The sequence below is a fragment of the Nomascus leucogenys genome, chromosome 2, assembly GCF_006542625.1.
Source record: "Nomascus leucogenys isolate Asia chromosome 2, Asia_NLE_v1, whole genome shotgun sequence".
NCBI classification, from domain to species: Eukaryota; Metazoa; Chordata; class Mammalia; order Primates; family Hylobatidae; genus Nomascus; species Nomascus leucogenys.
In genome coordinates, this window is record NC_044382.1 from 76,316,056 (window position 1) to 76,452,083 (window position 136,028).

The following is a 136,028-nucleotide window of genomic DNA, read 5'->3' on the forward strand; positions in this document are numbered from 1 at the left end:
GGGACTACAGGCGCCTGCCACCATGCCCAGCTAATGTTTTGTATTTTTAGTAGAGAGGGGGTTTCACCATGTTAGCCAGGATGGTCTCCATCTCCTGACCTTGTGATCTGCCCTCCTTGGCCTCCCAAAGTGCTGGGATTACAGGCATGAGCCACCGCACCCTGCCGGAGCCTCATAACTTTGTGAGGTGGGCAGGACAAATCTTATTAATTCCCCATTTACCAATGACAAAATGAGGTTCAGAGAGATTAGCCCTCTTGGCCAAGATCGCACAGCCAGTCAGTAGCAGAGGTGGGACTTGAACCCGTCCCTTGCTGTTCTTTGAACTTCTCCACACGACAGGGCTGTCCCTCAGCCTACAGGTCACCCCTCTAGCCTTGCCTGTTGGCTCTTCCTCATCCTTTCAGGCCCAGCCCAGATACTTTGTAAACAAGAATGACAAGAGCTAACTCTTTTTTTTTTAAATGAGACAGTCTTGCGCTTTCACCCAGGGAAGACTGGGTGATGCAGTGGCTCAATCTTGGCTCACTGCAGCCTCTGCCTCCAGGGTTCAAGCTATTCTCATGCCTTAGTCTCCTGAGTAGCTGGGATTACAGGCGTGCATCACTACACCACGCTAATTTTTGTATTTTTAGTAGAGATGCGGTTTTACCATGTTGGCCAGGCTGGTCTCGAACTCCTGACCTCAGGTGACCCGCCAGCCTTGGCCTCCCAAAGTGCTGGGATTACAGGCGTGAGTCACCACGCATGGCTGAGAGCTAACGTTTATTAAGCATCCGCCACTTTCTAGATGAGGTCCTTACTGACTTCCTGGGGTTATTTTAGGTAATCATCCCCATACCTCTTACGTGGCAGGTATGACTGTTACAGAGGGAGAAACCGAGGCCGAGAAAGGCTAAGTAGCGGCCACACCTCACTCAGCAGGTGACAGGCTGCGGTCGCACTCATGACATAGTCTGACTCTAGAGCAGGCCTTTCCTGCCCGCTGTTGCTGCCTCCAGAAGCCTCTCTGAATCCAAGGGTGGGAACTACTCCTCCTTGCCCTCGAGCCTTCGCCAAAGCCAGGGCTTGGAGCGGCCGTGGGCTCCTCCTCCTTCCCCCAGGCTGGGTTCTTCAGGGGCGGAAACCTGCCCGGCTTGCCTGCCTCGCTCGACCCTGTAGCCCCTGGCACGAAGTAGGTGCCCGTGATGCCGGATTATTTCAGCAGGAGGGCAGGGGTGTTCCCGATGAAGACAAGAGATCCAGGGAGGAGAAGCGACTCCCGGGGCCACCCATGCGTAGATCTCAGAGCCAGGCAAGAGCTAGGTCCCGTGGGTCCCGGAGCGCGCTCGGGGCTCCTCCTCGCCCGCGCCCCCCGCGCCCCCCGCGCACCCCGCGCCGGCGTCTGCGGGGCCGGAAGGAAGGGGCGGCGCAGCCGGGCCGGGGCGGGCACCGAGGCCTGGCGGGCGGGCCTGGGGCGCTTTCGTGCCTGCCGGGGAAAGGCTGGCGAGGAGGCTGGGGGCGGACGCAGGGAGGAAAGAAGCAATGGGGTGTTTTTGCGTTTTGACATTTTAAAAAGAAGTGCAGATTCGCTTCCCGGAGCCGGGCTAGCAGCCTGCGCCATGGTTGGGGACCAACGTGGGGCGCCGGCAGGGGCCGGGGAGGGAGGCGGCCGCAGCGGGGGCCCGGGAGCGCAGGGCGGGCCTGGAAGAGCTCCGCCCCAAGGGGCGCGGCCACCCCGGAGGCGGGCGCACGGCTGCTTCTCATTCATTGTCTTGACAAGAGCATCCTCAGCGGGCGAGTCCCCGGCTCCTCCAGCTCCTTCCTCCTCTTCCTCCTCCTCCTCCACCTCCGGCTTTTGGGGGGTCACTGTCCTCTCTCGGCAGCAGGTGAGGCTGGGCCTGGGAGGCGCGGGTGAGCCGGGGCGAGGGCCACCTGTGGGGCGGCGCGCGCGTGGGAGCCGCGGGCTGCGGGGGCGCGCGGTTGTCACCGCGACCCAGCCAGCGCCAGGGCCAGGCAGCGGGCGCAGCAGCCTGTGGGGGGACGCTGCCTGGAGTGGGGGCCGCCGGGGCCCCAGAGCGCTCTGCGGAGGCGAGGGCTAGGGACTACCGCGGCCAAGATGGAGGTGGGTGGCCGGGGGTCAGCACAGTGTCGAGGGCCCGACTCCCCCCGGAATTGAGTCTCGGGAAGGGTGGGGACGGGCGCAGGGTGGGGTGAGCGGGGCAGCTGCCCTGGGCTTGGAGACAGGAAGGGGTTGAGAGCAAAACAAGAAAAGACCAAGTTCCCCTTTCCGTGGTTTCCGGGCCTGGTACCTGTGGCGGGGGAGAAGGCAGGGTGGGGCGATGGCTTCCTGTCCCTCACCTCTGGTCCAGGGCTCCCCTCTCTCCAGACCCAGGCTGCTACTCAAGACTGGAGCTCTTCACATACGCTCCTCACCGCTCTTTGGGCAGGCCGACCTAGCAGCTTCTTCGGGAGTCCTGGGGTGGCCGGGGATGCTGGAGCCCCCAGTGAGTAGGCGAGGCTGAGGCTAGGGGCAGAGGCTCTGGGCATGGCACCCTCTGAGCGGCAGCACAGGCCCCTTCCCTGAGCAGGAAGGTGATGCGGTGGCACAAGGTCGCCCCTGGAGTTCCTTGCTCCCCACCAAGATACTGGGGGAACCATTCTAGCTGGACCTCAGAGCAGCCGGAGTGGCCTCTCCCTTCCTGTGTGCAGTTCATATGGGGGTGGAGATGGCTCTTAAGGGCACCTGCTTTTCTGAGCGGAGGCGAGAGGCAGAGGTATGGGGAGGAGGAGATACCGGGACCTGAGCCAGAGACCTGCTGGGGAAGCCATCCTGCCGCCTCACTCCCCTCGGGCAGCCCCCACGCCACTTCCTCCTGTGTCTAGCCCCATGCCAGCAGGCGAGGGAGGCCAGCTCCTGTCCCTGCCTTTAGGAAGGGCTGTGTGGGTGTGAGGGAGGTGGACTCTGGACACGGTAACTAAGAGAGAACCCACCCTCGGAGCCATCTGGGCTGATGACGCCTGAGTCTGAACCATTAGGAAGGACGGGCTCTGCATCCATCAGCCAGTCAGTCAACAAACATGCAGTGGGGCAACACCACGCCAGGCTCTGTTGCAGAGGCTGAGGATACAGATTGAGAGGGTGGCTCAGAGTGGCCTGGGGCCAGGGAGAAGGGGGCTTGCAGGTTAGACAGAAGGAGAGGCTGGGAAGGCGAGCAGGCATCAGCCACAGAGGAAAGGATAGGCAGCCCCTGGAGATGATGCTGGGACCTCAAAAGCCAGACTGAGGGGTGTCCTGGGAGAGGTGGGGACCACTGGAAGATCAGAGTTGACTTGAAGGGAGAAATGCTCTTATGCTGTGCGCCCCCAGAATGAGCCGGCAGGTGGTCCGCTCCAGCAAGTTCCGCCACGTGTTTGGACAGCCGGCCAAGGCCGACCAGTGCTATGAAGATGTGCGCGTCTCACAGACCACCTGGGACAGTGGCTTCTGTGCTGTCAACCCTAAGTTTGTGGCCCTGATCTGTGAGGCCAGCGGGGGAGGGGCCTTCCTGGTGCTGCCCCTGGGCAAGGTGAGCCCCTGGGGCCCTGGGGGGAGCAGCTCCTCCACCCGACCCATGGCTCTGTGCAGGTCCTGATTAGGTGACTGTCACCAGGCCTTCCAGGGCCTGTGTTGCCATCTGGAAAACTGAGCTGGGCCCCATGAGCCTTGCACTTCCTCCAGCTCCTCTGTGCTGTGGCTGTGTGAAAACTGACGCTCAGAAGGAGCCAACACAAGATGGGTCACACCAGTGACCAGGACTACAGACAGTCCTGCAGACTCACAACCAGCCCTTCTGAGCCTCAGCCTGGGGCTGGAAACACAGAGAGGGCTGTGTTGGGGTCTGGGGGCCCCCGACTGCAGACAGTCCTGCAGACCCACGACCAGCCCTCCTGAGCCTCAGCCTGGGGCTTTCTCCCCATGGAAACACAGAGAGGGTTGGGATGGGGTCTGGGGACCCTGGCAGCATTCTCAGGGTTGGGAGGGACTCTGGCTCTGGGCCTGCCTGAGAACCTAGCAACTCTGTCCCCCAGCTCACAGGCAGGGATGATGCAAGAGGCGCTCTCCCCAACCCCCAGCCCTACCCTCCCCTGGAGCCTGCTGCCCCCTCCGCTGGCTGTCTGCTGCCCCGCACCCCCAGCACACTCCTGTGCTCTTTGGGGGGTAAGACAGGAAGGGGAGATGGGCCCCAAGTTGTTACCTTAAAAGGGCCGATGGAAGCAAAGAGAAGAGGAAGTGGTTGTCGGGGTGAGAGCTGGGCCCGCGCCCCGCACGGCTGTCACACAGGAAGCCCTGCTGAAGCAGCTGTCCCCGGAAGAAGCCATTTCCAAACCTCTGCTCCTGCCTGGGGCCAGTTAGGACAGGCTCCCTGGCCCCTCTCGTTTTGGGAGGACCCACCCCTGCAGCCCCACCACTCACACTCGCTCTCTGGGGAGCCGCCCCCACCCCCCCCCCAGCCCCCATACACCTGTCCTGGCTCCAGGGCCAGTTGTGCCCATGGAAGCCTCACTCAGGGAAGCTGGGGTGGGGATGCCAACCCTAAGGGCAGAGTCAGACTGAGACAGAGACTGGCGGGAACTCCGCCAGGGTCTTGCACGGCCCCCAACCTTTGCCATGCGTGGCCAGCCCTCCTGGGGTTTGCCCAGGCCATTTTGGGACTGGAACAAGAGAAGAACAACCTGCCCCCCGCCCCCACCCCAGGCCCTGGTCCAGCTCCCAGGGACACCACAGCTTTCCTCTCTGGGCCTCTCTGAAGGAGGTGTGGGGAGGTTGGATTGCGTTTGGGGGGCAAAAGCACCTCCATCCAAGGCCCTGCTGTGCCTTTAGACTGGACGTGTGGACAAGAATGCGCCCACGGTCTGTGGCCACACAGCCCCTGTGCTAGACATCGCCTGGTGCCCGCACAATGACAATGTCATTGCCAGTGGCTCCGAGGACTGCACAGTCATGGTGAGTGGTGGTGGGGACCCAGGGGCTGGGAGAGGGGCTTTAGGATGGGATCTGACATTTGGAGCCCTGAAGACTCACTGGCCCCTCCTCTGCAGGTGTGGGAGATCCCGGATGGGGGCCTGATGTTGCCCCTGCGGGAGCCCGTCGTCACCCTGGAGGGCCACACCAAGCGTGTGGGCATTGTGGCCTGGCACCCCACAGCCCAGAACGTGCTGCTCAGTGCAGGTGCTGCGGGAGGAGGGGCCTGGGGGTGGCTGGTGGCCTGCAGTGGATGAGGGCAGGAGGCTCATGGCTTCTGACACTGTGGGGAACGTGCAGGTTGTGACAACGTGATCATGGTGTGGGACGTGGGCACTGGGGAGGCCGTGCTGACGCTGGGCCCAGAGGTGCACCCAGACACGATCTACAGTGTGGACTGGAGCCGAGACGGAGGCCTCATTTGTACCTCCTGCCGTGACAAGCGCGTGCGCATCATCGAGCCCCGCAAAGGCACTGTGGTAGCTGTGAGTCGCCATCCACCCTGACCCTTGACCCTACAGCCTTTATCCTTATCCACCATCAGCCAGGCCCTTGGATGCTGCCCTCCCTCGCCTCCACCTGGGACTGGCCCCGTAGGGTGTGTATGGGTGCCTGACCTACCACCTCCCTTTCCTTGCAGGAGAAGGACCGTCCCCATGAGGGGACCCGGCCCGTGCGTGCAGTGTTCGTGTCGGAGGGGAAGATCCTGACCACCGGCTTCAGCCGCATGAGTGAGCGGCAGGTGGCGCTGTGGGACACAGTGAGTGCCGGGGCAGGAAGCGGAGGGCCCCCAGGCTGGGAACCAAGACTGGAGGTTTCGTCCCTGCTCTGCCACTCACCTGGCAGGATGGCCATGGGCCTCAGTTTACCCAGGCGTGAGATGGGTGTTCCCACTGGCTGGTCGGGAGGGCCCTCACAGGTCACTGCCCAGGGAAGACCACCATCCCAGGACCTGGGATGTTACCTCTCACCTGTGTCTACAGAAGCACCTGGAGGAGCCACTGTCCCTGCAGGAGCTGGACACCAGCAGCGGTGTCCTGCTGCCCTTCTTTGATCCTGACACCAACATCGTCTACCTCTGTGGCAAGGTGGCCTTGTCAGGCGGGGTGGGGGTGGGAGGTGGGCAGGATGGGCCTGGAGAAGGCCAGGGCAGCAGGCATCTGCTGGTATTGACCCTCCCTCCGTACCTGCCACCTACAGGGTGACAGCTCGATCCGGTACTTTGAGATCACTTCCGAGGCCCCGTTCCTGCACTATCTCTCCATGTTCAGTTCCAAGGAGTCCCAGCGGGGCATGGGCTACATGCCCAAACGTGGCCTGGAGGTGAACAAGTGTGAGATCGCCAGGTGACTGACGCCCGGCCCTGACCGCAGCACGCTCTTTGGGCAGTCCCAAGCCCGCCCAACCAGACTGTGGGCCCCGCTCACCTTCCCCTTCCCACAGGTTCTACAAGCTGCACGAACGGAGGTGTGAGCCCATTGCCATGACAGTGCCTCGAAAGGTGATGCTCCCCCGCCCCACCCTGGGCTCCAGGCTGGGCACTGACTTTTCGGTCTTGCAGGGGGGTGTCCTGGCATAAGCGCTTTCCTCACTATTCCTGGCCTTGCCCACAGTCGGACCTGTTCCAGGAGGACCTGTACCCACCCACCGCAGGGCCCGACCCTGCCCTCACGGCTGAGGAGTGGCTGGGGGGTCGGGATGCTGGGCCCCTCCTCATCTCCCTCAAGGATGGCTACGTACCCCCAAAGAGCCGGGAGCTGAGGGTCAATCGGGGCCTGGACACCGGGCGCAGGAGGGCAGCACCAGAGGCCAGTGGCACTCCCAGCTCGGTGAGAGGGCCGGGAAGCCAGGGAATAAAACTGGGAGGGTGGGGTGGGGCTGGCATTTGGGGCAGCTCAAACTCACAACATTGGGAATCTTTGCGGGGCTGGGAGTGGTAATCCTGAGGCCTCAGAACACAGGTTTCAGACTGATAGGCCTGCAGGTCTCCAGGCAGCAACCAGCTGAGTGACTAAAGGGCCCAAGGCCAGGGCTCTAGGGATGGGGCTCAGCAGATGCTGGGGTAAGGGGAGCCAGGGAGGAGCTGGGCCTAATGCAGCACCGGGTCCCCAGGATGCTGTGTCCCGGCTGGAGGAGGAGATGCGGAAGCTCCAGGCCACGGTGCAGGAGCTCCAGAAGCGCTTGGACAGGCTGGAGGAGACAGTCCAGGCCAAGTAGAACCCCGCAGGGCCTTCAGCAGGGTCAGCCATTCACACCCATTCACTTCCCATTCCCAGCCACATGGCAGAGAAAAAAATCATAATAAAATGGCTTTATTTTCTGGTACCTCCCAGACTCTGATGACTGGTCTCCTAGACACGGGGTCTGCTGAACCGACCAGCCCTAGAGCTTCCCCTCCACCGCGCTGAGGGGACTGACCCATGGCAGGGGATGTGGGATGCTCCCTGACTTACTACATCACAGGAACAGGGCCTTCATGGGTAGAAACCAGCCATGCTGATGTGGGCCAGGAGGCTGCTCTCCGTTTCCAAGCTCCTTCTCAGAGCTGACACAACTGAGCTATTTAAGGCCCTAGCTTAGGACCTCAATAATTCCCAAATTTACCAAAAATCTGCCTTTCCTAGTCAACCAAAACATCAGGTTGCACGTGACTCTGCTGGCACTGTTGCTTGTGAGGAAATGAACCAACCATCACTTACAGGGTAGGCATCTTTTAAACTGCAGGTCCAAAGATAAAAATAACGAGGGAGGCCCGGCATGGGGACTCATGTCTATAATCCCAGCACTGTGGGAGGCTGAGGCGGGAGGATCACTTGAGCCCAGGAGTTTGAGACCTGCCTGAGCAACATGGCGAGATACCGTCCTACAAAAAATAAAATAAAAAATTAGCCAGGCATGGTGGTGCACACCTATAGTTCCAGCTACTCAGGAGGCTGAGGCAAGAGGATCCCTTGAGCCCAGGAGGTCGAGGCTGCAATGAGCCATTGCACCACTGCACTGCAGCCTGGGTGACAGAGCAAGACACTGTCTCTAAAAAATATAAATAGGCCGGGTGCGGCAGCTTACGCCTGTAATCCCAGCACTTTAGGAGGCCGAGGCGGGCGGATCACCTGAGATCAGAAGTTCGAGACCAGCCTGGCCAACATGATGAAACCCCATCTCTACTAAAAATACAAAAATTAGCTGGGCATGGTGGCAGGTGCCTATAATCTCAGCTACTCAGGAGGCCGAGGCAAAAGAATTGCTTGAACCCGGGAGGCGAAGGTTGCAATGAGCCGAGATCATGCCATGGCACTCCAGCCTGGGGGACAAGAGTGAGACTTCATCTCAAAAAAAAAATAAAAAATAAAAAAAAATAAAAAATAAAAAAAAATATATATATATAAAACAAGGGAACTTCTTGTAAGGAAAACACAGAACTAAAGCAACAGGCTGACCCTAGTTTACCAGAGAAGAAACTGAGGCTGGGAGTAGGAACCCAGCTCACTGAAGGGCAGATCCCAAGTCAGAGTCTAAGTCTCCCCATTTTTTAATTTATTTAATTTTTTCTGAGACGGAGTTTCATTCTTGTCACCCAAATTGAGTACAATGGCACAATCTCGGCTCACCGCAACCTCTGCCTTCTTGGTTCAAGCCATTCTCGTGCCTCAGCCTCCCAAGTAGCTGGGATTACAGGTGTGTGCCACCACGTCCGGCTAACTTTTGTGTTTTCAGTAGAGGTGGGGTCTCACCATGTTGGCCAGACTGGTCTCAAACTCCTGGCCTCAAGTGATCTGCCTGCCTCAGCCTCCCAAAGTGCTGGGATTACAGGCGTGAGCTGCTGTGCCTGGCCCTACGTCTCCCCTTTTGAATTCAGAGCCTTCCCCTGTGTAGTGAGTGCTTCTGCCTCTCTAGCCCTTCCTGTAGGTTCTGCTTGGTCCTGGCCTCTGTGAGGGACCTGGCAGGAACAAGTCTGTCAGGCCTTGTGGGGAGTGGGTGTGGGAATAGGTTTTGATGCCTGACTTAGCAAGTGATCCTGAGATGCGAGGACCCAGGGCCGTTTGGGATGGGCGTCTTAGCCATAGTGGGGTTTGGTTCATATCAAGCAGGGACCACCCATGGCCTCATTTCCAGGCCCCACCTCTTCAGTATGCCATAGAAAACTACCTGGGCAGTAGAGGTGTGGGAAGAAAACAAAAAAGAAAGCCGGGCATAGTGGCCTGTAATCCCAGCTCTTTGGGAGGCCGAGGAGGGTGGATCACCTGAGGTCGGGAGTTCAAGACCAGCCTGACCAACATGGAGAAACCCTGTCTCTATTAAAAATACAAAATTAGCCGGGCGTGGTTGCGCATACCTGTAATCCCAGCTACTCAGGAGGCTGAGACAGGAGAATCGCTTGAACCCAGGAGGCAGAGGTTGTGGTGAGCCGAGATCGTGCCATTGCACTCCAGCCTGGGCAACAAGAGCGAAACTCTGTCTCAAAAACAAACAAACAAACAAACAATCAAAAAACCCCAAAAATGAGCTGGGCATGGTGGCGTGTACCTGTAATCCCAGCTACTAGGGAGGCTGAGGCAGGAGAATCGCTTGAACCCAGGAGGGGGAAGTTGTAGTGAGCCAAGATTGCGCCACTGCACTCCAGCCTGGGCAACAGAGGAAGACTCAAAACAAACAAACAAAAAAACGCAGAACAATGTGTAATGGCTGAAACTTGCAATTTCTCACTCTCAATGAGCCCTGGCCCCAACTGGGTTATTTGGGCTACCTCCCTAGGTCTCAGGGACCTCTGTTCAAAGTCCTAGCAATCTGGGCCAGGCACAGTGGCTCACGCCTAAAATTCCAGCACTTTAGGAGACCAAGGCGGGCAGATCACTTGAGGCCAGGAGTTTGAGACTGGCCTGGCCAACATGATGAAACCCTGTCTCTACAAAAAGTACGAAAATTAGCTGGGCATGGTGGTGCACCCCTGTAACCCCAGCTACTCAGGAGGCTGAAGCACCAGAATCTTTTGAACCTGGGAGGCAGAGGTTGCAATGAGCTGAGATGGTGCCACTGCACTCCAGCCTAGGCGACAGAGCAAGACCCTATCTCAAACAACAAAAAACAAATAAAACAAACAAGGTCCTAGCAACCCTACTAACCTGTTATGAAGACTGATACAGGGGCATCACCTGCCCCAATTTTCTGACAGGTCAGCCTTATATTCCTACTCTAATCTCACCCCTACCCCCGTCCCACACCCACTATTCCTAAAACCTCCTTGGTCCTCCGGGGGCAGCTGTAGACACATCAAGCCCAGGGCTATGGGGCCACTGGAAACTTCTCCAGTGGGTCTGAAAACATCAGCATTCCAGGTGTTGATGAGCCCCTACATGGGCACCACTCCCTCTTGGGCCTGAGAAGGCCGGGAGGAACCTGCAGGGAATATGTGGAATTCTATATGGTGCCTCTGATACTGCGGTGATGTCGGGGAGAGGGAGAGGTTTGTTCAACTGGTCAGGGCCCTGAAAGCCTGATCACTTCCTCATCTCTGTATCTTCAAGGGTGGCAGAGAGCAGGAACCCTGAGCTCTCTGGGAGGTGGGTGGGTGGTGGCAGTACAGACTCCTAGACGTCTACACAGAGTTACAGAGAGAAGGCTTTCTCAGTAGACCCTGGAAGGGCCTTTTACGGTAGAACTTTCATTTTACAAGCAAGGATAGAGGCCTAGATGGGGACAGAGACGTGTCCAAGGTAAAACAATGGACGGAGGCAGGGCAGGGAGAGGCCAGGTCCTAGACTCGGCCTCAGCACCCCTCCCACACACAAATCGACACAGAAGCTGGTCCAGACTTATAATTTAATGGCTGTGCAGATCCCAGTCCCTCATTTCTGTCGCTCACGTGCCCACTGCTCTGGGGTCAGGGTTTTCTGTTCAAAGGCATGGATGTGCGGGAGCTCTTCTGCTAGGCACGCGTTCACCAGCCTGGGGCGAGAGATGGGGTTAGGAAAAGGCAGGCGGTGATCGCACACCCCGAGGCTAGGGTGACCCGAGAGACTGTAGGTGTCCCCAAGGTTGTAGTCCCCAGGCCGTGGGAACACGTACTTGGAGAAAGGGTCTACATCGAAATACTCGAAGCAGGGGTCACGAAGGCGGGATCCTCAAGGTCCCTGAGCCACGCCGGGGGGAGTGCGGGAGTTAGGTTGCAGGGGTAGGGGGAGTGGCTGGGGTTGTGGTGCAGGAGCTGAGACCTCGCTAGGCAAGGTGCTCCCAGGGCCTCACCTGTGTCTCTGAAGCAGCGGTTTCCCCTCGAACTTGGCCGACACCACCAGGACTCGGAAGCTACAGGCGCAACGGTTGAGGGTCGTGTCTTCCACCTCCTACCGAACGGAAGAATATGAATGGTGCCGAACCCGCCCCCCGAGTTATTTTCCCCTCGTCCGGCGGCTCAACTCACCACATGCTCCGCCTCCAGGTCCCGCTGCAGCTTCTCCCGGAGGTATTCGGCGCTGAGTTCCATGGCGGTAGTCCAGCTGGGACGGCAGCCCAGCGGAGACACAATCCCGGCTCGGACGCCGGCCACGCTACTTTGCTGCCTTACAGGAGCCACTTCCGCTGGAAAACTCACTTCCGCCCTTACTAAGGCGTACGTCAACGCAGTACTTCCGCCCTCAAGCAGCCGGGCTTTCCAACGGTCCAGGCTTTTCGCGCTTGCCATCTGTCAGCCAATCAGAGCCTGAGGAAGGTGGGACTCGGGCGGAGCCGATGCTGAATGGTACGCGCTCGCCCACCCGACAGCAGTCTGGCTTCCGCGGTCGGACTTCTACAGCCGCCTCCAGACAGAAGAGGAGCAAGTACCCGCGCTACGGCGGCCTCCAGGCTTCCTCCGGATAGTCCCCGAGAGCTTGTTCCGAAGCAAGCACCCTGCAGCCCTAGCGATCCAGCCCTCCCCTGGACCCTAGGTCACGGCAATCAACTCCCTGCTGTGGTTCCCGAACCCCAAGCCCCGATGGGTCCCGCGGGGGTCGCGGCGAGGCCAGGGCGCTTCTTCGGCGTCTACCTGCTCTACTGCCTGAACCCCCGGTACCGGGGCCGAGTCTACGTGGGGTTCACTGTCAACCCTGCTCGTCGGGTTCAGCAGCACAATGGGGGCCGCAAAAAAGGCGGGGCCTGGCGGACCAGCGGGCGAGGGCCCTGGTGAGAGGGGGAGGACTTCTGTGCCCGGAGGAAGGCTTCCCGGAGGAGGCGGACCCCGCAGGGCACAGGCCCGATGAGAAAGACCGGCCAGGACTGTGACTGGGGCGGGGCGTCCGTGGCGGGGACGGGGCCTGTCGCAGGGGAGGAGCGTGACGGGGAGGCGGTGCCCGGGGCATCTCCGCGGCGGAACTCAGGGAAGTAGCTAGCTGGGGCGGGGGTGATGATCCAGGCTGGGTTCCAGCGTAGGGGTCTTGGTGGGCACGCTGGAGTCGGGTGGAGTGCAGGAGGGAGAGGAGGGGGGACAGGTGGGTACCTGGGCTGGAGGCAGGGCCTGAGGTGGGCAGGTGCAGGGGGCTGCACCTCTCGGCTGAAGCCGGGAATGAGGACCCCGCTCTCGGGTGGGATTGGAGGGGACCCGCGGCTGAGGCGCTGGGCTTCGACAGGGACATCCCCGTTTTCCTCCACAGGGAGATGGTGCTCGTCGTGCACGGCTTCCCGTCCTCCGTGGCCGCCCTTCGGGTAAGGAAGGAGACCGGGCAGCGGCGGCCGGGCGAGGGCTTGGGTTCCGCCCCTCGCTCCGAGCCGCCCTGACGCCCCTGTACACCGCCCGCAGTTTGAGTGGGCATGGCAGCATCCGCACGCCTCGCGCCGCTTGGCGCACGTGGGGCCTCGCCTGCGAGGAGAGACGGCCTTCGCGTTCCACCTGCGCGTGCTGGCGCACATGCTGCGCGCACCGCCCTGGGTGCGCCTCCCGCTCACGCTGCGCTGGCTGCGCCCAGACCTCCGCCAGGACCTCTGCCTCCCGCCGCCGCCGCACGTGCCCCTGGCCTTCGGGCCTCCACCGCCCCAGGCCCCGGCCCCAAGGCGCCGCGCAGGTCCCTTTGATGACGCGGAGCCTGAGCCAGACCAGGGGGATCCAGGGGCCTGCTGCTCCCTGTGCGCCCAGGCCATCCAGGTGAGGTCCCCCTCAGGCACAGACGGCTCTAGAGTCGAGAGGACTTCGGATCCAGCTCTTTCTTGAGTGAAATCCACTGACACGCTTTGGCCACCCTATCCCCATCTCTAAGATGCAGATGCTATAGTACTTACGGCCATTCCTGAGCAAAGCAGGACCTGCTCAGGGCCTTCACCATTTCCCCTTTGACGAAAAGGTTCTTCCCTAGGCCATCTGTACTCCGCTGCGCTCCAGTGTGGTCGACAGAGCATGACCCTGTCTATCTCTTTTTTTTTTTTTTTTTGAGACGGAGTCTAGCTCTGTCGCCCAGGCTCGAGTGCAGTGGCGCGATCTCGGCTCATTGCAAGCTCCGCCTCCTGGGTTCACGCCATTCTCCTGCCTCAGCCTTCCGAGTAGCTGGGACTACAGGCGCCTGCCACCACGCCCGGCTAATTTTTTGTATTTTTAGTAGAGACGGGGTTTCACCGTGTTAGCCAGGATGGTCTCGATCTCCTAGCCTCGTGATCCGCCTGCCTCAGCCTCCCAGAGTGCTGGGATTACAGGCGTGAGCCACTGCGCCCGGCCCTTTTTTTTTTTTTCAAGACAGAGTCTTGCTCTGTTGCCCAGGCTGGAGTGCAGTGATCTCAGCTCACTGGAACCTCCGCCTCCTAGGTTCAAGCGATTCTCCTGTCTCAACCTCCCAAGTGTGCCACCACACCTGCCCAATTTTTGTGTTTTTAGTAGAGATGGGGTTTCGCCATGTTCAGCAGGCTGGTCTCAAACTCCTGACCTCAAGTGATCTGCCTGCCTCGGCCTCCCAGAGTGCTGGGATTATAGGCGTGAGCCACCATGCCTGGACATGACCCTGTCTCTAAAACGATGTAATGAATTGCTGCTCATTCTTGTGCAATTTTCTGCCACCCCTTTCCCTTAACACTTAATATTGTCTGGCATGCTATGCGTTTTTTTGATCTCATTAGTCTCTCCCACTCCAACTGCCATACTGCACTCTCGGAGGGCAGCACTTATCACTGCTATAGAACAAAGTCCTGCACAGAGCCGATGGCCCAGAAATTTTCTTTTTATTTATTTATTTATTTTTTTGAGACGGAGTCTCACTCTGTCACTCAGGCTGGAGTGTAGTGGAGCGATCTCGGCCCACTGCAACCTCTGCCTCCGGGTTTCAAGCACTTCTCCTTCCTCAGCCACCAGAGTAGCTGGGATTACAGGCGCCTGCCACCGCGCCCGGCTAATTTTTGTATTTTAGTAGAGACAGGGTTTCAACCATGTTGGCTAGGCAGGTCTCAAACTCCTGACCTCAGGTGATCCTGCCCACCTAAGCCTCCCAAAATACTGGTATTACAGGCATGAGCCACCGTGCCCGGCCTAAATATTTAATAAAATAATGGACGATGGGTGCCTTCTACTGAGCTCCCGGTAATTGTGAGTGAGTAGAGGACTTTCCTTGTGGAGATTCAGTGACCTGCTGGGTGTTGCTGAGCTGTGAGGAAGATCAGGTCTGGCTACAGTGGTGAGGCTGTGACTCAGTCACTGCTGATATTCACAGGACGTTCACCAGCTTAGTCCCAGGGGCAAGGATTTTAACTGTCCACCTCAGTTTCTTCATTCGTAAGATGCAAATAACAGTCACCCTGGCCTCATGGATGGAGCTTGTAATGCCCGGAACAGTGCCTGCTGCACAGAGGGGCTTGCTGCCAGCTCTCTCTCCCTGCTTGTCTCTTACCTGCCTACTGCCTGGAATAGGATGAAGAGGGGCCCTTGTGTTGCCCCCACCCTGACTGCCCGCTAAGGGCCCATGTGATCTGCCTGGCAGAGGAGTTTCTTCGGGAAGAACCAGGGCAGCTTCTGCCCCTAGAGGGCCAATGCCCTTGGTGAGTGCAGTCCCCCGGCTCCAGCCTGGTCCACCTCTGGGTAGAGGGTGTCCAGTTGTGCAATCCAGGCCCAGGCAGCTGAGTACTCATCTCAGCATCCATGGCCGATACTGGAGGGCGCTTGTGGCATCTGACTCTGTATCTCCTACCTGCCCCTCTCCTTGGTAGCTGTGAGAAGTCACTGCTTTGGGGAGACCTGATTTGGCTGTGCCAAATGGACACTGAGAAAGAAGTAGAAGACTCAGAATTAGAAGAGGTGAGTGGGCTTTGGTGGCGGGCTCCCTACCCCACTCCCTGACCTGGGCTGCCTGTGACCACACTTCTTGCCTCTGCAGGCACACTGGACAGACCTGCTGGAGACCTGATCCTCAGTGTCCTTACCCCCTCCTACCTCTTTTCTGTGCCACCTGCCGTGGGTCTGGCGGGTTTTTACTTGAGTACAATAAAAAGTCTGAGTCAAGGGTGCCTTATGGTGGATGCCGAGGGCAGGGGCGGAGCTAGTAGCCCAAGGTCCTGCCAGTCACGGGGCCTCCTCAGGGGCACAGAGGAGGCAGGAGGGGCCCCTGGCCCTAGCATGTGAACAGCTTCTACTCTGCCTGGAAACCCCATGCCTCAGCTTTCCCCTACTTGCCTCTGAGCTCATGCAATTCTTGGAAGCCTGGGAGACTTACCTTGGAATTGAATGCAAATAGGACAAAGACCAAGGAGGATGGGGGGATGCCCTCCTTCCACGGGGCCCTGTGGCTTCCAAGTCTCAATCTCCTCTAGTCTCTTGTCTGCGGAGCCTCCTTCAAACCCAGGGAAAGAAAAGCACCTGCCAGGGTTGTTGTTCTTCTAGGATCTTCTATTGATGCTCTGTGAGGTCCCCTGGGAGCCATGAAGCTGGGGCTGGCTCCCAGGGCAATGGGACTCCAGTGTCCTTGTCCTTTCTTATTCTTTCTATTCTTTCTTTCCTTTTTTTTTTTTTTTTTTTTTGTGACAGAGTCTCACTCTCTTGCCCAGGCTGGAGTGCAGTGGTGTGATCTTGGCTCACTGAAACCTCCGCCTCCTGGGTTCAAGTGATTCTCTTGCCTCAGCCTCCCGAGTAGCTAGGATTACAGGTGCCCGCCATTATGCCCAGCTAATTTTTGTATTTTTAGTAGAGACGGGGTTTCACCATGTTGGCCAGCCTGGTCTCGAACTTCTGACCTCAGGTGATCCTGCTGCATCAACCTCCCAAAGTACTGGGATTGCAGGCATGAGCCACCACGCTCAGCCTCTTTCTTGTTCAATACGTCCATGCTCTGTTCCACTTCTGCCCCTTCACTCTGCCCACACACATCACTCCAGACTGGCCTTGTGGTCAGAGCCTGGAATGCCTGGGCTGCTGGGGGCCTGTGGACTGCACTGGGCCAGAACCCCTGCCGCCTTCAAGACTGGCCTGTAGCCAGCAGGTAGGTGACTTTTCCCAGGCCTGCCTATCCCACATTTCCCCTCCACTCACTCACCTCCCTTGCCTGGGTCAATTAGAGAAAGCTTGTCGGCCAGGCATGGTGGCTCATACCTGTAATCTCAGCACTTTGGGAGGCCGAGGCGGGCGGATCATCTGAGCTCAGGAGTTTGAGACCAGCCTGGCCAACATGGCAAAACCCCGTCTCTACTAAAAATACAAAATTTTTTTTTTTTTTTTTTTTTTTTTTTTTTTTTTTTTTTTTCTTTTTGAGACGGAGTCTCGCTCTGTCTCCCGGGCTGGAGCGCAGTGGCGCAATCTCGGCTCACTGCAAGCTCCGCCTCCAGGGTTCACGCCATTCTCCTGCCTCAGCCTCCCGAGCAGCTGGGACTACAGGCGCCCGCCATTACGCCCGGCTAATTTTTTGTATTTTTAGTAGAGACGGGGTTTCACCGTGGTCTCGATCTCCTGACCTCGTGATCCGCCCACCTCGGCCTCCCAAAGTGCTGGGATTACAGGCGTGAGCCACCGCGCCCGGCAAAAATACAAAAATTAACCGGATGTGATGGTGTGCACCTGTAGTCCCAGCTACTTGGGAGGCTGAGGCAGAAGAATTGCTTGAACCCAGGAGGGGGAGGTTACAGTAAGCCGCGATCGTGCTACTGCACTGCAGCCTGGGCGAGAGAGCGAGACTCCATCTCATATTAAAAAAAAAAAAAAAAAAAAAGAAAGAAAGAAAGAAAGCTTGTCTGTTGGCCTGACCTGCAGGGTGGAGTTCAGAGGGAAGGTCAGGAGCCTAGTGACAGCTCAAAAAAAAAAAAAAACCCAAATACCAATGTTGGCCCCTTTTGCCTTTCACGTGTTTTCTACACACTAAACTCACATCTTGGGTTTGTAGATCACTGCAAGCTTGGCTGGAGCTGTGGTGCTAAGGAGGGTAATGGAGAAGCTTCTCCACCCTCAACCCCACCCCTTCCTTCCTGGAATTCCCAGCCCTGACTTTAGATCCCTCCCACATTGGACCTTCAAAACCCTCAGGGCAGAGAGCAGCCCCACACTCCCTATACCACACCCATACTCAGCCCCTGCAGGCAAGGAGAGAACAGGCCAGGTTCCCGAGAGCTCAGGTGAGTGACACACTGGAATGGCCCAGGGCGCCCTCACCCTGCTCAGCTTGTGGCTCCAACATTCCAGAAGCCGAGGCCTCTGCCATCCCTGCCCTTTGCCATGGATATTCCATTTCAATTAGACAACCCAGCCTGGCCAGAATCCCCCTGCATTCCTTCTTTTCCTTTGTGTATTTTTGAGACAGGGTGTTGCTCTGTCACCCAGGCTGGAGTGCAGTGCGATCCAGGCCCACTGCAGCCTCAAATTCCTAGGCTGAGGCAATCCTGCTGCCTCAGCCTCCTGAGTAGCTGGGGTTACAAGAGCAAGCCACCACACCCGGCTAATTTTGAAAAATATTTTTTGTAGAGGAGAGGTCTTGCTTTGTTGTCCAAGTTGGTCTCAAACTCCAGGGCTCAAGGGATCCTTTCCTGTTGGCCTCCCAAGGCTCTGGGATTACAGGCAGGAGTCACCCTGCCTGGGCCCTTCCTTTTGCTGCGTCATCAGAGTTCTCATTCCCACACCAGGCTCTAGCCCCCAGTAACAGCTTAATTGCTCAATGGGCTGTGTTTGTTCTGGAGCCCAGACGGACTGTGGCCAGGCAAGTGGATCACAGGCCTGGCCGGCCTGGGAGGTTTCCACATGTGAGGGGCATGAGGGGGGAGCTCAAGGAGGGAAGCATCGGAGAGAGGAGCGCACTGGGTGGAGGCTGGGGGGTCACAGCAGGAAATGGTGAGACAAAGGGCACTGGCTGGCAGGGAGACAGCACAGGCAGGCCCCAGAGCTTCCTCAGTGCAGCTGGACTCTCCTGGAGACCTTCACACACCCTCATATCTGGGCCCCGTGCAGCAAGGGTGCTTTCACTGGTCTGCACTATGCCCCAGGCCCCAGGATTTTGAACAGCTCTGCAGGTGACTGAAAGGTGCGGCCAGGCTGGGGAATGACCACACTAGAGGCCGACCTGGTTTCAGCCCCAGCCCCACCACTGACTGGCTTTGTGAGCGAGGGCAAGTTGCTCAGCCTCCCTAGGCCTCAGTGACTTCCCTGAAAGCAAAAACTCTGCAAAGGGGCAGCCGGGTGCTGGCTCACGCCTGTAATCCCAGCACTTTGGGAGGCTGAGGTAGACAAATCACTTGAGGCCAGGAGTTTGAGACCAGCCTGGCCAACATGGTGAAACCCCATCTCTACTAAAAAAAAAAAATTAGCTGAGCATGGTTGTACATGCTTGTAAACCCAGCTACTTGGGAGGCCGAGGCGGGAGGATTGCTTGAACCCAAGAGGCGGAGTTTGCAGTGAGCTGAGATTGTGCCACACTGCACTCCAGCTTGGGTGACAGAGTGAGACTCCATCTCAAAAAAAAAAAAAAGAATTCCGCACACGGTGTTGTTGTGATGGTGTTAAGGGAATGGGCCTGGCTCTGGCCCCTGATGCAGGAACATGGAGCTGATCCAGGACATCTCCCGCCTGCCACTGGAGTACGTGAAGGGGGTCCCACTCATCAAGTACTTTGCAGAGGCACTGGGGCCCCTGCAGAGCTTCCAAGCCCAGCCTGATGACCTGCTTATCAACACCTACCCCAAGTCCGGTAGGTGAGGAGGGCCACCCACCCTCTCCCACGTGGCAGTCCCCACCTGGTCAGCGAGGTCGTCCCCTCAGCCTGCTCACCTCTCATCTCCCTCCCTCTCCAGGCACCACCTGGGTGAGCCAGATACTGGACATGATCTACCAGGGCGGCGACCTAGAGAAGTGTAACCGGGCTCCCATCTACATACGGGTGCCCTTCCTTGAGGTCAATGATCCAGGGGATCCCTCAGGTGCATGGCTGGGTCCTAGGGGTAAGGGGAGTGGAGGAAGACAGGGCTGGGGCTTCATCTCACCAGACCTTCCCTGACCCACTACTCAGGGCTGGAGACTCTGAAAGACACACCGTCCCCACGGCTCATCAAGTCACACCTGCCCCTGGCCCTGCTCCCCCAGACTCTGTTGGATCAGAAGGTCAAGGTGAGGCCGGGCTCAATGGTTCACCCCTGTCATCCTAGTTTGAGGCTGAGGTGGGAGGATCCTTTGAAGGCGAGAGATGGAGACTAGCCTGGGCAACATTGCTGTAGAGATGACATCCCATCTCTACAAAAAAAAAAAAATTAAAAACCTGGTATGGTGGCATAGACTGTTCCCAGTTACTTTGGAGGCTCAGCAGGGAGGATTGTTTATGCAAATTGGAGGCTGCAATGAGCCCTGATGATCCTGCTGCTGCACTCCAGCCTGGGCAACACAGCAAAACTATCTCCACAAAAAAAAAAAAGTTCCCACTGACTGGCAAGGAAAGCCAGGAAGGGGGGCTCAGGTGCCCTCCCAGCCACGTTCCTGTTCTTCTGGAAGGGCCTCCTCACTTCTCCCAGGCTCATCACATCTTTTTTTTTTTTTTTTTTTGAGACAGAGTCTCACTCTGTCACCCTGGCTGGAGTGCAGTGGCATGATCTCAGCTCACTGCAACCTCCACCTCCCCAGTTCAAGCGATTCTCCTGCCTCAGCCTCCTGAGTACCTGGGATTACAGGCACGCACCACCACACCCGGCTAATTTTTGTATTCTTTTTAGTAGAGACGGGGTTTCACCATGTTGGTCAAGCGGATCTCGAACTCTTGACCTTGTGATCCTCCTGCCTCGACCTCACAAAGTGCTGGAATTACAGGCATAAGCCACCGCGCCTGGCCCTTTTTTCTTTTCTTTTTTTTTTTTTTGAGAGAGAGTTTCACTCTTGTTGCCCAGGCTAGAGCCCAATGGTGTGATCTCCGCTCACTGCAACCACCACCTCCTGGGTTCAAGCAGTTCTGCTTCAGCCTCCCAAGGAGCTGGGATTACAGGCATCCGCCACCACGCGTAGCTAATTTTGTATTTTTAGTAGAGATGGAGTTTCGCCATGTTGGTCAAGCTGGTCTTGAACTCCTGGCCTCAGGTGATCTGGCCACCTTGGCCTCCCAAAGTGCCGGGATTAGAGGCGTGAGCCACCACGCCCAGCCTTCATCACATCTTGAGAGAGGACACTGTCTGCCTCTTGCTCTGATGAGGGTCCGATGCAAGGATAATGTCTCTACAGTGCACACTTAAGAAAGGCAGCGTGTGGGTGCTCACAGGTCAGCAGAGGAGGGGGTGCTGGTGGTGACCAGGCATGCCTTGCTCCAGATCAGGGTATGATGGCATTGGTGCAGATTATATTAGTATAGAATATGGTCTCAGGGACCAGGCAGGACTTTGGCTTCCAAGCAGGGTTCAGATCCCAGCTTGGCCCTACCTGTGTGGTGAGATCTCAAGCAAGTCAGCCTCTAAGCCTCAGGTTCCTCCTTTGCCAGTGCAACAGATGAGCTGGCCTGGGGTGGGCTGTGTGGTAATGGCGCTAGGGCTGGGTCCTCTGCCCCTGCAGGTGGTCTATGTTGCCCGAAACCCAAAGGACGTGGCGGTCTCCTACTACCATTTCCACCGTATGGAAAAGATGCACCCTGAGCCTGGAACCTGGGACAGCTTCCTGGAAAAGTTCATGGCTGGAGAAGGTGGGTTTGATGGGAGGAAGGAGGGTGTGGAGCCAAGGGGTGGTGGCTACAATGCACAGCAACCCTGTGTCGGCGCCCCCTGCCCGCTTCTCTAGTGTCCTACGGGTCCTGGTACCAGCACGTGCAGGAGTGGTGGGAGCTGAGCCGCACCCACCCTGTTCTCTACCTCTTCTATGAAGACATAAAAGAGGTGAGACCACCTGTGATGCTTCCCCCATGTGACACCTGGGGGCAGGCACCTCACAGGGACCCACCAAGGCCACCCAGCCCCGTCCCTGGGCAGCCCCCACAGCAAGCCCGGATTCCCCATCCTGCCTCCCTGGCCCAGGCCTCCCCACTGCAGCCCCACCTGGCAGCAGGCCCCACACAGCTCTCATCTCCTGCACCTGAGTCAGCTGCATGGGTGGCCACGGATCAGATACTTAGTCCTATTGCTTATCCTCACCAAAGGGTGTGCCACCCAGGGCCACAGTCATGGAAGAAGACCATCCCGGCCCTCACCCATAGGCACCAAGCCCAGTTCATGATGGGATCACAGGGTAGAGAGCAATTTATTTTACTCCAGAGACTGGGGCCCCGGGGGCCGAGGCTCTTTGGGGTTTCCAGGGGAAGTGGCCAGATCCCCTCTGAGGTTAGAGAGGGGGACCCGTTTTGCTTTGCTCCACTGAGGAGCCCTCTGCTGCTCAGAACCCCAAAAGGGAAATTCAAAAGATCCTGGAGTTTGTGGGGCGCTCCCTGCCAGAGGAGACCGTGGACTTCATGGTTCAGCACACGTCGTTCAAGGAGATGAAGAAGAACCCTATGACCAACTACACCACCGTCCCCCAGGAGTTGATGGACCACAGCATCTCCCCCTTCATGAGGAAAGGTGGGCGCTGGCCAGCACGGGGGTTTGGAGCAGGTGGGAGCAGCAGCTGGAGCCTCCCCATAGGCACTTGGAGCCTCCCTTTGGGCGGGACTCCAGCTTTGCTCCCTGCCTTCCTCCCCCAGGCATGGCTGGGGACTGGAAGACCACCTTCACCGTGGCGCAGAATGAGCGCTTCGATGCAGACTATGCGGAGAAGATGGCAGGCTGCAGCCTCAGCTTCCGCTCTGAGCTGTGAGAGGGGCTCCTGGGGTCACTGCAGAGGGAGTGTGTGAATCTACCCTGACCAGTGGGCTCAAGAATAAAGTATGATTTTTGAGTCAGGCACAGCGGCTCACGTCTGCAATCCCAGCGATTTGGGAGGCTGAGCTGGTAGGGTCACAATAGGCCACGAATTTGAGACCAGCCTGGTAAAATAGTGAGACCTCATCTCTACAAAGATGTAAAAAAATTAGCCACATGTGCTGGCACTTACCTGTAGTCCCAGCTACTTGGGAAGCAGAGGCTGGAGGATCATTTCAGCCCAGGAGGTTGTGGATACAGTGAGTTATGACATGCCCATTCGCTACAGCCTGGATGACAAGCAAGACCCTCCCTCCAAAGAAAATAAACCTCAATTAAAATAAAATATGATTTGTGTTCATGTAGAGCCTGTATTGGAAAGGAAGAGAAACTCTGAGCTGAAAGAGTGAATGCCCAGTGGGGCCACATATGGTCACCTCTCTCCAAGCCTCCAGCTCCCCAGGTCACCATATCCGGGGAGGGGAGAAGAGTTTGGAGAAGTAAAACCCAGGAGACATGTGGAGGGGGAATGTCTGTTTAATCCCAGCACATCCTCTGCTGTCCTGCCCCAAAATGGTGGAGGACGTCGAGTCTGCCGGGCAGCGTCACTTTTTCTTGGGCTCCTTAGAAGCTACCAGGTACCTCTGGGCCACACTGAGGTGAGGGGAGTAGCCGTCTGCATAGGAGGTGTCTTCAAACAGGATAGAGTAGTCATCCTGGGGCTGTGGGGCAGGCAGACAGGAGGGGCAGAGAGCAGCCCCGGGGCTGGTGTCACTCACTTGGTGGTGGTGTGGCTGTAACTGACCACCTCGGCCAGGATCCACTGCTCGTCCCCATCCACGGCCTTCACCCGGGCAGCCACCTTGTCTCCAGGTCTGGCCACGTAGTCTCCTGAGGCGGGGATGGCCCCACAGAGGGGTGGGGGCCTGTGAGTGGAACAAAGAGTCAGTCCCAGCCCCTGGGCACCAGCCCCTCCCTCACAGCTGCTGCCCTCACTTGTCACCAGGCTTCCCGATCCACAGGGGCAGGGTCATGGCCGACTGCTGCAGCAGGGTCATCAGCACCCCTCTGCGCATGGTCTTCCGGGGTGGCTCCAAGTCATTGTAGAGACCTGCGATCTTGGCCGCTGTGGAAAGGAAGGGAGGCCTGAGGACCCAGGGACAGATGCCGGCCTTGACCCCCCAGCACGCTGCACTGAGCTGTTGGAGGAGCACCCGGGAGCCCCCAGCTCCCGAGTGAGCCCGAGGGCCCCGCAGGACTGTGACCTGATCCGCCAGGTGTCCTACAGGGGCTGCTGCGCTCAACTACAGATGGGTGAGACGGCAGCACACCAGGCACCCAGGGGAAGGAACCAGGGAGGGACAAAGCAGGTTCTGAGGTGCTGGTGAGGTTCTCTTCTTGATGTCGGTGCTGACACAGAAGTGTGTTTCGTTAGTGAAAAGTTCCTAAAATTCAAAGGGTCCGGCGGGAATTGGGGGGAGGCCGGGTGCTTCTTCAGCGTCCAGCTGCTCTACTGCCTGAATCCCTGGTACCTGGGCCCTGTCTACGTGGGGTTCACTGTCAACCCTGTTCGTCCAGCAGCACAGTGGGGGCCGCGAAAAAGGCGGGGCTTGGCGGACCATCGGGCGAGGTCCCTGATAAGACGGGGAGGGTCTCTGTGCCCGGAGGAAGGCTTCCTGGAGGAGGCGGAACCGGGGGGCACAAGCCTGTTGAGAGGGACCCACCAGGCCTGTGACATGCGCGGGGCGTCCCGGGCGAGGACGGGGCGGCGGGGAGGGGGACCTGTCGCAGGGGAGGAGCCTAACGGGGAGGCGGTGCCCTGGGAATCTCGGCGGTGGAACTCTGGGGAGGAGCTGGCTGAGGCGAGGGTGATGATCCAGGCTGGGGTCCAGCGCAGGGGTCTTGGTGGGCACGCTGGGGTCGGGTGGAGCGCAGGAGGGAGAGGAAGGAGAACAGGTGGGTACCTGGGCTGGAGGCGGGAACTGAGGTGGGCAGGTGCAGGGGGCGTGCCTTCAGGCAGTTGCGGGGCCAGGGCTCGGCTGAAGCTGGGAGTGAAGACTCCGTTCTCCGGTGAGATAGGAGGGGACCCGCGGCGCTGGGCTGCGCTGGCGGTAGGGCGCGGCGGGGCTCACAGGAACATTCCTGTTCTCCTCCCCATGGAGACTGTGCTCGTCGTGCACGGCTTCCCATCCTCACTGGCCGCCCTTCGGGTAAGGAAGACGACCGGGCGGCGGCGTGTGGCCCGGATTTGGGGTCTGACCCCTGCCCGGAGCTGCCTTGACTCCAACCCCGCCGCGGTTGGAGTGGGCCTGGCACCCCCGCCCTGGGCGCGCCTCCCGGTCCAGTTGCGCCCCGACCTCCGTCAGCCGCAGCGCACTGGCCACTGACCTTCGGGCCTCCTCCGCCCCAGGGCGCCGCGCAGGTCCCTTTGCTGACGCTGAGCCTGAGCCTGAGCCGGTGCCGGGGTCCAAGAGGGCTGTGCACCCTGCGCGCCCGCGCGCTGCAGGGGAGGTCCGCCCCAGGCACAGCGGCTCATCCTCCAGACGACTTCGGATCCTGCTGTTGAGGAGCCAGGAAACGCCCTGACGCTGTTGCGGCCCTGTCCACATCTCTGAGATGGAGATGATAGTACTTCTGGCCATTCCTGAGCACAGCAGGACCTGCCTTTTCCCTTTGATTGGAAGGTTCTTCTCTACACCTTCTGTCTTGATAACCTGCCACCTCCACAGGGAGGTCTTCACTGGCTTTCGATTTAAAATTGCAGCTCTGAGAAGCCGGGCATGGTGGCATATGCCTGTAGTCCCAGCTACAGGGGAGGCTGAGGTGGGAGGATCGCTTGAGCCCAGGAGTTGGAGGCTGACGTGAGCTATGATCACTCCATTGCACTCCAGCCTGGGGGAAACAGCAAGACCCTGTCTCTAAAAAAATAAAATACAATAAAATTGCGGCTCTTTCTTGTGCACTTCCCTGCCTGCCCTCCTTTCCTGAACCCTTATTATTGTCTGCCATACTACAAATTTTATGCATCTCATTAAACCCCTTCCGAACCTGTGTACTAAACTGCCTGAGGGCAGCTCTTGTCGCTGCTGTTGAACAAAGTCCCGAATAGAGCCGATGGCCAAAAAACAGTTAATAAAATAACAGACGATGGTCCTGGCCTCTACTGTGAGTGAGTATAGGGCTTGCCCTGCAGAGATTCAGTGACCTGGCGGGGGGTTGCTGAGCTATGAGGAAGTTCAGATCTGGCTGCAGTGGCGAGGCTCTGACTCAACCAATCACTGCTCATGCTCACAGGACATCGGCCAGCTTAGTCCCTGGGGGCAAGGATTTTAACTCCCCCACCTCAATTTCCTCATCTCTAAGATGTGAATAATAGTCGCTCCCGCCTCACAGGATTGAGCTGTGTAACCCCCCTCCCACCTTTTTTCTATGCCACCCACTGCGGATCTGGGGCTTTTTACTGGAGTGCAATACAAAGTCTGAGTCAAGGGTGCCTTCTGTTGGTTGCTTAGAGTGGGGACAGAGCTAGTTGCCCGTGGTCCTGCCAGTCAAGGGGCTTCCAGAGGAGGGAGGAGGGGCCTGTGGCCCTAGCATGTGAGCAGCCTTCTCCTCTGCCTGGAAGCCGGATGCCTCAGCTTCTCCCACACTCCCACCTGCCCGCTTGCCTCTGAACTCACGCAATTCTTGGGAGGCTCACCTTTACTCAAATGGTTACCTGTCTCATGCCCAGCTTGACCTTTTTTTTTTTTGAGATGGAGTCTTGCAGCATCACCCAGGCTGGAGTGCAGTGGCATGATCTCAGCTCACTGCAATCTCCGCCTCCTGGGTTCAAGTAATTCTCCTGCCTCAGCCTCCCCAGTAGCTGGGATTACAGGTGCCCACCACCGTGCCTGGCTAATTTTTGTATTTTTAGTAGAGATAGGGTTTCACCATGTTGGCCAGGCTGGTCTTGAACTCCTGACCTCGTGATCCGCCTGCCTTGGCATCCCAAAATGCTGGGATTACAGGCATGAGCCACCATGCCTGGCCCAAGCTTGACCTTGAACTTTAAATAGTGAAGACAAAGAACGAGGAGGATGGAGGGATGCCCTCCTTCCACGGGGCCCTGTGGCTTCCAAGCCTCAACCTCCTCTGGTCTCTTGTCTGTGGAGCCTCCTTCAAACCTAGGGAAACAAAAGCACCTGCCACGGGCTGCTGTTTTTCTAGGATCTTCTAGCGATGCTCTGTAATTGCCCCGAGAGCCATGAAACTGGGGCTGGCTCCCAGGGTGATGGGACTCCAGTGTCTTTGTTCTTTCTTGTTCTATGCATCCATGCTCTGCTCCACCGCTGCCCCTTCAACTCTGCCCACACGTATTACTCCAGACTGGCCTTGTGGTCAGAGCCTGGAATGCCTGGGCTGCTGGGGGCTTGCATGCAGGCTGCACTGGACTAGAAGCACTGGCGCCTTCAAGACTGCCCTGGGAAACATGACCTGCCCCGTTTCTTTCTAGTGAGTACCCATTTTTCCCCACTCATCGGCTCACTTCCCTTGGCTGGGTCAATTAGAAAAAGGTCTTCTGTTGGCCTGCCCTGCAGAGTGGATGGAGTTCAGAGGGCAGCTCAAGAGCCCGGTGACAGCTCAAAAAATAAAAAAAAAAAACGGCCACGAGCAGTGGCTCATGCCTGTAATCCCAGCACTTTGGGAGGCCGAGGCGGGCGGATCACCTGAGGTCAGGAGTTCAAGACCAGCCTGACCAACATGGTGAAACACCGCCTCTACTAAAAATACAAAAATTAGCCGGGTGTGGTGGTGGATGCCTGTGATCCCAGCTACTCAGGAGGCTGAGGCAGGAGAATTGCTTGAACCCAGGAGGTGGAGGTTACAGTGAGCCGAGATCATGCCACTGTACGCCAGCCTGGGCGACAGATGAAGACTCCATCTCAAAATAAATAAATACATAAATAATACATTGGGCTCTTTTGCCTTTTATTCTTGTGTTTTTTAATCACAACTAAACACTGAACTCACATCTTGGCTTTGCAGATCACTCTAAGCTTGGCTGCAGCTGTGGTGCTAAGGAGGCTAATGGAGAAGCTCCCTCGCTCTCAACCCCACCCCTTCCTTCCGGGAGCAAACCCAAGTCTGGTCCTGACTCCGGATCCCTCCCACATTAGACCTACCACACCCTCAGGGCAGACAACAGCGCTACACTCCCAACACTCAGCCACCAGGGCAAGGGAGCAAAATTCCAGAGAGCTCAGGTGAGTACCAGAGTGGAATAGCCCAGGGCGCCCTCACTCTGCTCAGCTTTGGGAGCCAACATTCCAGCAGCCAAGGCCTCTGCCATACTGGCTGTTTCCCCACAGATATCCAGTTTCACTAGGGGAACTCCAGCCTGGCTTCCCTTCCTTCTTTTTTATTTTTGTTTTTTTGAGATAGGGCTTGGCTCTGACACCCAGGCTGGAGTGCAGTGGCCAAATTGTAGCTCACTGCAGCCTCAAAATCATGGGCTCACATGATAATCATGCCTCAGCCTCCCTGGTAGCTGGATGTACAGGAGAGAGCCACCACGCCCAGCTAATTTTTTAAACTAATTTTTAATTTATTTTTTATTTTTTTGAGACGGAGTTTTGCTCGTGTTGCCCAGGCTGGAGTGCAATGGCATGACACAGCTCACTGCAACCTCCGCCTCCCGGGTTCAAGTGACTCTCCTGCCTTAGTCTCCCAAGGAGCTGGGATTACAGGCATGCGCTATCACTCCCTGCTAATTTTGTATTATTCATAGAGAAGGGGTTTCTCCATGTTGGTCAGGCTGGTCTTGAACTCCCAACCTCAATTGATCCGCCCACCTCGGCCTCCCAAAATGCTGGGATTACAGGTGTGAGCCACCACACCTGGCTGCCCAGCTCAGTTTTAAATATACTATTTTCTAGAGATGGGGTCTTGCTGTATTGCCCAGGTTGGTCTCAAAGTCCAAGGCTCAAGTGATTCTACCCCACTGGGCTTCCAAAGCTCTGGAATTATAGGGATGAGCCACGGTGTCCCCTCCTCATTCTGAGGAATCATCAGAGTTTTGTTCATTCCCACACCAGGCTCTGGCCCCCAATACCAGCTCAGTTGCTCAAAGGGCTGTGTTTGTCCTGGAGCCCAGATGCACTGTGGCAGGGCAAGTGGATCACAGGCCTGCTCGGCCTGGGAGGTTTCCACATGTGAGGGGCCTGAGGGGCTCAAGGAGGGGAGCATCGGGGAGAGGAGCCCACTGGGTGGAGGCTGGGGGGTCACAGCAGGAAATGGTGAGACAAAGGGCACTGGCTGGCAGGGAGACAGCACAGGCAGGCCCTAGAGCTTCCTCAGTGCAGCTGGACTCTCCTGGAGACCTTCACACACCCTGATATCTGGGGCCCGCGCCACGAGGGTGCTTTCACTGGTCTGAACCATGGCCCAGGCCCTGGGATTTTGAACAGCTCTGCAGGTGAATGAAAGGTGCGGCCAGGCTGGGGAACCACCGCACTAGAGCCTGACATGGTTTTCAGCCCCAGTCCCGCCACTGACTGGCTTTGTGAGTGCGGGCAAGTCACTCAGCCTCCCTAGGACTCAGTGACTTCCCTGAAAGCAAGAATTCTGCTTTCTTGCTGTTGTGATGGTGTTAAGGGAATGGGCCTTTCTCTGGCCCCTGATGCAGGAACATGGAGCTGATCCAGGACACCTCCCGCCCGCCACTGGAGTACGTGAAGGGTGTCCCGCTCATCAAGTACTTTGCAGAGGCACTGGGGCCCCTGCAGAGCTTCCAAGCCCGGCCTGATGATGTGCTCATCAGCACCTACCCCAAGTCCGGTAGGTAAGGGGGGCCACCACCCTCTCCCAGGCAGCAGTCCCCACCTTGGTCAGCGAGGTCGTGCCCTCAGCCTGCTCACCTCCCATCTCCCTCCCTCTCCAGGCACCACCTGGGTGAGCCAGATACTGGACATGATCTACCAGGGCGGCCACCTGGAGAAGTGTCACCGAGCTCCCATCTTCATGCGGGTGCCCTTCCTTGAGTTCAAAGCCCCAGGGATTCCCTCAGGTGTGTGAGTGTGTCCTGGGGGCAAGGGGAGTGGAGGAAGACAGGGCTGGGGCTTCATCTCACCAGACCTTCCCTGACCTACTGCTCAGGGCTGGAGACTCTGAAAGAAACACCGGCCCCACGGCTCATCAAGACACACCTGCCCCTGGCCCTGCTCCCCCAGACTCTGTTGGATCAGAAGGTCAAGGTGAGGCCTGGCACAGTGGCTTACGCCTGTCAGCTCAGCACTTTGGGAGTCCAAGGTGGGAGGCTGACTTGAGGCCAGGAGTTGGAAACCAGCATGGGCCATATAGGAATGCAGTCTCTTCCCAAAAAAAACAAAGCCAGGTGTGGTAGCATGTGCCTGTAGTATCAGCTTCTTGGGAGACTGATGTGGGAAGATCACACAGCCCAGAAGTTTGAGGCTGCAGTGAGCCATGATCACACCACTGCATTCTAGCCTGTGTGACAGAGAGAGACCCCGACTCAAAGAAAGAAACAAAACAAAAAGAACAAAAAACGTCCAGATGCGGGGCATGGGAATCCAGGAAGGAGGCTCTGGCGCAGCCCAGCTTTAGTCCTGTTCTTCCGGGAAGGTCGCACCACTTCCTTCAGCCTGGTCTCATCTTCAGCAGAGACACAGTCTGCTTCTTGCTCTGGCAAGGGTCTGATGACCACAGACATGAGACTCTTCAGTGTCTGCCTCAGAAAGGCAGCGTGTGGGTGCTCACGGGCCCACTGAGGAGGGGGCCGGAGGGGACCAGGCATGCTTTGCTCCAAATTGAGGGTGTGAGAGCATTCATGCAGATTACATTAGTGTAGAATATGGATCCAGGGACCAGGCCAGACTTTGACATCTGAGCAGGGTTCAAAACCCAGCTTGGCCCTACCTGTGCTGTAAGATCTCAAGCAGGTCAGCCTCTAAGCCTCAGGTTCCTCCTCTGCTAAACCAAGAGATGAGCTGGCCTGGGGTGGGCTGTGCGGTGATGGTGCTGGGGCCGGGTCCTCTGCCCCTGCAGGTGGTCTATGTTGCCCGAAACCCAAAGGACGTGGCGGTCTCCTACTACCACTTCTACCGCATGGCCAAGGTACACCCTGACCCTGGGACCTGGGACAGCTTCTTGGAGAACTTCATGGCTGGAGAAGGTGAGTTTGACTGGAGGAAGGAGGGTGTGGAGCCAAGGGATGGTGGCTACAATGCACAGCAACCCTGTGTCGGTGCCCCCTGCCCGCTTCTCCAGTATGCTACGGGTCCTGGTACCAGCACGTGCAGGAGTGGTGGGAGCTGAGCCGCACCCACCCTGTTCTCTACCTCTTCTATGAAGACATGAAGGAGGTGAGACCACCTGCAATGCTTCCCTCCATGTGACATCTGGGGGCAGGCACCTCACAGGGACCCACCAAGGCCACCCAGCCCCCTCCCTGGGCAGCCCCCACAGCAGGCCCGGATTCCCCATCCTGCCTCCCTGGCCCAGGCCTCCCCACTGCAGCCCCACCTGGCAGCGGGCTCTGCACAGCTCTCATCTCCTGCACCTAAGTCAGCTGCATAGGTGGCCACGGATCAGATACTTAGTCCTATTGCTTATCCCCACCAAAGGGTGTGCCACCCAGGGCCACAGTCACATAAGAAGATTATCCCTATCGTCACCCATAGGAGCCAAGCCCAGCTCACGATGGGATCACAGGGCAGAGAGCAATTCATTTTACTCCAGGGACTGGGGCCCCGGGGGTTGAGGAGCTGTCTCTGCAGCGTTTCTAGAAGTGGCCGGATCGCCTCTGAGGTTAGAGAAGGGGACCCCTTTCACTTTTCCTGAATCAGCAATCCTAGCCTCCACTGAGGAGCTCTCTGCTGCTCAGAACCCCAAAAGGGAGATTCAAAAGATCCTGGAGTTTGTGGGGCGCTCCCTGCCAGAGGAGACCGTGGACCTCATGGTTCAGCACACGTCGTTCAAGGAGATGAAGAAGAACCCTATGACCAACTACAGCACCGTCCCCCGGGAGTTCATGGACCACAGCATCTCCCCCTTCATGAGGAAAGGTGGGCGCCGGCCAGCACGGGGGTTTGGGGTGGGTGGGAGCAGCAGGTGGAGCCTCCCCATAGGCACTCGAGCTTTGCTCTCTGCCTTCCTCCCCCAGGCATGGCTGGGGACTGGAAGACCACCTTCACCGTGGCGCAGAATGAGCGCTTCGATGTGGATTATGCGGAGAAGATGGCAGGCTGCAGCCTCAGCTTCCGCTCTGAGCTGTGAGAGGGGCTCCTGGGGTCACTGCAGAGGGAGTGTGTGAATCAAGCCTGACCAAGCGGCTCAAGAATAAAATATGAATTGAGGGCCAGGGACAGTAGGTCATGTCTGTAATCCCAGCAATTTGGGAGGCTGAGGTGGGAGGATCATTTGAGCTCAGGAGTTCAAGACCAACCTGGGCAACATAGTGAGATTCTGCTGAAAAAAAAAAAAAAACAAAATAAAATCAATTTTAAAAAAGAGAATAAAATATGACTTATGGGCCAGGCAGGGTGGCTCATGCCTGTAATCCCAGCAATTTGCAAAGTTGAGGCCAGAGGATCACTGGAGGACGCGATGTTGGGACCAGCCTGGTCAACATTACAAGACGTCATCCCTACAAAAATTTGAGAAAATTATCTGCAAGTGGTGGTGGCACCTGTAGTCCCAGCTACTTGGCAAATGAAGGCAAGAGGATCGCCTGAGCCAGGGAGGTTGTGGCTGCAGTTGGCTGTGACTGGGCTAATCCACTCAAGCCTGAGGGACAGAGCGAACCTTACTCGAGAAATAAATAAAATACAATTTAATTAAAATAAATTATGATTCAGGACCAGTCTGGCCAACATGGTGAAACCCCATCTCTACTAAAAAAAGAAAAAAGATACAAAAATTAGCCGGGCATAGTGGCAGGCACCTGTAACCTCAGCTACTCTGGAGGCTCAGGCAGGAGAATCACTTGAACCCAGGGATGGATGTTGCAGTGAGCCAAGATCACGCCACTTCACTCCAGCCTGGGCATAAGAGCAAAACTCTGTCTTGAAAATAAATAAATAAGCCGGGCGCGGTGGCTCACGCTTGTAATCCCAGCACTTTGGGAGGCCGAGGCGGGTGGATCACGAGGTCAGGAGATCGAGACCACGGTGAAACCCCATCTCTACTAAAAATACAAAAAATTAGCCGGGCGTGGTGGCGGGCGCCTGTAGTCCCAGCTACTTGGAGAGGCTGAGGCAGGAGAATGGCGTGAACCCGGGAGGCGGAGCTTGCAGTGAGCCGAGATCGCGCCACTGCACTCCAGCCTGGGTGAGAGAGCGAGACTCTGTCTCAAAAAAAAAAAAAAAAAAAAAAAAATAAATAAATAAATAAATAAATAAATAATTAAATTGAATTAAGTTATTATTTGACCTGGGCTTGGTGGCTTATGCCTGTAATCTCAGCACTTCAGCCTGGCAGATCACTTGAAGTCAGGAGTTCAAGACCAGCCTGGCCAGCATGGCAAAACCCCATCTCCACTAAAAATACAAAAATTAGCTGGGCATGATGACAGGCGCCTGTAATCCCAGCTACTCCGGAGGCTGAGGTGGGAGAATCGATTGAATCCGGGAGGTGAAGGTTTCATTGAGCCGGGATCACGCCACTGCACTCCAGCCTGGGCAACAGAGCAAGACTCAGTCTTAAAACAACAACAACAACAACAACACAACTATGATTTGTGTTCAATGCAGAGTCTCTATTCCAAGCCAAGAGAAACCCTGAGCTGAAAGAGTGATCACCCACTCGGGCCAAATACGGCCACTTCCCCGCTCCAGCTCCTCAACTTGCCCTGTTTGGAGAGGGGAGAGGGTCTGGAGAAGTAAAACCCAGGAGACGAGTGGAGGGAGAATGTGTTTAATCCCAGCACGTCCTCTGCTGTCCTGCCCTGTGTCGTTGGTGGATGGCGGGTCCGCCAGGCGGTGTCACTTTTTCTTGGGCTCCTTACAAGCCACCACATAACTCTGGGCCACATTGAGGGGAGGGGAATAGCCGTCTGCATAGGAGGTGTCTTCAAACAGGACCGAGTAGTCATCCTGGGGCTGTGGGGCAGACAGACAGGAGGGGCTGCTCAGAGACCCCCAGGCCAGGACAGGCACCCTCTTCCCCCAGCCTAGACCACAGGAGCCTCTGGGCCGTGGACTCTCAGCAACTCCCGCCATTGTTCACTCTGGGGTCAAGAAGTCTTGGCCCAGTCCCTGCTGCTACAGAGCTCTTTTCTCAGTGGCTGGAGGCCCAGGGCAGTGAAAAGGGTGGGGAGAGGAAGAGGTGCTGACTGCTTCCCCAGTGGGGCCATAGCTGGAGGGTCTGCTGCCTTTCAGGGACTCTGTGTTCAGAGGACCGAGGGCAGCCCAGAGGGTGGCAGGCAGGGATCCTGGCCTCAGGTGGCTTGTGTCCCATGTCACCAGGAGCATGAGGGGGCAGGAGCCATGGGCTCAGGGCAGGAGCTTCCCATCTCAGAGCTGGTTCTCCTGGGGCTGCAGAAGGGAAGGCGCTGACTTGGGGCTTGCCAAGGCTGCCAGGGCTAGCAAGGGGACAATGGCCTTTGGGGCTGGAGTGGAAGAGGGAGGGCTGCTGGCAGGTCCCATGAGCTCGGGAGATGAGGACAAGGGGGACAAGGGAGAGGACCCCTAGCCTCTCTAATCAGCCTATTCCTGGTGTCACCAATGACCTCTCCCCTGGAGGCTGCTTAGGTAAAGCAGCTGTTTTACCTAAGCAGTTTTACCCATGCTGTGGGGGCACATGGATCAGGGTGCAGTAGAAGCAGGTGGTCTGGTAATACAGGGCCAACATGAGCTGCTCCTTCTGGAACAAGGCCTGGGGGTCCATCTGGGGGTTGGCCTTCCATGGAGGCCGTGACTGCCAGCTCATGGTGTGTCTCCTGGGGGTTGTGTCAATCTGTGTCTGGGGACACTCCTTCCCAGCTTGACGGCTGTTTTGATACCTGGGTTCTCCTCTTCTTGGCTTAAAATAAATTAAGCAGGCAGTGCGCGGTGGCTCACGCCTGTAATCCTAGCACTTGGGAAGCTGAGGTGGGTGGATCACCTGAAGTCAGGAGTTCGAGACCAGCCTGGCCAACATGATGAAACCCCATCTCTACTAATAATACAAAATTAGCCAAGCGTGGTGGTGAGTCCTGTAATCCCAGCTACTCGGGAGGCTGAGGCAGGAGAATCGCTTGAACCCAGGACTCAGAGGTTGCAGTGAGTCGAGATTGCACCACTGCACTCCAGCCTAGGCCACAGAGCAAGACTCTATCTAAAAAAAAAAAATTAATAATAATAATAAATAAATAAAATAAAATAATTTAAACAAGAGACACACAGCAAAAGAAGTGCAGCATAGGGTAACTTATTGCAAAAGAAAAACTGTATTTTGAAAGTTAAGTGCAGAATAGACAATACACCTTGAGCACGTTCAGAACGGGCTGCTTGTCAGGGTGGGACAGTGTTGATACTGCAGGAAAAACTCCCTTTATGGGAGTCTTACACAACTGTTCATAATGGGTGAGAAGAGGCGTCAGGAGTAAGCATGTTCTGGGTGGTCCTCTGGGTGCACATGGGCATGTGCTATACATGCCTGTTCCTAGGATGCGTATCTCATTAGCATTTTAAATCTCCACCCAGGGGTGTGGTTTTTACTAGTAAAATGGGCAAAGGGTCAGTTTGAGGACAGGTAAAATCAAAATGCACATGTTCTCAAAAGGGAAATTCCCTACTGAAGATAGCTTTGCTTGAGCTCAGTGACCAGGTAAATGCTGAGGCTTACTGCGTTGGCCGTGCCATCACCAAGGTCGCAGCATCCTGAGAAGGTGGTTTTCTCCTTGATTACTTCTCCTGCCTTGCCCAAGTTCCATGCCCTGCCCTTGCCCAAACAAGGCCTCAGGGTCTGTCTCAGGGTTGGCCTTCCACTGGGGCAGTGGGATGATCCAGCGCCAGCTCAGGGTGTGTCTCCTGGCAGTAGAGGGACTTGTGTCAACCTGTGGCTGGGAGGGGATGCTCCTTCCCAGCTGTTAGGCTGCCCCCAGGCTCCATGCCCTGCCCTGGCCTGGACACTCACTCTTTGCCTTCTTCATCGATGTCATCTACCTCATACCTGTGGACAAAAGAAGGAAAACGCTGGATGCAGCCAGGGGCACAGTCCCTGTTGGGGAGTGTGGAGGATGGGGGCGGGGCGAGGACCCGGTGCTCCCTGCACAGCCGGCCCCGCCCACAGCACCCTCTGTGGAACTTTTCTCCTACTGTGCAGATGGGAAGCAGAGTGGCAGCCCAGGCAGGTGCAGGGACCAGACAGCAGCCCCAGGCAGCCACCTTGTCTCCAGGTCTGGTCACGTAGTCCCCTGAGGCAGGGATGGCCCCACAGAGGGGTGGGGGCCTGTGAGTGGAACAAAGGTTCAGTCCCAGCCCCTGGGCACCAGCCCCTCCCTCATTTGCCACCAGGCTTCCCGATCCACAGGGGCAGGGTCATGGCCGACTGCTGCAGCAGGGTCATCAGCACCCCTCTGCGCATGATCTTCCAGGGTGGCTCCAAGTCATTGTAGAGACCTGCGATCTTGGCCGCTGTGGGAAGGAAGGGAGGCCTGAGGCCCCAGAGACAGGTGCTAGCCCTGACCCCCGCAGCATGCTGCACTGAGCTGTTGGAGGAGCACCCGGGAGCCCCCAGTTCCCGAGTGAGCCCGAGGGCCCAGCGGAACTGTGACCCGATCGGCCAGATGTCCTACAGGGGCTGCTGTGCTCAGCTACAGATGGGTGAGACGGCAGCATAGTGGGCACCCAGGGGGAGGAAACAGGGAGGGACAAAGCGGCTTTCGAGGTGCTGGTGAGGCTCTCTTCTTGATGTCGGTGCTGAACCAGAAGTGTGTTTAGCGAGAATTTCCTAAAATTCAGAGGGTTCCACAGGAGTCGCGGCTAGGCCAGGGCGCTTCTTCAGCGTCTAGCTGCTCTATGGCCTGAACTCCCGTCACCAGGGCCACGTTTTCCTGGGGTTCACTGTCAGCCCTGCTTGTCAGGTCCAGCAGCACAATGGGGGCTGCACAAAAGGCAGGGCCCAGGCCTGGCGTGGTGGCTCAAGCTTGTAAACCCAACACATTAGGAGGCTGAAGCAGTCGGATCACTTGAGGTCAGGAGTTCGAGACCAGCCTGGCCAACATGATGAAACCCCATCAGTACTAAAAATACAAAAATTACCCGGGCATGGTGGCACGTGCCTGTAATTACAGCTACTCAAAAGGCTGAGGCAGGAGAATAGCTTGAAAGGTGGGGCGGGGGGCAGGGGGGCAGGGGGGCACGGGCAGAGGTTGCAGTGAGCCAAATCGGGCCATTGCACTCCTGGTGAGACGGGGAGGGTCTCTGTGCCAGAAGGAAGGCTTCCTGGAGGAGGCGGACCCCGCTGGGCACAGGCTTGTTGAGAGGGAGTGGGCAGGCCTGTGACATGGGTGGGGAGTCCAGAGCGGGGATCGGTACTGTCGCAGGGGAGGAGTGTGACGGGGAACCAGTGGCTTGGGAATCTCTGCAGTGGAACTCCAGGGGGGAGATGGCTGGGGCGTAGGTGACTATCCGGGATGCGGGCCAGCGTAGGGGTCTTGGTGGGCACTCTGGGGTCGGATGGGGCACAGGAGGGAGAGGAGGAGGGACAGGTGAGTACCCGGGCTGGAGGCGGGTCCTGAGGTGGGCAGGTGCAGGGGGCGTGACTTCATTCAGGGGCGGGGCCTGGGGCTAGGCTGAAGCCGGGAGTGAGGAGCCCGCTCTCCGGTGGAATTGGAGGGGACCCGCGGTTGCGCGCGGGAGGGCTCACAGGGACACACCCCGTTCTCTTCCCCACGGAGACGGTGCTCATCGTGCACGGCTTCCCGTCTGCCCTGTCTGCCCTTCGGGTAAGCAAAGAGACCGGGCGGCGGCAGGCGAGCGAGGGCTTGGGGTCCGCCGCCTGCCCGGAGCCGCCCTGAGGCCCTCGTACCCTGTCGCGGTTGGACTGGGCCTGGCACCCCCGCCCTAGGCGGGCCTCCTGCTCCCGCTGAACCTCGACCTCCGCCCGGACCTCTGCCCGACGCGCCGCACGGGCGATGGCCTTCGGGCGTCCACGGCACGAGGGCACCGCGCAGGTCCCTTTGCTGACGCCAATCCTGAGCCTGAGAGGGACCCGGGGCCCAAGAGGCCTGTGCACCCTGCGTGCCCTCGCGCTCCAGGGGAGGTCCGCCTCAGGCAGGGCAGTTCATACTCCGGACGACTTCGGATCCAGCTGTTTGTTGGGGAACCAGGAAACGCCCTGACACTTTTGTGGCCCTGTCCCCGTCTCTAAGATAGGAATGATAGTATTTCTGGCCATTCCTGAGCACAGCAGGACCTCCCTTTTCCCTTTGATTGGCAGGTTCTTCTCTACACCTGTCTTGATAACCTGTCACCTCCACAGGGAGGTCTTCCCTATCTCCCGATTTAAAATTGCAGCTCTGAGAAGCCGGCCATGGTGGCATATGCCTGTAGTCCCAGCTACGGGGGAGGCCGAGGTCGGAGGATTGCTTGAGCTCAGGATTTGGAGGCTGCAGTGAGCTATGATCGCTCCACTGCACTACAGCCTGGGCAAAAGAGCAAGAAACTGTCTCTAAAAATATAAAATAAAATTGCACCTCTTGTGTACTTCCCCGTCCGCTCCTTTTCCTGAATACTTATTATCTCACCTGCTAGGTGTTTTATTGCTCTTGTTAGTCTCTCCCACCCCAAACTTTGCACTAAACTGCCCAAGGGCAGCTCTTGTCACTGCTGTAGAACAAAGTCCTGCATACAGCCGATGGACAAGAAATAGTTAATAAAATAATGGATGACGGGCGCCTTCTAAGGAAGTTCAGGTCTGGCTGCAGTGGTGAGGCTGTGACTCAATCACTCACTGCTGATGCTCCCAGGGCCTTCACCAGCTTAGTCCTAGTGGGCAAGCATTTTAAATCCTCACCTCCATTTCCTCATCTGTAAGATGCAAATAACAGTCACCCTTGCCTCATGGGATGGAGCTGTATAATGCCCGGAACAGTGCCTGCTGCACAGAGGGGCTTGCTGCCAGCTCCCTCTCCCTACTTGTCTCTTACCTGCCTGCTGCCTGGGATGGGATGAAGAGGGGTCCTTGTGTCGCCCCAACCCTGGCTGTTGGCTAAGAGCCCAAGTGATCTGCCTGTCAGAGGAGTTCCTTCCGGAAGAACCAGGGCAGCTTCTGCCCCTAGAGGTCCAATGCCCTAGGTGAGTGCAGTACCCTGGCTCCAGCCTGGTCCACCTCTAGGAAGAGGGTGCCCAGTTGTGCAATCCAGGCCGGGGCAGCCAAGTCCTGATCTTGGTATTCAGGGCTGAGCCTGGAGGGGGCTTGTGATGCCTGACTCTGTATCTCTCTCTGGCCCCATGCCTTGGTAACTGTGAGGTGTCACTGCTTTGGGTGACCTGATCTGGCTATGCCAGATGAGCACGGGGGAAATAGTAGAAGACTCGGAATTAGAAGACGGGAGTGGGCTTTGGCCCCAGCCTCCCTACCCCACTCCCTGCCCTGGGCTGCCTGTGACCAACCTTCTTGCCTCTGCAGGCACAGTGGACAGCCCTGCTGGAGACCTGATCCTCAGTGTCCCTAATCCCCTCCAGATACTGGTGGCCTAGGGGAGGTCCTCAAAGACTGGTGGGACATCGACCTCAGCCCGTCTCCAGGCTCTTTTTTTTTTTTTTTTTTTTTTGAGACAGAGTTTCACTCTTGTTGTCCAGGCTGGAGTGCAATCGTGCGATCTCGGCCCACCGCAACCTCCACCTCCCGGGTTCAAGCGATTCTCCTGCTTCAGCCTCCCGAGTATCTGGGATTACAGGCATGTGCTACCACGCCTGGCTAATTTTCTATTTTTAGTAGAGACAAGGTTTCTCCATGTTGATCAGGCTGGTCTCGAACTCCCAACTTCAGGTGATCTGCCTGCCTTGGCCTCCCAAAGTGCTGGGATTACAGGCATGAGCCACTGCGCCAGGTCTTCTCCAGGCTCTTGACACCTTAGCCAGAAACAATTTAAGGACAAGTCAGAAAGTCATGAACATAGGGAGATTTCTTGCAGAGTAAAAAGACTCATTCAAGAAGGGGAATGTGGGGGTCCTCAAGAGAGTGTCTCATGCCCTACGAGGTTTGGGGCTGACCTTTATGGGCTTCTTTAACTAAAGAGGGGTATATTCATGAAGATTCCATGAAAAGGTAAAGATTTCTAAAAACCGTGGTGCCACAATTTACACCCAAATACAGCTGTTCCTGGAGCTGTCGTGGCACTGGTGGGTGTATGGTTTCATATGTTACTGATCGTACAATGAGATCCTAGGTGAAACCTACATCAGATACAGCGCCATGTTGTGTCTGGTTGGTCGTAGCCAGCTTGGTCTTCATCCTATTTTTCAGGGACTTATTGGCCCTTAGCACATGCAGCTATTTCAAGTTTCCTTTTTCTGCTCATGTGAAACTGCTGCCTGGGATTTATTCTCTGGCTACCACTCTATTAATCTCACATTCTTGCCTCTTTACTGTGCCACCCCCTGCTGTTCAGGCTGGTTTTCACTAGAGTGCAATACAAAGTCTGAGTCAAAGGGGGCCTCCTGAAGGTTGCTGAGGGCAGGGGCGGTGGTAGTAGCCCGAGGACCTGCCAGTCACGGGGATTCCTCAGGGGCACAGAGGAGGGAAGAAGGGCCTGTGGCCCTAGCAGGGGAGCAGCCTCTCCTCTGCCTGGAAACCCCATGTCTCTCAGCTTTCCCCGCTTGCCTCTGAACTCATGCATTTCTTGGAAGGCTTGGGAGACTCACCTTTACTCAGATGGTTGGTTACCTGTCTCGTGCCCAGCTTGACCTTGGACTTTAAAGTGAGGACAAAGAATGAGGAGGATGGGGTATGCCCTCCTTCCACGGGGCCCTGTGGCTTCCAAGCCTCAGCCTCCTCTGGTCTCTTGTCTGTGGAGCCTCCTTCAAACCCAGGGAAACAAAACCACCTGCCACGGGCTGCTGTTCTTCTAGGATCTTCTATTGATGTTCTGTGAGTTCCCCCAGAACCCATGAAGCTGGGGCTGCCTCCCAGGGCAATAGGACTGCAGTGTCCTTGTTCTTTCTTGTTCTATGCATCCATGCTCTGCTCCATCCCTGCCCCTTCACTCTGCCCACACACAGCCCTCTAGACTGGCCTTGTGGTCAGAGCCTGGAGTGCATGGGCTGCTGGAGGCCTGTGGGCTGCACTGAGCCAAAACCCCTGGTACCTTCAAGACTGGCCTGGAGCCAGCAGGTAGGTGACTTTTTCCTGGGCCTGCCTATCCCATCTTTCTCCTCCAATCCCTCCCCTCTCTTGCCTGGCTAAATTAGAGAAAGCTTGTCTGTTGGCCGGCCTGGCAGGGTGGAGTTCAGGGGCAGGTCAGGAGCCCCGTGACAGCTCAAAAACAAAACAAAGCAAACAAAAAAAACCCTACAAAAACAAACCCACCATTGGGCCCTTTCCTCTTTCATTCTTTGTTTTCTACACAGCAAACCCATTCATGGCTTTGGAGATCACTTTAAGCTTGTCTCCAGCTGGCAAACTAAGGAGGGTAATGGAGAAGCTCCTCCACCCCCAACCCCACCTCTTCCTTCCGGAAGCAATTCTAAGTCCGGCCCTGGCTCCAGATCCCTCCCACACTGGACCTAGGAAACCCTCAGCACAGACAAACCCCTGCATTCCCACACAGCACCCACACTCAGCCACTGCGGGCCAGGAGGGCACAAGGCCAAGTTCCCGACAGCTCAGGTGAGTGACACACTGGAATGGCCCAGGGCGCCCTCACCCTGCTCAGCTTCTGACTCCAACATTCCAGAAACCGAGGCCTCTGCCATCCCTGCCCTTTCCCCATGGATATCCCATTTCAGACAACCCTGGCCGGCATGAATCCCCCTCCCTTCCTTTTTTTTTTTTTTTTTTTTTGCCCAGGGAGGCCAGGTCTTGCTGTCACCCAGGCTGGAGTGCTGTGGGATCCTGGCCACTGTAGCCTTGAATTCCTGGGCTCACGTGAATCTCCTGCCTCAGCCTCTGGAGTAGCTAGGACTACAGGCCCTCACCATCCTGCCTGGTTAATGTTTAAGAATATTTTTTAAAGATTTTTAGAGATGGGGTCTTGTAGTGCTGCCCCAGGTTGGTCTCCAACTCCTGGCCTTGGCCTCCCTAGGGTCTGGGATTATAGGCGGGATCCACCCTGCCTGGGCCTGTGCTTTTGCTGAGTCATCAGAGTTTTGTTCATTCCCACACCAGCTCTGGCCCCTAATACCAGCCCAGTACCTCAATGGGCCGTGTTTGTCCTGGAGCCCAGATGCCCTGTGGCTGGGCAAATGGATCACAGGCCTGGCTGGCCTGGGAGGTTTCCACATGTGAGGGGCCTGAGGGGCTCAAGGAGGGGAGCATCGGGGAGAGGAGCCCACTGGGTGGAGGCTGGGGGGTCACAGCAGGAAATGGTGAGACAAAGGGCCCTGGCTGGCAGGGAGACAGCACAGGAAGGTCCTAGAGCTTCCTCAGTGCAGCTGGACTCTCCTGGAGACCTTCACACACCCTGATATCTGGGCCTTGCCCCACGAGGGTGCTTTCACTGGTCTGAACCATGGCCCAGGCCCTGGGATTTTGAACAGCTCTGCAGGTGAATGAAAGGTGCGGCCAGGCTGGGGAACCACCACATTAGAGGCAGACCTGGTTTTCAGCCCCAGCCCCGCCACTGACTGGCTTTGTGAGCGCGGGCAAGTCACTCAGCCTCCCTAGGCCTCAGTGACTTCCCTGAAAGCAAGAATTCTGCTTTCTTGCTGTTGTGATGGTGTTAAGGGAATGGGCCTGGCTTTGGCCCCTGATGCAGGAACATGGAGCTGATCCAAGACACCTCCCGTCCGCCACTGGAGTACGTGAAGGGGGTCCCACTCATCAAGTACTTTGCAGAGGCACTGGGACCCCTGCAGAGCTTCCGGGCCTGGCCCGATGACGTGCTCATCAGCACCTACCCCAAGTCCGGTAGGTGAGGGGGGCCACCCACCCTCTCCCAGGCGGCATTCCCCACCTTGGCCAGCGAGGTCGTGCCCTCAGCCTGCTCACCTCCCATCTACCTTCCTCTCCAGGCACCACCTGGGTGAGCCAGATTTTGGACATGATCTACCAGGGCGGCGACCTGGAGAAGTGTCACCGAGCTCCCATCTTCATGCGGGTGCCCTTCCTTGAGTTCAAAGCCCCAGGGATTCCCTCAGGTGTGTGAGTGTGTCCTGGGGGCAAGGGGAGTGGAGGAAGACAGGGCTGGGGCTTCATCTCACCAGACCTTCCCTGACCTACTGCTCAGGGATGGAGACTCTGAAAGACACACCGGCCCCACGGCTCCTGAAGACACACCTGCCCCTGGCTCTGCTCCCCCAGACTCTGTTGGATCAGAAAGTCAAGGTGAGACTGGACACAGTATTTCACGTCCGTAATTCCAGCACTTTGGGAGGGTGAGGCGGGCAGAGCACCTGAGGTTGGGAGTTTGAGAGCACCCTGAGCAACATACAAAAATCTTCTCTCTACTAAAAATACAACATTAGCTGGGTGTGGTGGCGGGTGCCTGTAATCCCAGCTACTCCGGAGCCTGAGACAGGAGAATCACTTGAACTCGGGAGGAGGAGGTTTCGATGAGCCAGAGATCGCACCATTGCACTCCGGCCTGAGCAACAAGAGCAAAACTCACAAAAATAAGTAAGTAAATAAATAAATAAATAAAGTGTGCCACCTGTGGTGGCTGACTGCTGTAATGCCAGCACTTTGGGAGGCCAAGGTGGGTGGAATGCTTGAGCTCAGGAGCTCCAGACAAGCCCGGGAAACATGGGGAGACTCCATCTCTATAAAAATGCAAATAATCAGCAGGGCATGGTGGCATGGTGGCATGGCGCTGTAGTCCCAGCTACTCGAAAGTCTGAGGTTGGAGGATTGCTTGAGCCTGGGAGGTCAAGGTGGCAGTGAGTTATTATCACTCCAGTGCACTCCAACCTGGGCGACAGGAAAAAAGAAAAACCAAGGTCTTTTTTTTTTTTTTTTTTGAGACTGTCTCAAAATAAATAAAATAAAATAAAATAAATCCCACAATTAAAAGAAAAAGCAAAGGTCCAGGTGTGGGGCATGTGAATCCAGGGAAGGAGGCCCCGGCTCAGCCCAGCTTTGGTCCTGTTCTTCTGGGAAAGTCGCCTCACTTCCTCCAGCCTTGTCTCATCTTCTTCGGGGGGACTGTCTGCCTCTTGCTCTGATGACCAAGAACATGAGACTCTTCAGTGTAGACCTAAGAAAGGTAGAGGGTGGGTCCTCACAGGCCCACAAAATTGGTGGTGGTGGGAACACACCTGGTGGAGCATGCCTTGCTCCAGATCGGGGTGTGACGCATTGATGCAGATTATATTACTACAGAATATGATGGTCTCAGGGACCAGGCAGGACTTTGGCTTCTGAACAGGGCTCAGATCCCGGCTTGGCCCTACCTGTGCCGTCAGATCTCAAACAAGTCAGCCTCTAAGCCTCAGGTTCCTCCTCTGCTAAACCAAGAGATGAGCTGGCCTGGGGCAGGCTGTGTGGTGATGGTGCTGGGGTGGAGTCTTCTGCTCCTGCAGGTGGTCTATGTTGCCCGCAACGCAGAAGATGTGGCGGTTTCCTACTACCACTTCTACCACATGGCCAAGGTGCACCCTGAGCCTGGGACCTGGGACAGCTTCCTGGAGAAGTTCATGGTCGGAGAAGGTGGGTTTGATGGGAGGAAGGAAGGTGTGGAGCCGAGGGGTGGTGGCTACAATGCACAGCAACCCTGTGTTGGGGCCCCCTGCCCGCTTCTCCAGTGTCCTACGGATCCTGGTACCAGCACGTGCAGGAGTGGTGGGAGCTGAGCCGCACCCACCCTGTTCTCTACCTCTTCTATGAAGACATGAAGGAGGTGAGACCACCTCTGATGCTTCTCTCCATGTGACTCCTGGGGGCAGGCACCTCACAGGGACCCGCCAAGGCCAACCAGCCCCCTCCCTGGGCAGCCCCCACAGCAGGCCTGGATTCCCCATCCTGCCTCCCTGGCCCAGGCCTCCCCGCTACAGGCCCCACCTGGCAGCAGGCCCCACACAGCTCTCATCTCCCGCACCTGAGTCAGCTGCATGGGTGGCCATGGATCACAAACTTAGTCCTATTGCTACACCCTGCCAAAGGGTGTGCCACCCAGGGCCACAGTCATGGAAGAAGACCATCCCAGTCCTCACCCATAGGAGCCAAGCCCAGCTCATGATGGGATCACAGGGCAGAGAGCAATTCATTTTACCCCAGGGACTGGCGGGCGGGGGGTTGAGGAGCTGTCTCTGCAGCGTTTCTAGAAGTGGCCAGATCGCCTCTGAGGTTAGAGAAGGGGACCCCTTTCACTTTTCCTGAATCAGCAATCCTAGCCTCCACTGAGGAGCTCTCTGCTGCTCAGAACCCCAAAAGGGAGATTCAAAAGATCCTGGAGTTTGTGGGGCGCTCTCTGCCAGAGGAGACTATTGACCTCATGGTTCAGCACACGTCGTTCAAGGAGATGAAGAAGAACCCTATGACCAACTACAGCACCGTCCCCCGGGAGTTCATGGACCACAGCATCTCCCCCTTCATGAGGAAAGGTGGGCGCCGGCCAGCACGGGGGTTTGGGGTGGGTGGGAGCAGCAGGTGGAGCCTCCCCATAGGCACTCGGGGCCTCCCCTGGGATGAGACTCCAGCTTTGCTCTCTGCCTTCCTCCCCCAGGCATGGCTGGGGACTGGAAGACCACCTTCACCGTGGCGCAGAATGAGCGCTTCAATGCGGACTATGCGGAGAAGATGGCAGGCTGCAGCCTCAGCTTCCGCTCTGAGCTGTGAGAGGGGCTCCTGGGGTCACTGCAGAGGGAGTGTGCGAATCAAGCCTGACCAAGCGGCTCAAGAATCAAATATGAATTGAGGGCCAGGGACAGTAGGTCATGTCTGTAATCCCAGCAGTTTGGGAGGTTGAGGTGGGAGGATCATTTGAGCTCAGGAGTTCAAGACCAACCTGGGCAATATAGTGAGATTCTGTTGAAAAAAAAAAAAATAAAATCAATTTTTAAAAAGAGAATAAAATATGACTTATGGGCCAGGCAGGGTGGCTCATGCCTGTAATCCCAGCAATTTGAGAAGTTGAGGCCAGAGGATCACTGGAGGACCGGAGGTTGGAAACAGCCTGGTCAACATTATAAGATGTCATCCCTACAAAAATTTGAGAAAATTATCTGCAAGTGGTGGTGGCACCTGTAGTCCCAGCTACTTGGCAAGTGAAGGCAGGAGGATCGCCTGAGCCAGGGAGGTTGTGGCTGCAATTGGCTGTGACTGGGCTAATCCACTCAAGCCTGAGGGACAGAGCGAACTTTGCTTGAGAAATAAATAAAATATAATATAATTAAAATAAATTATGATTCAGGACCAGTCTGGCCAACATGGTAAAACCCCGTCTCTACTAAAAAAAAAAAAAAAAAAAAAAAAAAAAAAAAAAATTAGCCAGTCATGGTGGCAGGCACCTGTAACCTCAGCTACTCTGGAGGCTGATGCAGGAGAATCACTTGAACCCAGGGACGGATGTTGCAGTGAGCCAAGATCACGCCACTTCACTCCAGCCTGGGCATAAGAGCAAAACTCTGTCTTGAAAATAAATAAATAATTAAATTAAATTGTTATTATTTGACCTGGGCTCCATGGCTTATGCCTGTAATCTCAGCACTTCAGCCTGGCAGATCACTTGAGGTCAGGAGTTCAAGACCAGCCTGGCCAGCATGGCAAAACCCCATCTCTACTAAAAATACAAAAATTTGATGGGCATGATGACAGGCGCCTGTAATCCCAGCTACTCCAGAGGCTGAGGTGGGAGAATCGATTGAATCCGGGAGGTGGAGTTTTCATTGAGCCGGGATCACGCCACTGCACTCCAGCCTGGGCAACAGAGCAAGACTCAGTCTTAAAACAACAACAACAACAATACATCTATGATTTGTGTTCAATGCAGAGTCTCTATTCCAAGCCAAGAGAAACCCTGAGCTGAAAGAGTGATCGCCCACTCGGGCCAAATACGGCCACTTCCCCGCTCCAGCTCCTCAACTTGCCCTGTTTGGAGAGGGGAGAGGGTCTGGAGAAGTAAAACCCAGGAGACAAGTGGAAGGGGAATGTGTTTAATCCCAGCACGTCCTCTGCTGTCCTGCCCTGTGTCGTTGGGGGATGGCGAGTCCGCCGGGCAGCATCACTTTTTCTTGGGCTCCTTACAAGCCACCACATACCTCTGAGCCACATTGAGGGGAGGGGGATAGCCGTCTGCATAGGAGGTGTCTTCAAACAGGACCGAGTAGTCATCCTGGGGCTGTGGGGCAGACAGACAGGAGGGGCTGCTCAGAAACCCCCAGGCCAGGACAGGCACCCCCTTCCCCCAGCCTAGACCACAGGAGCCTCTGGGCCATGGACTCTCAGCCACTCCTATCATCCTTCACTCTGGGGTCAAGAAGTCTTGGCCCGGTCCCTGCTGCTACAGAGCTCTTTTCTCAGTGGCTGGAGGCCTAGGGCAGTGAAAAGGGTGGGGAGAGGAAGAGGTGCTGACTGCTTCCCCAGTGGGGCCATAGCTGGAGGGTCTGCTGCCTTTCAGGGACTCTGTGTTCAGAGGACCGAGGGCAGCCCAGAGGGTGGCAGGCACGGATCCTGGCCTCAGGTGGCTTGTGTTCCATGTCACCAGGAGCATGAGGGGGCAGGAGCCATGGGCTCAGGGCAGGAGCTTCCCATCTTGGAGCTGGTTCTCCTGGGGCTGCAGAAGGGAAGGCGCTGACTTGGGGCTTGCCAAGGCTGCCAGGGCTGGCAAGGGGACAGTGGCCTTTGGGGCTGGAGTGGAAGAGGGAGGGCTGCTGGCAGGTCCCATTAGCTCAGGAGATGAGGACAAGGGGGACAAGGAAGAGGACCCTTAGCCTCTGTAATCAATCAGCCTATTCCTGGTGTCACCAATGACCTCTCCCCTGGAGGCTGCTTTACCCGCTGTAGGGGTGCATGGATCAGGGCACGGTAGAAGCAGGTGGTCTGGGGATACAGGGCCAACATCAGCTGCTCCTTCTGGAACAAGGCCTTGGGGTCCATCTGGGGGTTGGCCTTCCATGGAGGCCGTGACTGCCAGCTCATGGTGTGTCTCCTGGGGGTTGTGTCAATCTGTGTCTGGGGACACTCCTTCCCAGCTTGACGGCTGTTGTAATACCTGGGTTCTTGTCTTCTTGGTTTAAAATAAATTAAGCAGGCAGTGCGCGGTGGCTCACGCCTATAATCCCAGCACTTTGGGAAGCTGAGGTGCGTGGATCACCTGAAGTCAAGAGTTCAAGACCAGCCTGGCCAACATGATGAAACCCTCTCTCTACTAAAAATACAAAATTAGCCAGGCGTGGTGGTGAGCCCTGTAATCCCGGCTACTCTGGAGGCTGAGGCAGGAGAATCGCTTGAACCCAGGACTCAGAGTTTGCAGTGAGTCGAGATTGTGCCACTGCACTCTAGCCTGGACCACAGAGCGAGACTCTATCTAAAATAATAATAATAATAATAAATAAAATAATTTAAACAAGAGACACACAACAAAAGTGCAGCACAGAGTAGCTTATTGCAAAAGAAAACAGTATTTTCAAAGTTAAGTGCAGAATAGACAATACACCTTGAGCGTGTTCAGAATGGGCTGCTTGTCAGGGTGGGACAGTGTTGATACTGCAGGAAAAACTCCCTTTATGGGAATCTTACATAACTGTTCATAATGGGTGGGAAGAGGCGTCACGAGTAAGCATGTTCTGGGTGGTCCTCTGGGTGCACATGGGCATTTGCTATACATGCCTGTTCCTAGGACTCATGTCTCATTAGCATTTTAAATCTCCACCCAGGGGTGTGGTTTTTACTATTAAAATGAGCAAAGGTCAGTTTGCTGACCCTTTGCACATGTTCTCAAAAGGGAAAGTCCCAACTGGGGATAGCTTTGTTTGAATGAGCTCAGTGACCAGGCGAATGCTGAGGCTTACTGTGTTGGCCGTGCGGTCACCAAGGTCACAGCATCCTGAGAACGTGGTTTTCTCCCTGAGTAACAAGGCCTCGGGGTCTGTCTCGGGGTTGGCCTTCCAATGGGGCAGCGGGATGATCCAGCGCCAGCTCATCCGTGTGTCTCCAGGTGGTAGAGGGGCTTGTGTCAACCTGTGGCCAGGAGGGGATGCTCCTTCCCAGCTGTTAGGCTGCCCAGGGGCTCCATGCCCTCCCCTGGCCTGGACACTCATGCTTTGCCTTCTTCATCAATGTCATCTACCTCATACCTGTGGACAAAAGGAGGAAAACGCTGGATGCACCCAGGGGCACAGTCCCTGTGGGGGAGTGTGGAGGACGGGGGCAGGGTGAGGACCCGGTGCTCCCTGCACAGCTGGCCCCGCCCACAGCACGCTCTGTGGAGTTTTTCTCCCGCTGTGCAGATGGGAAGCAGAGTGGCAGCCCAGGCAGGTGCAGTGACCAGAGAGCAGCCCTGGGGCTGTTGGAGGAGCCCCTGGGAGCCTCCAACTCCCGAGTGAGCCCGAGGGCCCAGCAGGACTGTGACCCCTTCGGCCAGGTGTCCTACAGGGGCTGCTGGGCTCAGCTACAGATGGGCGAGACAGCAGCATAGTGGGCACCCAGAGGGAAGAACCAAGGAGGGACAAAGCGGGTTTCGAGGTGCTGGTGAGGCTCTCTTCTTGATGTCGGTGCTGAACTAGAAGTGTGTTTAACAAGAATTTCCTAAAATTCAAAGGGTTCCACAGGAGTCGTGGCTAGGCCGGGGCGCTTCTTCAGCATCTACCTGCTCTATGGCCTGAACCCCTGTCATCAGGGCCACATTTATGTGGGGTTCACTGTCAGCCCTGCTTGTCAGGTCCAGCAGCACAATGGGGGCCGCACAAAAGGCAGGGCCCAGGCCTGGCGTGGTGGCTCAAGCCTGTAAACCCAACACATTGGGAGGCCGAAGCGGTCGGATCACTTGAGGTCAGGAGTTCGAGACCAGCCTGGCCAACATGATGAAACCCCGTCTTTACTAGAAATACAAAAATTAGCCAGGCATGGTGGCACGTGCCTGTAATTAGAGCTACTCAAAAGGCTGAGGCAGGAGAATAGCTTGAAAGGTGGGGCAGGGGGGCAGTGGCAGTGGTTGCAGTGAGCCAAATCGGGCCATTGCACTCCGGGTGAGACGGGAAGGGTCTCTGTGCCAGGAAGAAGGCTCCCTGGAGGAGGCAGACCCTGCTGGGCACAGGCCTGATGAGAGGGAGTGGGCAGGCCTGTGACATGGGTGGGGAGTCCAGAGCCGGGACGGGACCTGTGGCAGAGGAGGAGCATGAAGGGGAGCCGGTGCCCTGGGAATCTCGGCGATGGAACTCCAGGGAGGAGCCGGCTGGGGCAGAGGTGATGATCCAGGATGCGGGCCAGCGTAGGGGTCTTGGTGGGCACTCTGGGGTCGGATGGAGCGCAGGAGGGAGAAGAGGGGGGACAGGTGGGTACCTGGGCTGGAGGCGGGTCCTGAGGTGGGCAGGTGCAGGGGGCGTGACTTCATTCAGGGGCAGGGCCTGGGGCTAGGCTGAAGCCGGGAGTGAGGACCCCGCTCTCCGGTGGAATTGGAGGGGACTCGCGGTTGGGCGCGGCAGGACTCACAGGGACACCCCCGTTCTCCTCCCCAGGGAGATAGTGCTCGTCGTGCACGGCTTCCTGTCCGCTGTGGCAACCCTTCGGGTAAGGAAGGAGACCGGGCGGCGGCAGGCGGGCAAGGGCTTGGGGTCCGCCCCCTGCCCCGAGCCGCCCTGACTCCTCCGTACCCTGCCGCGGTTGGAGTGGGCCTGGAACCCCCTCCATAGGCGCGCCTCCTGCTCCCGCTGCACCCCGATCTCCGCCGGGACCTCTATCCGCCGCGCCTCACGGGCGATGGCCTTCGGGTCTCCCCGGCCCCGCGGCGCCACGCAGGTCCCTTTGCTGACACCAACTCCGAGCCTGAGCCGGACCGGGGGCCCAAGAGGCCTGTGCGCCCTGCGCGCCCTCGCGCTCCAGGGGAGGTCCGCCCCAGGCAGGGCGGCTCATCCCCCCAGACAACTTCGGATCCAGCTGTTTGTTGAGGAATCAGGAAACGCCCTGACACTTTTGCGGCCCTGTCCCCGTCTCTAAGATAGGGATGATAGTATTTCTGGCCATTCCTGAGCACAGCAGGACCTGCCTTTTCCCTTTGATTGGCAGGTTCTTCTCTACACCTCTCTTGATAACCTGCCACCTCCACAGGGAGGTCTTCCCTATCTCCCGATTTAAAATTGCAGCTCTGAGAAGCCGGCCATGGTGGCACATGCCTGTAGTCCCAGCTACGGGGGAGGCCGAGGTGGGAGGATCGCCTGAGCCCAGGAGTTGGAGGCTGCAGTGAGCTATGATCACTCCACTGTACTACAGCCCGGGCAAAAGAGCAAGACCCTGTCTCTAAAAATATAAAATAAAATTGCACCTCTTGTGTACTTCCCCGTCTGCTCCTTTTCCTGAATACTTTGTTACTCGCTTCGTCTTTATGGCTCTCGTTGGTCTCTCCCACTCCAACCTTTGCACTAAACTGCCCAAGTGCAGCTCTTGTCACTGCTGTAGAACAAAGTCTTACACAGATCTGATGGCCAAGAAATAGTTAATAAAATAATGGACGATGGGCGGCTTCTACTGAGCACCCGCTAATTGTGAGTGAAGAAGAGGACTTGCCCTGTGGAGATTCAGTGACCTGCTGGGTGCTGCTGAGCTGTGAGGAAGATCAGGTCTGGCTGCAGTGGTGAGGCTGTGACTCAATCAATCACTGCTGAGGCTCACAGGACCTTCACCAGCTTAGTCCCAGGGGGCAAGCATTTTAAACCCACACCTCCATTTCCTCAAACATAAGATGCAAATAAGAATCACCCCTGCCTTATGGGATGGAGCTGTATAATGCCCGGAACAGTGCCTGCTGCACAGAGGGGCTTGCTGCCAGCTCCCTCTCCCTCCTTGTCTCTTACCTGCCTGCTGCCTGGGACAGGATGAAGAGGGGCCCTTGTGTTGTCCCAACCCTGGTCATTGGCTAAGAGCCCATGTGATCTGCCTGTGAGAGGAGTTCCTTCCGGAAGAACCAGGGCAGCTTCTGCCCCTAGAGGGCCAATGCCCTAGGTGAGTGCAGTCCTCTGGCCCCAGCCTGGTCCAGCTCTGGGAAGAGGATGCCCAGTTGTGCAATCCAGGCCGGGGCAGCCAAGTGCTGATCTTGGTATTCAGGGCTGAGCCTGGAGGGGGCTTGTGATGCCTGACTCTGTATCTCTCTCTGGCCCCATGCCTTGTTAGCTGTGATGTGTCACTGCTTTGGGTGACCTGATCTGGCTGTGCAGGATGAGCACGGGGGAAATAGTACAAGACTCGGAATTAGAAGACATGAGTGGGCTTTGGCCCCAGCCTCTCTACCCCACTCCCTGCCCTGGGCTGCCTGTGACCAACCTTCTTGCCTCTGCAGGCACAGTGGACAGCCCTGCTGGAGACCTGATCCTCAGTGTCCCTAATCCCCTCCAGATACTGGTGGCCTAGGGGAGGTCCTCAAAGACCGGTGGGACATCGAACTCAGCCTGTCTCCAGGCTCTTTTTTTTGTTGAGACGGAGTTTCACTCTTGTTGTCCAGGCTGGAGTGCAATCGCGCGATCTCGGCCCACCACAACCTCCGCCTCACGGGTTCAAGGAATTCTCCTGCCTCAGCCTCCCGAGTAGCTGGGATTACAGGCATGTGCTACCACGCTTGTCTAATTTTCTATTTTTAGTAGAGACAGGGTTTCTCCATGTTGGTCAGGCTGGTCTCAAACTCCCAACTTCAGGTGATCTGCCTGCCTCGGCCTCCCAAAGTGCTGGGATTACAGGCGTGAGCCACTGTGCCAGGCCTTCTCCAGGCTCTTGGCACCTTAGCCAGAAACAATTTAAGGACAAGTCCAAAGGTCATGAACGTGGGGAGATTTCTTGCAGAGTAAAAGGACTCACTCAAGAAGGGGAATGTGGGGGTCCTCAAGAGAGTGTCTCATGCCCTACAAGGTTTGGGGCTGACCTTTATGGGCTTCTTTAACTAAAGAGGGGTATATTCATGAAGATTCCATGAAAAGGTAAAGATTTCTAAAAACCGTGGTGCCACAATTTACGCCCAAATACAGCTGTTCCTGGAGCTGTCGTGGCACTGGTGGGTGTATGGTTTCATATGTTACTGATCGTACAATGAGATCCTAGAAAAAACCTACATCAGATACAGCACCATGTTGTGTCTGGTTGGTCGTAGCCAGCTTGGTCTTCATCCTATTTTTCAGGGACTTATTGGCCCGTAGCACATGCAGCTATTTCAAGTTTCCTTTTTCTGCTCATGTGAAACTGCTGCCTGGGATTTTCTATTCTCTTGCTACCACTCTATTAATCTCATATTCTCGCCTCTTTTCTGTGCTACCCTGTGTGGGTCTGACAGGTTGTTACTATAGTGCAATACAAAGTCTGAGTCAAGGGGACCTCCTGAGGGTTGCTGAGGGCAGGGGCGGAGGTAGTAGCCTGAGAACCTGCCAGTCACGGGGATTCCTCAGGGACACAGAGGAGGGAGGTGGGGCCCATGGCCCTAGCATATGAGAAGCCTCTCCTCTGCCTGGAAGCCCCATACCTCAGCTTCCCCCACACTCCCACGTGCCCGCTTGCCTCTGAACTCATGCATTTCTTGGAAGGCTTGGGAGACTCACCTTTACTCAGATGGTTGGTTACCTGTCTCGTGCCCAGCTTGACCTTGGACTTTAAAGTGAGGACAAAGAATGAGGAGGATGGGGTATGCCCTCCTTCCACGGGGCCCTGTGGCTTCCAAGCCTCAGCCTCCTCTGGTCTCTTGTCTGTGGAGCCTCCTTCAAACCCAGGGAAACAAAACCACCTGCCACGGGCTGCTGTTCTTCTAGGATCTTCTATTGATGTTCTGTGAGTTCCCCCAGGACCCATGAAGCTGGGGCTGCCTCCCAGGGCAATAGGACTGCAGTGTCCTTGTTCTTTCTTGTTCTATGCATCCATGCTCTGCTCCACCCCTGCCCCTTCACTCTGCCCACACACAGCCCTCTAGACTGGCCTTGTGGTCAGAGCCTGGAGTGCATGGGCTGCTGGAGGCCTGTGGGCTGCACTGGGCCAGAACCTCTGGCACCTTAAAGACTGGCCTGGAGCCAGAAGGTAGGTGACCTTTCCCGGGCCTGCCTATCCCATCTTTCTCCTCCAGTCCCTCCCCTCTCTTGCCTGGGTCAATTAGAGAAAGCTTGTCTGTTGGCCTGCCTGGCAGGGTAGAGTTCAGGGGCAGGTCAGGAGCCCCGTGACAGCTCAAAAAAAAAAAAGAAAACCTACAAAAACAAACCCACCATTGGGCCCTTTTCCCTTTCATTCTTCTGTTTTCTACACAGCAAACCCATTCGTGGCTTTGGAGATCACTTTAAGCTTGTCTCCAGCTGGCAAACTAAGGAGCGTAATGGAGAAGCTCCTCCACCCCCAACCCCACCTCTTCCTTCCGGAAGCAAATCTAAGTCCGGCCCTGGCTCCAGATCCCTCCCACACTGGACCTAGGAAACCCTCAGCACAGACAACACCCCTGCATTCCCACACAGCACCCACACTCAGCCACTGCGGGCCAGGAGGGCACAAGGCCAGGTTCCAGAGAGCTCAGGTGAGTGACACAATGGAATGGCCCAGGGCGCCCTCACCCTGCTCAGTTTGTGGATCCAACATTCCAGAAACCGAGGCCTCTGCCATCCCTGCCCTTTCCCCATGGATATCCCATTTCAGACAACCCCGGCCGGCGTGAATCCCACTCCCTTCCTTTTTTTTTTTTTTTTTTCCAGGGAGGCCAGGTCTTGCTGTCACCCAGGCTGGAGTGCTGTGGGATCCTGGCCACTGTAGCCTTGAATTCCTGGGCTCAAGTGATTCTCCTGCCTCAGCCTCTGGAGTAGCTAGGACTACAGGCCCTCACCATCCTGCCTGGTTAATTTTTTAAAATATTTTTAAAAGATTTTTAGAGATGAGGTCTTGCAATGCTGCCCCAGGTTGGTCTCTAACTCCTGGCCTTGGCCTCCCTAGGGTCTGGGATTACAGGCAGGAGCCACCCTGCCTGGGCCCATCCTTTTGCTGAGTCATCAGAGTTTTGTTCATTCCCACACCAGCTCTGGCCCCTACTAGCAGCTCAGTTCTTCAATGGGCCGTGTTTGTCCTGGAGCGCAGATGCCCTGTGGCTTGGCAAGTGGATCACAGGCCTGGCTGGCCTGGGAGGTTTCCACATGTGAGGGGCCTGAGGGGCTCAAGGAGGGGAGCATCGGGGAGAGGAGCCCACTGGGTGAAGACTGGGGGGTCACAGCAGGAAATGGTGAGACAAAGGGCACTGGCTGGCAGGGAGACAGCACAGGCAGGCCCTAGAGCTTCCTCAGTGCAGCTGGACTCTCCTGGAGACCTTCACACACCCTGATATCTGGGCCTTGCCCCACGAGGGTGCTTTCACTGGTCTGAACCATGGCCCAGGCCCTGGGATTTTGAACAGCTCTGCAGGTGAATGAAAGGTGCGGCCAGGCTGGGGAACCAGCGCATTAGAGGCAGACCTGGTTTTCAGCCCCAGCCCCGCCACTGACTGGCTTTGTGAGCGCGGGCAAGTCACTCAGCCTCCCTAGGCCTCAGTGACTTCCCTGAAAGCAAGAATTCTGCTTTCTTGCTGTTGTGATGGTGTTAAGGGAATGGGCCTTGCTCTGGCCCCTGATGCAGGAACATGGAGCTGATCCAGGACACCTCCCGCCCGCCACTGGAGTACGTGAAGGGGGTCCCACTCATCAAGTACTTTGCAGAGGCACTGGGACCCCTGCAGAGCTTCCAGGCCCGGCCCGATGACCTGCTCATCAGCACCTACCCCAAGTCCGGTAGGTGAGGGGGGCCACCCACCCTCTCCCAGGCAGCAGTCCCCACCTTGGCCAGTGAGGTCGTGCCCTCAGCCTGCTCACCTCCCATCTCCCTCCCTCTCCAGGCACTACCTGGGTTAGCCAGATTCTGGACATGATCTACCAGGGCGGCGACCTGGAGAAGTGTCACCGAGCTCCCATCTTCATGCGGGTGCCCTTCCTTGAGTTCAAAGCCCCAGGGATTCCCTCAGGTGTGTGAGTGTGTCCTGGGGGCAAGGGGAGTGGAGGAAGACAGGGCTGGGGCTTCATCTCACCAGACCTTCCCTGACCCACTGCTCAGGGATGGAGACTCTGAAAGACACACCGGCCCCACGGCTCCTGAAGACACACCTGCCCCTGGCTCTGCTGCCCCAGACTCTGTTGGATCAGAAGGTCAAGGTGAGGCTGGGCACAGTGTTTCACATCCATAATCCCAGCACTTTGGGAGGCTGAGCTGGGAAGATCCCTTGAAGCCAGATGTTCCAGACCAATCTCTTCCAAAAAAAAAAAAAAAATTAGCTGGGCGTGGTGGTGTGTGCCTGCAGTAGCAGCTACTCAGGAGGCTGAAGTGGGAGGATCACCTGAGCCTAGGAGTTCAAGAGTGAAGGCTGGGCACGGTGGCTCACACCTGTAATCCCAGCACTTTGGGAGGCCAAGGCGGGTGGATCATGAGGTCAGGAGATCGAGACCATCCTGGCTAACACGGTGAAACCCTGTCTCTACTAAAAAATACAAAAATTAGCTGGGCGCGGTGGCGGGCACCTGTAGTCCCAGCTACTAGGGAGGCTGAGGCAGGAGGATGGCGTGAACCTAGGAGGCAGAGCTTGCAGTGAGCCAAGATCCTGCCACTGCACTCCAGCCTGGGCAAAAGAGCGAGACCCTGTCTCAAAAAAAAAAAAAAAAGAGTGAAGTGAGCTATGATCACACCACTGCACTCCAGACTAGGTGACAGAGAAACCTTGTCTCAAAAAAAGATGAAGAATAAAAGGAGGGGCCGTCAGGCGCAGTTGCTCATGCCTGTCTTAAAGTGTCCCAGCACTTTAACAGGGTGAGGCTGGCAGATCACCTGAGGTCAGGAGTGGAGACCAGCCTGGCCAACATGACGAAATCCCATCTCTACTAAAAATCCGAAACAGTTAGCCAGGCATAGTGTTAGGCACCTGTAATCCCAGCTACTTGGGAGGCAGAGGCAGAAGAATTGCTTGAACCCGGGAGGCAGAGGTTGCAGTGAGCCGAGACTGCACCACTGCACTCCAGCCTGAGCAAGAAGAGCAAAACTCTGTCTCAGAAAAAAAAAGGGGGGGCCAGGCACGTGGCGGCTCACGCCTGTAATCTCAACACTTTGGGAGGTCAAGGCGGGTGGAACACCTGAGGTTAGGATTGGAGACCACCCTGGCCAACATGGGGAAACCCCATTCGTACTGAAAATACAAAAAATAGCCAGGCGTGGTGGTGGGCGCCTGTAATCCCAGCTTCTCGGGAGGCTGAGGCAGGATAATCGCTTGAACCTGGGAGGTGGGTGGTTGCAGTGAGCCAAGATCCAACCACGGCACTCCAACCTGGAAGACAGAAAGAGACTTCGTTTCAAACAAAGTAAATAAATAAAGATTTTAAAAAGGTGTCCGGGCGCATTGGCTCACGCCTGTAATCCCAGCACTTTGGGAGGCTGAGCCGCGCAGATCACCTGAGGTTGGGAGTTTGAGATCACCTGGAGCAACACAGAAAAACCCCGTCTCTACTAAAAATACAAAATTAACCAGGTGTGGTGGCGCATGCCTAAAATCCCAGCTACTCAGGAGCCTGAGGCAGTAGAATCACGTGAACCTGGGAGGAGGAGGTTGCAGTCAGCTGGAGATCGCGCCATTGCACTCCAGCCTGGGCAACAAGAGCGAAACTCCCTCAAAAATAAATAAATAAATAAATAAAGTATGCTACCTGTCGTGGCTGACTGCTGTAATGCCAGCACTTTGGGAGGCCAAGGTGGGTGGAATGCTTGAGCTCAGGAGTTCCAGACCAGCCCGGGAAACATGGGGAGACTCCATCTCTATAAAAATGCAAAATATCAGCAGGGCATGGTGGCATGGTGGCATGGCACTGTAGTCCCACCTACTCGAAAGTCTAAGGTTGGAGGATTGCTTGAGCCTGGGAGGTCAAGGTGGCAGTGAGTTATTATCACTCCAGTGCACTCCAACCAGGGCAACAGGAAAAAAGAAAAACCAAGGTCTTTTTTTTTTTTTTTTTTTTTTTGAGACTGTCTGTCTCAATAAATAAATAAATGAATAAATAAAAATAAAATAAAGTAAAATAAATCCCACAATTAAAAGAAAAACCAAAGGTCCAGGTGTGGGGCATGTGAATCCAGGGAAGGAGGCCCCGGCTCAGCCCAGCTTTGGTCCTGTTCTTCTGGGAAAGTCACCTCACTTCCTCCAGCCTTGTCTCATCTTCTTCGGGGCGGACTGTCTGCCTCTTGCTCTGATGACCAAGAACATGAGACTCTTCAGTGTAGACCTAAGAAAGGTAGAGGGTGGGTCCTCACAGGCCCACAAAATTGGTGGTGGTGGGAACACACCTGGTGGAGCATGCCTTGCTCCAGATCGGTGTGTGACGCATTGATGCAGATTATATTACTACAGAATATGATGGTCTCAGGGACCAGGCAGGACTTTGGCTTCTGAACAGGGCTCAGATCCTGGCTTGGCCCTACCTGTGCCATCAGATCTCAAACAAGTCAGCCTCTAAGCCTCAGGTTCCTCCTTTGCCAAACCAAGAGATGAGCTGGCCTGGGGCAGGCTGTGTGGTGATGGTGCTGGGGTGGAGTCTTCTGCTCCTGCAGGTGGTCTATGTTGCCCGCAATGCAAAAGATGTGGCGGTTTCCTACTACCACTTCTACCACATGGCCAAGGTGCACCCTGAGCCTGGGACCTGGGACAGCTTCCTGGAGAAGTTCATGGTCGGAGAAGGTGGGTTTGATGGGAGGAAGGAAGGTGTGGAGCCGAGGGGTGGTGGCTACAATGCACGGCAACCCTGTGTTGGGGCCCCCTGCCTGCTTCTCCAGTGTCCTACGGATCCTGGTACCAGCACGTGCAGGAGTGGTGGGAGCTGAGCCGCACCCACCCTGTTCTCTACCTCTTCTATGAAGACATGAAGGAGGTGAGACCACCTCTGATGCTTCCCTCCATGTGACTCCTGGGGGCAGGCACCTCACAGGGACCCGCCAAGGCCAACCAGCCCCCTCCCTGGGCAGCCCCCACAGCAGGCCTGGATTCCCCATCCTGCCTTCTTGGCCCAGGCCTCCCCGCTACAGGCCCCACCTGGCAGCAGGCCCCACACAGCTCTCATCTCCCGCACCTGAGTCAGCTGCATGGGTGGCCACGGATCAGAAACTTAGTCCTATTGCTACACCCTGCCAAAGGGTGTGCCACCCAGGGCCACAGTCATGGAAGAAGATCATCCCAGTCCTCACCCATAGGCTCCAAGACCAGCTCATGATGGGATCACAGGGCAGAGAGCAATTCATTTTACCCCAGGGACTGGGGCCCCGGTGGTGGAGGCTCTTCGGGGTTTCCAGGGGAAGTGGCCAGATCCCCTCTGAGGTTAGAGAGGGGGACCCATTTTGCTTTGCTCCACTGAGGAGCCCTCTGCTGCTCAGAACCCCAAAAGGGAGATTCAAAAGATCCTGGAGTTTGTGGGGCGCTCTCTGCCAAAGGAGACCGTGGACTTCATGGTTCAGCACACGTCATTCAAGGAGATGAAGAAGAACCCTATGACCAACTACACCACCGTCCCCCAGGAGTTCATGGACCACAGCATCTCCCCTTTCATGAGGAAAGGTGGGCACCGGCCAGCACGGGGGTTTGGAATGGGTGGGAGCAGCAGCTGGAACCTCCCCATAGGCACTCGGGGCCTCCCGGGGGATGAGACTCCAGCTTTGCTCCCTGCCTTCCTCCCCCAGGCGTGGCTGGGGACTGGAAGACCACCTTCACCGTGGCGCAGAATGAGCGCTTCGATGCAGACTATGCGGAGAAGATGGCAGGCTGCAGCCTCAGCTTCCGCTCTGAGCTGTGAGAGGGGCTCCTGGGGTCACTGCAGAGGGAGTGTGTGAATTAAGCCTAACCAAGGGGCGAATCAATCCTGACCAAGAATAAAATATCAATTGAGGGCCAGGGACAGTAGGTCATGCCTGTAATCCCAGCAATTTGGGAGGCTGAGGTGGGAGGATCATTTGAGCTCAGGAGTTCAAGATTAACCAGGGCAACATAGTGAGATTCTGTTGAAAAAAAAAAATAACAAAATAAAATCAATTTTTAAAAAAGAGAATAAAATATGATTTGTCGGCCAGGCAGGGTGGCTCATGTCTGTATTCCCAGCAATTTGAGAAGTTGAGGCCAGAGGATCACTGGAGGACAGGAGTTTGGGACCAGCCTGGTCAATGTTACAAGACACCAATCTTACAAAAATTTGAGAAACTTATCTGCATGTGGTGGTGGGCACCTGTAGTCCCAGCTACTTGGCAAGTGAAGGCAGGAGGATCGCCTGAGCCAGGGAGGTTGTGGCTGCAGTTGTCTGTGACTGGGCTAATCCACTCAAGCCTGAGGGACAGAGTGAACCCTGCCTGAGAAATAAACAATTTAATGAAAATAAATTTGATTCGTGACCAGCCTGGCCAGCATGGTGAAACCCCGACTCTACTGAAAAACAAACAAACAAACAAAACAAAATAAACAAACAAAAAACATAAATTGGGGGGCGTAGTGTGGGGGCGCCTGTAATCCCAGCTACTCGGGAGGCTGAGGCAGGAGAATCGCTTGAACTGGTGGGGGAGAGGGCAGAGGTTGCAGTGAACCAAGATCGCCCCACTTCACTCCAGCCTAGGCATAAGAGTGAAACTCCATCTCGAAAAAATAATAATAATGAATAAAATAAAATAAATTATGATTTGGGATGGGCTCGGTGGCTTATGCCTCTAATCCCAGCACTTCAGCCTGGTGGATCATTTGAGGTCAGGAGTTGGAGACCAGCCTGGCCAACATGGTGAAGCCCCGTCTCTACTAAAAATACAAAAATTAGCTGGGCATGATGGTGTGTGCCTGTAACAATCCCACCTACTCTGGAAGCTGAGGTGGGAGAATCTATTGAACCTGGGAGGTGGAGGTTTTAGTGAGCTGGGATCCCACCACTGCACTTCAGCCTGGGCGACAGAGCAAGACTCCATCTTAACAACAACAACAACACTATGATTTGTGTTCAATGCAGAGTCTCTATTCCAAGCCAAGAGAAACCCTGAGCTGAAAGAGTGATCGCCCACTGGGGCCAAATACGGCCACTTCCCCGCTCCAGCTCCTCAACTTGCCCTGTTTGGAGAGGGGAGAGGGTCTGGAGAAGTAAAACCCAGGAGACAAGTGGAAGGGGAATGTGTTTAATCCCAGCACGTCCTCTGCTGTCCTGCCCTGTGTCGTTGGGGGATGGCGAGTCTGCCGGGCAGCATCACGTTTTCTTGGGTTCCTTACAAGCCACCACATAACTCTGGGCCACATTGAGCGGAGGGGATAGCCGTCTGCATAGGAGGTGTCTTCAAACAGGACCGAGTAGTCATCCTGGAGCTGTGGGGCAGACAGACAGGAGGGGCTGCTCAGAGACCCCCAGGCCAGGACAGGCACCCGCTTCCCCCAGCCTAGACCACAGGAGCCTCTGGGCCGTGGACTCTCAGTCACTCCTATCATCCTTCACTCTGGGGTCAAGAAGTCTTGGCCCAGTTCCTGCTGCTACAGAGCTCTTTTCTCAGTGGCAGGAGGCCCAGGGCAGTGAATAGGGCGGGGAGAGGAAGGGGCGTTTACTCCCTTCCCAGTGGGGCCATAGCTGGAGGGTCTGCTGCCTTTCAGGGACTCTGTGTTCAGAGGACTGAGGGCAACCCAAAGGGCAGTAGGCAGGGATCCTGGCCTCAGGTGGCTTGTGTCCCATGTCACAAAGAGCACAAGGCGGTAGGAGCCCGGGGCTCAGGGCAGGAGCTTCCCATCTCAGAGCTGGTTCTCCTGGGGCTGCAGAAGGGAAGCCGCTGACTTGGGGCTTGCCAAGGCTGCCAGGGCTGGCAAGGGGACAGTAGCCTTTGGGGCTGGAGTGGAAGAGGTAGGGCTGCTGGCAGGTCCCATTAGCTTGGGAGATGAGGACAAGGGGGACAAGGAAGAGAACCCCTAGCTTCTCTGATCAGCCTGTTCCTGGTGTCACCAATGACCTCTGCACCTCTCCCCCGGAGGCTGCTTTACCTGCTGTGGGGGTGCATGGATCAGGGCGTGGTAGTAGCAGGTGGTCTGGGGATACAGGGCCAACATGAGCTGCTCCTTCTGGAACAAGACCTTGGGGTCCATCTGGTGGTGGATCTTCCACTGAGGTCGTGACTGCCAGCTCAGGGTGTGTCTCCTGGGGGTTGTGTCAATCTGTGTCTGGGGACACTCCTTCCCAGCTTGACGGCTGTTGTGATACCTGGGTTCTCGTCTTCTTGGTTTAAAATAAAGTAAGTAGGCAGGGCACGGTGGCTCACGCCTGTAATCCCAGCACTTTGAGAGGCTGAGGCAGGTGGATCCCCTGAGGTCAGGAATTCGAGACCAGCCTAGCCAACATGGCGAAACCCATCTCTACTAAAAATACATAATTAGCTGGGAATGTTGGCGCACACTTGTAATCCCAGTTACTCGAGAGGCTGAGGCAGGAGAATCATAGTGAGACGAGATCGCAACACTGCCCACCAGCCTGGATGACAGAGCAAGACTCTGTCTCAAAAAATAAATAAATAAATAAATAAATAAGCAAAATAAAATAATTTAAACAAGAGACACACAGCAAAAGAAGTGCAGCATAGGGTAACTTATTGCAAAAGAAAAACTGTATTTTGAAAGTTAAGTGCAGAATAGACAATACACCTTGAGCGTGTTCAGAATGGGCTGCTTGTCAGGGTGGGACAGTGTTGATACTGCAGGAAAAACTCCCTTTATGGGAGTCTTACACAACTGTTCATAATGGGTGGGAAGAAGCGTCACGAGTAAGCATGTTCTGGGTGGTCCTCTGGGTGCACATGGGCATTTGCTATACATGCCTGTTCCTAGGACTCATGTCTCATTAGCATTTTAAATCTCCACCCAGGGGTGTGGTTTTTACTATTAAAATGAGCAAAGGGTCAGTTTGAGGACAGGTAAAATCAAAATGCACATGTTCTCAAAAGGGAAAGTCCCTATTGAAGATAGCTTTGCTTGAGCTCAGTGACCAGGTGAATGCTGAGGCTTACTGCGTTGGCCGTGCGGTCACCAAGGTCACAGCGTCCTGAGAATGTGGTTTTCTCCTTGACTACCTATCCTGCCTCACCTGGGCTCCATGCCCTGCCCTGGCCCAAACAAGGACCCCCCACCTGTCTGATCAGCCTGTTCCTGACATCATTCATGGCCTCTCCCATGGAGGCTACTTTACCCACTGTGAGGGCACGTGGATCAGGGCGCGGTAGAAGCAGGTGGTCTGCAGATACATGGTCAGCACGAGCTGCTCCTTCTGGAACAAGGCCTCAGGGTGTCTCGGGGTTGGCCTTCCACTGGGGCAGCGGGATGATCTGGTGCCAGCTCATGCTGTGTCTCCTGGTGGTTGAGGGTCTTGTGTCAGCCCGTGGCCGGATGGGGATGCTCCTTCCCAGCTGTTAGGCTGCCCCCAGGCTCCATGACCTGCCCTGGCCTGGACACTCACTCTTTGCCTTCTTCATTGATGTCGTCTACCTCATACCTGTGGACAAAAGGAGGAAAACGCTGGATGCAGCCAGGGGCACAGTCCCTGTGGGGGAGTGTGGAGGATGGGGGCGGGGCGAGGACCCAGTGCTCCCTGCACAGCCGGCCCCACCCATAGCATCCTCTGGGGAGCTTTTCTCCTGCTGTGCAGACAGGAAGCAGAGCGGCAGCCCAGGCAGGTGCAATGACCAGAGAACAGCCCCGGGGCTGGTGTCACTCACTTGTTGGTGGTCTGGCTGTAACTGATCACCTCGGCCAGGATCCACTGCTAGTCCCCATCCACAGCTTTCACCCGGGCAGCCACCTTGTTTCCAGGTCTGGCCAGGTAGTCCCCTGAGGCAGGGATGGCTCCACAGAGGGGTAGGGGCCTGTGAGTGTAACAAAGGGTCAGTCCCAGCCCCTGGGCACCCAGCCCCTCCCTCACAGCTGCTGCCCGCACTTGTCACCAGGCTTCCCAATCCACAGGGGCAGGGTCATGGCCGACTGCTGCAGCAGGGTCATCAGCACCCCTCTGCGCATGGTCTTCCGGGGTGGCTACGAGTCATTGTAGAGACCCTCGATCTTGGCCGCTGTGGGAAGGAAGGGAGGCCTGAGGCCCCAGGGACAGGGGCTGGCCCTGACCCCCTAGCATGCTGCACTGAGCTGTGGGAAGGAGCCCCAGGGAGCCTCGTGCTCCCAAGTGATGCTGAGGGCCCAGCAGGACTGTGACCCGATCGGCCAGGTGTCCTACAAGGGCTGTTGCGCTTAACTATAGATGAGTGAGAGGGCAGCACAGCTGGCACCCAGAGGGAGGAACCAGGGAGGGACAAAGCAGGTTCCGAGGTGCTGGTCAGGTTCTTTTCCTGATGTCGCTGCTGACCCAGAAGTGTATTTAATGAGAATTTCCTAAAATTCGAAGGATCCCGCAGGGTCCCTGAGAGGCGGAGGCGCTTCTTCTGCGTCTACCTGCTCTACTGCCTGAACCCCTGTCACCAGGGCCACGTCTTTGTGGGGTTCACTGTCAGCCCTGCTTGTCGGGTCCAGCAGCACAATGGGGGCTGCACAAAAGACAGGGTCCAGACGGGGCGCAGTCGCTCACGCCTGTAATCTCAGCACATTGGGAGGCCTTAACCGGTCGGATCACTTGAGGTCAGGTGTTCTTTGAGAACAGCCTGGCCAACATGGTGAAACCCCGTCTCTACTAGAAATACAAAAATTAGCCGGGCATGGTGGCACGTACCTGTAATTCCAGCTACTTGGGAGGCTGAGGCAGGAGAATCGCTTGAGCCCGGGCGGTCGGGGCAGTGGTTGCAGCGAGCTGAAAAGCGCCATTGCACTCCTGGTAAGACGGGGAGGGTCTCTGTGGCCGGAGGAAGGCTTCCTGGAGAAGGCGGACCCCGCGAGGCACAGGCCTGATGAGAGGGACCCGCCAGGCCTGTGACAAGGGTGGGGCGTCTGGGGAGGGGACGAGGCCTGTCGCAGAGGAGGCACGTGACGGGGAGCCAGTGCTCTGGGAATCTCGGCGGTGGAACTCCGGGAAGGAGCGGGCTGGGGCGGGGTGATGATCCAGGCTGGAGTCCAGCGTAGGAGTCTTGGTGGGCACGCTGGGATCGGATGGAGCGCAGGAGAGAGAGGATGGGGGACAGGTGGGTGGGTACCTGGGCTGGAGGCAGGGCCTGAGGTGGACAGGTGCAGCGGGCGTGACTTCAGGCAGGGGCGGGGCCTGGGGCTCCGCTGAAGCCGGGAATGAGGACCTCGCTTTCGGGTGGGATTGGAGGGGACCCGCGGTGGAGAGCGGCGGGACTCCCAGGGACATTCCCGTTCTCCTCCCCAGGGAGATAGCGCTCATTGTGCACAGCTTCCCGTTAGCCGTGGCCGCCCTTCGAGTAAGGAAGAAGACCGGGCGGCCGCTAGTGGCCGGGGTTTAGGGTCCGACCCCTGCCCGGAGCCGCCCTGATGCCCCCCTACCCTGCCGCGGTTGGAGTGGGCCTGGCACCCCGCTCTGGGCGCGCCTCCCTCTCCTGCTGCGCCCCGACCTCCTCCCACAGCACTGCACTGGCCACTGGCCTTCGGGCCTCCTCTGCCCCAGGACGCCGCGCAGGTCCCTTTGCTGACGCCAAGCCTGAGCCTGAGCCGGACCCTGGGACCTAGAGGCCTGTGCGCCCTGCGCGCCCGCGCGCTCCAGGTGAGGTCCGCCCCAGACACGGAGGCTTGATTGTCCAGACGACTTCGGATCCAGCTGTTTGTTGAGGAATCAGGAAACGCCCTGACACTTTTGGGGCCCTGTCCCCATCTCCAAGATGGGATGATAGTAGCTCTGGCCATTCCTGAGCACAGCAGGACCTGCCTTTTCCCTTTGACTGGAAGGTTCTTCTCTACACCTTCTGTCTTGATAACCTGCCACCTCCACGGGAAGGTCTTCCCTGGCTCCCAATTTAAAATTGCAGCTCTGAGAAGCCGGGCATGGTGGCACATGCCTGTAGTCCCAGCTACGGGGGAGGCCGAGGTGGGAGGATCGCCTGAGCCCAGGAGTTGGAGGCTGCAGTGAGCTATGATCACTCCACTGCACTACAGCCCGGGCAAAAGAGCAAGACCCTGTCTCTAAAAATATAAAATAAATTTGCACCTCTTGTGTACTTCCCCGTCTGCTCCTTTTCCTGAATATGTTACTCGCTTCGTCTTTATGGCTCTCGTTAGTCTCTCCCACTCCAACCTTTGCACTAAACTGCCCAAGGGCCGCTCTTGTCACTGCTGTAGAACAAAGTCTTACACAGAGCTGATGGCCAAGAAATAGTTAATACAATAATGGACGATGGGCGCCTTCTACTGAGCACCCGCTAATGGTGAGTGAGTAGAGGACTTTCCCTGTGGAGATTCAGTGACCTGCTGGGTGCTGCTGAGCTGTGAGGAAGATCAGGTCTGGCTGCAGTGGTGAGGCTGTGACTCAATCAATCGCTGCTGAGGCTCACAGGACCTTCATCAGCTTAGTCCCAGGGTGGCAAGGATTTTAAACCCCCCACATCCATTTCCTCGTCTGTAAGATGCAAATAACAGTCACCCCTGCCTCAAGGGATGGAGCTGTGTAATGCCCGGAACAGTGCCTGCTGCACAGAGGGGCTTGCTGCCAGGTCCCTCTCCCTCCTTGTCTCTTACCTGCCTGCTGCCTGGGACAGGATGAAGAGGGGCCTTTGTGTTGCCCCAACCCTAGCTGCCCCCTAAGGGCTCACCTGATCTGCCAGAGGAGTTCCTTCAGGAAGAACCAGGGCAGCTTCTGCCCCTAGAGGGCCAATGCCCTAGGTGAGTGCAGTCCCCTGGCCCCAGCCTGGTCTAGCTCTGGGTAGAGGGTGCCCAGTTGTGCAATCCAGGCCGGGGCAGCCAAGTCCTGATCTTGGTATTCAGGGCTGAGCCTGGAGAGGGCTTGTGATGCCTGACTCTGTATCTCTCTCTGGCCCCATGCCTTGGTAGCTGTGAGATGTCACTGCTTTGGGTTACCTGATCTGGCTGTGCCAGATGGACACGAAGGAAATAGAAGACTCGGAATTAGAAGACGTGAGTGGGCTTTGGCCCCAGCCTCCTACCCCACTCCCTGCCCTGGGCTGCCTGTGACCAACCTTCTTGCCTCTGCAGGCACAGTGGACAGTCCTGCTGGAGACCTGATCCTCAGTGTCCTTAACCCCCTCCAGATACCGGTGGCCTAGGGGAGGTCCTCAAAGACCGGTGGGATATCGACCTCGATCAGTATCCAGGCTGTTGACACCGTTGCCAGAACGAATTTAAGGACAAGTCAGAAAGTCATGAACGTAGGGAGATTTCTTGCAGAGTAAAAGGACTCACTCAAGAAGGGGAATGTGGGGGTCCTCAAGAGAGTGTCTCATGCCCTACAAGATTTGGGGCTGACCTTTATGGGCTTCTTTAACTAAAGAGGGGTATATTCATGAAGATTCCAGGAAAAGGTAAAGATTTCTCAAGACCGTGGTGCTACAATTTACACCCAAATACAGGTGCTCCTGGAGCCTTCGTGGCACTGGTGGGTGTATGGTTTCATATGTTACTGATCGTACAATGAGATCCTAGGTGAAACCTACATCAGATACAGCACCATGTTGTGTCTGGTTGGTCGTAGCCAGCTTGGTCTTCATCCTATTTTTCAGGGACTTATTGGCCCTTAGCACATGCAGCTATTTCAAGTTTCCTTTTTCTGCTCATGTGAAACTGCTGCCTGGGATTTATTCTCTGGCTACCACTCTATTAATCTCACATTCTTGCCTCTTTACTGTGCCACCCCCTGCTGTTCAGGCTGGTTTTCACTAGAGTGCAATACAAAGTCTGAGTCAAAGGGGGCCTCCTGAAGGTTGCTGAGGGCAGGGGCGGTGGTAGTAGCCCGAGGACCTGCCAGTCACGGGGATTCCTCAGGGGCACAGAGGAGGGAAGAAGGGCCTGTGGCCCTAGCAGGGGAGCAGCCTCTCCTCTGCCTGGAAACCCCATGTCTCTCAGCTTTCCCCGCTTGCCTCTGAACTCATGCATTTCTTGGAAGGCTTGGGAGACTCACCTTTACCCAGATGGTTGTTTACCTGTCTCGTGCCCAGCTTGACCCTGGACTTTAAATAGTGAGGACAAAGAACAAGGAGGAGGGGGGGATGCCCTGCCTCCACGGGGCCCTGTGGCTTCCAAGCCTCAGCCTCCTCTGGCCTCTGTCTGTGGAGCCTCCTTCAAACCCATGGAAAGAAAAGTACCTGCCAGGGCCTGTGGTTCTTCTAGGATCTTCTATCGATGCTCTGTGAGATCCCCAGGGAGCCATGAAGCTGGGGCTGGCTCCCCGGGAAATGGGACTGCAGTGTCCTTGTTCTTTCTTGTTCTATGCATCCATGCTCTGCTCCACCCCTGCCCTTTCACTCTGCCCCACCCCTGCCCCTTCACTCTGCCCACACACATCACTGCAGACTGGCCTTGTGGTCAGAGCCTGGAGTGCACGGGCTGCTGGAGGCCTGTGGGCTGCACTGGGCCAAAACCCCTGGCACCTTCAAGACTGGCCTGGAGCCAGCAGGTAGGTGACCTTTCCCGGGCCTGCCTATCCCATCTTTCTCCTCCAATCCCTCCCTCTCTTGCCTGGGTCAATTAGAGAAAGCTAGTATGTTGGAGTTCAGGGACAGGTCAGGAGCCCCGTGACAGCTCAAAAAAAAAAAAAAAACAAAAAAACCCACAAAAACAACCCACCATTGGGCCCTTTTCCGCTTTCATTCTTCTGTTTTCTACACACCAAACCCAGTCGTGGCTTTGGAGATCACTTTAAGCTTGTCTCCAGCTGGCAAACTAAGGAGGGTAATGAAGAAGCTCCCCCACCCCCAACCCTACCCTTTCCTTCCGGAAGCAAATCTAAGTCCGGCCCTGGCTCCAGATCCCTCCCACACTGGACCTAGGAAACCCTCAGCACAGACAACACCCCTGCATTCCCACACAGCACCCACACTCAGCCACTGCGGGCCAGGAGGGCACAAGGCCAAGTTCCCCACAGCTCAGGTGAGTGACACACTGGAATGGCCCAGGGCGCCCTCACCCTGCTCAGCTTCTGGCTCCAACATTCCAGAAACCGAGGCCTCTGCCATCCCTGCCCTTTCCCACGGATATCCCATTTCAGACAACCCCGGCCAGCGTGAATCCCCCTCGCTTCCTTTTTTTTTTTTTTTTTTTTCCCTGGGAGGCCAGGTCTTGCTGTCACCCAGGCTGGAGTGCTGTGGGATCCTGGACACTGTAGCCTTGAATTCCTGGGCTCAAGTGATTCTCCTGCCTCAGTAGCTAGGACTACAGACCCTCACCAGCCTGCCTGGATAGTTTTAAAAAACATTTTTAAAAGATTTTTAGAGATGGGGTCTTCCAATGCTGCCCAGATTGGTCTCCAACTTCTGGCCTCGGCCTCCCTAGGGTCTGGGATTACAGGCGGGAGCCACCCTGCCCAGGATCCTCCTTTTGCTGAGTCATCACAGTTTTGTTCATTCCCACACCAGGCTCTGGCCCCCAATACCAGCTCAGTTGCTCAATGGGCTGTGTTTGTCCTGAAGCCCAGATGGACTGTGGCAGGGCAAGTGGATTACAGGCCTGGTCGGCCTAGGAGGTTTCCACATGTGAGGGGCCGTGGGGCTCAAGGAGCGGAGCATCGGGGAGAGGAGCCCACTGGGTGGAGGCTGGGGGGGGTCACAGCAGGAAATGGTGAGATAAAGGGCACTGGCTGGCAGGGAGACAGCAAAGGCAGGCCCTAGAGCTTCCTCAGTGCAGCTGGACTCTCCTGGAGACCTTCACACACCCTGATATCTGGGCCTTGCCCCACGAGGGTGCTTTCACTGGTCTGAACCATGGCCCAGGCCCTGGGATTTTGAACAGCTCTGCAGGTGAATGAAAGGTGTGGCCAGGCTGGGGAACCACCACATTACTGCCTGACCTGGTTTTCAGCCCCAGCCCCGCCACTGACTGGCTTTGTGAGCGCGGGCAAGTCACTCAGCCTCCCTAGGCCTCAGTTCTTGCTGTTGTGATGGTGTTAAGGGAATGGGCCTGGCTCTGGCCCCGATGCAGGAACATGGAGCTGATCCAGGACATCTCTCGCCCGCCACTGGAGTACGTGAAGGGGGTCCCACTCATCAAGTACTTTGCAGAGGCACTGGGGCCCTTGCAGAGCTTCCGGGCCCAGCCCGATGACCTGCTCATCAGCACCTACCCCAAGTCTGGTAGGTGAGGAGGGCCACCCACCCTCTCCCAGGCGGCAGTCCCCAGCTTGGCCAGTGAGGTCATGCCCTCAGCCTGCTCACCTCCTATCTCCTTTCCTCCCCAGGCACTACCTGGGTGAGCCAGATTCTGGACATGATCTACCAGGGTGGTGACCTGGAGAAGTGTCACCGAGCTCCCATCTTCATGCGGGTGCCCTTCCTTGAGTTCAAAGTCCCAGGGATTCCCTCAGGTGTGTGTGTCCTGGGGGCAAGGGGAGTGGAGGAAGACAGGGCTGGGGCTTCATCTCACCAGACCTTCCCTGACCCACTGCTCAGGGATGGAGACTCTGAAAGACACACCGGCCCCACGGCTCCTGAAGACACACCTGCCCCTGGCTCTGCTGCCCCAGACTCTGTTGGATCAGAAGGTCAAGGTGAGGCTGGACACAGTGTTTCACACCCGCAATCTCAGTACTTTGGGAGGCTGAGGTGGGAAGATCCCTTGAAGCCAGAAGCTGCAGATCGGTCTCTTCCAAAAAAAAAAAAAATTAGCTATGCCTAGTGGTGTGTGCCTGTAGTAGCAGCTACTCAGGAAGCTCAGGTGGGAGGATCATCTGAGCCTAGGAGTTTAAGGCTACAGTGAGCTAGGATCACACCACTACACTCCAGACTGGGTGACAGAGAAACCTTGTCTCAAAAGAAGATGAAGAATAGAGTGTCCCACCAGTGCGGTGGCTCACACCTGTAATTCCAGCACTTGAAGAGGCTGAGGCAGGCGGATCACCTGAGACTAGGAGTTCAAGACCAGCCTGGCCAACATGGCAAAACCCCATCTCTACTAAAAATACAAAAAAATTAGCCGGGCGTGATGGCAGGCATCTATAATCCCAGCTACTTGGGAGGCCGAAGCAGGAGAACTGCTTGAAGCTGGGAGGCAGAGGTTGTAGTCAGCCGAGACCTCACCATTGCACTGCAGCCTGGGAAACAAGAGCAAAACTCTGCCTCAAAAAAAAAAAAAAAAAAAAAAAAGTAGCAGGTGGCGGGGGGCTGGGCCTGTTGTGGCTCACGCCTATAATACCAGCACTTTGGAAGGTCGAGGTGGGCAGATCACCCGAGGTCAGGACTTTGAGATCAGCCTGGCCAACATGGAGAAACCCCATCTCTACTAAAAATACAAAAATTAGCCAGGCGTTGGGGCAGGTGCCTGTAATCCCAGCTACTTGGGAGGCTGAGGCAGGAGAATAACTTGTACCTGGGAGGCGGTGGTTGCAGTGAGCCGAGATTGCGCCACTGCACTCCAGCCTGGGAGACACATCGAGACTTTGTTTCAAACAAAACAAATAAATATTAAAAAAGATTTGCTGGGCACGGTGGCAGGCGCCTGTAGTCCCAGCTGCTCGGGAGGCTGAGGCAGGAGAATGGCGTGAACCTGGGAGGCGGAGCTTGCAGTGAGCCGAGATCACGCCACTGCAGTCCAGCCTGGGCGACAGCGAGACTCCGTCTCAAAAAAAAAAAAAAAAAGTTTGCCACCTGGGTGGCTCACTGCTATAATGCCAGCACTTTGGGAGGCCAAGGTGGGTGGAACGCATGAGCTCAGGAGTTCCAGACCAGCCCAGGAAACATGGGGAGACTCCATCTCTATAAAAAATGCAAATAATCAGCAGAGCATGGTGGCATGGCGCTGTAGTCCCAGCTACTCAAAAGTCTAAGGTTGGAGGATTGCTTGAGCCTGGGAGGTCAAGGTGGCAGTGAGCTATTATCACTCCAGTGCACTCCAACCTGGGCAACAGGAAAAAAGAAAGACCAAGGTCTTTTTTCTCTTTTTTTTTGAGACATAGAGCCTCAAAAACACAAAACAAAACAAAACCCACAACAAAAAGAAAAAAGCAAAGGTCCAGGTGTGGGGCATGTGAATCCAGGGAAGGAGGCCCCGGCTCAGCCCAGCTTTGGTCCTGTTCTTCTGGGAAAGTCACCTCACTTCCTCCAGCCTTGTCTCATCTTCTTCAGGGGGGACTGTCTGCCTCTTGCTCTGATGACCAAGAACATGAGACTCTTCAGTGTAGACCTAAGAAAGGTAGAGGGTGGGTCCTCACAGGCCCACAAAATTGGTGGTGATGGGAACACACCTGGTGGAGCATGCCTTGCTCCAGATCGGGGTGTGACGCATTGATGCAGATTATATTACTACAGAATATGATGGTCTCAGGGACCAGGCAGGACTTTGGCTTCTGAGCAGGGTTCAGATCCCAGCTTGGCCCTGCCTGTGCCATCAGATCTCAAGCAAGTCAGCCTCTAAGCCTCAGGTTCCTCCTTTGCCAAACCAAGAGATGAGCTGGCCTGGGGCAGGCTGTGTGGTGATGGTGCTGGGGTGGAGTCTTCTGCTCCTGCAGGTGGTCTATGTTGCCCGCAATGCAAAAGATGTGGCGGTTTCCTACTACCACTTCTACCACATGGCCAAGGTGTACCCTCACCCTGGGACCTGGGACAGCTTCCTGGAGAAGTTCATGGCTGGAGAAGGTGGGTTTGACGGGAGGAAGGAAGGTGTGGAGCTGAGGGGTGGTGGCTATAATGCACAGCAACCCTGTGTTGGCGCCCCCTGCCTGCTTCTCCAGTGTCCTACGGGAGCTGGTACCAGCACGTGCAAGAGTGGTGGGAGCTGAGCCGCACCCATCCTGTTCTCTACCTCTTCTATGAAGACATGAAGGAGGTGAGACCGCCTTTGATGCTTCTCTCCATGTGACACCTGGGGGCAGGCACCTCACAGGGACCCGCCAAGGCCACCCAGCCACCTCCCTGGGGGGCCCCCACAGCAGGCCCAGATTCCCCATCCTGAATCCCTGGCCCAGGCCCCACTGCAGCCCCACATGGCAGCAGGCTCTGCACAGCTCTCATCTCCTGTGCCTGAGTCAGCTGCACGGGTGGCTACAGATCAGCTACTTTTTTTTGAGACAAAGTCTTGCTCTGTTGTCCAGGATGGTATGCAGTGGTGTGATCTCAGCTCAGTGTAATCGCCCCTCCCAGGTTCAAGTGATTCTCCTGCCTCAGCCTCCTGAGTAACTGAGATTCCAGATGCACACTACCATGCCTGGCTAATTTTTGTGTTTTGCCATGTTGGCCAGGTTGGTCTCCATCTCCTGAGCTCAGGTGATCCGCCTGCCTCAGCCTCCCAAAGTGTTGGGATTACAGGCCTGAACCACGGCCCCTTGCCACGGATGAGCTATCTATTCCAATTGCTTTTCCCTGCCAACGGTTATGCCACCCAGGGCCACAGTCATGGAAGAAGACCATCCCAGTCCTTTCCCATAGGAGCCAAGCCCAGCTCATGATGGGATCACAGGGCAGAGAGCAATTCATTTTACCCCAGGGACTGGGGTCCTGGGGGTCGAGGAGCTGGCTCTATGGGTTTTCAAGTGGAAGTGGCCAGTTCCCCTCTGAGGTTAGAGAAGGGGACCCCTTTTATTTTCTTGAATCAGCAATCCTAGCCTCCACTGAGGAGCCCTCTGCTGCTCAGAACCCCAAAAGGGAGATTCAAAAGATCCTGGAGTTTGTGGGGCGCTCTCTGCCAGAGGAGACCGTGGACCTCATGGTTCAGCACACGTCGTTCAAGGAGATGAAGAAGAACCCTATGACCAACTACACCACCGTCCGCCGGGAGTTCATGGACCATACCATCTCCCCCTTCATGAGGAAAGGTGGGCGCCAGCCAGCACGGAGGTTGGGGCAGGTGGGAGCAGCAGCTGGAGCCTCCCCATAGGCACTCGGGGCCTCCTCTGGGATGAGACTCCAGCTTTGCTCCCTGCCTTCTTCCTCCAGGCATGGCTGGGGACTGGAAGACCACCTTCACCGTGGCGCAGAATGAGCGCTTCAATGCGGACTATGCGGAGAAGATGGCAGGCTGCAGCCTCAGCTTCCGCTCTGAGCTGTGAGAGGGGCTCCTGGGGTCACTGCAGAGTGTGTGAATCAAGCCTGACCAAGCGGCTCAAGAATAAAGTATGATTTGTGTTCAATGCAGAGTCTCTATTCCAAGCCAAGAGAAACCCTGAGCTGAAAGAGTGATCGCCCACTGGGGCCAAATACGGCCACTTCCCCGCTCCAGCTCCTCAACTTGCCCTGTTTGGAGAGGGGAGAGGGTCTGGAGAAGTAAAACCCAGGAGACGAGTGGAGGGGGAATGTGTTTAATCCCAGCACGTCCTCTGCCGTCCTGCCCTGTGTCGTTGGGGGATGGCGAGTCCGCCGGGCAGCATCACTTTTTCTTGGGTTCCTTACAAGCCACCACGTACCTCTGAGCCACATTGAGCGGAGGGGAATAGCCGTCTGCATAGGAGGTGTCTTCAAACAGGACCGAGTAGTCATCCTGGGGCTGTGGGGCAGGCAGACAGGAGGGGCTGCTCAGAGACCCCCAGGCCAGGACAGGCACCCCCTTCCCCCAGCCTAGACCGCAGGAGCCTCTGGGCCGTGGACTCTCAGCCACTCCTATCATCCTTCACTCTGGCATCAAGAAGTCTTGGCCCAGTCCCTGCTGCTACAGAGCTCTTTTTTCAGTGGCTGGAGACCCAAGGCAGGGAATAGGCGGGGAGAAGTAGGGGCGCTGACTCCTTTCCTAGTGGGGCCATAGCTGGAGGGTCTGCTGCCTTTCAATGACTCTTTGTTGAGAGGACCGAGGGCAACCCAGAGGGCAGCAGACAGGGATCCTGGCCTCAGGTGGCTTGTGTCCCATGTCACAAAGAGCACAAGGTGCTAGGAGCCCGGGGCTCAGGGCAGGAGCTTCCCATCTCGGAGCTGGTTCTCCTGGGGCTGGAAGCCGCTGACTTGGGGCTTGCCAAGGCTGCCAGGGCTGGCAAAGAGATGGTGGCCTTTGGGGCTGGAGTGGAAGAGGGAGGGCAGCTGGTGGGTCCTGTCAGCTTGGAGCCTGTGAGATGAGGACAAAGGGAAGGAGTGGGGAGAGGACCCCTCATCTGTCTGATCAGCCTGTTCCTGCCATCACCCATGGCCTCTCCCATGGAGGCTGCTTTACCCGCTGTGGGGGCGCATGGATCAGGGCGCGGTAGAAGCAGGTGGTTTGGGGATACAGGGCCAGCACAAGCTGCTCCTTCTGGAACAAGGCCTCGGGGTCCGTCTCCGGGTTGGCCTTCCACTGGGGCAGTGGGATGACACGGCGCCGGCTCAGGGTGTGTCTCCTGGGGGAAGAGGGGTTTATATCAACCTGTGGCCGGGTGGGGATGCTCCTTCTCAGCTGTTAGGCTGCCCCCAGGCTCCATACCCTGCCCTGGCCTGGACACTCACTCTTTGCCTTCTTCATCGATGTCATCTACCTCATACCTGCAGACAAAAGGAGGAAAATGCTGGATGCAGCCAGGGGCGCAGTCCATGTTGGGGAGTGAGGATGGGGGAGGACCTGGTGCTCCCTGCACAGCCAGGCTCTGGGGAGCACCCTCTGCGGAGCTTTTCTCCCGCAGCCCAGGCAAGTTCGGTGACCAGAGAGCAGCCCCGGGGCTGGTGTCACTCACTTGTTGGTGGCATGGCTGTAACTGACCACCTCGGCCAGGATCCACTGCTCGTCCCCATCCACGGCCTTCACCCGGGCAGCCACCTTGTCTCCAGGTCTGGCCACGTAGTCTCCTGAGGCGGGAATGGCCCCACAGAGGGGTGGGGGCCTGTGAGTGGAACAAACGGTCAGTCCCAGCCCCTGGGCACCAGCCCCTCCCTCACAGCTGCTGCCCTCACTTGTCACCAGGCTTCCCGATCCACAGGGGCAGGGTCATGGCCGACTGCTGCAGCAGGGTCATCAGCACCCCTCTGCGCATGGTCTTCCGGGGTGGCTCCGAGTCATTGTAGAGACCCGCGATCTTGGCCGCTGTGGGAAGGAAGGGAGGCCTGAGTCCCCAGGGACAGGTGCTGGCCCTGACCCCCCAGCATGCTGCACTGAGCTGCTGGAGGAGCACCTGGGAGCCCCCAGTTCCCGAGTGAGCCCAAGGGCCCAGCCAGACTGTGACCCCATCGGCCATGTGTCAACACCTATAGGGGCTGCTGGGTTTAACTACAGTTGGGTGAGACGGCAGCACAGCGGGGACCCAGGGGGAGGAACCAGAAGAAAGAAAGCGGGTTCTGAGGTGCCGTTCAGGCTGTGTTTGCTGATCTGAATGCTGGCTACAGAAGTGTGTTCAGTTAGTGAATATTTCATTGAAATCTGCACTTATGTGTACTTTTCTTCTATTAATATACATTGTAATTCAACAGAAAGTTAAAAAAAACAAAAATTAAATGTGCACCTCCAACCTCCTCAGGCACGGCTGGACACCCCACTTGACTTCACACAGAACCAACATGGCTGCGTGGGGACGCTGACCTGCCAAGATTCTGCCCACCATGGGACTGTTGGGAGGGCAGACAGGTAGGAGAGCCTAACGCAGGCTGAAGGCGTCTGGAAGGCTGGCTTTATGACACACAGCGTGTGGCTCTGCAGAAACCAGCCAGGGCAAGAGATGGGCATGGGCCATGGCAGGAAGGAGGGGGTGACTGGCGCAGGCCCCGGAAGGGGCAGGAGATGAGGGGCCAGGGCAGGATGATCTCTGGCTGCTGAGGGAGAACTGGGACCCCTGCCTCTGGGCGCTGGGAATGATCTCCTGTCCCTTCTCAGTGGCAGAGCCAGTCTGCCAGAGCCTCCATGGGAGGATCCCAGCAGGCGGTGGCCGCAGGCCCCCACGGAAGGGTGAATGCTGCCCGCAGGGCCTCCCTTGTCCCAGCAAAGGACCTCCCAGCATGTCCTCTCCCACTCACCAATCCGCCTCTCCTCCAACAGAGACTTGATTTCCGCGATCTTGTCCAGAGCTTTCCGAAGGATGCTGAGGGTGGGGAGAAGAGACAAAGAGGCTTTGGTTAATGCACATAGCATAGACTTCTCTTCCATTTTTTATGTTTTGGGTCTCGCTACATTGCCCAGGCTGGTCCTGGGCTCCAGCAGTCCCCACAGTAGCCTCCTGTGCAAGTGGAATGACAGGTGTATGCAGCTTCCTGTTCTGGTCAAGGTGGGCTGGGTTATTCAGATCAACCTCACAGTGAAAACTAGAAATCTGCCCGCGTGTGGTGGTTCACGCCTGTAATCACAGCACTTTGGGAGGCCGAGGAGGGTGGATCACCTGAGGTCAGGAGTTCAAGACCAGCCTGACCAACATGGCGAAATCCTGTCCGTACTAAAAATACGAAACTTAGCCAGGTATGGTGGCGAGCGTCTGTAACTGTAATCCCACCTACTTGGGAGGCTGAGGCAAGAGAATCGCTTGAAACTGGGAGGCAGAGGTTGCAGTGAGCCAAGATCGTGTCATTGCACTCCAATCTGGGCAAAAAGAACGAAACTCCATCTCCAAAAAAAAAAAAAAAAAAAAAGAAAACTAGAAATCTTCAGTATGTGTTTCTTAGTCTTAAGAACATAAAAAACAAGGTAGTAGAAAGCAGCAGGCCGAAAACTAAGAAACACAGGATCCCAGAGAGGAAAGGACACAGGCAAGCTGCCTTTGGCAAACCCTGCAGAAAGGCTGCTGGAACCTCCTGAAATGAGGAGAGGGGGACTCAGGTCTGCCCGAGGGTCATGCAAAACGAGGGGAGACTCTGGCGAGAGGTGCTGGCCCAGAGCAGAACTGGGTGGAAGGAACTCATCCTTTCTGAAAGGCTGCACCCAAAGACAGACCCCTGCATGGCCTTGCAGCCCCAGAAAGCCTCTGTGAAGTTAGCTCATGGGGATTCCAGGGTGGCAGGAACCCAAAGAACCCAGCAGAAGCAAACACAGAACTTGGCTGGAATCAGGCTCCTTCATCCTAAATCTCAGGAAATCTTCCCAAAGAGCAGCGGGGCTGGGTGTGGTGGCTCACGCCTGTAATCTCAGCACTTTAGGAGGCTGAGGCAGGAGGATCACTTGAGGTCAGGAGTTCAAGACCAGCCTGGCCAACATAGAGAAACTCCTTCTCTACTAAAAATATAAAAATTAGCCCGGCGTGGTGGTGGGCTTCTGTAATCACAGCTACTTGGGAGGCTGAGGCAAGAGAATCACTTGAACCTTGGGGGCAGAGCTTGCAGTGAGCCGAGATCGTGCCACTGCACTCCAGCCTGGGTGACAGAGCAAAACTCAGTTTCAAAAAAAGTATGTATTTCCACAGTAGTCAGCAGCACAAACTCCACTTTGGGTCATTTTATTTTCCTCCAATACCACGGCAAACCCCAGTCCATTCCTCTGGCAAGCCTTTCTGAATGATCTGGAGTTCTAAAGACCTTTGTGTGGCAGGAGGGAGATGCACAGGAACTGGGCGTGATGCAGCATCTCAGGAGGTGTCTGGGGGCGCCCCAGGGCATGTGACTCATGGACCTCCCCAGGCCAGGGCCAGAAGATGGAGGTAGGCCAAGGGCAGCCAAACCAACGCAGGGACAGGGAACAGCTTGCCTGCTGCATACGATGCAGGGATGGCCCAGCCAGTGCCACCTCAGGCTGTGAGCACTGGGACCCCAGAAAGCAGAGAAGGAGCAAGAGCCACAGGGCCAAAGGGAACTCTGAGAGTCTCATCACTGCTGCCAGGCCTGTGTAGAGGATACAGTTTTATACAGCCTGTCCTAAACTCTTCTGTGACGTGTTACTGAAGTGGCTTTCAAATCTTGGTGGGCATCAGAATCTCCTGGGGGAAGTTTAAAAAATCTCAATTGTTTCATGCACAAATCATAAATGGATGCTAAAACTAGTGTGTTTGATATGAATGGGATAGTTACAGTCTCAAAAGTATCTCCCCACAAGACACTTATTAATTATGCAATGGAGGCCAGGTGCAGAGGCTCACACCTGTAATCCCAGCACTTTGGGAGGCCGAGGTGGGTGGATCGCTTGAGCTGAGGAGTTCAAGACCAGCCTGGACAACATGGCGAAACCCCATCTCTACAAAAAATACAAAAATTAGGCGGGGTGGTGGCATGCGCCTATAGTCCCAGCTACTCAGGAGGCTGAGGCAGGAGGATCACTTGAGCCCAGGAGTTTGAGGCTGCAGTGAGCCATGATCATGCCACTCCACTCCAGCCTGGATGACAGAGTGAGACCCTGTCTTAATCAATCAACAATCAGTCAATCAATCACACAATGGAAAATAGCAGTAATCTGATACAAGAGAAACGTGGAAAATACCACTTTAACCAATGGCACAGACAGCATCCTGTGCCGTCTAATATGACCCACCAGAGACATCTCTTCTGTGCCAAAAGTGTAAAGCCTAAATCCTACTAGTGAGGAAATGTCAGATAGTTAATACCAATGTTGGAGCTCCACCCCAAATAAACAGAGCCTCTAGGCATAGCCAGACTTCAGAACCAGTGTGTTCTCAAAGGAGAGGAATGTAATGTTCAAGTTCCTAAAGTTACCGCAGTTCCACTGTAGAGATTCAAGGAAACAGTGTTTGTTTTTTTTTTTTTTGAGACGGGGTCTCGCTCTGTCGCCCAGGCTGGAGTGCAGTGGTGCGATCTTGGCTCACTGCAAGCTCCGCCTCCCGGGTTCACGCCATTCTCCTGCCTCAGCCTCCCGTGTAGCTGGGACTACAGGCGCCCGCCACCGCGCACGGCTAATTTTTTGTATTTTTAGTAGAGACGGGGTTTCACCATGGACTCAAATCTCCTGACCTCGTGATCCGCCCGCCTCGGCCTCCCAAAGTGCTGGGATTACAGGCGTGAGCCACCGCGCCCGGCCGGAAACAGAGTTTTTAGATCATTTTTTTTATTTTAGTTTTTGGGTTTTTTTTTGAGGCAGAGCCTTGCTCTGTTGCCCAGGCTGGAGTGCAGTGGCGCGATCTTAGCTCACTGCAACCTCCGCCTCCTGGGTTCAAAGGATTCTCCTGCCTCAGCCTCCTAAGTAGCGTGCGCCACCACATCTGGCTAATTTTTGTATTTTTAGTAGAGATGGGGTTTCGCTATGCTAGCCAGGCTGGTCTCAAACCCCCAACCTCAGGTGATCCACCCACCTCGGGATTGCAGGCATGGGCCACTGTGCCTGCACGGCCTTAAGATCATTTTAAAAGCAGCAGTTTTCTGGAAGTGAAACTTCTCCATCTCAGAACCACAAAACCTTCAGGTCATCTGAGTATGACTTCCCAGCCAAGCTTACAGACACATGCCACCATGCTCAGCTAATTAAAAAACTTTTTGTAGAGACAAAGTCTCACTTTGTTGCCCAGGCTGGTCTCAAACACCTGGGTTCAAGTGATCCTCTAACCTCAGCTTCCCAATCACCTCTGTAATGCTGTGATTACAGATCTGAGCTACCCAGCCCCTGATATCCCTATTTTAATGACTCTGCCAAGGTCATAGAGCCAGTAAATGGCAGTGTTGACTCACGCCTGGCCGCCTTCTGTAAAGGCGTTAGAGCAGAGGTAACTGCAAGAGTGGGCCTGGCAGTGGGCCAGGGAATGTGGGACCCAAGGGAGAGGCTGGCAGAAGCAATCAGCTTATCCATGGGAGGAAGGCAGGCTGGAGACTTGGTCCAAATGCGCCTGCAGCCCAGCCCCCAGGAAAGGAGGGAGCGGCGATGGAGTGGGTGCACGGTACTCACTTGCACTCAGCCTCTGCATCAGCCTTGGCGGTTGTGTAGAGGCCACGCAGCTTTGTCCGGTAATAGGGAGAAACTGCAGAGGAAACACAGGGATAAGGAGGCAGGGCCAGGGCAGGCACAGTAGCATGGCGCTGCTTCCACACAGCGGAATCACACTCATGGAGGCACAGAGAGCCCGTAGCTGCAGTCAGAGCTCTGCTGGCTCAGAAATGCTCCCAGGAATGCTCGCCTGGAGGCGGATGCCCCCAGGCTCCACGAGTGCGCATTTCCATATGGTACAAATGCCATCCCTACATCTGCGAGAGGACTGTCTTACCTTTTCCCCATCATGACACACACAGTAAATATTTGTCAGGACCCAAGAAAACACAATTCTCAGAGTTACCCAGAGTAAGAAAGCCCCAGCCCCAGGATCCAACCACCTGAGGGCCTCAGGACAGATGCAGGGGCCGCCTGGGAAGGAAGCTCCTTTCTAGAAAACACCAGCTAACTGGGGTGCTTGTGCGCTCTAAGGGCAAGGTTCCCTAGATGCAGCCTCATTTCACTGCCTTTCGAATCCTCAGAGCGGAGGGATTTTAGTTCTTCAGGTCACCCAGATTAACAGAAAGCTGTCCCTCCTGCTGCATTTTGGAATATGCAGATACATGCAAATCTATTTTGAATACAATGACCACCTTGGTCCCAGTCTTGGCCATACTCACCCCAGCCCCATCTCATCCCCTTTCTCTCCTGAGCCCAGCTACTCACTCTTGTTCTCTGTCTGCATCCGCTCATGGGTCTTCTGGATGTTCACTAAGTTGTGTTCGCTCCGCGAACGCTCTTCCTGTAAGGAAAAGAGCAGCAGGACATGACGGTGGCCCTTTGTGCTGCTGTGGTACCCTGCGAGCCAGGCCAGAGTCCCCATCCCCAAAATATGGCCCTCATTTTCTTTTTGTTTTTTTTTTGAGACAGAGTCTCGCTCTGTTGCCCAGGCTGGAGTGCAGTGGCATGATCTCAGCTCACTGCAACCTCTGCCTCCCAGGTTCAAGCAATTCTCTGCCTCAGCCTCCTGAGTAGCTGGGATTACAGGAATGCGGCACCACACCTGGCTTTTTTGTTTTTGAGACAGAGTCTTGCTCTGTCGTCCAGGCTGGAGTGCAGTGGCACAATCTCGGATCACGGCAAGCTCCGCCTCCCGGGTTCACAACATTCTCCTGCCTCAGCCTCCTGAGTAGCTGGGACTACAGGTGCCCGCCACCACACCTGGTTAATTTTTTGTAGTTTTAGTAGAGATGGGGTTTCACCGTCTTAGCCAGGATGATCTCAATCTCCTGACCTCGTGATCTGCCCGCCTCGGCCTCCCAAAGTGCTGGGATTACAGGCATAAGCCACTGTACCCGGCCTAATTTTTTGTATTTTTAGTAGAGACAGGGTTTTGCCATCTTGGCCAGGCTGGTCTTGAACTCCTGACCTCATAATCCACCTGCCTCGGTTTCCCAAAGTGCTGCGATTACAGGCAAGGGCACCCGGCCATAGCCCTCATTTTCTAAATCCAAATTCAGGAGTTCTAGATGATTTTCTCCTTTGACTAATGCAAAAGCATTATAAAAGGCATTAAAGGGCCCAGTGCAGTAGCTTAAGCCTGTAATCCCAGCACTTTGGGAGGCCAAAGTGGGCAGATCACTTGACATCAGGAGTTCAAGACCAGCCTGGCCAACATGATGAAACCCCATCTCTACTAAAAATACAAAAATTAGCCAGGCATTGTAGCATGTGCTTATAGTCCTAGCTATTCGGGAGGCTGAGGTGGAAGAATTGCTTGAATCCAGGAGGCAGAGGTTGCAGTGAGCTGAGATCACGTCACTGCACTCCAGCCTGGGCGACAGAGTGTGAGACCGTTAAAAAAAAAAAAAAAAAAAAAAAAAAAAAAGAAGGCATTAAAGTTAAATCATAAGTGATATCTTTAATGACAGTCCTTTATCAAAGAGACAAATCAATCTATACAGTCAATACAATCCCCATCAAAATTCTAATTGACTTCTTTGCAGAAATTGAGAAGTTCATCCTAAAATTATATGGAAATTCAGGGGACCCAGATTATCCCCAATCTTGAGAAAAAAAAAAAAGTTGGAGAACTCACACTTCCCAATTTCAAAATTTATTACGAAGCTACGGTAATCACGATGGTGTGGTACTGGCATATAGATCAAGAGAACAGAATTCGGAGTCCAGAAATTGACACATACAGGTATGATCAATTGATGTGGAGACGAAGGGGTGGGGAAGAACTTTGGTGCAATTCCTCCCATATCAGTGGTCCTGGGAGCAGAGCTGCAACTGCAGATGCTGGAAACTGAGATAGTTCCTAAGAAAGAAATTATGACTATGCTTTTTAGCCTTTATGTGAGAATTTTTAAGTGCCTGATGGGTGGGTTGTGCCTTTGCCACAACCTGCAAAATGAGGTTAACAGTGAACACAGCTGCCTAGTGCTCGAGAAAGCCGACAGTCTATACCCGTGTGCCCCACCCTATATAAATGGGAATGGATTGGGGTCGGGGGGGACACTTGCTAGACTAGCACTGCTGCCACTGCAATCTGGACCAGGTACAGTGGCCAAAGCTAACATCCCTTCCAAAGGTGGAAAAGTTTGGGTGAAAACCAATCACAAATGGAGAGAAAAAATAGCAGCTGAGTTAACAGAACAAATTAAATGGGTTATGCAATGAGGGAAATCCAATATTGTATTCATACCCCAAGAGAGGCTCAGAGAGAGAGAATGCCATCTCTTGGGTCAGTTATACCAGGTGCCTGAAAGGGCGAAGCCCTGTGTCTGTCAGGACCATGCCTGCTTTTGGAAGCTGGCGGGTGAGATGGGAGTCTGGGAACTCGGCAGCAGCTGTCTGAGGGACACCCTGATTGTATGGGACGATGATAAACTGATCTAACTGTGGATGACTGAATGGAATGCGTAATCTGCCAGTATCTTTTTTTTCCTTTATTTATTTTTTTGAGACCGAGTTTTGCTCTTGTCGCCCAGGCTGGAGTGCAGTGGGGTGATCTTGGCTCACTGCAACCTCCGCTTCCCAGGTTCAAGTGATTCTCCTGCCTCAGCCACCCTAGTAGCTGGGATTACAAGCGTGTACTACCACGCCCGGCTAATTTTTAGTAGAGATGGAGTTTCACCATCTGGCCAGACTGGTCTCGAACTCCTGACCTCAGGTGATCCACCTGCCTCAGCCTCCCAACATGCTGGGATTACAGGCATGAGTTACCACTTCTGGCCCTTTTTTCCTTTATTTTACAATGTATTTTATTGATAAACTCTTCTTAGAGCAGTTTTGGTTTACAGAAAAGCTGAGCTGATGGCACAGAGTTCCCGTACGTATACCTGCTCTGCCCTGCGCAGTCTCCCCTATTGTTAACATCTTGCATTAGTGTGATGTGTTTGTAACAACTGATGAGCCAATACTATTAGATAATTAACTACATCCATCCCCAAGATGGTTTACTCCATGTGTTCTGCAGTTCTATGGGTTTGGACAACGCATCATGTTGTGTGCCTACCATCACGGTACCCTGCAGAAGAGTTCCACCCCCTAAAATCCTCTGTGCTCCACCTATCCATCCCTTTCATCCTATCTCTCCCAAGGCCCTGGCTATCGCTCATCCTTTCACTCTCTAGTTTTGCTTTTCGTTTACAGTTGGAATAGACAGCACATAACCTTTCAGACTGGCATCTTTCACTTAGCAACAAGTGCCAGCATCTTCTGACTCTTACTCTCCAGGTTACGTCTAAAAAGGATACCATTTGGGAAGGAATTTCTGGGATCTACTCCTTCCTGGCTGTGTGGTGCACAACTGCCAGCAAACTGATCCTCGTGTAGCTATAAACCCTGATTATCGTGGGCAAAATGTGGCAGAGCATGCCCGATAGCCTGCAGTGAGCTACAGGCACCAATACACATCTCCCTTGTATCTGTGAAAGAAAAGATATCAAATAGGGGAAAAATGGCTTTTTTTCTTTTTTTTTTTTTTTTTGAGATGGAGTCTTGCTTTGTCTCCCAGGCTGGAGTGCAATGGCACCATCTCGGCTCACTGCAACCTCCACCTCCCGAATTCAAGTGATTGTCCTGCCTCAGCCTTCCGAGTAGCTGGGATTATAGGCATCCGCCACCATGCCTAGCTAATTTTTGTATTTTTAGTAGAGACGGCCAACATGGCAAAACCCCATCTCTACTAAAAATACAAAAACAATTAGCTGGATATATACAGTAGCTGTAATCCCAGCTACTAGGGAGACTGAGGCAGGAGAATCACTTGAACCCAGGAAGCGGAGCTTGCAGTGAGCCGAGATCGCGCCACTGCACTCCAGCCTAGGTGACACAGCGAGACTCTTGTCTCAAAAAAAAAAAAAAAGGAATGTTTTTGTTTGCCTGGATTAATAGGGTGGAAGGAAAAGATATGGGGCATTTTTGTTGGGTGCTAAAAATATTCTGAAATTGATCGTGGTAATGGTTGCACAATTTTGTGAGCTGCGAAAAACCACTGGATTATACACTTTAAATGGGTGCATTGTATGGCATGTGAATTCTATCTCAGGATAGCTGTCAAACAAAATGAATCATGAAATCCTGTACATGGTAGAAAATCCAACAGGAATGGTAGCCATACACCAAATTCCCCTCCTCTCACTTTTGTTACATCATCTTGGTTCCTGTGTGTCCAATCTCTCTGAACACAAATGCCACCCCCACTTCACAGCTCAGCATCAAAGCCCATGTTCCTATCTGGGAATGGAGGGTGGTGACTTTTTACCTGGGTTTGTTTGATCAGCTGATGGAGCTCTGTGAGAAGTTCTGCAATGCGGGAATCGGCAGACACGAGGGCCATTGTCTACAGGGGCGCCTGGTTGGGGAGTGAGGACAGAAGAGAACTCTGTTAGTGGCTGCTATGGGCTGAACTGTGCCCCCTCAAAAGATACATTAGGCCTGGAGGCTCATGCTGTAATCCCAGCACTTTGGGAGGCCAAGGCAGGAGGATTGCTTGAGGCCAGGAGTTCAAGACCAGCCTGGGCAACACAGTGAGACTCCCATCTTTACAAAAAAATTAAAAACTTAGCCCGACATAGTGGCACACATCTGTAGTCCCAGCTATTCGAGAAGCTGAGGTGAGTGGATCGCTAGGCCCTAGGGGGTTGAGGCTGCATGAGCTACGATTGTGCCATTGCACTCCAGCCTACATGACAGTGTGACACCCTATCTCTTTAAAAGATAATAATAATAAAAAGATACATTGTAGTCTTAACCATGGTACCTGTAAGGTAACCTTGTTTGGAATTAGGATCTTTGCAGAAGTATTTAAGATGTCACTAAGATGAGGTCATAGTGGAATAGGGTGTGCCCTTAATCCAGACACAGCCAGGTGCAGACAGAAGCAGGGACTGGACTTGGACAGCTGCAAGCCAAGAGATGCCAAGGACTGCCGGCAGCCACCCATCCAGCCAGGAGAGATGCATGGAGTAACAGCCCCTTCTGAGCCTCCAAGAAGCAACAATCCCTCGTCTTTGGAACCAAGCTGACATCTTGATTTTGGAATTATGGCCCCTAGAACTGTGATGGAATAAATTTCTCTTGTCTTAAGCCACCCAGTTTGTAGTAACTTGTTATGGCAGCCATAAGAAATGAATACAGTAGCAAGCTATCCCTGGATTCTCCTCCACCCTAATGATATGTTTGAATGTCGTATGTTCGACGAAGTCAAGGAGTCAAGGATTGTATAATTTTTGTATATAAATACAAAAATTAATATGAAATGCCTTAAAAAGACAGCATGCCCTTAGCCCCTGCTCTGCTGCCAATATCCTGACAAATGATTCAAACATTTCTGGTATTCATATTTTAATCTGTAAAATGGGGATCATCTCTGCTATATTTTGGGAGATTCAAATAAGATTTTATATGAAGATACTTTCCAAGTCATAAAATACTGTTACTTTCTTACTATAGTGGGAAGATAATTTTTTTTTTTTTTTGAGATGGGAGTCTTGCCCTATCACCCAGGCTGGAGTGCAGTGGTGGGATCTTGGCTCACTGCAATCTCTGCCTCCCAGGTTCAAGCAATTCTCCTGCCTCAGCCTCCCGAGTAGCTGAGATTACAGGCCTGTGCCACCACGTCCAGCTAATTTTTGTATTTTTAGTAGAGATGGGGTTTCACCATGTTGGCCAGGCTGGTCTCAAACTCCTGACCTCAGGTGATCTGCCTGCTTTGGTCTCCCAAAGTGCTGGGATTACAGGCGTGAGCCATCACGCCCAGCCAGCATGGGAAGAGAAATTAACTACTGTAAAATATCTCAATCAAGATGAATGTACTCTGATGAAAATAAAATGCTTCTGTACAATAAAAGATAATTAGGACCAGGTGTGGTGGCTCACGCTGTAATCCCAGCACTTTGGAAGGCCGAGGCGGGCAGATCACAAGGTCAAGAGATTGAGACCATCCTGGCCAACATAGTGAAACCTTGTCTCTACTAAAAATACAAAAATTAGCCAGGCATGGTGGTGGGCACCTGTAGTCCCAGCTACGCAGGAAGCTGAGGCAGGAGAATCGCTTGAACCTGGGAGGTGGAGGTTGCAGTGGGCCAAGATCACGATCACGCCACTGCACTCCAGCCTGGCGACAGAGCGAGACTCCGTCACAAAAAAAAAAACAACAAAAAAAAGATAATTAGAACAAGAGTAAAAAGACAACCAAAAGTAATCAAAAGTGTAAGTTATAAGTAGGTGAAAATAGACATATGCCTAAAGATAAAGGTATATTTGATCAAATAAGGTGAGATTTTTTACGGTACTAAAATTTTGCACAATAGCCTGCATCTTACAAAGTTTGTTCAGGCTGGGGGCAGTGACTCACATCTGTAATCCCAGCACTTTGGGAGGCAAAGGTAGGAGGATGGTTTGAGTCCAGGAGCTCAAGATCAGCCTGGACAATATAGCAAGACCCTGTCTCTATTTTTATTTTTATTTATTTATTTTTTGAGATGGAGTCTTGCTCTGTCGCCCAGGCTAGAGTGCAGTGGCACGATCTCTGCTCACTGCAACCTCCGCATCCTAGGTTCAAGTGATTCACCTGCCTCAGCCTCCAGAGTAGCTGGGATTACATGCACCCGCCACCTTGCCTGGCTAATTTTTTGTATTTTTAGTAGAGACGGGGTTTCACTATCTTGGCCAGGCTGGTCTTGAACTCCTGATCTCGTGATCCACCCACCTCACCCTCTATTTAAAAAAAAAAAAAATTGTTCAACTAGCACATCCTCCTACTAACAGAGATCAGATTCACGCTGAATGAAGTAAACTCTTCCCCCCGCTTAATCAACTGCAAACCTCTCTCCATGTATTTATTCGTATCTTCTTACAGGCTCTGCTGCTGTTATTTAAAAGTATAATAACATAAAAACTAGGAATAGAGGGGAACCTCCTCAACCTGACGAAGGGCATCTATGAAAAACCCACAACGAACATCAGACTTAAAGGTGAAAGATAAAAGCTTTCCCCTAAATCAGGAACAAGATGAGCATGGGCCCTTGTCATTTCTAGGCAACATTGTTCTGGAGGCTCTCGCCAGGGCAATGAGGCAATAAGATGAAATAAAAGGCATCCAGATTGGAAAGGAAGAAGTACGACTATTTCTGTTTGCAGATGACATGACCTGGTATATAGAAAACTCTAAGGAATCCACTAAACAACTATTAGGACTAAGAACAAGGTTAGAACTCATAGCAAAGTTGCAGGATACAAGATCAATAAACAAAAATCAATTGCAGCCAGGCCCCAGAGGCTCACGCCTGTAATTCCGGCACTTTGGGAGGCTGAGGCGGGAGGATCACTTGCAGCCAGGGGTCCAGACGAGCCTAGGCAACCAGACGAGCCTGAGCCCCACTTCTACTTTATAAATTTTTTAACTTTAAAAAAAGAAAGCTACAGTAATCAAGATGGTGTAAGCAAAGACATCTAGTTCAATGGAATAGAACTGAGGGACCAGAAATGGTCAACTCATTTTCAACAAGGGTGTCAACACAAATTAGTGGGGAAATAATAATCTTTTCAACAAATGGTACTGGGACAACTGAATATCCACATGTAAAAGAATGAATCTGGTTCCCTACCTCAGCCCATATACAAAAATGATCTGAATAGACAGTTCTCCAAAGAAGACATATAAATGACCACCAAGCACATGACAAGATGCTCCATATCATTAGCCATTGGGAAATGCAAGTCAAAACTACCGAAGACACCACTTCACACCTACAATAAAAAAGAGACGAGTTGGGAAGGAGGTAGAGAAACTGTACGAATGCATAAAGTGTGATATTATCCATACAGTAGAATATTACTTGACAGTAAAAAGAAATGAAATACTGAGACACGCTATGACATGGATGAACCTTGAAAACATTATGCTAAGTGAAAGAAACTGCAGTCACAGAAGACCACATAATTGTGTTTCCATTTATGTGAAATATCCAGAATAGCCGAATCCACAGAAAGCTGGGTGGGGAAAGGTTGGGAGAGAAAGGACAGCGACTATTAATGGGTATGGATTTTTTGATTTTTTTTTTTGCCAGGTGATGAAAATATTCTAAAATTGTGCTGATGGTTACACAATTCTGAATATACTAAAAACCAATGAGTTGCACACTTTAAATACATGGTACACGGCCACCCCACCCCCAGGCAAATATTAATTTACTGTCTCTTTAGATTTATGTAGTCTGCACTTTTTTTTTCTTTTTTAATGAGACAGAGTCTTGCTCTGTCGCCGAGGCTGGCGTGCAATGGCGCGATGTTGGCTCACTGCAACCTCCGCCTCCTGGGTTCAAGTGTTTCTCCTGCCTCCCAAGTAGCTGGGACTATAGGCACCCAGCATCACACCCGGCTTATTTCTGTATTTTTAGTAGAGACGGGGTTTTGCCATGTTAGCCAGGCTGGTCTCGAACGCCTGACCTTGGGTGATACACCTGCCTCAGCCTCCCAAAGTGCTGGGATTACAGGCGTGAGCCATCAGGCCAGATCTGCACTTTCTTTTTATTGCTGAATAACATTCCATTGTTTTGCTATATCACATTTTACATGTCAGTTCATGGACTGATGGACATTGGGTTATGTCCATTTTTTTGGCTATTATGAATAATGGGGCTATGAGCATTGTGTACAAGTTTTTGTGTGGGCATGTTTTCTTTTTTTTTTTTTTTTTTTTTTTTGGAGACCAGGAGTCTCACCTTGTTGCCCAGCCTGGAGTGCAGTGGTGTGATCTCAGCTCACTGCAATCTCTGCCTCTCTCGTTCAAGCCATTCTCCTGCCTCAGCCTCCTGAGTAGCTGGGATTATAGGCACCCATCACCATGCCTGGCTACTTTTTGTATTTTTAGTAGAGATGGGGTTTCACCATGTTGGCCACGCTGGTCTCAAACTCCTGACCTTAGGTGATCCACCCGCCTCGGCCTCCCAAAGTGCTGGGATTACAGGCATGAGCCACTGGGCCCGGCCGTTCTTTTTTAACTTTAATTTTAGGTTTTGGGGATACATGTGAAGGTTTGTTGCATAGGTAAATACGTGTCATTGGGGTCTGTTGTACAGATAATTTCATCACCCAGGTATTAAGCCCAGTACCCCATAGTTATCTTTCCCGCTCCTCCCTCCTCCCACTCTCCCCGCCCTTTTTTTCCTTCTTTGTATTCATGACATGTTTTCATTTCTGGGTACATATCTATGAGTAGAATTAATATTGTGTTTTTTTTTAATGTATTACACTATGTTTATCTTAATAAGCATATTAAACATAAACTCTGTTTAACCTTCTGAGGAGCTGCATGCTGTTTCCAACTGGGTGACCATTTTACATTCCCACCTGCAATGTGTGTTCCCACTCTGCATCTGTGCCAACACGTGCTATTGTCTGTCATTTTCATTTTTGGCAGAGGCAGGGTCACGCTATGTTGCCCAGGCTCGTGTCGAATTCCTGGGCTCAAGCAATCCTCCTGCCTTGGCCTCCCAAAGTGCTGGGATTACACGTGTAAGCCACCATGCCTGGCCTCTCTCTTTTTGATTACAGCCATCCTAATGAGTCTGAAGTAGAGTCTCATTGTGGTTTTGATTTGTGTGTCCCTAACGGTTAATGGCATTGAGCATCTTTTCATATGCTGTTGGCCATCTGTGTATCTTACCATTTTAAAGTTTGGTTATTTGTCTATCTTTTTTGTTTGTTTGTCTGTTTTGAGATGGAGTCTCACTCTGTCGCCCAAGCTGGAGTGCAGTGACTCAATCTCAGCTCACTGCAACCTCTGCCTCCCGGTTTCAAGCAATTTTCCTGCCTCAGCCTCCCGAGTAGCTGGGATTACAGGCACGCACCACCACGCCCAGCTAATTTTTGTATTTCTTTTAGTAGAGACAGGGTTTCACCATGTTGGCCAGGCTGGTCTCAAACTCCCAACCTCAAGTGATCCACCCGCCTTGGCCTCCCAAAGTGCTGGGCTTATAGGTGTGAGCCACAGTGTCCACCCAGTTGTCTTGAGTTGTGTCCTTGGAAGCACGTTTTTAATTTTCGTGAAGACCAATTTCTCTTTTAGCTGCTTGTGATATTGATCTATGTTGTCCCACATGTATGACACTGTTTTTACCACCACAGCTTTACACAATGCATTGTCACATAGAGAAGAACATATCCCCTTAGAAACATTTAGAGACCTAGGAAAAGAAGCTATATCTGTGTCTCGGGTGGCAGTGAGGCCAGATGGTGGATCCTGGTGCCAGTACCCCCATGGCTTGTATACTGTAGGGAAGGGTGGTTCAGAAGGGACACACTGGACAACTGAAGTACGATAACATCAAGATTGTTTGACCCCAGGGCAGGATTTATGGTAAGTATGTACTCTTACACAAGGAATAATAGACAAACTGGAAATCCTGGAGTCCTTCCCAGAACTGGAATTAATCAGAAGTGAACACGGTGAATTAGAAACCAGGATGAAGTTGCTTTAGTCTCCCTAGTTGCATTAGTTAAAACCACACAAAAGAATAAAAGTGGAGTTTAGATCACAGATTGGAAGTGGATAAATGTGAGCACTATTAGCACGCAGGCTGTTGCTAAAGTCTTGGGAACTGATGAGGCTAGAGATTATCTGCTAAGTGAGGAAAAAGGAAAGAACCCCAGTGAGCCATAATAAAGAAAGTGAAGGTGTGGACAGAAGATGCAAGCTCAGTGGCCAGAGCAGGGAAGGTGTGGCTTGGCACAGAACGGGTTATTCTCTCCTGCTAAAGCAGGAATCCTGGCTGAAACTGTTACAGGGAGTTAGGCACAAGCGGGGCAGGAGAGGGCTCTCCCCCACCCACTAGGTGCCAGGGAGAGGCCACTTCCTGATGGTCCACACCTGATGCACTAAAGTGTTAATTGAATGCAGACACCAGGGAGACACACCTTCCTGAGCATGCACATTAAGAGACCAAATGGCAGAGCATGGCCTCCCGGGGGCACATCACCAGAACAGGGAAGGAAGCCTCAGATGGGCATCCGTACAACTTCCTACACACTGTGTGTGTGCCCATCTCCCAAGGGTAAGGAGTGCACTGTGCATGCAGGCAGCTCACTGTGAGGGAAGAATCACGGGAAAGGGGCCAGCCTTGGTCCTAGAATGTCCTAGGATCATGGTTAAACACCACACTGGACCTCAGTGCCCGCGTGGGTCTCCTCCAAGTGTACTTCTCCTTTCTTTCCTTTTCCAAAGCTTCTTAATGAACTTCCACTCCTGCCCTGAAACTTGCCTCGGTCTCTTTTTCTGCCTTGTGCCCGGATCGAATTCTTAACAGGCAAGAAGTGAGGTTGCTGCAAACCCGTACAGATTTGCTGCTGGTAACTCAGATACCTTCTACCTGTAACTAAACTAATGGCCTGCCTTGTACATGCCTGCACCTGAGCCCTATTAACAGCCCCACCACTGGACAGGGGGTTTTACTTTACACAGCACTGTCACAAACAGTGAGAGGTGCTGCAACCACGCGGCCAGGTCATCTGGTTAGCCTTCCCTTAGCACACTTCAAACCTCCTCTCTCCTCAATACTCTTGCTGCTGCCCTCAGACTGAGGCCTGGGTCCTATTAGATGATATCTGAGGTTCCTACTTCACTCGTAAGGGAAGCCAGAGACTTTATTCCCACCATCAAAACTACAAGCTCTGTATAGCAATGCCTGTCACCTCTGCCTTCACCCTAAAGAGGGAAAAACAGCCTTCATTTGTGTTCTGAACTCCATCTCCCCTCCGACTTTCAGCGAATCCTTTCTCCTCTACCAGTGAACAAGCATGATTGAGGAGAGCTCATCTTGAAAAAACACAAAAGAGCTTCCAAACCCCTTTAGAGGCCCCCACCTCTGTTCCTCTTCACCGCAAAACTTCTTCCCTAAATTGTGCAGGGATCCGGTGCTGCTTCCTTGTCCCCACTTCACTTTCCAACCCACTTCTCTAGCTCTGTCCTCACCAGCCTCTCATCAAGAGAGCCAACAGCCCCTGCAGGGGAAGCGTTGAGTGCCCTCTCTGCTGCTTCCGATGTGGCCTCCTGATCTTGACATGGTGCTATCCCCCTTCTCCTCTGGCTTCAGGGCCTCCCTCCTGGCAGTTCGCTGGCCACCCACCTCCAGCTCCTCCTCTGGGCTGGAGCCTGGCCATCTCTCACAACCCCCCAGGTCCTCACCCCCACTTCCCAGCTGTGTAGTGCCATCTCCCAATCTGTACATCTGTCAAAATAAAGTCACAGAAGGGATGATAAACAGCACCAAATGCCACAGAAGAGGACTCAGAGGGGTCCCCCAAGGCTGAGGAAGTCACTGAGGACCTTGGGGAGAACACTTTCCGTGGAAGAGACAGAAGCCAGCACACAGGAGGGGGAGGCGAATGCAGGAAGCAAATGTAGGTTACTGTGTCTGGGAGCACAGGTGGGAGGCCAGTGAGCAGGAAGGGGCATGGGGGGTGCTGAATGGAGGAAAGTGACACGGAGGAATGTGACCATGTGGCTGGGGGGAGTTTCATGCTGAGAAGCCAGGGACAGAAGAGGGGGCTGTGTGAGAGGAGGCAGGCACAGCGAGAGACAGGCTCTAGCGCTGGATCATACCCAGCGACGCCTCCCCAGCTCAGCTGACATTCCTTCTGGCCTGTCCCCTCTACACTCTCTCAGACACACGATCTTGCTGCCTGCCCACTCCTACCTGCAAAGCCCTTTCCCTTCTGGCTCAAGGCTGCGCTTGACTGACTAGCCCTAAAGAAGCACACTTTTCTCTTGCTTGATTCTTCCTAGAACTGACATGGACTCTGCAACACACCTTTAGAAACTGGCCTTCTACCGGGCGCAGTGGCTCACGCCTGTAATACCAGCACTTTGGGAAGCCGAGGAAGGCGGATCACCTCAGGTCAGGAGTTTGAGACCAGCCTGGCCAACATGGTGAAACTGTGTATCTACTAAAAATACAAAAGTTAGCCAGGCATGGTAGCGGGTGCCTGTAATCCCAGCTACTCGGAGGCTGAGGCAGGAGAGTTGCTTGAACCCAGCAGGCGGAGGTTGCAGTGAGCCGAGATCGTGCCACTGCACTCCAGCCTGGGCAACAAGAGCTCCATCTCAAAAAAAAAATACAAAAGGGCCGGGCGCGGTGGCTCACACCTGTAATCCCAGCACTTAGGGAGGCTGCGGCAGGCAGATCACAAGGTCAGGAGATCGAGACAATCCTGGCTAACGCAGTGAAACCCCATCTCCACTAAAAATACAAAAAATTAGCTGAGCATAGGCCGGGCACGGTGGCTCACGCCTGTAATCCCAGCCCTTTGGGAGGCCGAGGTGGACGGATCACGAGGTCATGAGATCGAGACCATCCTGGCTAACACGGTGAAACCCCGTCTCTATGAAAAATACAAAAAATTAGCCGGGTGTGGTGGCGGGCGCCTGTAGTCCCAGCTACTCGGGAGGCTGAGGCAGGAGAATGGCATGAACCAGGGAGGCGGAGCTTGCAGTGAGCCAAGATCGCGCCACTGCACTCCAGTCTGGGCAACAGTGCGAGACTCCGTCTCAAAAAATAAAAATAAAAAAAGAAGAAACTGGCCTTCTAGCCAGCTGCTGTTGGTGTATCTTTTCTTCCCCAACAAACTAGAAGCTCTCAGGCAAGAATGGAAATCTCTGCTTTCATCAATCAATCACCACTCATTAGTAGCGTCAGGGACTTAGCAGGAACTTTTCTAATTTTCACTACTTCACACCCCAGCTCTCTCCTTCCCTGACCCCCATCTCCACAGTTAGGTCCACTTTGGATTTCCTTACATTGACTCTTCCAAACTTTTTTTGAAAGCGTAGGCTTTCCTTGGCTTCTGCAAGCTACCGCATCAACTATGAACAACATGGTACTGACTCCCAAATCAATCCCCAGCCCAGAGGGCTTCCCAAAGATTCAGAATCTTTTTTGTTGTTGTTGAGACGGAGTCTAATTCTGTCACCAGGCTGGAGTGCAGTGGCGTGATCTCGGCTCACTGAAACCTCCACCTCCCTGGTTCAAGTGATTCTCCTGCCTCAACCTCCCAAGTAGCTGGGATTACAAGTGTCTGCCACCATGCCCGGCTAATTTTGTATTTTTAGCAGAGATGGGGTTTTGCTTTGTTGGCCAGGCTGGTCTCGAACTCCTGACCTCAGGTGATCCGCCTGCCTCGGCTCCCAGTGTGCTGAGATTACAGGCGTGAGCCACCGTGCCTGGCCAACAACAGAAATTTATTGCTCACAGTTCTGGAGGCCGGAAAGTACAAGATCCAGGTCCCAGTAGATCCGGCATCGCTCTCTGCTTCAAAGATGGCACCTTCTCACTGTATTCTCAACATGGCAGAAGGGGCAACACAAGTCCCTCAGGCCTCTTTCATAAAGATGCTAACCCCATTCTTGAGAGTGGAGCCCTCATGGCCTAATCACTTCTCAAAGGCCCCACCATGTTGGGGATCAAGTTTCAACATATGAATTTTAGGGGAACACAAACACTCAGACCACAGCATTTGGCTCCTGAACCCCCAAAAGTCATGTCCTTTTTACATGCAAAATACATTCAGTCCACCCCAATGGCCCCAAATAGAAACTCATTCTAGCATCAACTCAAAAGTCTAAAGTCCAGAGTCTCATCTATCATCTAAATCAGATATGGGTGGCTGGGTGTGGTGTATCACGGCTGTAATCCCACACTCTAGGAAGCCAAGGTGGGTGAATCACTTGAGGTCAGGAGTTCAAGGCCAGCCTGGCCAACATGATGAAACCCTGTCTCTACTAAAAATACAAAAATTAACTGGACATGATGGCAGGCACCTGTAATTCAGCTATTCAGAAGGCTGAGGCAGGAGAGTCACTTGAACCTGGGAGGTGGAGGTTGCAGTGAGCCAAGATCCCACCAGTGCACTCCAGCCTGGGTGACAGAGTGAGACTCACTCTCTTGCTCTCAAAATAAATAAATAAATAAATAAATAAATAAATAAATAAAATTTTAAAAAATCAATCAGGTATGGGTGAGACTCAACGTACAATTCATCCTGGGGCAAATTCCCCACCATCTGTGAGCCTGTGAAATCAAACGTGTTATGTGCTTGTAAAATACAATGGTGGGACAGGCATAGGATAGACATTCTAAAAGAGCAAATAAGAAAGAAGAAAGGGGTAATAGGTCTCAGGTAAGTCCAAAACCCAACAGAGCAAACCCCATTCAATCTCAAGGTTTCTGAACAATCTTCTTCAACTCTATGTCCTCCTACCTTCCGGACACACCGGCAGGGACGTGTTGCTGGGCTCCGGGCAGCCCTGCCTGCACAGCCCATGCAACAGCCCTCACTTGTTGGAGTTGCACGCCTGTGGCTCTCCCAGGCTGGAGCTGCACACTGGTGGCTCTACCAGTCTGAGGTCTCAGAGGCAACCCTACGCCCATGGCTCTGCTAGGCAATGCCCTAATGGGGACTCTCTGCAGGGGACTTACCCTCTGTCAGTTCTCTGCCTGGGCCCAAGGCTCTTCAGGGCATCCTTTACAATCTAGGTGGGGGTAGCCATGCCCCTACAGCTTGTGTATTCTGTGCACCAGCAGAGACAGCACCATGTGGATGCTGCCAAACTACCTGGGGCTGCCAAGGAGCACTGCCCCAGAATGCTAGGAACAGAGCCTTGAAATGGTTCTGCCCCCAACACCCTGGCCTTCTGGGCCTGTGATGGGGGTGAGGGCCCCCACATGCCCTCAGGGTCATCCTTCCATTGTCTTGATTAGTACCTGGCTTCCACATCCATACTAGTCTCCTTATCAAAGGATGGCTTGGCCACACCCTTCATATTCTCTCCAAATACATTTATTCTTTTTTTTTTTTTTCTTTTTGAGACAGGCTCTGGCTCTGTCACCCAGGCTGGAGTGCACTGGTGCAATTTCAGCTCACTGCAGCCTCAATCTCCCAGGTTCAAGTGATCCTCCCACCTCAGCCTCCTGAGCAGCTGGGACCACAGGCACATGCCACCAAGCCCAGCTAATTTTTTGTAGAGACAGGGTTGCACCATGTTGCCCAGGCTGGTCTTGAACTCCTGAGCTCAAGTGATCCACTTGCCTCAACCTCCTAAAGTGCTAGGATTACAGGCGTAACCCATTGTGCCCAGCCTACTTTTTCATTCTTTACAATGTGGCCATGCTGAGAATCTTCCAAATGCTTGAGTTCTGCTTCCCTTTTGGTTTTAAATTCTGTATTTAATTTGTTTCTCTCTTCTCACATTTTACTATAAGCCATCAAGAGAAGCCATGCCACCCCCTCACCACTTTGTTCAGTGACTTCATCCACCAAATATCCTATTTCATCACTCTTAAGTTCTCCCACAAAACACTAGGACATAAGAAAGAAGCTTTTATTTTTATTTATTTATTTCTTTTACTTTATTTATTTATTTTGAGACAGAGTTTCGCTCTTGTTGCCCAGGCTGGAGTTTTGGCTCACTGCAACCTTTGCCTCCCGGGTTCAAGTGATTCTCCTGCCTCTGCCTCCCAAGTAGCTGGGATTACAGGCACACACCACCACGCCCGTCTAATTTTGTATTTTTTTCTTTTTCTTTTTTTTTTTTTGAGATGGAGTCTCACTCTGTCATCAGGCTGGAATGCAGTGGCACAATCTCAGCTCACCACAACCTCCCCCTCCTGGGTTCAAGCGATTCTCCTGCCTCAGCCTCCCAAGTAGCTGAGATTGCAGGCACATACCACCATGCCCCACTAATTTTTGTATTTTTAGTAGAGACGGGGTTTCACCATGTTGGCCAGGATGGTCTTGATCTCTTGACCTCATGATCCGTCCGCCTCGGCCTCCCAAAGTGCTGGGATTACAGGCGTGAGCCACTGCTCCCAGCCAAGAAACTTTTAATCTGAAGAATGTGAGCCCCCTGCTCCGGCCCCTTAATTATCAAGCCCAGAGAAGCAATGAGATGCAACAGCAGTCATGTCTCACTCCACACTTGAGCTAAATAATCAATCACCTCATGAAGCCACTTGCTATGTGAGCTCTAGTCTAACTCATGCAAAGTAGCTATACAATGCCATACACTGGCATTTTCTGTAATTTCTCATATCCTATAGTTCAACAATGTATAGCCAGTCACTAATTCATGTTATCTCTGTAAACCAATCAGAATTCCTGTCAAACAACTTTTTTTTTTTTTTTTTTTTTGAGATGGAGTGTTGCTCTTGCTGTCCAGGCTAGAGTGCAATGGCGTGATCTTGGCTCACCGCAACCTCCACCTCCCGGATTCAAGCAATTCTCCTGTGTCAGCCTCCTGAGTAGCTGGGATTATAGGTGCCCACCACCATGCCCGGCTAATTTTTGTAATTTTAGTAGAGATGGGGTTTCACCATGTTGGTCAGCCTGGTCTCGAACTCATGATCTCAGGTGATCCACCCGCCTCAGCCTCCCAAAGTGCTGGGGTTATAGGCGTGAGCCACCACGCCTGGCCCCCGTCAAACAACTTTGTGTGAGCCCACTCCTCATTCCCTTTTGCCTTTAAAAATCTGCTTGTAACAAAGGCCAAACAGAACACTCCCTAAGGCAACTTATAAGCGTGTCCCAGGCTGCAGTCCTCAACCTTGGCCCAAATAAACTCTACATTAATTTTGCCTAGGCTTGTTCCTTTAGGTCAACAGGCACAAACCCAAATCAGCCAAGTTCTCTGCCACTTTATAACAAAGATCACCTTTCCCCCAGTTTCCACTAACATGTTCCTCATTTCCATCTGAGATCTCATCAGAATGGCCTTTACCATCCATATTTCTACCAACATTCTGTTCATGCCCTCTTAGGGCATCTCTCAGAAGATTGAGGCTTTCTCTACAGCTCTCCTCCTGTGCCCTTACCACACCTGTGCTTAATGATTTGTTCGTGACAATGTAAACTTTTTCTAGTATGAACGTCAAAACTCTTTCAGTCTCTACCCACTACCCAGTTCCAAAGCTGCTTCCATATCTTCAGGTATTTGTTATAGCAGCACCCCACTTCTGGTACCAATTTGTCTTAATCCATTTGGCTGCTTTAACAAAATATTTTAGACTAGGTAATGTATAAACAACAGAAATGCATTGCTCTAGAGGCTAGGAAGTCCATGATCAGGGTGCCAGCAGATTCGGCATCCAGTGAGGGCTTGCTCTGTGCTTCAAAGATGGCACCTTCAAAACTATGAGCAATATGTTTCTGTTGTTTATAAATATCCAGCCTAAGGTATTTTGTTACAGCAACCCAAATGAACTAAGATACTCACTCACTGGTTGAACATCTCTACCCGGAGAAGACCCCAAATTACTATGCTCAACATGGATATTCCTTATACAATTCTACTTCTCTATGGCTAGAAATTTTCCATAATAAAAATAATATTTAAAAAATCATATTGAAGTTAAAGCCTTAAAAAATAAAAATAAATAATATTTTTAAAAGTCAAGAAAATGAAAAGAAAATCAGTGTGTCCAGAAAATATTCTAAAATTGGATTATGGTAATGATTTTATAATTCAATATACTTTAAAAGCCAATTAACTGGTGGGGTACGGTGGCTCACCCCTGTAATTGCAGCAGTTTGGGAGGCCAAGGCAGGTAGATCACCTGAGATCAGGAGTTTGAGACCAGCCTGGCCAACATGGTGAAACCTGGTCTCTACTAAAAATACAAAAAAAGTATCTGGGCGTGGTGGTGCACGCCTGTAATCTCAGCTACTTGGGAGGCTGAAATGGGGTCTCACTCTGTTGCCCAGGCTAGTATGCAGTGGTGCAATCTTGGCTCACTGCAACCTCTGCTTCCCGGGCTCCAGCAATTCTCTCTCCAGGCTCAGCCTCCTGAGTAGCTAGGACTACAGGTGTGCACCACCACACCCAGGTAATTTTTGTAGAGATGAGGTTTCACCATGTTGCCCAGGCTGGTCTTGAACTCCTAAGCCCAAAGTGATTTGCCCGCCTTGGCTCTGAAAAGTGTTGGGATTACAGATGTGAGCCGCCACGCCCAGCCCCACATAATTTCTTATCTCCATGCTTGCCCTATGTTCACACTGTTCCCTCTATCTGGGACATCCAGATCACTCCTAATCCTCTCAGTTAATTACTTAATCTTTAAGATCTAGCTTAGCACCAAGTCACCTCCTCCACTGATCACTAACTGAAACTGCCAGTCTCCTAGGCAGAGTTAAGTTGCCTTTCTGTTCCCCTAAGACCCTCTTTTTCCTTTTTTTTTTTTTTTTGAGACAGAGTCTTGCTCTGTCACCCAGACTGGAGTGCAGTGGCGTGATCTTGGCTCACTGCAAGCTCTGCCTCCCGGGTTCATGCCATTCTCCTGCCTCAGCCTCCTGAGTAGCTGGGACTACAGGCGCCCACCACCATGCTTGGCTAATTTTTTTGCATTTTTAGCAGAGATGGGGTTTCACCGTGTTAGCCAGGATGGTCTCCATCTCCTAACCTTGTGATCTGCCCACCTCGGCCTCCCAAAGTGCTGGGATTACAGATGTGGTGAGCCACCGTGCCCGGCCCCCTAAGACCCTCTTTCTAGCACTGTACCTACCAAATCACATTCAAATCTTCTTAGTATATATTTGTCTCCTGCCCTAGTTGGTCCAGTCTTTGAAGGCAGGGGTCACTTTATTCTCCATACCTAGCAGAAAGCCTGGCACACTGGGTTCTCAATAAATGCTGACTGAATCACTATCCTTTTCTTCACCATAAAACTACCATACCGGGCTGGGCGCAGTGGCTCACATCTGTAATCCCAGCACTGTGGGAGGCCGAGGCAGGTGGATCACGAGGTCAGGAGTTTGAGACCAACATAGTGAAACCCCATCTCTATTAAAAATACAAAAATTAGCCAGGTGTGGTGGCGGGTGCCTGTAGTCCCAGCTACTCTAGAGGCTGAGGCAGGAGAATTGCATGAACCCGGGAGGCGGAGGTTACAGTGAGCCAAAATCGCGCCATTGCACTCCAGCCTGGGTGACAGAGCGAGACTCTGCCTCAAAAAAAAAAAAAAAACTACCATACCTACCATCGTCCCTTCTCCCCTTCATGCCTCAGCCCACCCTCAAGCTCCCAGCGAGCTCCTGGACCTTTCTGCTGCACTGCACACCTGCTTACATGCTGCACCTCGAAGTGCCACTCTCTAGATTTCCAGGTGTGATAGTTAATCCTAGGTAACAACTTGTCTGGATTGAGGGATGCCTAGACAGCTGGTGAAGCGCTGTTTCTGGGTGTGTCTGTGAGGGTGTTGCCAGAGGAGGCTGACATTTGTCAGTGGACTAGGGGAGGAAGACCCACCTCCATATGGGTGGGCACTATCCAGTTGGCTGCCAGCGTGGCTGGCACAAAGCCGGCGGAAGAAGGGGGACCAGCAGCTTGCTGAGTCCGCGTGCTGGCTCTGTTCTGTGTCATGCCAGACACTTGGCCTCCTCTCCCCTTGCCCTTGGACATCAGACTGCAGGTTCTTTGGCCTTTAGACTCTGAGACTTGCACCTCTCAGGGGCTCTCAGGCCTTGGGCCTCAGACTGAGAGCTGCACTGTTGGCTTCCCTGGTTTTAAGGCTGGCGGACTTGGACTGAATTATGCTACCAGCTTCTCTCTTACCTCAGCTTGCCGATGGCCTATCATGGGATTTCACCTTGTAATCGTGTGAGGCAATTCTCCCTAATAAACTTATATGTGTGTGTGTGTATATATATATATATGTGTATATATATGTGTGTGTATATATATATACACACACATATATATACACATATATATACTATCAGTTCTGTCCCTCTGGAGAACGCTAACACACCAGGCCTCCAGGCTCCCCAGTGTCTCTAACCACCATTCTGGTTTTTTGCTGCCTCCTTCTCTACCCCAGTGGAAGATCGCTCTGGGATCCCTTCTCATTCTCTAAGCACTCCCTAAGCATTCTCATCAGCTTCAGGCTAAACTTCCAAATCAGTGTCATCAACCCTAATCTCTTTCCAAGGTTCCCAATTCAGACTTCCAACTGCCCCCTGAATAATTCCACTGAGATGCACTCACAGATGCTCACACTTCCAGTCCCGCACTGCTCTGCCTTCTAGATGCTGGTTAACAGCATCCCTGCACAGCTGGCTTCCCAAGCTGGGAATCCAGCCCCCTCTCTCCCACCACACTTGTCATTGTTTTAGTTTAGGCCCTCATCACCTGTCTCACTGTCTCATGTGGTTGTTCATAAAGTCTGTTTCTCTTGGCCAGGCGCAGTGGTTTAAGCCTCTAATCCCAGCACTTTGGGAGGCCAAGGCGGGCGGATCACCTGAGGTCAGGAGTTCAAGACCAGCCTGGCCTGCCGGGCGTGGTGGCTCACACTTGTAATCCCAGCACTTTGGGAGGCCGAGGCGGGCGGATCACGAGGTCAGGAGATCGAGACCACGGTGAAACCCCGTCTCTACTAAAAATACAAAAAATTAGCCGGGCGTGGTGGCGGGCGCCTGTAGTCCCAGCTACTCGGAGAGGCTGAGGCAGGAGAATGGCGTGAACCCAGGAGGCGGAGCTTGCAGTGAGCCGAGATTGCGCCACTGCACTCCAGCCTGGGTGACAGAGCAAGACTCCGACTCAAAAAAAAAAAAAAAAAAAAGACCAGCCTGGCCAACATGGCCAAACCCTGTCTCTACTAAAAATACAAAAATTAGCCAGGTGTGGTGGTGTGCCCCTGCAGTCCCAGCTACTCAGGAGGCTGAAGCGGGAGAATCACTTGAACCCAGGAGGCAGAGGTTGTAGTGAGCCAAGTTTACGCCACTGCACTCCAGCCTGGGTGACAGAGCGAGACTCTGCCTCTCAAAAAAAAAAAAAAAAAAAGTCTGTTTGTCTAGAAAAACACACACACACAAAACTTTGAGTAAACAATATATGCACATAGTAAAAAAAATTCAGATTATTTTTGAAATACAACGAAATCTTCTATCGCTACAGGCAACTAGTTGTTTCTTGGGTATTCCTTTAACGATATCCCATGTACATATAACAAGAAAAAATTGTGTGTATCTCATAAAAGCTTTTACTGACAAAGACACACAGACACAGACACACACACACACACACACACACAGAGGTTGAAAGTTTCAGGGAGAGAGCTGACCACGTGGTCTGGAGGATCACTGTGCCTACTGGGTAGTAGTGCCTTGCCTGGCAGAACCACCTCATTTTATAATTTCACAATAAGCTCTTGCTATCCCTGGATCCCATCAGCCATGAACTCTCAAAGCGGACCATCTAACTCTGCCCACTGCCTTGATGCCCCTTGCCTCTGGCACGTATCTGGCGAATGGCAACACACACTTACCACGCAAACACCCTCTCTTCTTTGCGGCCTCCTTGGCTACCAACAGTTATTACAGAACCTCTGCCTCCCCGGAGCACTCTGGTCACCCCTGTTTCCAATTATCTCCCTTTTTCCCCTAATTAAGGTGAAAGAAAAATGCAACATTAAAAGATGTTTTAAAGCAAATCCCAACAACCTCAAGTGATTTTCATTCTGTATCCACTTTCTGTAAATGTTATATAACCATAATCAGAGCACACACACCCTTTTAAGACTGCTTTCTATGTGTGGAAGAGTCTACTTCTCAGACTTCCAGCCCCTTAAAAGTAGAAGAACTAAGTCTTTTTTTTTTTTTTTTTTTTTTTGAGACAGGGTCTCACTCTGTCACCCAAGCTGGAGTGCAGTGGCCCAATCTTGACTCACTGTAGCCTGCCCCTCCCAGGCTCAAGTGATCCTCCCACCTCAGCCTCCCAGTAGCTGAGACTATAGGCATGTACCATCACACCCAGCTAATTTTTAATTTTTTTTTTGTAGAGATGAGGTCTTGCCTTGTTGCCCAGGATGATCTCAAACTCCTGGGGGCAGGCAATCCTCCCGCCTCAGCCTCCTAAAGTGCTGGGATGACAGGCATGAGCCACCGTGAGCGGCCAAGAACTAAGTCTTAACGGACTGTCTTTGCATCTTGGTACCCAAAATAAAGCCTGAAATACAGGAGGGCTTGGATCCCCATTTGTCAGACCCTACTTGGGAAAACACTGAAGAGGTGAGCAGCATGCCCAGCATCAATACAAGTATAATTTCCCGCAAAGAAATGAAGTATGCCACCTGCCATACAGCCATCAGGGAAAGGAATTGGACCTTCATGTTCCAGGAATAGTCCAAGGAGGGGGAAGGGAGAGAACAACTGTAAAGTTCTCATAAAGCCTCACACTCACCCTGGATGAATTATTTAACCTTTCTGGGTCTCAATAAAATTAAAACAAGAGCACCTACTTGATAATCAAATATCTAAGAAAGGTCCTAGGCAATGGCTGGCCCAGAGCATGCACTTAGTGAACGCTAGTGGCCCTTCTCATCTGGAGGCCAGGGGTCCGCTGTTACGTTGAGCAAAAGAGCCAATCGCACAAGCAAAAGAAACGCTGACACTTGCCAAACCTAGGAATAACCCCGCGACGATGGCCTGGCCAAAGACCACACCATTTAAGGGCTCTCTTGTTTGAGCTTTGCCTACTGGGTAATGGCTTGTCTGAGAGAACAAGCTCTTCCTACGATTTTACATCAAAGTGCTGCTATCTCTGGATCTGGTCAGTCATAAGTCTGAACTTCCCCAGGAAACGTGTTCTAAGTAGAAGCAAAGGTTTCTGTGACCTTCTGAGAACAAATGCCAAGCCTGCTGGTGCAAAGCAAGTGGGAATGAGGCCCTGGGGTTGGAACTATAATGAACTGGAAGTCCAGATGGAGGACACTGCACTTCCAGGCCAAGTGGCTAGTTTTATCAGAGTCCGAGGGTGCCAGCTAATCTTATCACAATTCTATCGTGTAAACAAAACTGTCCCAAACCCTGAGAGGCTCAGCAATTCCAGCAAGGTTTCAAGCATTCTTAGGAATGCTGAGGCAACGCCCAGTACCTTAAACTTTTTGGCTCCTAGCATGCTTGTCTTCCCACTGACTTACAAGGCCACATCTTTTCTTTCTTTCTTTCCCCCGCACCTTTTGTTTTTTTTTTAGAGACAGAGTCTTGTTCTGTTGCCCAGGCTGGAGTGCAGTGGTGCGATCTCGGCTCACTGCAATCTCCACTTCCCAGGTTCAAGCAATTCTCCTGCCTCAGTCTCCCAAGTAGCTGGGATTACAGGTGCCAGCTACCACACCCAGCTAATTTTTGTATTTTTAGTAGAGACAGAGCTTAACCATGTTGGCCAGGCTGGTCTCCAACTCTTGACCTCAGGTGATCTGCCCACCTCAGCCTCCCAAAAAGTGCTGGGATTACAGGCCTGAGCCACTGTGCCTATCCAGCTAATTTTTAAACTTTTTGTAGAGATGGGGTCTCACTATGTTGCCCAGGCTGGTCTTTAACTCCTGGGCTCAGGCAATCCTCCCAACCCGTTGGGATTATAGGTATGAGCCACCACACCTGGCCTGACAAAGTTTTAATAACTGCTTTAAATTTAAAAAAAAAAAATTATTTTAACTAATTATTTTGATTCTCCTTTAGAATTCTTGTCAGTTGATACCAACATCTGGGTCCTCTTGGGGTTGACCTTTGTTGATTGCCTTTTTTTTTTTTTTTTGAGATGGAGTCTTGCTGTGTCACCCAGGCTTGAGTGCAGTGGCTCGATCTCAGCTCACTGCAAGCTCCGCCTCCCAGGTTCAAGCCATTCTCCTGCCTCAGCCTCCTGAGCGGCTGGAACTATATGCACCCGCCACCACGCCCGGCTAATTTTTTGTATTTTTAGCAGAGACGGGGTTTCACCGTGTTAGCCAGGATGGTCTTGATCTGCTGACCTCGTGATCCACCCGCCTCGGCCTCCCAAAGTGCTGGGATTACAGGCATGAGCCACTGCGCCGGGCCCACTGATTGCCTTTTTTTGTGAACACAGATCATATTTTCCTGTTTTGTAAAAATATATTTTAAAATTTTCATTCCTTTTTTTTTTTTTTTGAGACAGAGTCTCGCTCTGTTACCCAGGCTGGAGTGCAATGGTGCAATCTTGGCTCACTGCAACCTCTGCCTCCCGGGTTCAAGCAATTCTCCTGCCTCAGCTTCCTGAGTAGCTGGGATTACAGGTGTGTGCCACCACGTCTGGCTAATTTTTGTATTTTTAGTAGAGATGGGGTTTCACCATGTTGGTCAGGCTGGTCTCAAACTCCTGACCTCATGATCCACCCACCTCGGTCTCCCAAAGTGCTGGGATTACAGGTGTGAGCCACTGCACCTGACCTTTTTTTTTTTTTTTTTTTTTTTTTTTTTTAAGTCAGTCTTGCTCTGTTGCCCAGTCTGGAGTGGTGGTGCGATCTCAGCTCACTGCAACCTCCACTTCCTGGGTTCAAACAATTCTTGTGCCTCAGCCTCCTGAGCCTCCCGGGTACCACCATGCCTAGCTAATTTTTTTGTATTTTTAGTAGAGAAGGGCTTTTGCTATGTTGGCCAGGCTGGTCTCAAACTCCTGTCCTCAAGTGATCGGCCTGCCTCAGCCTCCCAAAGTGCTGTGCTGGGATTACAGGCATGAGCCACCATGCCCAGCCCATTTCTTGTGTCTAAGAATTTTGGATTACATCCTGGACATTGTAGATGATGTGTTGTAGACTCTGGATTCTGTTATGTTCTTGAGAGTTTGGTGTTTTGTTTCTGTTAACAAGCAGTTAATCACAACTGAACTCAAACTCCAAACCTAGCTTCCCTGAGGCAAGCATCAGCTGAAATCAGTACTGATCTTTTAAACTTGGCTAAGTTGCTTGGAATGTGCCCCATGTTTGTCTAGTGCAGAGGTTTAGGCAGACTTTTTAAAATAATAGCTTAATGGGCCAGGTGTGGTGGCTCACACCTGTAATCCCAGCACCTTTGGATGCCAAGGTGGGCGGATCACTTGAGGCCAGGAATTCGAGACTAGCCTGGCCAACACTGTCTCTACTAAAAAAGTACAAAAATCAGCTGGGTGTGGTGGCACACACCTGTAATCCCAGCTACTTGAGAGGCTGAGGCACAAGAATCGCTTGAATCAGGGAGGTGGAGGTTAAAGTGAGCCAAAATCGCACCACTGCACTCCAGTCTGGGTGACAGAGTGAGACTCCGTCTCAAAACAACAACAAAAACAGCTTAATGGAGACAATTCACATGCCATACAATTCTCTATCTCCCTCTATTTATTTGAGACAGGGTCACACTCTCATTGCCCAGGCTGGAGTGACGCGGTGCAATCACAGCTCACTGCAGCCTTGACTTCTTCGGCTCAGTCAATCCTCCTGCCCCAGCCTCCCAAGTGGCTGGGATACAGGTGTGCACCACCACGCCCAGCTAATTTTATAATTTTCTGTTGAGATGAGGGCTCATCATACTGCCCAGGCTGGTCTCAAACAAACTACTGGGCTCAAGCGATCTTCCTGCCTCAGCCTCAATGTGAGCCACCGCACCCACCCCAATTCACTTTTTTAAAGTGTGCAATTCAGTGTTAGGTTAGTCACAAGGTTGTGCAAATATCACCACTATCTAATTTTAGAACATTTTCACCAACTCTCCTTAAAACCTTATACTCATTAGCAGTCATTCCCCACCCCCTTCTCCTCTCAGTCACTGGCAGCCATTATTCTAATTTCATATTTGTACATTTGCCTATTCTAGACATTTCATATAAATAGAATTGTACACTCTGTGACCTTATGTGACTGGCTTCTTTCACTTAGCATGTTTCCAAAGGTCATCAATGTCACAGCATGTATCGGTAACTTCATTCCTTTTTATGGTTAAATAACATTCCATCGTATGGATAGATCTGGTTTTTAATCCACTCATCTATTGAAGAATTTGTGAAGAATTTGGAACCCCTTCTCTGGGGCTATCTTCTTTCCATCATGGGCTTTTTAATGCCTCATGACAAGGCATTTAACAAAACCAATAAACAGGCGAGTCGCAGTGTCTCATGCCTGTAATCCCAACACCTTGGGAGGCCAAGTACAGAGGACTGCTTGAGCCCAGGAGTTTGAGACCAGACTTGTCAACATAGCCAGGCTCTATCTCTACCAAAAATAAAAAGTACCCAGGTGTGCAGCCAGGCATGGTGGCTCACGCCTGTAATCCCAGCACTTTGGGAGGCCGAGGCAGGCGGATCATGAGGTCAAGAGGTCGAGATCAGCCTGGCCAACACAGTGAAACCCCATCTCTACTAAAAATACAAAAAAAAAAAAAAAAAAATTAGCTGGGCATGGTGGTGCATGCCTGTAGTCCCAGCTACTCAAGAGGCTGAGGCAGGAGAATCACTTGAACCCGGGAGGCGGAGGTCGCAGTGAGTCGAGATCACGCCATCGCACTCCAGCCTGGCGACAGAGCGAGACTACGTCTCAAAAGAAAAAAAAAGTACCCAGGTGTGGTGGTGGACTCCTGTAGTCCCAGCTTTCAGGAGGCTGAGGCAGGAGGATCTCTTGAGGCCTGGAGTTCAAGACCAGCCTGAGAAACACAGCAAGACCCCAACTCTTTAAAAAAAAAAAAAAAACAGAGAAAGAGAAACAGAAAATACTGGTGACATAATTTAGGCTTCTGGATAGAGTCCCATCTGAAACTGACTTACTCCAGGACTCTTCAGCTAGAGTCTGTGAGGAAAAAAACCAAACCTTCTCCTCTGCTGTCACAATGTACAATAATCAACACGGAAGATTTCTGTGGCCAAATGTGTGGAGATTTCTCCCCAACAACAATCAATCCACCGAGTCTGCAGTGGATACACGCTGGATGTCCTCTAATTCAGTTTATTTCCAACACTATCCACCAGAGTGTCAAACCCCATAGATTGAGGGCTCAGTCCCACGAGCATGTCCCCCCCAACTCTCAATGCCAGTCACAAGCCCCCAGTTGCTTCATTTGTGCTTCTGACCAACTGACTATAAATCAAGGTTTCCATGACTTCCTCCTTGGGTTCCACTAATTTGCAGGAGCAGCTCTCAGCACTCAGGGAAACACTTAGGTTTACTGGCTTATTATAAAGGATGTCACAATGGATACAGATGAAGGAAGAAGTGCACAGGGCAAAGCATGTGGGAAGGAGCGAGGAGCTTCCATGCCCTCCCTGGGCACATCACCCTCCAGGAAGCTCCAAACTGGGATACAGACCAGATATATATTTTACAATATCACAGAGTCAACAAACACCCCTTTCACGCTTAGGCTAGTCAGAATAGCTTTTTGTTACCTGCAACTGAGTAGCTTGACTAATAAGAACTTTCATTAAGCACGGTCTGAAGAGATAGCCAATTCTGAAGGACAAAGGCTGCAGGGTAGAAGCATATGTTAACCACTAATACCCAGCCTAAAATTGCTGGCCCTTTTACTATAATAGCATCCAAGGCCTCAAATAAACAAATCCAAATATCCTACACTTAAGCCACTCTAAGATTAATCCTACAGGGCTTAAACAGTAAGAGCTTTGTTCTGGGTCAAAGGGAAAGAGGAACCTAATACCTGACACTCAGATCCCACACTCTCAATCCAGTCACTAGCAATGAGAATCTGCAAACTGGGTGCAGTGGCTCATGACCGTAATCCCAGCATTTTGGGAGGCTGAAATGGATCACCTGAGGTCAGGAGTTCAGGACCAGCCTGGGCAACACACGGAGGCCCTGTCTCTACAAAAACAAAATAAAATAATTAGCTGGGAAGGGTGGTGCACATGTGTAGTCCTGGCTACTCAGGAGGCTATGGCAGGAGGATCACTTGAGCCCAGGAGTTTGGGAATAGTGAGCTATAATGGCACCACTGTGCTCCAGCCTGTGTGACAGAGTAAGACCTTGTTTCTAAAAAAAAAACATAAGTAGGTTGGGTGCAATGGCTCACACCAGTAATCCCAGCACTTTGGGAGGCCAAGGCCGGCAGATCAACTAAGATCAGGAGTTCAAGACCAGCCTGGCCAACATGGTAAAACCCTGTCTCTACTAAAAATACAAAATTAATCGGGTGTGGTGGCGCATGCCTGTAATCACAGCTACTCAGAGGGCTGAGGCAGGAGAATCACTTGAAACTGGAAGGTGGAGGTTGCAGTGAGCTGAGATTGCACCATTGCACTCCAGCCTGGGCAACAAAGAGCGAAACTCCGTCTCAAAACAAACAAACAAACAAAGAAAAAATTAGCCAAGCATGGTGGTGTATGCTTGTAATCCCCGCTCCTCAGGAGACTGAGGCAGGAGAAACGCTTGAACCTGGGAGGCAGAGGTTGCAGTGAGCTGACATTGCACCACTATACTCCGGCCTGGGTGACAAAGCGAGACTCCATCTCAAAAATAAATAAATAAATAAATAAATAGAATCTATATTCATCAATTGGTTAAAGAGATATTAAGAAGAGAAGAAACTTTTTTTCGTTCATGCCTCTGTATTGCAACTTATGCCAGTGTTTCTCATTTAAACCTCACAGCAGTCCTATAAAATAGATAACAGAATGGTAAGTATAGTGAAGAAACTAAAGTTCAGATAGATTATGCTAGGTAACTCAGGAAAAATAGGTAGTTGAGCTGGGGCTGCAAGGCTGCAAGTTCTAAAACCTATGCTCTTCCTCTGAATTCCAAGTTGTGTCACGTCTTCAGCATATTTAATAGTAAAAGAGATCACAGAAGTGGAAGCTGCCAATCCACCATTAGGCTATTATGACAACACTCAAAGTATCACCAGTAAAATGATGACTGAAGCAACTGAAAAACAAAGCTAGGGAAATGTGATGGTTAACTTCATGTGTCAAACTGACTGGGCTAGGGGATTCCCAGATAGCTGGTGAAACACTTTTGAGTGTGTCTGTGAGTTTCCAGAGGGTTTGCTTTCCTGGGCTTCCAGCTTGCAGATGGCAAATCTCGGGACTTCTCAGCCTCTATAATAGTGTGACCCAATCCATCACAATAAATCTCTTTCAATATAGCTATACAGTTGACCCTTGAACAATGCAGGTTTTAATTGTGCAGGTCCACTTATATGTGGATTTTCTTCCACCTCTAGGACTCTTTTTTTTGAGACAGGATCTTGCTCTGTCATCCAGGCTGGAGTGCAGTGGCACGATCTTGGCTCACTGCAGCATCCACCTCCGGGGTTTAAGTGATTATTGTGCCTCAGCCTCCCAAGTAGCTGGCATTACAGGTGTGCACCACCACGCCCAGCTAATTTTTTTTTTTTTTTTTTTTTTTTTTTTTTTTTTAGAAGAGACTGGATTTCACCACGTTGCTCCAGCTGGTCTCAAACTCCTGAGCTCAGGCAATCTGCCCCCCTTGGCCTCCCAAAGTGCTAGGATTACAGGCATGAGCCACCGCGCCTGGCCGGTATTTACATTTAAAATGTGAAACTGGGATTGTGGTGGCTCATGCCTGTAATTCCAGCATTTGGGGAGGCTTTGGTTAAGAGGACTGCTTAAGCCCAGGAGTTCGAGGCTGCAGTGAGCTGTGATAGCACCACTGTTCTCCAGTCTGAGCAACAGAGAACGTGTCTCTAATGAAAAAAAATGTGAGATGATGCCTAGGTTAGAATCAGCAGAGGAGAAGTCAGAGAGAGCAGAGACAAAGGAAGAGAACGTTCAGCAAGCCAAATGAAAACAGTGTTTCAAGAAGGGGCAGTGATCCACAGCATCAAATGCTGCTGCAGGACTGAGACCTAACTTAACAATGAATTTGGCCACCTAGAGATCACTGGTGGCTTTGACAATAAGCCTTTTCAGTGGAGTGGTGGAGACCAAAGCCTGACTAGAGGCTCAAGGGTTCAAGACTTGGAGAAAAGGCATTAGTGAGGGTAGACTAAGACCTCTGGCTGCAAACCGGAGCCGAGGAGGTAACTGGAGGATAGCGAGGGTGAAGGAAGCTGTTTTGTTGGTCTTAAGACGCGCATTTTTTGGCCGGGCGCGGGGGCTCACGCCTATACTCCCCACACTTTGGGAGGCCGAGGCGGGAGGTTGAGCCAACGAGTTCGAGACCAGCCTGGGCAAACGACGAACTGTTAGTGTATCTTTTTAAAAACTATATATATATAATTTTTGTGCAAATCATAAAATAAGTGCTGGAGTTCGGGGCCCTTCCTCTGTCCGCATCTTCGTGACCCCGGTCCGAGTATCCCACCTGGAAGTTGCGTCCGTACCGAGCCCAGCGTGTCGCGGTTTCCCACCTTCGCCCGGGATGGAAGCACGCACGCGCAGACCTCGAGCGGCCGGGCGCAGGGCCCGCCCTCCCCGAGCCCCGCCCCCACCCCCACCCCCCACGTACCCCGCCCCCTCCCGCCCAGAGCGCGTGCGCACCGCTCCTAGCGCGCCGCCTCAGGGAGGCCGGGGCCGCGGCGCGGAGGGAGGACTCAGCCCTTCGCTCCCGCGTTTCGCCGGAGGTTTCAGGCCACGGCCCGTCCCCACCTACCGCGTCTCGGACAAAACAAGCTCGTCGGGCTGGAAACTGCGACGAGGGGAGCAGGCGCGTTCCTCGAACGCTTTTTCGGAGTCTGCGGATGATCACCGACCTGCGTTCGAAGATTGGCGGCACGTCGAGAACCGCACACGCTTTTTTTCCTTTTATGAGCGTAGTCGCGCGCGGAGGACCTTGCACGCATGCGTAGTCGTTCCTCTGTGACGTGACCCGCTGCCCCGTGGGAAATGTAGTTTTCACTTGGCACACCGCTCCGGCTCTTGACGGAACCCTAATTTAACTAACCAAAGTGCTTGTGCGTTTTCAGCGTTTTCTCCCATTTGTTTAAAACAAAATGCAATAAATAAATAAATAATAAATAAAAAGTAAAACTTGAAAGCGAACAGATTGCTGCTTGCTGGAGGTGGGTGGGCGCAGGGGTAATACGAAAACTGTACTTTCTGCGCAATTTTGTTGTGAACCTAAAAATGCCCTAAAAAATAAAGTCTGTTGTTAAAAAATTAATTAAAAACAGTCCGGGCGCGGTGGCTCACGCCTGTAATCCCAACACATTGGGGCGCTGAGGCGGGCGGATCACCTGAGTTCAGGAGTTCGAGACCAGCCTGGCCAACATGGTGAAACCCCGTCTCTACTAAAAAATACAAAAATTAGCCGGGCGTGGTGGCGGGTGCCTGTAATCCCAGGTACTTCGGAGGCTGAGGCTGGAGAATCGCTTGAATTCAGGAGGCGGAGGTTGTAGTGACCGGAGATTGCACCATTGCACTCTAGCCTGGGTGACAAGAGGGAAACTCCAACTCCATCTCAAAAAAAAAACAACAAAAAAAACAAGCAGATCTTTAGACCCAGAAATCGCACTTTTAGGGAGTCTTCTCAGGAAAGTACTAAGGATATGGACGTGCAATGGACGTGTAGCCTCGATGGTATTTATCGAAGGCCATCATGGTATCTTAGTTTCTTACATAACCCTACAAATGTCTGTAATTATTTGTTGATTATTTGATAAACTTGCAAGTCCTATGAGATTAGGATCATCTTGTGTTCACCTGTGTATTCCTACTACCTAGCACAGTGCCTGGCCATCACGTTTCTTTTTCTTTTTTTTTCTCTTTGAGACAGGGTCTCGCTCTGTTGTCCAGGTTGGAGTGCAGTGGTGCCATCAGGGCTCCTGAGTAGCTAGGACTACAAGCACACACCAGCACATTCTGCTGATTTTTAAAATTTTTTTGGTAGAGATGGGGGTCTTGCTATGTTGCGTAGGCTGGTCTTGAGTTCCTGGGCTCAAGCAATCCTCCTGCCTCAGCCTCCCAAAGTGCTGGGATTACAGGCATGAGCCACACTCAGTGAAAGGGTGACTCTGTAGGCTCAGACTCAGACCACGCCACACCGGTTGCAGTCAAGAGATCTTTATTGGAGGAGTCTGAGTGAGAGCCGAAGCGGAAGAAGAAAGAGAGCGAGGGCTCTGCAGTCTCCCTCTTTTATGCCTAGGGACGTTACGTGGGGGTCGCTGGTTGGCTGAGGGGCTGGGTCTAGGCTGAGGCGGGAAGGCGTGACCTCTGATTGGCTCCTTTTGGGGGGCCTGTGTTGGGGAGGAAGAAGAACCCGGAACCAGCGCCATTAGGGTGCTCCTGTTACCTAACACTCAGCCCCGTCAGTATTTTTCTGTTTATTAGAGAATCTCAGGCATTAGCACTGAAACTATTTTAACCCAAAAATTAATGCGTCATTTTCTTCCATCACACTTGCATTTCTTTCTGTGGGCGTCAGGTCAGCGAATGACATGCCCATCCGCCCAGCCACAATTCTACTTACTGCATTTTATGAAGGTTATGCTTTGAGGGATTTTGCAAATTTTGCATTTGTAAAGGTCTCAGGGGCTCTTTCTCCTGATTGTTAAATATCAGCCCTAGGCCAGGCGCGGTGATTCCTGCCTGTAATCCCAGCACTTTGGGAGGCCGAGGGGGTGGATCACGAGGTCAGGAGTTTGAGACCAGCCTGGCCAATATGGTGAAACCATGTCTCTACTAAAAATACAAAAATTAGCCAGGCATGGTGGCACACACCTGTAGTCCCAGCTACTCTGGAGGCTGAAGCAGGAAAGAATCACTTGAACCCAGGAGGCGGAGGTTGCAGTGAGCCAAGATTGCGCCACTGCACTCCAGTCTGGGCAACAGAGCAAGACTCTTGTCTCAAAAAATAAATAAATAAAATAAATTTTAAAAATCAACCCTAGTTTTGATCAGGAGAGATTTGGAGCTCACAGTTGTTTTTTAAATTATTTTGGTCTCTGCCCTGTTTTAAAATTTTATCGTTAATTTCTGATTTTTCTACAATGAACATGTATCGATTAACTTTTTAAAAAGTGTTTTAGAGTGTTGTCCACATGTAAAAATTGCTCTGTCTTCTCCACAACCACGTTTCTCAAAAGAATGATCTATACTCAGTTTTCATGTCCCACCTCCTACTTAGTACAATGTCCTGAGCCAGCACCTGGGGGGTTATCCCTGACATCACCCTTTCCCTCCCCTCCCTCATTCAATCCACCACATGTCTGCAATATAAAAACACATTTGTTGGGCACTTGCTGTGCACCGGGCACTGTTCAAAATCCTTTACGCGTATTCATTCATATAACACAATCCACCTATTTTCATCTCCACCACATCCACCCTAAGCCAAGGTAGGGACACCTTCCCTAAACAACTGCAAAGGCTTTCTGTTTTTTTAATGGCTGGTGTCGAGTTACTTATTTCTACTTAATGACACGCTTCGTCATTGGGCTCTGCACAGCGTCACTATTTATTTGTTATTTGTAAAATTTTTTTGAGACAGGGTCTCACTCTGTCACTCAGGCTGGAGTGCAGACGCGCGCCACAATGCCCAGCTAATTTTTTTGTATTTTTAGTAGAGATGGGGTTTCACCATGTTGGCCAGGCTGGTCTCAAACTCCTGACCTCAGGTGATCCACTCACCTCAGCCTCCCAAAGTTGCTGGGATTACAGGCGTGAGCCAGTGTGCCAGGCCTCAGCCCTCTGCTTTCAACACCTGTCATTGTGTGCATACTTTACCTGGGACTTACAGCAACCATGCAATATTTCGAAGTGGGCACCCACATTTCAGTTATGATGGACCTGTAAGTTGCCTCCAACTACTACTGGCTACCACAAACAATGCCACAGTGAACAACCTCATGCTTATTCCCCTGTGGTCTATGTGAAGATTTCTCTGAGATGTATGCCCACTAGTGAGACTGAGCAATGCCGTCTTAAATGATCTCCCCTCATCTATTCTGGCCAGAGTGGCACATGCCTACAATCCCATTGCTTTGGGAGACTGAGGCTAGAGGATCACTTGAGGCCAAGAGTTCAAGGCAACAGTGAGCTATGATTGTGCCACTGCACTCCAGCCTGGAAAACATAGCAAGATCCTGTCTCTACAAAAAAATTCTTTTTAATTAGCCAGGCGTGGTGGCATGCACCTGTAGTCCCAGCTACTACTGAGATTGAGGCAGGAGGACTGCTTGAGCCCAGGAATTCAAGACCAGCCTGGATAACAGAGTGAGATCTCATCTCTACAAAAAATTTAAAAATCAGACCAGGCGGGGTGGCTCACATCTGTAATCCCAACACTTCCGGAGGCCAAGGCGGGTTGATCACCTGAGGTCAAGAGTTCAAGATCAGCCTGGCCAACATGGTGAAACCCTGTCTCTACTAAAAATACAAAAATTAGCTGGGCATGGTGGCGCATGCCTGTAATCCCAGCTACTTGGTGAGGCTGAGGCAGGAGGATCACTTGAACCCGAGAGGCGGAGGTTGCAGTGAGCTGAGATTGCACCACTGCACTCCAGCCTGGGTGACAGAGCAAGACTCTGTCTCAAAGAAAAAAAAAAAATCAGCTGGGTATGGTGAGGGACAGGGAGGTGGGGCAGGAGGATCACTTGAGCCCAGGAGGTTGAGGCTGCAGTGAGCTGTGAATACGCCACTGCACTGCACTCCAACCTGGACAACAGAGTGACACTCTTTCTCAGAACACACACACACACACACACACACACGTGCGCACACACACACAGCTCTCAGGATCTGACCTCCCATGGCAAAGAGGAAATTGTAACTATTCACAATTTAATGGTGTTTGTCCCCGCTGCAGGCACACGTAACCATATCATGACCAGAAGGTGGCATAGTGTGCCTGCAATCCAAAAGGAAAAAGAGATGAAATACATTAACTCTTAAATGTTGCCTTTTTTCTGATCATAAAATAGATATACATTGTGCAAAAGTCCAACACTACAGAGATCTGGAGTCTATAAAGGAGAAAATAAAAATTATCCAGAACCCCAGTCTAGGACATAACTACTTTGGAGAGTTTGGTTTACATCTCATTGCCCCCCCTACTTTTATTTTCAATAATGAAAATAATTTTTCTGGCCGGGTGCGGTGGCTCACGTCTGTAATCCCAGCACTTTGGGAGGCCGAGGCAGGGGGATCACCTGAGGTCGGGAGTTTGAAACCAGCCTGGCCAACATGGTGAAATCTGTCTCTACTAAAAATACAAAAAATAGCCAGGTGCGGTGGCCTGCACCTGCAATCTCAGCTACTTAGTACTTGGGAGGCTGAGGCAGGAGAATCACCTGAACCCAGGAGGTGAAGACGGTGAGCTGAGATCGCGCCACTGCACTCCAGCCTGGGGGACAGAGTGAGACTCCGTCTCAAAAAAAAAAAAAAAAAAAAAAAAAAGAAAAAGAAAAGGAAAATAATTTTTCTTGCAAAAATGGCAGCATAGATGCGCTGTTGCTGGGGGTGACGATGATGTCTGGGCTCGCTTCATTCTTCATGGGCTAGGGCATGGAGTGGGGGGGCGTGGCCCCTTGGCCCGAGCGGGGAGGGTAGGGGACGGTGTCTGTGGCCCAGGGGTGGGTGGAGTGGGACAACACATTGTTTGCAGGGCACCCCGTCTACACCCGCAACGCTCCCTGGCAGAGCCGGCCCAGGTCTCCACCCACCACCCCACCCATCAGGACGCCAGGAAGACGCACTTGACCTGCAAGAGACTGAATACATCTTCCCTAAGAGGATAGACTGATGCTGCAGGCTGGACAAACCGCCAAGCAGAGCTCCAAGGTCCACCTGACCAAGCCCTGGGATCCTCTTGACCTTCAGCAGAACTCCACGTTTGAAGTCCACTATCCACCAGGCGGCTCGATGAACGTGCCTCCATCCAGGGGCGCTCAGGCAGAAAGTCAGCCAGAGCAGATGAAACCTGAATTGTTATCCCAACCAAAAAGTCTTCACCAAAAATTACAGTGCGATGTTGCCCTCCCTGTTTTTTTGACATACACCTGGGCATTAAAGACCCTTCCATGTTGACCCCGTGGGGCATGGGCCAGACAGCCCAGTGGAGAAGATGACCAGGACCAGCCCTGGTGAACATGAAAACCCAGAAGTGACGGCATTGGACATCAGATGTCAGTGGCCCCAGCTGGAAACAGATTTGAGACTTGAGAATTTTCACTGGGCTTAAATGTCTTGTTTAGGACGGTAGACATTTTTATGGGGTTTTTTGTAAGTATGGTCTTGACTAATCAAACTGTCTATAAAAGAAATTGGGCTGAATCGATGGCTAATATGGATACCTCAGGGGTTTTTTTTGTTTTGTTTTGTTTTTTTAGACAGGGTCTCACTTTGTCACCCGGGCTGGAGTTCAATACCACAATCTTGGCTCACTGCGACCTCTGCCTCCCCGGCTCAAGCAATCCTCCCTCCTCAGCCTCCCAAGTAGCTGGGACTACAGGTACACACCACCACGCCCAGCTAATTTTTGCTTTGTGTGTGTGGTGGTTTCTTTTTTTCTTCTTTTTTTTTTTTTTTTTTTTTTAAGACAGCTCCTTGCTCTGTCACCCAGGCTGGAGTGCAATGACACGATCTCGGCTCACTGCAACCTCCGCCTCCTGGGGTTCAAGTGATTCTTCTTCCTCAGCCTCTTGAGTAGCTGAGATTACAGGCGCCACCATGCTGGGCTAGTTTTTGTATTTTTAGTAGAGACAGGGGTTTCACCATGTTGCCCAGGCTGGTCTGGAACTCCTGACCTCAAGTCATCTGCCCGCCTCAGCCTCCCAAAGTGTGGGGATTACAGGCATGAACCACCGCTCCAGGTCTTAATTTTTGTATTTTTTGTATAGACGAGGTCTCGCCATGTGGCCCAGGCTGGTCTCAAACTCCTGGGCTCAACCAATCTGCCCTCCTCAGCCTCCCAAAGTGCTGGGATTACAGCGTGAGCCACCACGCCTAGCCTCGTTTTTTTTTAACAGTGCTAAGAGGTAAGGAGGACTCCCTACCTCTTAGGGAGGTCATATTTTATTACTGACATTGCTGAGAATTGATAGTGATAATAAAAGGCAGAATGATTTGGATCAGTTTAATTATTAAGTTCTTTACAGACAGCCTGGATCAGAGTGGGGGACTGCCGCCACTGCCCTGTCCCAATAATCCTCCCTTAAAATTCTTTCCAGATACTTAAGAGCTTTATGGCATGACCCAATTGCTATAAAAATTTTAGCTTGAAGGAAAATCTATACTATAAAGTAACTATTTCTTTAAAGATACATTTTAAGCAAGAGGGTTTGGAAAAATCTTTATGTCTACACCTGGTAAGCACAAGCCATATATATTCCGTTTTTCTTTCTTCCTTTTTATTAAAAAAAAAATTTTGTTTTGAGACAGAGTCTCACTCTGTTGCTCAGGCTGGAGTGCAGGGGCGCAATCACCACTCACTGCAGCCATGACCTCCCCAGGCTCAGGTGATCCTCTGGCGTCAGCCACCTGAGTAGCTGGGACCACAGGCACGAGCCACCACACCTGGCTAACTTTTGTATTTTCTGTAGAGATGGGAATTTCGCCATGTTGCTCAGGCTGGTCTCGAACTCCTGGGGTCAAGCCATCTGCCTGCCTTGGCCTCCCAAAGTGCTGGGATTACAGCACCAGGTCCAGCCATTTCCTTTTTTTCTATGCAAGAGTATTGATATGTGCTGAATCATCACATACTTGTCAATGTATGTGATCACATACTTGTCTTGCTGAGATCAAAGGCAAGAGCCACTGCACCTGGCCCAAGTTTACTTTTTTTTTTTTTTTGGAGATGGAGTTTTGCTTTTGTTGCCCAGGCTGGAGTGTGATGGTGCCATCTCGGCTCACTGCAACCTCCGCCTCCCGGGTTCAAGCGATTCTTCTGCCTCAGCCTCCTGAGTAGCTGGGACTACAGGTGCCCGCTACCACGCCAGGTAATTTTTTGTATTTTTAGTAGAGACTGGGTTTCACCATTGGCCAGACTGTTCTCAAACTCCTGACCTCAGGTGGTCTACCTGCCTTGGCCTCTCAGAGTACTGGGATTACAGGAATGAGCCACCGTGCCCGGCTCCATGTTTACTTTTATAGTCCCAGCACCAAGCAAGTGCCTGGCCCATGGTTAGTACCCTAAACATTTGTAGACTGGAGAATGCATGCCTTTCTGGTCTTTACTTTCCTCTTCTGTTAAATGGGGTCGGGTTTGCTGATCTCTCAGAAGACATCAGTAATAAAATTTATTATTCTAGATTTTTTGCTTCTTTCCTTTCTCTCTCTCTTTCTTTCTCTTTCTTTCTTTCTTTCTTTTTTCTGTCTCTTTTTTTTTTTTTTTTGGGAGACGGAGTTTCGCTCTTGTTGCCCAGGCTGGAGTGCAATGTTGCAATTTCAGCTCACTGCAACCTCCACCTCCTGGGCTTGAGCGATTCTCCTACCTCAGCCTCCCAAGTAGCTGGGATTACAGCCATGTGCCACCAAGCCCAGCTAACTTTTGTATTTTTAGTAGAGACAGGGTTTCACCATGTTGGTCAAGCTGATCTCGAACCCCTGACCTCAGGTTATCCACACGCCTTGGCCTCCTAAAGTGCTGGCATTACAGGCATGAGCCACCCCGTCCGGCCTTATTCTAGATTTTTCTACTACTGTGTTTTATCTGGCTATCTGTCTATTTTAGTTGTCAGGAGAAAAATGTCACACCTCTATTATGGTGAAAACTGTGTATTACTCACAGTTATCTATACATTTAATGCAAAAATATAATTTGTAGTGCACATGATGTTCTGCAACCTGTGTTTTTCATTAAGAATGTATCATGGACATCTTTCTCATCAGAGATAGAGCTACAGACTCTCTCTAAAGAGTATTGAATGGCTACAGTGTTTCACAGAAGGAAACTGATCAGTCACCTACTGATGGACATTTAGGTTGTTTCTGATTTTTGGTTTTTGTTTTTTTAGACACAGGGTCTTGCTCTGTCACCCAGGCTGGAGTGCAGAGGCACCATCATGGCTCAAGCGATCCTCCTGCCTCATCCCCCTGAGTAGCTGGAACTACAGGTACACACCACCATGCCAGGCTTTTTTTTTTTTTTTTAAAGAGATGGGGTCTCGCTGTGTTGCCCAGGCTGGGTTGCCTGTTTTTCACTACTACAAACAAGTGAACTTCCTTGTACCTGCCTCTTTACTCACCTCTGGGAAGATTTCTGTAGGACAGACCCTGAAAGTGGAACTGCAATATCAGGGGGATATGAGCATTTCAAAATCTTATCAATGTTGCCAAACCACCCATTAAAGACAGCATCTGGCCGGGTGCGGTGGCTCACGCCTATAATCCTAGCACTTTGGAAGGCTGAGGCGGGCGGATCACCTGAGGTTAGGAGTTCAAAACCAGCCTGACCAACATGTTGAAACCCCGTCTCTACTAAAAATACAAAAATTAGCTGGGCATCATGGCGTCTGCCTGTAATCCCAGCTACTAGGGAAACTGAGGCAGGAGAATCACTTGAACCCAGGAAGCGGAATTTGCAGCGAGCTGAGATTGTGCCACTATACTCCAGCCTGGGCAACAAGAGCAAAACTCCGTCTCAAAGGAAAAAAAAAAAGAAAAGACAGCATCCATTGATATTTAAAATGATGATATCACACAGCCAAGCAAACTTCCAAATGCAGCTGCCAGATTTGACATTTTTATCTGGAATGGGGTTGTGAGATCATATGGATATATTTTGTTTAACCTCATTTGATTTCTTTTGTCCTCCTGGAACACAGCGATGTCCAATCCACCTTAATTACACATTCTGCCTTCAGCCTGGGAAGCTTCTGTTCCTTTGAGCTAGTGACTTCGCACATCCCTCAGGCTATCCAACAGAGAGGAAGTCTCGCTCTGTTGCCTAGACTGGAGTGCAGTGGTGCGATCATGGCTCACTGTAGCCTCAACCTCCTGGGCTCAAGTCATCCTCCTGCCTCAGCCTCCTGAGTACTTGGAGCTACAGGCATGCACCACCATGCCTGGCTAATTTTTGGATTTTTTTTTTGTAAAGATGAGGTCTCGCTATGTTGCCCAGGCTGGTCTTGAATTCCTGGGCTCAAGCAATCCTCCTGCCTCAGCCTCTCAAAGTGCTGGGATTACAGGTGTGAGCCTTTGCATCTGGCCCACAAACAGCCATTCTTGTTCAAACTTTGCCTTTAGGCCTGGCATGGTGACTCATGCCTGTAATCCCAGCAATTTGGGAGGCCGAGGTAAGAGGATCACTTTAGCCCAGGAGTTGAAGACCAGTCTCGGCAACATAGGGAGACCTCATCTCTACAAAAAATAAAATTAGCTGGGCGTGGTGGTGCATGCCTAAAGTCCCAGCTACTTGGGAGGCTGAGGTGGGAGGATCCCTTGAGCCCTAGAGGTCGAGGCTGTAGTGAGCAAGATTGCTCCACTGTATTCAGCCTGGTCGACAGAGTGAGAACCTGTCTCAAAAATAAATAAATAGGCCGGGTGCAATGGCTCATGCCTGTAATCCTAGCACTTTGGAAGCCGAGGTGGGCTGATGACTTGAGGTCAGGAGTTCGAAATCAGTCTGGCCAACATGATGAAACCCCGTCTCTACTAAAAATACAAAAATTAGCTGAGCGTTGTGGTGCACACCTGTGATTCCAGATACTCAGGAGGCTGAGACAGGAGAATCACTTGAACCTGGGACACAGAGGTTGCAGTGAGCCGAGATCGTGCCATTGCACTCCAGCCTGGGTGACAGAGCAAGACTCCGTCTCAAAAAAAAAAAAAAAGAAAAGAAAAAAGAAAAGAAAATTAAAATTTAATTAACGAATTAAAAATAAAAGAATTAGAAAACAAGCTTCACCTCCTCCAGGAAGTGTGCCTTCATCTCCCTATCTCCAGAGAGGTTAGGTGCCCTCCTGGGAGCTCCCAGCCCTCTGCGTTTACTCCAAGCTGATGGCGCTGGGTTGTCATAGAGGTGCCTAGCAACGTCACGAAGGTATAACCCTAAGCAGGAATAAAATAAACTTCCTTGTGGCAGATTTTACACGCACCTGGAGGCTTGAAGATGGGAAAATGAAACCATCCCTGTAAACCTCATGCAATTAATCAGAGAACAGAGAGGAGAAATGGAAACAAGCCAGGCTTGCAGCACACCCAGCGCTGATCATGAGGTCAGCTGCCCCCGATCTGCTTCCTCTTAGTTGTCTGGTGCCTGCTGTTCTAGAATCACGTAGACCTGGTTACAAGATCATAGTTCCCCTAAACTGCACTAGAGATAGCAACTTGAACATTATGAAACATTAAATGTTCCTTTTGAGAAATTCCTTCAGGTCCTGCGTGCCAGTGAAGCGACTGATTCCGCCAACCTGAAGGACCCCACCAGGAGCTGACTCCCCAAAAATGTCTTTTTCACATCGTGATGATTTCATCTCCCTTGCTCTGACCAATGACCCCGATTTTCTAGCCCCTCACCCTCCATAATCCCCTTAAAAGCCCCATCCCAGAATTCCCTGGGGAGATGCATTTGTGGGTCTCCTCCCATCCCCTTGCACAGTGCCCTGTGATCATGAAACTCTCTCTACTGCATCCCTGCTGTCCAGTGTAATAGGGCTGTGACAGGGCAGCAGGCATACAAATCTATTGGTCCTGTAACAAAAGGCACACCTCTACTTTTCCCATGGAGCCACGTCTAGAGCCCTGCAGGTCCGTGCCAGGTGGGTTCCAGCAGGCTGGAGTGCAATGGTGCGATCTTGGCTCACTGCAACTTCCGCCTCCTGGGTTCAAGAGATTCTCCCGCCTCAGCCTCCTGAGTATCTTGGATTACAGGCGCATGCCTCCACGCCCAGCTAATTTTTGTATTTTTAGCAAAGACGGAGTTTCACCATGTTGGCCAGGCTGGTCTCGAACTCCTGACCTTATGATCCACCCGCCTCGGCCTCCCAAAGTGCTGGGATTACAGGCATGAACTACCACACCTGGCCCTTTTTTTTTTTTTTTTTTGAGGTGGAGTCACTGCAAGCTCCGCCTTCCGGGTTCATGCCATTCTCCAGCCTCAGCCTCCCCAGCAGCTGGGACTACAGATGCCCGCCACCATGCCCGGCTAATTTTTGTATTTTTAGTAGAGACGGGGTTTCACCATGTTGGCCAGGCTGGTCTCGAACTCCTGACCTCAGGTGACCCGCCCAACCTCGTCGGCCTGCCAAAGTGCTGGGATTATAGGTGTGAGCCACCATGCCCCGCCTCCTTCTCTCTTGTAGGCTTCCTTCTTCCAGCACCTGCAAGATCAAGGCCAGGGAGACCTCCTTCCCTGGCTCCATCTGGGACAATCACAGTGTTTCTGTGGTCCCCTGTGAGGCTAGAATTGGCCTCTCAGTTCCTGCATTGCAGAGCAGGTGGAAACTGAACAAGCAACACTGATCTTAGCAGAGCCTCATGTATTCAACTAGACATTACTGAGCTCAGACTGAGTGCCAGGCATTGAGGATACAATACGGCAGGAAAGATTCCTGCCCCGAGAATAATGATAATTAAAATAGCAAGCATTTATTGCACACTGATTATCTGCTAGGCACTGCGCTAAGACTTTTTTTTTTTTTTTTTTTTTTTTTTGAGACCAAGTCTCACTCTGTCGTCCAGGCTGGAGTGCAGTGGTGCAATCTTAGCTCACCACAACCTCTGCCTCCTGGGTTCAAGCGATTCTCCTGCCTCAGCCTCCTGAGTAGCTGGGATTACAGGCACACACCACTGCGCCTAGGTAATTTTTGTATTTCACCATGTTAGCTAGGCTGGTCTCGAACTCCTGATCTTGTGATCCACCCACCTCGGCCTCCCAAAGTGCTGGGATTACAGGTGTGAGCCACCGTGCCCGGCCCCGGCCTTCTTTTCTTTTTCTTTTTGGAGTGCAGTGGCATGATCATAGCTCACTGCAGCCTCAAACTCCTGGCCTCAAGTGATCCTTCCACCTCAGCCTCTCAAAACAGTGGGATTGCAGGTGTGCCTCACCTTATCCAGCCTAGGTGCCATTAACCCCATTATATAGATGAGTAAACAAACGTGCAGACTAAGCTTGTCTAAGGTCACACAGCTAACTAGGGGGTAGAACCAAGCTTTAGACCTGGGAAGCCCTGTTCCAGAGCCTACTCCTTTAACCATTAACTAAACTAAACCAACGGTTGCATGCCAGTGGGGACAAACAAATAAAAAAGATACTGGCCGGGTGGCTCACGCCTGTAATCCCAGCACTTTGGGAGGTCGAGGCGGGCAGATCACCTGAGGTCAGGAGTTCGAGACCAGCCTGGCCAACATGGTGAAACCCCGTCTCTACTAAAAATATAAAAATTAGCTGGGCATGGTGACACATGCCTGTAATCCCAGCTACTCAGGAGGCTGAGGCAGGAGAATCACTTGAACCCAGGAGGTGGAGGTTGCAGTGAGCCGAGATCATACCACTGCACTCCAGCCTGGTGACAGAGTGAGACTCCGTCTCAAAACAAAAACAAACAAACAAAAAAAGGACGGAGTCTTGCTCTATTGCCCAAGCTGGCCTTGAACTCCCACCTTCAAGCAGTCCTCCCAGCTTACCCTCCCAGAGCCCTGGAATTACAGGCATGAGCTACGCCCTAAGCCAATCTTTCCTTAATTTAAAATTATTTTTCTCTTTCTCTGATCACCTGGTCTGTTATTATTGCCCCAATCCTGTTTTCATTCAAGTATCCTGTCTTCACTTTCATTTCCTGGGTGTTAAGGAACTCATACATCATCCAAATCTGGGAAAACAAAGGCTAAATTCAATTCCGGCTCAGGCAAGGGAGAAACACAAGCAGAAGTTCAGCTTTTTGAGTTTTTGTTTTTGTTTTTGTTTTCAGACACAGGCTCATTCTGTTGCTAAGGCTGGAGTGCAGTGGCTCGATCTCAGCTCACCACAACCTCTGCCTCCCGGGTTCAAGCGATTCTCCTGCCTCAGCCTCCGGAGTAGCTGGGATTACAGCAACTTGCCACCATGCCAGGCTAATTTTTGTACTTTTAGTAGAGATGGGATTTCGCCATATTGGACAGGCTGGTCTCAAACTCCTGACCTCAGGTGATCCACCCGTTTTGTGGATCTCCCAAAGTGCTGGGACTACAGGTATGAGCCACCGTGCTTGGCCTCATTATGTCTTCTGCCTCAGTATATCCATATTTTGAAATACATATTATTTTATTATAATTTGTTTTTGAGACAGGGTCTCCCTCTGTCACCAGGCACTGTGGCAAGTGTCTTTCAAACATTATCTCATTTGATCCTCTCCCAAACTCTATGAAGAAGATACAATTATTATCATCCTTATTTTACAGAATTGGAAACCAAGGCATAGAGAGGTGAAGGGACTCGCCCAAGGTCACACGGAAAGTGGTGGGTCAGGGGATTGAACCAAGGGCATCTGGCTCCAGACCCTGAACTCTCCAACCCTCTGCCACCCTCCTCCTAGGTGAGGGAGATTACGTTACTGGGGACCCTGTTTCAGGATATTAAGGGGTTTTCCAAGATGTTTCTCATAAAAAAAAAAAAAAAAGGGTGTGGCTCATGCCTGTAATCCCAGCACTTTGGGAGGCTGAGGTGGGCAGATCACTCGAGGTCAGGAGTTCAAGATCAGCCTGGCCAACATGGTGAAACCCCATCACTACTAAAAATACAAAAATTAGCCAGACGTGGTGGCAGGTGCCTATAATCCCAGCTACTCGGGAGGCTGAGCCAGGAGAATTGCTTGAACCCGGGAGGAGGAGGTTGCAGGTTGCAGTGAGCCAAGATCACACCACTGCACTCCAGCCGGGCAACAGAGACTCCATCTCAAAAAAAAAGAAAAAAAAAAAAAGAAGAAGAAAAACAAGATGTTGAGTGTGACTGGGTGGAAGCCGCTGACTTGTCCCCGGCACAGGTGTGCTGATATCCCTTCCCCCTCCTTCCTCACGTCCTGCATCTCAGCGAGAATTGAGGTGCGGGGGTCAGCTGTGTGGCCATCAACCCCGGGCCCAGGTGAAGCTCTCGATCAGGTGAGGCCATGATCCCAAGGAGTGTTTAAGCCCAGATCCTGCCTCTTCCCTGCTTTCTGCCGAGAAGCGGGACCTCCTCTATGGAAAATATCCAGCTGGGTGAGCCTGGGAGGGAGGAGGTGAGTGGGGCTGGACTCAGGGACTGACTCTTCCCGTCTCATGACTGTGTTTACTGGGCTGGATTTTGGGAAGGGGCCAGATTGCATCAGACAGGGCCTCATGGGCTGGAGCCAGACTGTGGTCTGAGGAGGAGACACAGCCTTATAAGCTGAGGGAGTGGACTGGGAGTGGAGAGGCCCGGGGCCAGGAAAGCAGAGACAGACAAAGCGTTAGGAGAAGAAGAGAGGCAGGGAGGACAAGCCAGGCACGATGGCCGCCTTCCCACCAGCAACCAGCGCCTCCCAGCAGCCCCCAGGCCCAGAGGACGAGGACCCCAGCCTGGATGAATCTGACCTCTACAGCCTGGCCCATTCCTACCTCGGTAAGGCCCACTCAGCCATCTCCACAGTCCTTCCTCCTCTCCTGAAATCAGGACCCACCCCTCTTGTTTCCTCTCATTTCCTTTCCTTTCCTCTTCGTTTCTTCTTCTTTTTTTTTTTTTTTTGAGAGAGAGTCACTCTGTCACCGAGGCTGGAGTGCAGTAGTGATCAGAACTCACCACAGCCTCGAATTCCTGGGCTCAAGTGATCCTCCTGCTTCAGTCTCCCGAGTGGCTGGAACTTCAGGTGCGCACCACCTGTAGTGGTGAGATGGGGTCTCACTATGTTGCCCAGGCTGATCTCAAATTCCTGGGCTCAAGCAATTCTCCTGCGTTGGCCTCCCAAAGTGCTGAGATTACAGGAGTGAGCCACCCTGCCCAGCCCACTCAACCTTTTCTAGCCAACCTGTTCCTTGGACCCTCACGTCACCCCTGTCTAGTCCCGTATCCCAGGAGTGCTATGTTACTCAGCCTGGGACCTCACACACTTCTGGGGTCCCACATTCCACAGAGGGGAAGCAGCAGGCTTCTCCCTGCTCTTCCCACCCCCGCAACCCCGAACCCCTGCCTCTCCTCTAACAGGGCCTCTCATCATGCCTATGCCCACTTCACCTCTGACTCCTGCCTTGGTTACAGGAGGCAGAGGCCGGAAAGGTCGCACCAAGAGAGAAGCTGCTGCCAACACCAACCGCCCCAGCCCTGGCGGGCACGAAAGGAAACTGGTGACCAAGCTGCAGAATTCAGAGAGGAAGAAGCGAGGGGCACGGCGCTGAGACAGAGCTGGAGGTAAGGAGTTGGGGGGCCCAGAGAGCTCAAGGTGGTGCTTCTGCCATGAAGGACAGGCCGGAAGGTGTGCAATTGGGTGGGGAGGAGGGATCAGGCAACTGTTGTCTTGATGCAGAATAAAACGAGACATATGTTTGACTGTGAGTTTCCTAGTGGCCAGAGCAAAGTGGGAACACAGAACCTTTCCAATTGAAGGGAAATTTGACTTACAGAGACAGAAATTGAGGCTAGAGAGGGTGGGTCCTTCCCGGGAGTCACAAATCAAGTGAGTGGGAGAGCCAGAATTAGAACCCAGATCTCTGTCCCTTTCACCACCTGCTTTTCCTCATTCCCCAGATGAGGCCAGACCACAGACACTACACCCAGCAATAGAGACGGGACTGCGGAGGAAGGAGGACCCAGGACAGGATCCAGGCCGGCTTGCCACACCCCCCACCCCAGGACTTATCCCCGCTGACTGAGTCTCTGAGGGGCTACCAGGAAAGCACCTCCAACCCTAGCAAAAGTGCAAGATGGGGAGTGAGAGGCCGGGAATGGAGGGGCAGAGCCAGGAAGATACCCCCAGAAAAGAAAGCTACAGAAGAAACGGGCTCCTCCAGGGTGGCAGCAACAATAAATAGACACACACGGCAGCCACAGCTTGGGTGTGTGTTCATCCTTGCTCTTTGTGTGTTTTTGTTCGGGCACGTGTGTGCCTGCCTGTGCCTGCACATTCATGAGCCTGAGAGAGCATCTTTGATGTGTATTTGTGTTTGGTGTATGTATCTGGGGCAGGGAGTGTTCCTGCTCTTGGAGGGTCTACGCTGTGAATGCGGCTTTTGGTTTGTTTGTTTTTGCTTGCATATATTTTAGTGCATACATTTCTGTGGGCTCCTACGTAGTGGAAAGGAATTTCTTCTGCTTTTTTGCAATACTGCCCATGAAATACAGCCCTCCCCAGCGCCTGTCTGTTTTTGTTGATTGTGTCCTGTTCATAGACAGGAATGCTACTTATGAGTGCCATGTAAAAGACAGAGAAAACTGAGATTTAAAATATTAAAGGCCAGGGCCGGGCGCAGTGGCTCACGCCTGTAATCCCAGCACTTTGGGAGGCCGAGGCGGGCGCATCATGAGGTCAGGAGTTCAAGACCAGCCTGACCAACATGGTGAAACCCCGTTTCTACTAAAAATACCAAAAATGAGCGGAGCATGATGGCAGGTGCCTGTAATCCCAGCTACTCAGGAGGCTGAGGCGGTAGAATCGCTTGAACCCAGGAGGTAGAGGTTGCAGTGAGCCGAGATTGTGCCATTGCCCTCCAGCCTGGGTGACAGAGGGAAACTCTGTCTCAAAACAAACAAACAAAAACTAAAGTCTGGGAGCAGTGGCTCATGCCTGTAATCACAGCAGTTTAGGAGGCTGAGGTAGGAAGATTACTTGAGCCTAGGAGTTCAAGACCAGCCTGAGCATCATAGTAAGACCCCATTTCTACAATTTTTTTTTTTTTTTGAGACAGAGTCTCACTCTATTGCTCAGGCTAGAGTGCAGTGGCACCATCTTGGCTCACTGCAACCTCTGCCTCCCGGGTTCAAGCAATTCTCATGCCTAAGCCCCCTGAGTACCTGGGATTACAGGTGAGCACCACCACACCCGGCTAATTTTTGTTTTTTTGTTTTTTTGATACAGAGTCTCACTCTGTCGCTCAGGCTGGAGTGCAGTGGCATGATCTCAGCTCACTGCAACCTCTGCCTCCTGGGTTCAAGCTATTCTCCTGCCTCAGCCTCCTGAGTAGCTGGGACTACAGGCACCTGCCACCATGCCTGGCTAATTTTTGTATTTTTAGTAGAAACAGGGTTTCACCATGTTGGCCAGGATGGTCTCAATCTCCTGACCTCATGATCCACCCGCCTCGGCCTCCCAAAGTGCTGGGATTACAGGCATCAGCCACCACGCCTGGCCAATTTTTGTATTTTTAGTAGAGATGGGGTTTCCTCATGTTGGCCAGGCTGGTCTCAAACTCCTGACCTCAAATGATCTGCCCACCTCAGCCTCCCAGCCTTTGGGAGGCCAAGGAGGGAGGATCACTTGAGGCCAGGAGTTCGAGACCAGCCTAGGCAACATACCAAGACCCTGTCTCTACAAAAATTTAAAAATTAGCAAAGCATGGTGGCTCATGCCTGTAGTCCTAGTTGCTCAGAGGCTGAAGTTGGAGGATCCCTTGAACCCAGTTGGAGGCTGCAGTAAGCCATGATGGTGCCACTGCACTCCAGCCTGAGCAATAGAGTGAAACCATGTATTGAAAAAGAGAGAGAGAGAGAAGAAAGAAAGAAAGAAAGAAAGAAAGAAAGAGAAAGAGAAGGAAGGAAGGAAAAGAAAGAAAGGAAGAAAGGAAGGAGAGAAAGAAAAGAAAGAAAGAGAAAGGGAAGGAAAGAAAAGAACGAAAGAAAGGAACAAAGGAAGAAAGAAAGGAGAGAAAGGAGAGAAAGAAAGAAAGAAAGAAAGAGAAAGAAAAAGAAGGAAAGAAAGAAAGAAAGAGAAAAAGAAAGAAAGAAAAGAGCGAGCCCAGGCGCAGTGGCTCACACCTGTAATCCCAGCACTTTGGGAGGCCAAGGCAGGTGGATCACCTGAGGTCAACAGTTCGAGATCAGCCTGACCAATATGGAGAAACCCCATCTCTACTAAAAATACAAAAGTAGCCAGGTGTGGTGGCGCATGCTTGTGATCCCAGCTACTTGGGAGGCTGAGGCAGGAGAATCGCTTGAACCCAGGAGGCAGAGGTTGTGGTGAGCCAAGATTGCGCCATTGCACTCCAGCCTGGGCAACAAGAGCAAAACTCCGTCTCAAAAAAAGAAAAAAAGAGAGGAAGAAAGAGAAAGGGAGAGAGAGAGAGAAGGAGGGAAAGAAAGAGGAAGGAAAGGAGGAAGGGAGGGAGGGAGGGAGGGAAAGAAATAATAAGGGATTTGCTCTAGCTCACTCAGGGCTCATATTCAGGGATCTTATTGTCTTCGGATATGAGGTGGGTCCCCAGGCCAAGGGGGCTGTGGGACAGGGTTCTGGGAAGTGAGATGGGGGAGGGAGATTCTTACTCAGTGCTATGTCTCAGGACCAGAGTTGAAGAAAAATATGGGGCAAACAAGAAGTGTGGTTGGAGCTGAGATGATTTATTGATTGAGATACAGGTTTGGGTTGCTATTACGAAGAATCAAAACAGGATAGAAAGTTACTCCTCTCTTACTTAGCCCCAAGTCCTCCTGGGTTCAAATGGCAGCTCCATTGTGTTGAGGATTCCAGCTATTTTTACTCATTGTTCTGCCACACCTAAAATGTGGCTTCCACTTTGAGGCCCAAAATAGCTACTCCAATACCTGCCATCACATTTGCATCTCAGCCTGTGGAAAGAGTGTGGAAGAGACAGAGGAGGCCACACCTCTTCAATTTTAGGGCATAACCTAAAAGTAGAACACATCACATCTGCTGGGAATGTGGCTACATGGCCACACCCAACTACAAGAGAGGTTGGGAAATGTAGCATTTAGCTGCTTAGCCACGTGGTAGCCAAAACTTGGGCAACAGCAGGGTTTTATGATGAAAGGGAACCAGAGAGAGTGAATACAGGAAGAAGCTAGCAAGAAACATTGCCCACATGCAGACTCAACAGATGTCGGGGGAGAAAACTCTGAGATTGGGCCCCGGGCACAGCCTGTTTCCTTTTCCCCTGTCCCTTTCACATAAGCCCCACACTGCGGAACTTGGAGTCAGTGGTTCATGGGGACCCAAGGACATCCACCGAGGACCAAAGTACCTGATAGAGCAGGAACAGATGCACGTCAGACTACGACCAGCTTGAACCCTTGGGGACCTGTATCCATCTCCTTCCCTTGAGTCCAGCCTAATCACAGCCACAGAATGAATCCATGACCGGGAAGGACATTTAAGGACCTCTGGCCCACTCTCCCCACTCAACAGTGGGACTGCCTCTACTTGTTTGAATACCACTATGGAGGGGGAACTTGCTACGTTTAAAGGTTGCTGAATTGCTTTGTTTTGTTTTGTCTTGTTTTGTTTTGTTTTGTTTTGTTTTGTTTTTGGAGACGGAGTCTCTCTCTGTCACCCAGGCTGGAGTGCAGTGGTGTGATCTCAACCCACTGCAACCTCCACTTCCTGGGTTCAAGCGATTTTCGTGCCTCAGCCTCCCTAGTAGCTGGGACTACAGGTGTGTGCCACCACACCTGGCTAATTTTTGTATTTTTAGTAGACACGGGGTTTCACAATGTTGGCCAGGCTGGTCTCAAACTCCTGACCTCAGGTGATCTGCCCGCCTTGGCCTCCCAAAGTGTTGGGATTACAGGCTTGAGACACACCGCCTGGCAAAGGTCGCCTAATTCTATCTCAGGGCAAATCGTTCATGTGGGCTGAAATCTGTCTATCATACCTACCCTTAAATAAACTTCTGTTTTTCTGGTCCTTTCTGTCTGAGATGACTTTAATTCCTCCCCCCATCCCATCTCATGAGGCTCAGCGTAGATGTTTCCTGCTCTTCCTCCCTGATGGCTGGGTGCAGAAGCTCATACCTGCAATCCCAGCACTTTGGGAGGCCGAGGTGGGAGGATTGCTTGGGCCCAGGAGTTCTAGGCCAGCCTAGCAACACAGCAAGAACCCCTCTCTACAAAAAATTAAAAATTAGCCAGGTGTGGTGGCTTGTGCCTGCGGGCCCACCTACTCAGGAGGCTGAGGTGAGAGGATCTCTTGAGCCTGGGAGGTGGAGGCTGCAGTGAGCCATGATCGCACTCCAGCCTGGGCGTCAGAGTGAGACCCTGTCTCAAAAAAACAAAAACCAAAGTTTTCCTTGACTTGCAATCCTCCGCCCATCTGCTGACCTCCACCCCAGGCCGACCCTCCTCTGGGATCACATGGAAGCCTGAGCCCAGAATCTTACAGTCTATCTTGGAAATCCTTCCGATTTTACCTCCAACTCCTCTTTCCATACAAATTACGTATTAACTCAATCAATGCTTATTGGATGCCTACTGAGTTACCAGGACCCTGCTGGAGGCCTGTGCTGCTGAGAGGGACAAATAGAATCCTGATATGACTGGAACCAGGAATAGGGCCACCATCAGCTCTAGAACCCAGGGAGCAAATGGCAGGAGCAACACCTGGCAGTCGGTCCTCAGCCCAGCACAGACCTGGTGTGTTGGCTTCAGAAAATCCTGGAAACATCTCTGCTGTGTTTGGAGCTCCTATTCTGTGACAAGTGTTTTATAGGCTTTGCTCCATTTAATACTTACAATAACCCAATAGGACATACTATTAATGATCCCCTTTTTTTCAGACCGGAAAACTGAGGTTCAGAGACGTTAAGTAATTTGCCTAAAGTCAAACAGCCACAACCTGTAGGACTTGGAATTATGAACTCAGGTCTGTCTGAATTTTAAAGCCTGGATTTTTTCCCCCTTTGCTACATGCCTGGGAAGAACCATGTATTGACAATGAGGAATCCTAAACTCTCGTTAAGTTCTGGTCAATTACTCCTTTGGGCCTGGGTTTCCTCACCTGTCAAATGGTGAGACTGGCCTCTCTTCTGTCAAAAGAGAAAATGAAGCCTGGGAAGCACTGTGTCCCTAGCTGGAATGGCCACTCCCTGTCCTGGGTCCTTTGACACCAGCCAGGAGGCCTCACACACTGCCCCTCCCTCCTGGCCTCTGATTGGCCTTTCCTGGCCTCGCCCTCGCCTGGCACAGCCTCTGCCTGAGAGGCCTTTAAGTGGCTGTTCTGGGAATTAAGGCAATTCTTGGAATTGCAGAATTTTTGGATCCAAAAAGATCCTACCCAGACTCTTCCTCTTCTGTCTCCATCCCCTTTCCTAAACCCTTTCTTTTTCTTCTGGTTGCATGCAATGTCTGTTTCCCCATTTTGGGGGGGATCCCCCTGAGAACTAGAGAAATCACTGACCTCTCTCCTACCCCAGGGGCTTACAGAATTGGCCCTGTCAGGCCTCTATAACTCAAAGGACTCCCGACTCCTTGCAGAGAACTGAGAAACTCGCCATGGGGTTGTCTGTCTGTTCTGCAAACAACCTGATTCTCTTCCACCTTCCCCTTTCTCAAAGGCCAGCTCACAGATACAGGAGTACATTTTTAAATTTCAGAATCACCCTGCGTTTTCTCTTTTTTGAGACAGGGTTTCACTCCATCACCCAGGCTGGGGTGCAGTGGTGCAATCACTGCAGCCTCGACCTCCTGGGCTAATTTTTTAATTTTTTGTAGAGATGAAGTCTCGCTGCTATGATGCCAAGGCTGGTTTCAAACTCCTGTCCTCAGGTGATCCTCCTGCCTCGGCCTTCCAAAGTGCTGGGATTACAGGCATGAGCCACCGTGCCCAGCCCCAAAATTGATTTTTTAACTAGAATCCCCTAAAGTTAATGCTAATGACAGTAATAGTTCCAGCTACCACTATTGATGATCTACCTTAGGGTTTTCCCAACTTCATCTTTCCCATAGCACTTTTGTGATTGATTTCTGCCATCTGTACATTCAAACTATACTATATATATTATGCTATATTTACTTAGCATTTAAAAACTACCTCCTGCCAGTCGCAGTGGCTCACGCCTGTAATCTCAGCACTTTGGGAGGCCAAGGCGGGCAGATCACCTGAGATCAGGCGTTCGAAAACAGCCTGGCCAACATGGTGAAACCCCATCTCTACTAAAAATACAAAAATCAGCCAGGCGCAGTGGTGGGTACCTGTAATCCCAGCTACTCAGGAGGCTGAGGCAGGAGAATTGCTTAAACTCGGGAGGCAGAGGTTGCAGTGAGCCAAGATCACTCCATTGCACTCCAGCCTGGGCAACAGAGCAAGACTCTGTCACAAAAAAAGAAAAAAAAAAACTACCTCCTTCTCCTTTTCACTCAAATATACTTAAAAAGGAAGCTACAGCATATAACCACCAACAATGGAAAACCACGATCATATGTCATAATTAGAAATTAATTGTAGGCCAGACACAGCAGTTCACGCCTGTAATCCCAGCACTTTGGGAGGCTGAGGAGGGTGGATTACCTGAGGTCAGGAGTTTGAGACCAGCCTGACCAATATGGTGAAACACCATCACTATCAAAAACACAAAAAAATTTAGCTGGACATGGTGGCAGGCACCTGTAATCCCAGGTACTAGGGAGGCTGAGACAGAAGAATCGCTTGAACCTGGGAGGCAGAGGTTGCAGTGAGCCGAGATCATGCTACTGCACTCCAGCCTGGGCAACAGAGCGAGACTCTATCTCAAAAATAAATAAATAAATAAATTAATTAATTAATTAACTGTAAATACTGAGCATGGTGGCTCATGCCTGTAATCCCAGCACATTTGGAAGCTGAGGTGGGTGGATTACTTGAGGTCAGGAGTTCAAGACCAGCATGGTGAAACCCCATCTCTGCTAAAAATACAAAAATTAGCTGGGTGTGATGGCACACCCCTGTAATCCCAGCTACTCAGGAGGCTGAGGCAGGAGAATTTCTTGAACCTGGGAGACAGAGGTTGCAGTGAGCCAAGATCGCACCATTGCACTCCAGCCTGGGCGACAAGAGCAAAACTCCATCTCGAAAAAAAAAAAAAAAAAAAAAAAGAAATTAACTGTAAAAAGAAATACCGAAATTAGCCAGTGTGGTGGTGTGTGCCCATAGTCCTAGCTACTCAGGAGGCTTAGGTGGGAGGATCGTTTGAGCCCAGGAGTTTGAGGCTGCAGTGAGCTGTGATTGCACCACTGCACTCCAGCCTGAACAACAGAGCAAGACCCTGTCTCAAAAAAAAAAAAAGGAACACTTAACTAAAACTTTTTTTTAAAGTTCATCCAGCCAGGCGCAGTGGCTCACACCTGTAATCTCAGCACTTTGGGAGACTGAGGCAGGCGGATCACCTGAGGTTGGGAGTTTGAGACCAGCCTGACCAACGTGGAGAAACCCTGTCCCTACTAAAAATACAAAATTAGCTGGGCATGGTGGTGCATGCCTGTAATCCCAGCTACTCGGGAGGCTGAGGCAGGAGAATCTCTTGAACCCAGGAGGCAGAGGTTGCAGTGAGCCAACTCCAGCCTGGGCGACTAGAGGGAAACTGCATCAAAAAAAAAAAAAAAAAAAAAAAAAAAAAAAACACAGGCGGGGCACGGCGGCTCACACCTGTAAATCGTAAATCCCAGCACTTTGGGAGGTCGAGGTGGTTGGATCACCTGAGGTCAGGAGTTCAAGACCAGCCTGGACAACATGGTGAAACCCCGTCTCTACTAAAAATACAAGAATTAGGTGGGCATTGTGGCA

General features: G+C 52.7%; 10 protein-coding genes and 2 pseudogenes across 18 annotated transcripts; 7 read left to right on the top strand and 5 right to left on the bottom strand.

Annotated features, from left to right (window-relative positions):
• Positions 1-1,252: 1,252 nt before the first annotated feature.
• Positions 1,253-7,309, top strand: CORO1A (coronin 1A). Of its 2 annotated transcripts, none has more exons than XM_030798817.1 (11): positions 1,253-1,868; positions 3,350-3,548; positions 4,844-4,966; positions 5,062-5,191; positions 5,285-5,469; positions 5,625-5,744; positions 5,968-6,072; positions 6,185-6,330; positions 6,428-6,485; positions 6,598-6,813; positions 7,097-7,309. In XM_030798817.1, the coding sequence occupies exons 2-11, from the start codon at positions 3,351-3,353 to the stop codon at positions 7,199-7,201; spliced, it is 1,386 nt and encodes a 461-aa protein (XP_030654677.1). In that variant the 5' UTR covers positions 1,253-1,868; position 3,350; the 3' UTR covers positions 7,202-7,309. The 2 variants fall into 2 exon arrangements, with proteins under 2 accessions (XP_030654677.1, XP_003281978.1); XM_003281930.4 differs by lacking the exon at positions 1,253-1,868 and adding an exon at positions 1,955-2,486.
• A 3,302-nt stretch (positions 7,310-10,611) lies between these two features.
• BOLA2B (bolA family member 2B) lies at positions 10,612-12,614 on the bottom strand. 2 transcript variants are annotated; one of them, XM_030798908.1, is made up of 3 exons: positions 11,400-11,686; positions 11,225-11,284; positions 10,612-10,927 (listed from the first exon to the last, which is right to left on the bottom strand). In XM_030798908.1, exons 1-3 carry the CDS (start codon positions 11,658-11,660, stop codon positions 10,877-10,879), a joined length of 372 nt encoding a protein of 123 aa, XP_030654768.1. In that variant the 5' UTR covers positions 11,661-11,686; the 3' UTR covers positions 10,612-10,876. The 2 variants fall into 2 exon arrangements, with proteins under 2 accessions (XP_030654768.1, XP_012359635.1); XM_012504181.2 differs by having other exon boundaries at positions 10,785-10,927; positions 11,225-11,322; positions 11,400-12,614.
• Positions 11,693-15,425, top strand: SLX1A (SLX1 homolog A, structure-specific endonuclease subunit). Its single transcript, XM_003282618.4, has 6 exons — positions 11,693-12,139; positions 12,607-12,658; positions 12,753-13,094; positions 14,838-14,965; positions 15,134-15,221; positions 15,301-15,425. Exons 1-6 carry the CDS (start codon positions 11,715-11,717, stop codon positions 15,328-15,330), a joined length of 1,065 nt encoding a protein of 354 aa, XP_003282666.2. The 5' UTR covers positions 11,693-11,714; the 3' UTR covers positions 15,331-15,425.
• Positions 15,153-73,642, top strand: LOC100584149 (sulfotransferase 1A3). 5 transcript variants are annotated; one of them, XM_030798839.1, is made up of 8 exons: positions 15,153-15,221; positions 18,901-19,083; positions 19,187-19,312; positions 19,402-19,499; positions 20,919-21,045; positions 21,141-21,235; positions 21,733-21,913; positions 22,036-22,538. In XM_030798839.1, exons 2-8 carry the CDS (start codon positions 18,936-18,938, stop codon positions 22,146-22,148), a joined length of 888 nt encoding a protein of 295 aa, XP_030654699.1. In that variant the 5' UTR covers positions 15,153-15,221; positions 18,901-18,935; the 3' UTR covers positions 22,149-22,538. The 5 variants fall into 5 exon arrangements, with proteins under 5 accessions (XP_030654699.1, XP_030654710.1, XP_030654697.1 ...); XM_030798850.1 differs by lacking the exons at positions 15,153-15,221; positions 18,901-19,083; positions 19,187-19,312; ... (3 more) ...; positions 21,733-21,913; positions 22,036-22,538 and adding exons at positions 16,148-16,398; positions 69,513-69,664; positions 69,769-69,894; ... (3 more) ...; positions 73,155-73,335; positions 73,457-73,642; XM_030798837.1 differs by lacking the exon at positions 15,153-15,221 and adding an exon at positions 16,148-16,398 and having other exon boundaries at positions 18,932-19,083; positions 22,036-22,553.
• LOC100583821 lies at positions 22,544-25,137 on the bottom strand. Its single transcript, XM_003281939.4, has 5 exons — positions 24,486-25,137; positions 24,157-24,396; positions 23,189-23,318; positions 23,055-23,118; positions 22,544-22,914 (listed from the first exon to the last, which is right to left on the bottom strand). The coding sequence occupies exons 1-5, from the start codon at positions 24,832-24,834 to the stop codon at positions 22,798-22,800; spliced, it is 900 nt and encodes a 299-aa protein (XP_003281987.2). The 5' UTR covers positions 24,835-25,137; the 3' UTR covers positions 22,544-22,797.
• LOC100579706 (sulfotransferase 1A1-like) lies at positions 27,366-31,693 on the top strand. The gene is made up of 8 exons (XM_003281927.4): positions 27,366-27,435; positions 28,857-29,008; positions 29,112-29,237; positions 29,327-29,424; positions 30,236-30,362; positions 30,458-30,552; positions 31,074-31,254; positions 31,353-31,693. Exons 2-8 carry the CDS (start codon positions 28,861-28,863, stop codon positions 31,463-31,465), a joined length of 888 nt encoding a protein of 295 aa, XP_003281975.2. The 5' UTR covers positions 27,366-27,435; positions 28,857-28,860; the 3' UTR covers positions 31,466-31,693.
• On the bottom strand, positions 33,157-112,428 carry LOC100580038 (SAGA-associated factor 29). Of its 2 annotated transcripts, XM_030798894.1 has the most exons (11): positions 112,115-112,428; positions 85,009-85,098; positions 80,961-81,036; positions 80,214-80,286; positions 76,421-76,485; positions 75,368-75,497; positions 75,151-75,297; positions 74,927-74,962; positions 74,658-74,820; positions 73,881-74,003; positions 33,157-33,212 (listed from the first exon to the last, which is right to left on the bottom strand). In XM_030798894.1, the coding sequence occupies exons 2-10, from the start codon at positions 85,081-85,083 to the stop codon at positions 73,887-73,889; spliced, it is 882 nt and encodes a 293-aa protein (XP_030654754.1). In that variant the 5' UTR covers positions 85,084-85,098; positions 112,115-112,428; the 3' UTR covers positions 33,157-33,212; positions 73,881-73,886. The 2 variants fall into 2 exon arrangements, with proteins under 2 accessions (XP_030654754.1, XP_030654746.1); XM_030798886.1 differs by lacking the exon at positions 33,157-33,212 and having other exon boundaries at positions 73,803-74,003; positions 112,115-112,427.
• On the bottom strand, positions 33,172-36,009 carry LOC100583481 (annotated as a pseudogene).
• On the top strand, positions 40,898-45,341 carry LOC100606648 (sulfotransferase 1A1-like). Of its 2 annotated transcripts, none has more exons than XM_004087382.3 (8): positions 40,898-41,005; positions 42,093-42,244; positions 42,349-42,474; positions 42,564-42,661; positions 43,855-43,981; positions 44,077-44,171; positions 44,694-44,874; positions 44,997-45,341. In XM_004087382.3, exons 2-8 carry the CDS (start codon positions 42,097-42,099, stop codon positions 45,107-45,109), a joined length of 888 nt encoding a protein of 295 aa, XP_004087430.2. In that variant the 5' UTR covers positions 40,898-41,005; positions 42,093-42,096; the 3' UTR covers positions 45,110-45,341. The 2 variants fall into 2 exon arrangements, with proteins under 2 accessions (XP_004087430.2, XP_030654742.1); XM_030798882.1 differs by lacking the exon at positions 40,898-41,005 and adding an exon at positions 41,612-41,893.
• Positions 54,636-59,446, top strand: LOC100579364 (sulfotransferase 1A1). The gene is made up of 7 exons (XM_030798942.1): positions 54,636-55,191; positions 55,296-55,421; positions 55,511-55,608; positions 58,043-58,169; positions 58,265-58,359; positions 58,859-59,039; positions 59,162-59,446. The coding sequence occupies exons 1-7, from the start codon at positions 55,044-55,046 to the stop codon at positions 59,272-59,274; spliced, it is 888 nt and encodes a 295-aa protein (XP_030654802.1). The 5' UTR covers positions 54,636-55,043; the 3' UTR covers positions 59,275-59,446.
• On the bottom strand, positions 62,112-68,551 carry LOC115836994 (annotated as a pseudogene).
• Positions 112,429-126,570: 14,142 nt separating the features above from the next.
• On the top strand, positions 126,571-128,399 carry NUPR1 (nuclear protein 1, transcriptional regulator). Its single transcript, XM_004087381.3, has 3 exons — positions 126,571-126,955; positions 127,589-127,738; positions 128,075-128,399. The coding sequence occupies exons 1-2, from the start codon at positions 126,844-126,846 to the stop codon at positions 127,723-127,725; spliced, it is 249 nt and encodes an 82-aa protein (XP_004087429.2). The 5' UTR covers positions 126,571-126,843; the 3' UTR covers positions 127,726-127,738; positions 128,075-128,399.
• The last annotated feature ends 7,629 nt before the right edge of the window (positions 128,400-136,028 follow it).

Coding starts and splice junctions, on each gene's coding strand:
- CORO1A (XM_030798817.1), top strand. CDS start 3,351: ATGAGCCGGCAGGTGGTCCGCTCCAGCAAGTTCCGCCACGTGTTTGGA. Junction 3,549..4,843: donor TGGTGCTGCCCCTGGGCAAG/GTGAGCCCCTGG, acceptor CTGTGCCTTTAG/ACTGGACGTGTGGACAAGAA. Junction 5,470..5,624: donor GCAAAGGCACTGTGGTAGCT/GTGAGTCGCCAT, acceptor CTTTCCTTGCAG/GAGAAGGACCGTCCCCATGA.
- BOLA2B (XM_012504181.2), bottom strand. CDS start 11,660: ATGGCAAGCGCGAAAAGCCTGGACCGTTGGAAAGCCCGGCTGCTTGAG. Junction 11,323..11,399: donor ACCTGGAGGCGGAGCATGTG/GTGAGTTGAGCC, acceptor TCCGTTCGGTAG/GAGGTGGAAGACACGACCCT. Junction 10,928..11,224: donor CCGCTGCTTCAGAGACACAG/GTGAGGCCCTGG, acceptor CTCTCGCCCCAG/GCTGGTGAACGCGTGCCTAG.
- SLX1A (XM_003282618.4), top strand. CDS start 11,715: ATGGTACGCGCTCGCCCACCCGACAGCAGTCTGGCTTCCGCGGTCGGA. Junction 14,966..15,133: donor CTAGAGGGCCAATGCCCTTG/GTGAGTGCAGTC, acceptor TCTCCTTGGTAG/CTGTGAGAAGTCACTGCTTT. Junction 15,222..15,300: donor AAGACTCAGAATTAGAAGAG/GTGAGTGGGCTT, acceptor TTGCCTCTGCAG/GCACACTGGACAGACCTGCT.
- LOC100584149 (XM_030798850.1), top strand. CDS start 16,244: ATGCTCTGTTCCACTTCTGCCCCTTCACTCTGCCCACACACATCACTC. Junction 69,665..69,768: donor CAGCACCTACCCCAAGTCTG/GTAGGTGAGGAG, acceptor TTTCCTCCCCAG/GCACTACCTGGGTGAGCCAG. Junction 70,078..72,033: donor TGTTGGATCAGAAGGTCAAG/GTGAGGCTGGAC, acceptor CTGCTCCTGCAG/GTGGTCTATGTTGCCCGCAA.
- LOC100583821 (XM_003281939.4), bottom strand. CDS start 24,834: ATGGCCAGAAGTACTATCATCTCCATCTCAGAGATGTGGACAGGGCCG. Junction 23,119..23,188: donor ATCGGGAAGCCTGGTGACAA/GTGAGGGCAGCA, acceptor TTCCACTCACAG/GCCCCCACCCCTCTGTGGGG. Junction 22,915..23,054: donor TGGCCAGACCTGGAGACAAG/GTGGCTGCCCGG, acceptor CCTGCCCCACAG/CCCCAGGATGACTACTCTAT.
- LOC100579706 (XM_003281927.4), top strand. CDS start 28,861: ATGGAGCTGATCCAGGACACCTCCCGCCCGCCACTGGAGTACGTGAAG. Junction 29,009..29,111: donor CAGCACCTACCCCAAGTCCG/GTAGGTAAGGGG, acceptor CTCCCTCTCCAG/GCACCACCTGGGTGAGCCAG. Junction 29,238..29,326: donor AGCCCCAGGGATTCCCTCAG/GTGTGTGAGTGT, acceptor CCTACTGCTCAG/GGCTGGAGACTCTGAAAGAA.
- LOC100606648 (XM_004087382.3), top strand. CDS start 42,097: ATGGAGCTGATCCAAGACACCTCCCGTCCGCCACTGGAGTACGTGAAG. Junction 42,475..42,563: donor AGCCCCAGGGATTCCCTCAG/GTGTGTGAGTGT, acceptor CCTACTGCTCAG/GGATGGAGACTCTGAAAGAC. Junction 42,662..43,854: donor TGTTGGATCAGAAAGTCAAG/GTGAGACTGGAC, acceptor CTGCTCCTGCAG/GTGGTCTATGTTGCCCGCAA.
- LOC100579364 (XM_030798942.1), top strand. CDS start 55,044: ATGGAGCTGATCCAGGACACCTCCCGCCCGCCACTGGAGTACGTGAAG. Junction 58,170..58,264: donor GAAGTTCATGGTCGGAGAAG/GTGGGTTTGATG, acceptor CTGCTTCTCCAG/TGTCCTACGGATCCTGGTAC. Junction 58,360..58,858: donor TCTATGAAGACATGAAGGAG/GTGAGACCACCT, acceptor TCTGCTGCTCAG/AACCCCAAAAGGGAGATTCA.
- LOC100580038 (XM_030798894.1), bottom strand. CDS start 85,083: ATGGCCCTCGTGTCTGCCGATTCCCGCATTGCAGAACTTCTCACAGAG. Junction 80,287..80,960: donor GATGCAGACAGAGAACAAGA/GTGAGTAGCTGG, acceptor TTTCCTCTGCAG/TTTCTCCCTATTACCGGACA. Junction 74,963..75,150: donor TACAGCCATGCCACCAACAA/GTGAGTGACACC, acceptor TTTTGTCTGCAG/GTATGAGGTAGATGACATCG.
- NUPR1 (XM_004087381.3), top strand. CDS start 126,844: ATGGCCGCCTTCCCACCAGCAACCAGCGCCTCCCAGCAGCCCCCAGGC. Junction 126,956..127,588: donor CCTGGCCCATTCCTACCTCG/GTAAGGCCCACT, acceptor CCTTGGTTACAG/GAGGCAGAGGCCGGAAAGGT.